This window comes from Zonotrichia leucophrys, chromosome 3, assembly GCF_028769735.1.
Source record: "Zonotrichia leucophrys gambelii isolate GWCS_2022_RI chromosome 3, RI_Zleu_2.0, whole genome shotgun sequence".
Taxonomy (NCBI): Eukaryota; Metazoa; Chordata; class Aves; order Passeriformes; family Passerellidae; genus Zonotrichia; species Zonotrichia leucophrys.
Genome location: NC_088172.1, coordinates 108,679,161 through 108,821,688, shown reverse-complemented (window position 1 = coordinate 108,821,688; position 142,528 = coordinate 108,679,161). Strand labels below are relative to the sequence as shown.

The following is a 142,528-nucleotide window of genomic DNA, read 5'->3' as shown; positions in this document are numbered from 1 at the left end:
TGCGCGGAGCGTAACGACACAGGAGCTCCAGAGCTTTGGGGAACAGAGATTTTTACAGAACAGAAAATTTATCTTGCAGGAGGACAGACAGCCAGAAACGCGTATATAGCCATAAAAAATTTAAAAAAAATAAAAATAATAAAATAAGTTCTTTCCGCAATATTGGTCCCTGGGTGCCCTGGCAGCTGCTGGCAGCGAGGGACAATCTGCTCTGTCACAGCAGCGCCTTTTGGCGGTGGCACTGGCTGGGCTCCACCGGGGCTGCTCAGGCTGGAAAGGCTCAGATCAGCCCTGGAAAGGCTGCATGAACACAGATTGCCCTGGAAGAGCCCGTCCTTGTGTTTTTGCAGCCTCCCAGACCATCTGGCTCCGGCTCGGACAGCAGCCAGCAGGATGCAGGGGATGGGCAGATCTGGGGATCCAGCTTGTCCCAAAACCACCACGGAACCACCGAGTATCCCGAGCAGCACAGCCATCCCTGGGGATGTATAGGCATTAGGAAAAGTCTCCAGTGCTGTTTAATTGATAGTTGGCAAGGAATATGTAAAAGCATCACTGGTTTCTCCTCAACTCTCACTTCTCTGAGGTTGTGTCCTGGCCTGGCTGATGCTGCTGCTCTCCAGTCTCACGGGGCTGGACAGAAGATAAAATTGCAAAGTTTAGATCAGGAGGCTGGTGTTTTCTACAGTGTGGGTCCATCAGTTTTTATTTCCAGTTTAGATCAGGAGGCTGGTGTTTCCTACAGTGTGGGTCCATCAGTTTTTATTTTCCATCTGAAGTAAATATGGCACCTCTCTAGAGAGCCATCCCTCTGCAGAGAAGTCTGGACTTGTCCCACACCGGCAAAAGTTTAATAAACCTGGTTATTTCACTGGTGCTTGTTGTAAAAGAGGGGAAGCAGATACTGTAGTCAGAATGGCTGGAACTATCAGCTTAATCTGATTAATGTCTCCTGGAGGAATAAGGAGCTTCTGTTGTCACAGGATGGGGCTGCACTGACTACCCTGATGTAAGAACAGCTGCTTAAAGGCTCCATCCTCAGCTGACACTGTCTGGTATCAGATTAGCTCTGTTTAAATTCTGTTGAATAATACACAGCATTGCAATGGAAATGTGTCTGGAAGTGTTCATTAGGCCAGGTTGGATGGGGTTTGGAGCATCCTGGCCTAATGAAAGACATCCCTGCCCATGGCAGGGGGTTTGGAAATAGAGTATCCTCATTGTCCCTTCCAACACAAACCATTCTCAGTTTCTGTGATTGTGAGATTCAGTGATTCCATGATGGTACACATTGGATAATCAAGTTATTATATTTTGAAGATCATTTTCCTATCTCAGGAGTAAATCTAAAAAAGCCCTCTTGATGTTCAAATAGTACCCCTGTTTTTTATTTCAGAGGAAACAACTCCTTTTATTGAAGCAGTTCAGTTGTTGCTGTGATGTTGCTCTCTATTTCACATCACTTTTCTCCTTTCATAAAACCTTCCCAGACAAACTATGGAGAAAAAATAACATTTATATAAGAAGGTCACAAACAATCAGAAAGTACTGCTATTGTACAGGTGCCCTGAGCACAATCCAAACAAGACCTTTACTGTTGACTTTGGAATTGTATAGATTTATAAAGGGATGGTTACAGTTTCTGACATCTTTTGTGTAGTACAGCAATGTCTCAATATCAATATACCACTGTATTATCCTAAACTCCCGTGAAGTTGCATGAGAATAGATATTCCATAAAGACACGCTGATTTAAAGGCACCAAGATGAGCTATTAAGTATGTTCATCCTTCTGTGTTAAATACATGTGCAGTGCTCTGCTGTGATTAGTCTGGCTTTGTCATGGACCCTTTATTCATTGTTATTCCTTCCTCAGCTGAAGAGAAAATAAATTCCATAAAGGAACGTGGAACATCCATTTCTTATTTATTTTATAACTGGGTTATAGACCTCACAACATATTCAAGCCAACTTGCTAGGACAGCAACAAAGGAAGCCTGAAGGAGAAAATATATTTCTCATGTTAGACTTTTCTACAACAGAAGAAACATTTACATGGTAAAGACAAAGCCACCATTTACATTCCAAATTCAAATAACAGTAATAATATTTTCTGGCTCCAGATTTATGTTTCCATCTGGCTGAAGTGACTTGGCAACCAAAAGCATAAGCTTTGTTTCAATTCTTGGTATCAACAAGTACCCTTAAGGCATATTAGGGAGGTATGACAAAAATCTAGTGAATGCCAAAAGCAGTGAAGCTTATAAATTGGCTTGCCAGCATGAGAGAAATATAATCTGCATTTTGTAAGTATGAATATAGAACAAGCCCTGGCATTGCAAGCCGCTGTCAGTCAGAAGGAACTTCCTACTTCTTTTCAGAATATATTTTATTTTATGCCAATTTATTTTTGCAGCGTGATTTACTGAACAGAGGATTAAGCACAATGGTGTGGCATAAAACAACGTATGTGTAGTCTTTGAATACAGATTTTCTTATTCCACACCACTGCACTTAGCCCAGCATTCCTTGAGGAATGGATAACTAAGTATGGGTTAATCTCAGAGCTTTCTTGGGCATTAATTTTATTGTCCTAAAAGTGGCTTAAGAGTATTTAAAAGCCTTCTGTAATTACAAGACCTTCATCCAGGGTGTCTGTGTATCAGAGGCCTTGGCCTTGGATACAAAATCTTCATTGATGCCTTTGGCAGAATTTGAATCAAAATGTGATTCAAATGAGAAATGGAACCCATGACTGTGAAGTGGACAATAATGAATAGGGAATTGTGCTCTGGGATGGCCCTGCTTGAGCAGGGAGAGTGGATCAGATAAACCCACCAGTGGTCTCTTCCAGCCTTACCCATTCTGTGATTTTGTGATTCCACACTGGAACTTCACCCTTTGTTTGGGTGCGTCTGTTATTTAAGGTGTTCAGTTCAATGCTGCTTCCACAACTTTCTACACCACATTTTCAGTGTTAAATAGCTGTGTCCTGGTTTCCAGCCGTGATGGAAGCAGGCAAGAGAGTGAACTGGGGCTGGAAAACATCAGTTATAGATGGAATTTGAAATATGGAATTGCAACAAACCTTCTGAGACATTTTTAAAAGAAACCCATCAGCTGTCTGATCTGTCATTCTGTGGCTCCTGAGAAGTGCTGGATGAAGACATCACCTCATCTGCCATGGTTTTGTGCTGGGTGAGCCCTGCTGGTTAATCTGGCTCTGCTGAAAGCAAATGAACCAGTGGAAGTTGCTGAAGCTACCACTGCAAATAATCCAGGAATCTGGCTTTATATCCATGTACTGATCCCATGATGTGAAGCTGGATGCATGAATGCTTTGGTATGTGGCATACTGGGCCTTGGAGCTTGGCCTCCTCTATTTAAAAGAGTCAGACATAAAATAATTCCAGATGCTGATTTTTGTTGGTTTTGTTGTTTTGCTGTTGTTGTTTTGTTTGTTTGAGGGGTTTTTTTTGTTTGTTTCTTTTTTGTTTGTTTTTAACTTTATCTTTCTCTTTCTCTGAGTTACAGGATGGATCTTCTGTAGAAGGCCTCCCTTGTCTCCTGTTATTCAATGTAAGTTTTCCATGACTTTCAGATGAAGCCACAATGGGAAATGCTTAACAAAACCATCTTTCCCCTTTGACCAAATTTTTATTTTTGTCAAGATTCACCTTAAAGGACAGTGATGGAGCTGTGATCACCTATTGCACCAGGAGCCTGAGCTATGTTCACTGTCATTTCCAGGCTGTGGCCCTGAATGCAATGAAACTTTTGGAAGTTATTATTTTCTTATCATGCAATTTATTGAATCCCACTGAATAACAGACAAACTGCAGTAGATTTTTGAGTTGATCAGGTCCAAGTAGGCTTTCAGCTTCCTCAACTGTTTGGAAGTAGAGATTATGGAGAAAAAAAAACAGATTTTGAAGTCTGAGACAAATGTGTCTTGGTTTCTGCTGCCTTACAATAGAACAAGTGTCCAGAGACATTTCTGTGTCCCTCTCAGCAGTGCCATTGTCTTTGCCATGCCCTCTCCTGCCCTGAGCCCAGTTTCCCAGAGCTGTTCCAGGCTTTGCCTGCAACCCTCCTCCACATTCCATTGTCCTAAGGCAGGACCAGGCAGATCCTGTCCCAGTCTTCCCTGGAGTGAAGAAAACTCAAGAGTCCCAGGGGGTCAATCCTGGCTGATTCCCTTCTGGGCTATACCACAACAAGTGTGGCCTGAGGGTCAAGGGAGGGGATGTCCCCACTCGTCTCCACTCCTGTGAGAGCCACATCTGGAACACTGCACCCACATCTGGGTTCCCTGGTACAGCAAAGACATGGACCTGTCCAGACGTCCTTTTCCTATAAGACAGTCAGAGAGAATCTTTTCATGTGGGCCTCTAGAGACAGGAAAAGGAGCAGTGGACAAGGAGAAACTGTTTTAAACTGAAAGAGGAAAGTGTTAGATGAAATATGAAAAAGACATATTTAAAAATTAGGGTGGTGAGGCCCTGGCACAGGGTGCCCAGAGAAGCTGTGGCTGCCCCATCCCTGAAAGTGCTCAAGGCCAGGCTGGAAGGGGCTTGGAGCAACCTGGAATAGTGGAAGGTGTCCCTGCCCATGGCACAGAGGTTGTCACTTGATGATCTTTAAGGTCCCTTCCAAAGTCTAAATCATGCCATGAGTCCACATTCCTATAAAGGAATGTTAGAGGTAAAAGTTGTTTTTTGGAGACAAAGAGACTGCCAGTCTCCTGAGTGTTCTGTGGTCCCACTGGAACTTCATAGTGTGATCAGCTGTCAGGGGGAAGTTAAGGAAAGGGAAAGAAAAAAGAGATAAATGCAGTTTCAACCATGAAATAACGTCCTGAAATCATTCTCTGCTCTTCAAATGTTCTTCATAACTTCTTGGTCTCACCCCTAAGCCCCCCTTCACATCCCTGAAACTTCCTACAATCCCACATCTTCATTCAGAACCCCACTGATCCTTCTTGTCACCCATCATCACATCGATCTCCATAAAAACCTCCACACTTCTGTCACAGCCACAAAATGTGATTTTCTTTTTGCCTAAGACATGTCAAATCAGCTGCGTACAAGGCGTAGGAAAAAGATTTAAGATGCCACAACAGCCTTGGAGAAATCACTAACAGTTGCAAACACAGGATTCCAAGTGAGTACAAGTGCTCCTGAACATCTGTATTTGTATGTGTGCATGCACAGTGGGGTGCATCGTACAGCCCATGTGCAGAGACTGATACCGCTCCAAGACTTGTCTTACCTTTCTAATTAAGTACTGAGTAGTAAAGGAATTAAATTTCGATGGTTTCTGCACCTGTTTGACTTTCCTCTTTATGACAAAATCCAGATCAATGCATGTGGGCTCATTGAAAAAGGGACTGGCTCATTGAAAAAGGGACTGGTCTCAATTTGGAAGAAAATATGGTTGGTAAAATCAGAGTTTCCTCATTCCCTTTGTTTTCAGTCTTCCAGATGTATTTTCTGCAGCTGGACAGAGAAATACAGGAAACAAAATCAGATGTGCTCCAGGAAATATCCCTTTCTCAGTGATACTGCAACCAGTCCACAGGAGCTGTTTTCTGAACACTGAACTGAGAGAAAATTTAAATTGATGTACATAAACTTTATTAACCATCCAATTAGGATGATGTTAATTGCAACCAGGAGTCCTCTCTCCCTGACTGTACAAAGAGCCTAGATAAAGAACTTAAAAGAGCTTTACAGTCCATGTCTAAAGCAGAGAAAATGGATCCTGCCTTCAGTGGCTCTCCAGATGTTCAATTCTTAGCATCTCTACCAGGGATATATGCTTTAAAATATGCTCAAAAGAATATGAGTTGAAATTTAACTATAGCATTGATATGTTAAATTGAGAGAAAAATGAGTGGGAGAAATATCACCAAATTCATCGAATATGAGTACTTTCGTTGACTATTTTTTCTTAGACTTAATCATGATTGAACTGCTAATATTCTGGTTTAATAATAATAAAACATATTGCTTACTTTTTTTTTTTAGAGGCTCAGGTGTTCTAGAAGGATTTAACATGAAGAACCATTCATCCAGACTTCATTATGCTGAAGAAATAGTTGAGTTAATGCTAGTCAAATACTCCCTCTCTCTTGCTCTCCCTCTTTCTCTGTGTATGTATATATATAGTGTATGTATATATATTTATGTATACACAGGATGTTGTTGCTATAGGGAGTGATATAGGCACAGAGTATAGTATGGCTACATGGAAGTAAAATGACATTAAAATAAAGCAGCTCTTCCAGAAAGGAGAAGGTTGTTACAGATTAACCAAACTTCACAATTAAACGGGAAGCCCTGGTCAATGATCCATATTTCCCTCTCTTTCCTAACATCCACCCACTCTGCTGAGCACCTTGCTAATGTTAATTTATTCATCCTCACTGCAATACTGAATCCCTTTCACTTCAGCTGGGCACTGAGCAAGCAGCAAAGGGACAAGTTTCTACAGGGACACCAGGACAAAAATTAAATCAGAAGTCAAAAGCAGCAGTTGTTTGTGCTGGGGTTGAAAACACCAAACATTTAACCTTCCATTCAGGAGGAAAAGAAACACAGCTCTTTCCCTACACATTTTTTTCAATGTATTTTAGTCACTGAAGCGCCATGGGGAAGTGGAACATTGCCAGCAGCATCCAGGAGCTTCTGTTGCTGATATTTATTACATTAATTACACTTTATTTCATTAAAATAGCACCCAGGATTCCCTGTGGAGCGCAGCCTCTGTGTTACACATAAAGCACTTTCAGAGGATGATGAGGAGCTCTGCTTCCTTAAATGACAGGGCAAAGGAATGGCATGTGTGTGAGTCAAACCTGAACCTAGTCAGGAATTCCAGCACTAACTTTCCTGTGATTCTATGAAATATACATTTATCTGCTTGTTTGCTTTATGGTATACCAGCCTCTGGGGAATTTTATTGTTACAAAACAGAGACATCTACAGCTCTGAAATTACTTTAGGTTAACTAAAGGAGTTGGAAAACAGAATTTTTAAAATATAATCACTGATTCTTTGTAAGTTCCAATTTATACATGCAAAATACTTTCTCAGTTAAACAAAGTGTGTGCCAACACCCACTGGCTTTGTTTAAAACACAAATGAGATTTTGTTATCTGTGGACCAAGATGCTATAATGGACCAATCCCTTAAAACACCTCATAATTATAATTATAGAAGATGATCACAGAATCATTAAGGCTGGAAAAAACCTCCAAGATTGTGAAGTCCAGCCTTTAACTGAGTATCACCACGAACTATATCACATCTGCTCATTTTCTGAGCACTTCCAGGAATGGTGACTCCACCATTTCCCTGGGCAGCCTGTTCCGATCCCTAACCACTCTTCCACTGAAGAAATTCCTAATATAAAAAAAAAAAAATCATATAAGTCTGCAGCTGGAGAGATTTATCCAAGCAGTTTTCTTGTGTGATTAAGCAAGAAGAGACTCTGTTTTCCTTGCACTGACTTTGTAGAAATGAAATTGGTACTTAAAAAATAGACAAAATTTATGTTTTCCTCCTCAAAGTCATTGACTGGTCAAAGTTAAAAGCATGGTCACCACTGAGGTGAGATAAATTCAATGACCAGGATAACAAGAGTTTTGGCATTTTTGTTATTTCCTTGGAGGTTTGAACACACCTATCCAGCTAGTAAAAGCTGCTAGTATTGAACATAGAATGACAGGATGGTTTGGGTAGAAAAGGAACCTTTAAAACTCATCTAGTTTAGCCCCTCACATTTCTGTTCCAGTTATCAAACCTTGATCTCAACCATGTTTTATTTCCTACATAAAATAATGTCATAATGTCTTGAGGATCTTCAGAAATCAAATATGTGGATGATATTTCTGTGTATATAGAAACAGGAAAAATAATAATATCTTACTAAATAAATCAATTTTTAAACAAAATAACTCATTATTAAAGTTTACTTAAAGCCTTATTAAAGTCAAGGACTCCAAGAGTTGAGTCAGAGACTAACTTTTCTCATTGAGAAAATTCTTACCCAATTCTACAATGAGTAAGAGGCTGGATTATGTGACTTCAGAATTCTTTCTTTGTGTCAATACCTCCAGAGAACATTCATCCAAACAAGCAAGACGTCAGTCGGGATATCTGATGTTTCTTTTCCACCTCAGTGATTTAGTCACTGCTCCTACCTCACACTTGTTCCTATGTCCTAGGAGCACCACGTTGCTGACACAGATGATAGCATCTCCTTTTAAATTATGTTTCCTTGGGGTTTTTTTATAAGGAGTGGCACTGGTAGTTCTAGAATATATCCATTTAGTGAGGGTTTAATGTTTTTTCTTCTTTCTTCCTAGCAGCAGAATTAAAAATAAAAAAAAAATTTAAAAAAATTAAATCAGGAATCATGGTGCTTGTTCATCTAAAAATTTCCCACATTACAGGTTTCTTGCCATGAGGGTGAATGGCCTCTTGCTGTGTGTGTCATTGCAGTGATTGCAGTTCCAAAAAACAGGCAGGTTTGGGAAGGAGCTATTCTCCATGTTATGGCAATGAAGAATGATGGTGAATCTGGAAGGAAACAAAGTCCCTGCCAAAAATGATCTTGAAAATGTGGTTTGAGGGGTTTGTGGGTTTTTTTGTTTTTTTGGGTTTTTTTGGTGAGGAGGGAGAGTTGTAAACTTCAGTGTGTACATTTTATAAGAAAAGTAATGTTTGAAATAAAAGACTTGAGATTAAAATGACAAAAATTCCCCTTTAAAATGTCAGTAAAGAGGAAACTGTAAATTCCATGTATGTGTATATACTTGAGTATATACACACACACAGACATACTGATGACTATATTTAATCTGTAGTTAGCAGGCTGATGTTCAATGAAATTTCTCTTACAGAAAAAAAGAACAGCTAGGTCTTTAAACTTCTGTCCTTTTGCTACATGATTCAGAGGGAAGCACAAGAGAATAATTGCTCTCTACTTAGATGCTACTCTTCAAGTAATTTTCTTGTACAATGGCCCATTGAAGTAAAACCTGAAGGTTCAGCTCCTGCAGTTCTGGAAAACAGCAAAGTGAAAATCCCTTTGGAAGCCTACTAGTCTTCCTATTGTGGTCAAAAGAAGAAATTGGTATTTCTAGATTTCAGTTCATTTTAGCCTTCAGGAAATACTCAAATCTCCAGTAAGAATCAAGTCATGCCACCTTTTTCCCATTCACTTCTAAGAGAAATCAAGCAACTATGATGCAGGCATCTGTATTTACAGGAATGGAATAGCAATACTTCAGTTGTGAGCTCTGTTGCTGTGTCCTGCTCCAATTCAAGTGATTTTATCCCACTCCTTTAATTTGTGATGATGTCACTGTTTTTGATGAAGTCTGCAATATTTACACAGATAAATCACAGAACTGCAGAATGGGTAAGGTTGGCACAGGGTGCCCAGGGAAGCTGGGGCTGCCCCTTCCCTGGAAGAGTTCAAGGCCAGGTTGGATGGGGCTTGGAGCAGCCTGGGATAGTGGAAGGTGTTCCGGCCCATGGCACAAGTGGTGGTCTGGATGATCTTTAAATGTTTCTTCCAACCCAAATTATTCTATAATTCTATTCTAAAGTGACATATAGGCGTCTTTATGTGCCAGCTAAATCCCATCCACTGCTCCCAAAATTGTTGTTTAGTAGTGAAAGTGCTTCAAGACAAAGTTGCCACCTAGCAATATCACTCTCAGTTTTGAGAACTATTACAAAGGTGACAAAAACACCCTTCAGTTGTCAATATAGTGTTTCCCTGCCCAACCACACAAGCTCCATGCCAAACACAAGCTACAAAAATCTAGTTGTGCTATTGCTTCATTCAGCATTAAAGCTGCAATTGATAAATCTAATTTTTATAGTTGGGATGCATTTGCTATAATAAGCACAGTAGACTAGGATTATAATTAAGCACGTTCAGTTTTGCAGGATCCAGGAGCTGCTGGTTAATGAAGCTCAATGTGATACTGTCAGTAACCAACATGATAATTGGTTACAGAGAAAAGGCAATTTCAACAAATGCTCCTCATGCAGGTGGCTGGGAGAAATTGCTTTCACTCAATTATCTTTTCAATTATTTTGGATGAACAAGGCAGGATCCTTCAGCTCATTATAAGCCCAATTCCACAATAAGTAAGTAAATATTTTGACACAGTGTTGAAACTTCTGCAAAAGCATCTATAATATTTATAAGCATTGGAGAGGTCACATATTGTATTATCATCATTTGGTGCATTCCGTGCCAACTAAAAGAAATTAATGGTTTCAGTAGCCAATATCACTGGAGTAATACTGTAAGTCGTCAGTAGTTTTCTGGAATATTGTCAGAGATTTTATGGCTTATAAATACCCATGTCTGGTATCATCTCCAAGAATGGAGCAATAGGAAACATTTGCCCTGGTTATGGGGTATACTATATGTTATCATATACTGTGTTGGAAAAGTCATATCTATCAATTTAGGAGTAGAATTTGATATTAATTAACATCAAAGACAAGACTATATTAAAAAAAATAAAAGAAAATATGAAATATCAGAAGATTTATTTGATATGGTTGAGGTCCAAACAGTGTCATCTTCTCCTCATATCCCTGTTCATCCTGAAGGAAGAAGAGGAGATTTCCAACACTCTGCTGGCTGCCCAGAAAGCCAAATGTAACATTTCACTGGAGCATTTCAGGATGAACATCCATAGTAAAAAATTATTGCCAAGATTTAGGTAATTCCTTCCTGCATTTGTATATGTTTTTTTATTAGTCATTCAATAAAATTACACTCTTTGATGCATTAATTATATGCCTTTGTCAGAAGGTTTACTGGAAGCTCTCCAGGTGATGCAACTTGCAACACTTCAGGGAATTCAATTTTTTTTTCCTTTTCAGAGATGAGTGTATCACCTGTGTTCATCTAGCCAGGGTCTGGACCTCTTCTATATCACACAGGTATAAAATTCAAATTTGAGATACTTCTCAGACAGCTAGGACTTCTTTAGAAGACTTTTGAGGAGGCCCAACATGTGGTCAGGAGAAACACTTGTAGCAGACATGGAAAATTTCAAATATTACTGGGAAACATCCCTCCCAGGCTGGCACCAGGATCCATGACCTGCTGATATCCAAAATCCATCTGGCCATCTGGGAAACTTTGGGGAGTTCTGATTGAGCAGGGAGGGTGGAAATGTGACCTCCAGAGGTCCTTTCCAATCCCAAGTGTTCTAAAATTCTGTGTCTTCCAGACTCCCAAACTACATGCCTGCTCGTTTTCTTTGTATTCATATTTACAATATTAGAATACCTGTTGAAATATAAAACAATTCCTAAAATTGATCTCAAAAGGGGAGCCAAAAAGGGACCAATATTGCAATGGATTGAGTCTCATGGAATCTGGAATTCACGAGATATCCCTGAAGGAAAAGAAAGAGGGAAAGGAAAGAGGGAAGGGAAGGGAAGGGAAGGGAAGGGAAGGGAAGGGAAGGGAAGGGAGGAGGGAAGGGAAGGGAAGGGAAGGGAAGGGAAGGGAAGGGAAGGGAAGGGAAGGGAAGGGAGAAGGGAAGGGAAGGGAAGGGAAGGGAAGGGAAGGGAAGGGAAGGGAAGGGAAGGGAAGGAGGAAGGAAGGGAAGGGAAGGGAAGGGAAGGGAAGGGAAGGGAAGGGAAGGGAAGGGAAGGGAAGGGAAGGGAAGGGAAGGGAAGGGAAGGGAAGGGAAGGGAATAGAGAACAAAATGTTCTCAGAAACAGAGGCTCCAATTTGGATAAAAATTAAGTCCTTTTATAACATAGAGACATAAGAAAGCACAGAACATCACCACTACAAGGACCCAAGGGATGTTTTTAATTTAAAATTTTCACTTTAACCAGCCAATAGATGATGATTATTTTGCTTTTTATAGACTATGATCATGTCCCCGGTATGTTTTCAGCTTTTTCAGCTTATAAATGGCTGTTACAATTTCTTGTGCTATCTCAGGATATCTCTGGCTTCTGGGAACCCCAGCTGTACTTTAAGGAGGCCAGATGCAGTTGTCAGGGATGTTTGTAGTATGAAAGTTTAGTTCCCAGGCTCACAGCTGCCAGGCTGGCTGGGAATATCTCTGCCAGTATTTTCTAGCAGAAATTTTCTTCTGCTCAGTAATTTTCCCTTTTTAACCAGGCCACCTTTAAGGCGCTCACCCTGAAGCCTATGCAGGGAAGATCCACTCTCATTATCCCACCTGCTTTCCTTTTCCAGCTGGAAATTCAGTCCCTCTTGAAAGGATGCAGTTCTCTTAGTGTAAATATCACCTCCTCCAGTGTGAGCATCTCTATTTCTTCCTAGGAAAAGGAAAACTTCCTGAAAAACAAAAAATTTAAGATGTAACACAAATTTAAGTAGGATTTTGGCTGGCTATACTACATATGTATGCATGATGCTGTGGAGCTGAAAGGGGTCAAGAAGGCAAAGGCTATGAATCATCATTGATTTGATCCTTTTCATCAGAAGAATAAATGGTAGTGATGATGATGAGAAATGCAGAAAATCTGGAGAGAAAAAAAAAGGAGAGGAACTGCAGAAATTAAGGACGGAAACTGCTGTTAGGCACTGAACAAAATGTAAAGAGTAGCAACAAAAAAGAAAAACAAAAAAAGAAAAAAAGAAATAAAAAAAAAAGAAAAAAAAAAAAAAGAAAAAAAAAGAGAAAAGCCTTGCTTTGGACTCAATAAAACCAATCTGCTTTCTGAGTGGTCTGAAGGATTCCAGCATTCCTTGAGTTTTCAAGACTATTAGCTTGAAAATATTTTTATTCACTATGTACTGCACATGCACACAAGGCTCAATTTGCTCTTAGGTGCTCATATAACAAAAGTAAGATCCTTGCAAAAAGCCTTGGAAAAATCTGTGCATCAAACAAGTTTCTAAGGTAAATTTTATCTTATCCTGTTAAATGTTTTGCCTCTGCCATGAGCTGCCTTGAAGCACTGTCCTCATGATGCACAAGGGAAATCTGACCTGATACTTATGGCAAATTTTGCATTATCTACAGTGAACTGACTGCTTCCCCCACATTCCCAAGGACTATAAACCATGGATCTGCTGCTTCATATCACTTGACTGAATGTTTAGGTGAATCAGTTTCCTTTGCAACATGTGAAAATGAGCTTTTTTAGCAGCTGATTGTGAATTTTCTGGGTTTTTCCTGAGATTGCCTGTGCTTATGGCTGACAAAAGGAAAAGAAAGGATATGCAGGAACTGCAAGAAGTCAGAAACAAGGACTTGTGGGACTGCAGCAGATCGATTTATAGTGCTTACAGATTGTGTGCCCAGATAATTTCAAAGCACATGGTATGAAGGGGTCAGATCAGCCTCATGCCAACATTTTTTGCAGCATCAGGCAAGACTGTCACTTAAGACCCAGCCAAGAGATTTACAATGTAAAATGGTTAGTGCATATGGGCATGAGATTGCCTAAAGTCCCCAGCTGCCAGCGTAGACAAAGCCTTAATTAGCCAATAATGCTGGAAATTTGTGCTTCTGTGGAAGTTTTCTTTATTCAATAAGCAGTTCCCCAAATAGTACTGAATTAAAAACAACAACCAGTTTGACAAGGAACCGACGAATGTGGCTTTAGGTCAGTATATATTAACTAAAAATTCAAGCAGCTAGCCAAAGGTAAAAGTTTATCATTATATCTCATGAGACATTTGGTACACTAAGTGACTGAGAACATTTTCTTTTCAAAGATTAGATATCTGTGTTTGGGGATCTAATTCCTTAGTGAGAAACCTGATTATGTGGCCAGTTTAATAGATCCAGAGAAATGCAGTTTCCATGAGGGATATAAGAAACTCACAGTACTTGTTCTGCAGACAAGTACTGTGTGTCCATATCTGGGCTAAGAAATGCAACAGGTTCTAGGGATTTAGACTCAGTTCTCAGCAGGTATCAAAAATAGCAGCTTTTATATTCAACTTTCGGTAAAGATACCAAATGAGACAAAATCCCTTCGGTGGCTTATTCTATTATTTGAATTAATAGCATTTGTTACCCTTTATTTTCTTGATGAAATGATGCTGCTGCAAAGAATATTCAACCTTAAGCAGAGAAGTACACTTTATCTTGTAGTTTTAAATATGCAAGATAGTACAAATGTGTTTGTATGTTTGTTTGGTTTTTTGTTTTCCTTAAGTACTCCCTAACTTTTCTCAGATTCTTGACCTCCTTTCGCATGTAAGGAAAAGAAAAGCAGAAGTATAAAGACATTATTTCCAAAAATACAAGAATTCTGGATTACTTACTGTACTGGAGCAGAGTAGAAGTGTATAAGGTACAGATAGGCATGCAAGACCCATCAGCCTAATGCTGATAAGAATTATTGAGATGTGTCCAAAACCGTACTTTGAAACACTTGCTCTGTCTCATTTGCATGCTCTGCTCTTGAATTCTGGAGGGGTCTCAATGATTTCAGAAATTTTCCTTGACAAAAGCAAGAAAACTCTAATAATATGTATCACCTGTATTTTTCATGTGGCTAAAAATCCTTAGTTGCAAGTGAGCACACCTCATGATCTTCTTCAATCCAGGACTGGTTTGGTGAAACTCAAACCTTCATGTTTAATGGACCAGTAATATCCAGGGCAGTAGTGAGAAATCAATCCCAGGTATTGTTTGAACTACAAAAGTTATCTTGCATTGGGAGACAAAACCTTTTGCTGTGCCAAACCTTTTTGACTTTGCAACAGCTCTGTGCTGCTAAGTACTATTAATGCCTACACTTCGTTTCAGAACTTGGTGAATTATGCTATAGTTAAGCTCTCCCTACAACAGATAAGGCATGGAAATGAGTGAGATCATAATTTCTCTTCCAGCCCCAACACTTTATGGAAGTTAGAATTCAGCTGTCTGTAAATTAGATAAGTACTAGATATTAGTTTCTTTCTTTGGGTTACAGCTGCTGTACCAGAGAAAAGATTCCTTATCTTCTTTGGAACAGATATGAAGAAAATATTTTGTTCCATTTTACATCAATTCAGTTTCAAAGGGTAACTATTGAATTATGTTTACATTCCTTGCCCCAAAAGAGCCCCCTTTAGAAACTGTTCTCACATTTGCAACAATGGAGTAAGCACTAAGTGAAGAGTTCATAGGAATTTTTGTGGATATTTGGTGTGGCTTTAGCAGTGTTGAGCTGATGAATCCATTACAGGTCCAGGGAATGGGATTTGTCTTCCTGTTTGCTTTAAAAAACAAGTGTGTGTATTACCAAATGTGTTCATATTCAGTGCATAAATAGCTACCTGGGGAGTAGCTGGGAGAGATGGGATGTACTGTTATGGCCTTTTAAATGCAGAAATTATGTGAGTTTAGATCTCTTTGGGGAATAAAAGTGATAAGGGTTAAATTATATGTCTGGGAGTGCAATGGCTTCCCACTGCCCAAATGTGATGGCTCCTGTGGGGTTACACCACTGGTACAAAAGTAGGGTCAAAGTGCTACAAAAGCAGAGTCAAATGAGCCTATTTCAGTGGGACAGGTGAAGATATTTTGCCAGTTATCTTGTCAGAACAGAACTCTGTGAAGTAAAACCACATGTGTGTCTGAAAACACTGTGCTGGTTCCTGTAAGTGCATCGCAGATAGAAAAACACTTGCTTTAAGGGTGCTATGCAATGGGCATACAGGAGGTGGGTCCCTGTGGTACAATACAAATTATCTGTATTAAAAACTATTTCCAAATCTATAAAAATTATGTCTGCTTTACTCTATAGTTACACTCTGGCCATATTAAAATCTTCCAGCTAGCCTTTCTTTGCTATTAACTTTTGCTGCCTATTAACTAGAAATATATCCCCTTCAAATCTCCTTGCCAATCTAATTCCTTACTGAAATAGCTAGACCCTCATAATATTTTTTTTTCCTCAGTGTTATTTGCCTTGACAGCACTGGAGAGAACTCAAGAAAGATGCTACTGTTACAAAGTTGCTTCCAGCTTTTAATCACCATTGAATTCTCAGAGAATCTGCAATGTCTTTTTTTCCAGGTTTCTGAACACCTAAAGAAAATTCAAGATATATTACCTAACTGCAGATTTCTGGAGATGATCCAATGTAGCTTTTTCATTTTTCCTGGATAAAAAGAATCTGCTGCAGAGAATCTTTTATCTTACTTTTCAGACACCTGCAGTGATGTGGAGCCCTCTTGCAGTTGTCCATCTCTCTTCATCTACTCCATAGGGAGCCTACAGAACCTGTTAAATTGGTCATTTAATGCGAAAAGATTAAGTTGGGTCAAATCAATTCTACCCTCTGTTGAACTATTGTATGTTTGCATTTCAATGGAGTAATTATGAATTGGATGAAAATCAGAGTAAAGAAATGTGATCCAATTTCTACAAAAAATTCCTTAAATATATATAAAATATCCTCTTTTTACTTCTGGTGGAGTCAAATTAAGGAATTTTTGTACCACAGAGATAAATGTTGCATAGGAGCACACTCCTAACTTTTGCTCAGGCAGAAATTCAAAGATTTGAAGAATAGGGAAAAATAAAAAAGGAAGCCTGGAATTTAAGCAAATTGACATCTGTTTCATTAACAGACAACCTGGATAACTCAGGTTTCTGTGTAAGAGGTGTTCATTTGTCATAATTCTTCAAACTGGAGGAACTGTTTAATCAGCTTCAGCAGAGCATAATCCCTTAACTTTGATACTTTCCCCTCACAGCACTTAGCAATGCAAACAGTGTTATGAATACCTGGAAGCACTGCAGCAGATTCACAATAGCAACCTGTCTTAGTCTGCCCAAGTGAAATTGTTCCTGAGACAAAAAAAAACCAAAAACAACAACAACAACAAAAGGAACTACCAAGAGAAAATGGCTGTCATTTGGGAAATTCATATTAATTGCCTACAGTCATAGTCAATGTGAACACACTCAGCAAGGAATATTTAACATTATGATTTGAGCAATGCTCAGAAAATCAGCTTCTCTGTTTTAAGTCAGCTGCACACTTTAACAACTGGCAGAAGAGGATTTTCACTTAGACAGTTGCTCCATTGATCTGGAAATGACAAGATTTAGGACATGCATTTACATAGAACAGAGGTGGGGACAGCTTGAAAAGTTAGCAGAGTATGGAAATTTTCAAGAGCGTAAACCTGAGGTTTCCATCATGGACCATATGTGTGCCCCCAACAGGCACTGCAAATAGGTTATCCTGGGTAACTAAAGCTGTTTCACACTGGCAGTATGAAAGCCAGAAAAATGAAAAGTAGAAAATGTTGAGAAGAAATGCAGGAATTATTCAAGCAGATAAAGTTTAAAAAGAAAAAAAAACAACAAACAAAAGCAGAAGATCTCATCCTCTGTGAACATCTCTAGACTGCAAGAGAATCAAGTGAATCAATCTCTCTTCAAGATATCTGGAGGGAACAGAGGGATGGAAAAAAGGCAGAATAACCCAAATCCTTCATATCAATCCCTGTGATCTCTGTGATTGTCATGGTGCTCTAGTTTCCTCAGGAAAACCAATACATGACCAATATATGACCGAATGTATTTCTGGTGCTACTGAACCTTTCCCATATCAGTGTAGGGAATTACTCTCTTCCACAATATTAATGCTGATGAAGATCTCATTTTCCTTCCTCATAAGCCTCACACAATACATAAACCATGAGATGGGACCTTTTTATCTCCACATCTTTTTGTCCCACCTCAATTTACCTTTCCCTTGTGTGTTTTTTTCCTGTATACCTGCAAGAATCAGTGGTATTGTGGTAATCAATGCAGAATCAATGGCAATTCCTGAGATTTTACTGCGTATTTAAGAAATCAGTCATCTGAAAGAGCTGTAACACCAAGTGAGCTCCCCTTGACATGTCAAATCTCATGGAGATTTATCTTATTGAAACTATGAACTATTTCTGAGAGACCCACTGCTTCCTAAAATAATTCACTGTTACATTGCAGCTGAATGACACAAGGTTGTGCAAATAATTAAGTGCAGAAAGTGTCAAGAACCTCAAAAGAAAAGAGGGCATTTATCAGTGCTGGCAGGACTGGCATGGAAATGGTACAAACAGTGATTAGAAAAATGGTGAAAATGTTTCATTCCACCTGTAAATAGCTATAAAAATTGTTGCCGTTATTATTTAATATGAATGTGATTTTTCTTTGTTTCTCTGTTTACAGATTCTTTCATAACCTTGTTCAAAGTTTTAATTGATTACTCAGGAAAAAAAAAATTGCAAAAAGGAGTTTCATCTGGGTTTAGCAAAACCAAACAAAAGTACCAACAAAACCTCTCCAAACCTAAGTAGAAGGGAAAAAAATCATTTGAAAGTTAAAATTTTGAGAATTCAGAAGAAATTAAGTTTTTTACTTCAGTGATTTTTATGTCAGGCATTTGTGTCCAAGAGCTCTGCCATCAATGTAGCAGTGCAAGCATTTCCAAAAGCAGTAGGTCTGGTCTTTAGTTGTCCAAGTGGGTTAAATCCTGCTTTAATTATGTCTTTTTCAGTCTTATCACTACAGGACATCTATATGATTATCTTAGACCAAACACCAGGCTTTAAAATAAGAAAGCTTGGTTGAAAAATTATCTCACCATTCATACCTAAATATGGTTATGGTATCCTTTGATATAAAAAAGAAAAATGCCATCTGTTTTGCATAACTCTAATCAGTAATAAACCCTTGTTCTTTTCTAAATGGAGTGAAAACTAATATGAAGAAACAGTTTTCAGTGCAATTGTAACTTATTTTGAGTAAGGTAATTTTGGGCTGCGTATGCAGGTCTGGTCAGTGCAAAGAACCTATTGAATGGTGAGATAACAGCAAGCGAGATTACAAAAAAATTAATAGTGAAAGAGTACACCTTTGTCTATAATTCAAGTCCCAAATATACAGCTATGTAGCAACATTAGGGCATGGTGAATGTGCTCTGTTATTTGCTTCACGGTGGGCTTTGAGCCAGGGAGTCATTCTGCCCGAGAGACAAAAGACACTCTGTCTGCACAGAGATCCTGCATCTTCCCGACACGTTTCCTCATACATTTTGTGAACTGTCTTTCCCCTCCCCTCTCCCTCTGTTATGTGAGCTGTGAACTGCACTGAAAATCTGTCTGTGACAGACACTTGCAGTACTTGGTCAGCTGTCAGACAAGCATGAGGTGAAAGACTTCAAATATGGCATTGGGCTCACAAACACACACACACACACACATAGAGAGAGAAACAGCCATCACTGGCTACTGCTCATGTCCAAGCATGGAAAAAAACAACAGAACACACCAAACCCCCCCAGAAAAACCCAAGGGAGAGAGTGCTTCTATATAAGTCTGAGATCTTGCAAACAAAGAAGGCATATTTTAGGTTTTTTTACAGAATCACAGACACAATGGGTGAGGTTGGAAAGGGGCACAATGGGTCACCTCCTCCAACCTCCCTGATCAATCAGGGTCATTCCAAATCACTTCTTAGTTTGTGCTCCAAGTGAAATATCCTCTCTGGGCCCTGTACAATAACAAAAGGATGCTGTCTTCTCCTACAGCACCCTGCAAACACAATGCAATACTCAGAGAAACCAAAAGAAAGTTGCCAGGTTGATCCAGTCTAAGATCAGATCCTGGAAAGCTTTCTTTGTTAAAAATCTCACCAAACAGACCATCTGGGCTGGAGTATGCAAGTGACACAAACTCCTTGGTTTCTTTTTGACTCTGAGCGAGATATTTTTGTCCCCTGGGCTGCAGGACTCTTTCAGTGTAATTTATAAATCTAAACAAAAACCATGGCCCACATGAGTATGTCTAATATTCAAAGCTATTCCTAATGTCTCTGGATGCCTGTAGAAAACTGAATTTTACTGACAGAGATTACAGGAGTCAGGATATGTTTCTCAAGTGTGGACATTTGCAATTAGACATGTGAATTTGAATCCTGCCATCAGCTCACTCCCTGACACTGCAGAGTTTAAGGCACCTGCAGTGGGTGGCTCACTCTTTTTTAAGATTGAGAAAAAACGTCAAATATAAATTTGATAGAAGTGTCTGAATTTCATCTCTATTGAGCCCTAAAGTGGACTAAATGGATGCCATTTAGACAGCTGAGTGTCCATTCCTCTCCCTGAGGGTTATTCTTGGCTCTCTGAGATGCCCTGTCAAATCTGAGACAGCCACCCAGGGCTGTCAGATATTGCAAAAACATCAATGGGAAGTTCTAACTTTCTGAACCAGTAGCTAATGTTGAGGCAGAATATTTTACAGCATCTCAAGACAGTGCCAGGCACTGAAGTGGAGACAAATGAAATCAAATTTGTAGGAAAGTGACTGAATCAGACAGTGGGCTAAACTCACCTTCCCAAACTTTTGTGTTTAGTATCATGTACCTCAAAAAGAAGAGGAAGGAGGCAAAAACACCAGAACAACTACTCCTAGATATACTCAAACAGAAAAAGGAAGCAATTGGCAGACAATGCTTGGTAAATCCCCAGAGCTGGAAGCATAGCTGAGGCCAGGCAAATCTGATTTACCACACATGAAATAATGGGAATGTGATTCATTTACCTTCACGTAGACATTTAGGGTTGTTTTAAGTACCGCAGGATGTCCTACCTTGCCTCCATCTGACACTCCAGAAGGGGAGTCTCCCTGAAGTGCTGTGTAATACCTGTTAGTACCGTGCATATGTCTCAAATATGCTGCAGCAAAATTGGCAACAGACGTCCATGTTTCAGCAACAAAATCCTCCCTTGCGCCTGCACTTCCAACTTCCCTGAGCATTTGGAGACCCCCACCTTGCAAGTTGTCACCCAAATAGCACAGAAGAGTGTCAGCCAGTGATGGCACAGAGCAGTGCAGTCTGGTGTGCCATCCAAGATATCCTCGTTCCCAGGCAGTGGGAGCACATGGCTCCATGAATGGAGACATTTGTTCCTTCTTTTCCAGCCATGAGGGGGTCGGCTTCTTCTCCCAAGTAACCAGCAACAGGACAACAACACATGGCTTCAAATTGTGCCAGGAGAGGTTAGGATTGGATATTAGGAAAAACTTCTTCATTGGAAGGGTGGTCAGGCCTTGTAACAGGCTGCCCAGAGAAGCTGTGGGGTCACCAGGCCCAGAGGAATTTAACAGAGGTGAGGATGTGGCACTGAGGGACTCAGTTCAATGCTGGTTGTTGATCTGAGAGGTCTTTTCCAACTTCCATCACATCAATTCTGTGATTCTATGATTCTTGCTAGTAATCCAAGCTTATTCAGTGTTCTCTACACTTAGTGCTGAGGACATATCCAGAGAGGAGGCTCAGACCCTTCTGGTGCATATTCAGCATATAGGTTGAGATCTGCATCATGCAGGTCCCCATAATGACATTTTTTTCAAGACAAGGTGAAAGGGAATCCTGGATTTGTATGCAGAAGTTGAGTTCCATCTGTGACTGAGCTACAACCTTCCTAGATATCACAACCAACTCTTTTCCTCTTATTTCCTTCCATCTCATCCTGTAATCAACATTACTTCCCGTTTTCTGAGATTACTTGAGTGGGCACATCCATTGATTCTTGTCAAATATGTCCAGTAATGTCTTTACCACTGAAATTTTAGAATCCTTGGGGTTCTTGACAGAGAGACAATAATCAGTTTTCTCCTGACAGTGCTGAACTTCCTCACTTCTCTGCACCTCTCTGTTCCTTATTTTTGTTTGTGATGAGCACCAAGAAGCCCCAGTTCATCTCCACAAATTCAGCCTTCATGAAATAATAGAGTTTGCTTTCTCCTCCACAATTTTGCATTTAGTATTCTCTTCCTTGCACTGACTCTGACTGAATTCTAACTTTTCTCAGTCTGTCTTTAAAAGTGATCATAGAATTTAAAGGCGTGTCTTTCCCCAGCCTGAGAAACCATAAAAACAAGGGAGGAGCTGCAGAATTTCTCTGTCAAGAGAACAGAAAAGATTAATTTTCCAGGGGTGTTCATGAGTTATTCTCTTCCTTCACCAAAATTTTCTCAACTTCTGCTACATGTTTATCCCAATAAAGTGAGCTTTTAGTATCCTTTTCATTAATAAGTTAAATACAAATAACTAAAATAAAAAGACAGAATTAAAAACATATGAGACTTTAATAAGGTCATTGAATAATCATAATATTATGATTATAGATACTTCTAAGACAACATACAAATTTGTTTAGATGTTGACTTTGGGATCAAATGAAACATGTCCCAAAAATACCTGTTAATTTTCAAAGTCTGTGAAGGGAGTCTTCCTCAAATGTAGATGCCCATGGTTATTTAAATTAAATCCATTTCCGGTGCCTAAATGACCTTTATAAAGTGGTCTTGATGGTCTTTGCAATATTCTTTTCTTCAGGATGTCTTGTCATCTTTCCTGGTAAAATTTGATTTTAAATGGATTCAACAGGGATGTGAGTATATAAGCTATCAATGTAGGATATGAACACAGATATAAAGTGTAGATTGCAAATACTTCTTAAAAAATCAAATTCACAGTTTGGTAGAATTTTTCTACTTCTTCTTTACACTGTAATCACAAGTTAATTTGACACAGTTGTTCTTTAGATCTGTAGGTTGATAAAGTTTATTGCACTTTGTGTGTCTGTTAACATGGAATACCTGACCAAGAAGGTTTATCTTTTGTTATCTATACATGCATAGGATTTAGCATGACAATATTACTTCAAATATTACTTGGGATTATGTCCAGATACTTGATAGCAGGATATGATTTCAAACTTAGAAGAAAAGGGAATTAGTACAAAATATTGTGGGTTTCTCAATAAAACTGGAAGTACATTATTCATGGAAACAATTATTAAGCTCCTCAACAGTGGAAAATTTGTGCATGAACATTTCCTGTGCTTGGTGTTAAGACAAAAGGCCTTTTTGTGGGAGGCAGATCAAAAAGATTTTGGGGGTTTCCCTTCCTGTGACGGGCCACAAGGTGTAATTCTGCACTGCCATTAAGGAGGACCTAAATGTGTTCAGTGCCTGGAGAACCACAAGCACTGGGGAAAAACAAATTTGCACAGTGAACAAAATTCCCCCTGTTCAGTGCATTTTCTTCTCCAAGTCAAGGAGAGTTAAATAAACACACACAGGGATAAAGAAAAACAGAAATACAGCTTGGCAACAAAATTTTCTGCCACTTAGACACCTTATCAGAGTGAATTTTTTCAATTTAATTCTGTTTTCTTTATAATGTACATCACTACTCTTAAACACGAGACACTGCTGCTCCTGTAAGGACTCTTGTCTTAGACTACCTCAGGGTTTAATCAGGCTAAAGATCTGAAAAATCACATTGGAAAGAAGAGAAACAAGGACTCCACTAGTCCAGTGCAGCAATCAATGATGAAACTGAATTTTGGAACTTTTCCATGGATGTATTTCAATGATCCATGCTCAAAAAGGGCTATGAAATATACATCAGACATTTACAAAAATCCACAGAATGCTTCTATTCTATTTTATTTTTTTTTTCCAGGCACAAAAACCTTATCATAAACCTTGCCTTCCATGACTTCTAACATTTTCTCCTTGACATTTTAAAATCAGAATTGGTAACAGCCGGCATGCTGGGAATTAACTGCACCAAAGATCTAAAGGAGACATTATAGAAAAGTGTGGTATGGTATAAGTATGTTACACAGCCTTGCTATACTGCTAAGATAGTGGCAAACAACATCTCACCCTAAACACAGAGACACTTCTTTCAGATAAATTATGCAAATTTAATTACATTTTTAGCTGCATTTCTCTTGTGATTGCCTGGTTGAGTCAATCCTTGAAACAGAATCCTTCTAAATAAATGCACTGTTGCTAAATGCATTTGCTATGGCAGAAATCTGAAAATACTGAAAAATTAATCTTCTTCAGAGTCCTGCTGGCTTAGAGTTACTGGCTCTGGGAAGAACTACAGAAGAGCCTGGGGTCTGTGCCCTCTGTTGAAAATAGGGATGAAAGAGCCATTGACTCTTGGGAGAACCAGTGTAATTTTTAGGATGGAAGTACCAAACCTCAGTGATTGACTTTGCAATCTGTCTGTTCCTAGAGATACACAGTGGAGCCTTCAGGCTGCTGTTTTCCGAAGTTTTCAGTGTTTCCATCAGTTTCCTTGGAGAACTAAAACCCTGGGAAACACAAAACTGAGATAGAAATAAAAGCTGAGGCATTAAGTTTCTTTAAGGATTGTTAATATAGTTTGGAGTCTCCGTAATGGGCTCAAAATATTTATCAAGCCATGTAATCTGAGGCTGCACTGAATTACCTCCCTGAGATAAATGCAGATGATACATAGGAAAAAAACACACTTTTGTTCAGGCTAATAAAAAAATTATATGCTCTAATAATTGAGAAAATTCTTATCATATGGAATATGAGAAAAGAATGTGGCTGATTATATCTCAAATTCCAGTGGGAAACCTGCCAAGAAAGTCATTAAGAGCAATAAATTTATTGACCATCCCATTTGAGTAATAGGAATGGAACTCCAGCTGAGTATCTGGGTTTTCAGTTTGTGGTGGACAGAAAATGAGAAAACTCCACCTATTTAGGACTGAGGAACAGAAAGGAAGAATGCTGCTGGGAAGGTAAAATATTTCAAATGTTTTGACAAACCTTTATTCAGGTCTCTGCTTTATTTAGTGAATGGGAATGTCACCCAAGGTTAGTCTCTATGATGAACCTGGAGGTTACCCATCACTTTAAAGACTTAAAAATAATTTTTATATTGATAAATTTAGTTTAGCTTTATCCTAATCTATGATAAAAATTATTTTTTTCTACACTGGAAAAAAGTTGATTTCTTCTACCTCTAATTCTCTGTCTTCAGCCACAAAGCAGAAAATACCAGGAGCATTTAGATATCTGGAGATTGCCTCCCACATACAAATATAAATTGTCAGAGTGGAGTTTCAGAGGCTTTTGTGACGTTTATTGTAAGTCAGGGCCACTGCGTGGCCAACAAGAACAGAACAATGCTTTCAGAAGTTAATTTACTAAGATGGGACTCTAAGACAGGAAAACAGAAAAGTGTCTCTGTCTATTGAATATTGAGGGAATCTGCACACCTATATTATGTTAGATATGTATCATTTGGATATCTAAAGATAGAGGAATGTAAATTCTTTATGTACTTTATTACTGCTTTTTGTTCTTGCTGTGATAGGCTCTGGGACCCTGCTCTGGGAACTCTGGAAGATGCTGTAGAAATAAGAAGGAGAAGATGCATTTTCTCCTACATATTGGGTGGCTGGATACAAAATAAAAGAAGGGTACAGATAAATAGGGATAGTAAAAGAAGAAAATAAAAGCAAAATAGGTTTGATCTGTTATAAGACAACATCCACAGACTAGATCTAGCTTACTTACTGAAATATTTTGTAGGCATCAAAACTAAGAAAATACAGAAGAAACTGCAAATGTTTATTGATCAATTTCCCATAGCAAAACTAAAGATGTTGAAAATATACCAGTTAACAGGTTAAATTCATCACCAGGTGCTGAAGGAGTCATGGTCAAAATCTGAAAACTGGGTGAAAGATGAATGTCAGGAAACAAAGAGGGGCTCTACACATCTGAGAAATGGGAACAGTAACTTATGACTAATGAGATGGAGTTGGCATGAAAATTTAAAGACAAGGAATTGTATTCTTATTAGCAATGCCAGGCAAAAAGAGTCACTATAAATGCCTGATTTATACTTAATGGGATTTGCTAGAGGAATGAGGTTTACATAATCAGCCAGTTTGCAGGTGATGCAGACCTGAAAGGAGGGGCTCCTACAGCAGGTGGTGGAGCTGATGTTCAGAGGGACCTCAACAGGCTGCAGGAATGATCTTTAGAGGTCCCTTCCAACCTGAGATGTTCTGTGATTCCATGAAAATAAACTTAGGAGGTGTCATGACAGAATATTCACAGAAATGTTGCTGGGGGATAGGCTGTTGTTGTGAATCATTCTCTTGGGTTTTTAGGCAGCTCTTACACTTGAGTGGGGAGCTGATTCACAAGGTCTCAGTGTATATTAGGCAGAGGAATGACTGACAAACATAATAGGATGCAGTCTTTACCTTATGACCCATTGCTCACTGATCACATGCATAGAGCTTTTCATTAGCTATGGTTATAATGATTATGCTAATTACACTTGTTTTCTCATACAGCAATTAGAGGTTCCCACTGTAAGGTGTCGAACTGCTGTATCTGTCAATAAATAAAATAAGACAGGTCTCTCTTTGTTCCTCTCCAGTGTAAGCACCATAAAAATCACATAACCTTAGAAAAATTTTGGTTGCACAGGATCTCTGAAGCTCATCTGGTCCAACACCATGTTCAGCCTCAAGTCTGTGTTGTAGAAGAGTCAATCTCCGCCTTCTCCCTTTCCAGCACAGTAGCCCTTTGCTGGGCTTACTCTGCTGAAGCCTTTCTTGTACTGGGGACTCTAAAACTGGGCACAGCAGTCCCAACACCATTTCAGAATTGCTCAAAATTGGGTTTAATCACTATTTTCAGTTCATGCACTGTGCAGTGGCCAATTCAGCGCGGTTCATTGTTCGTGATGACTCTTGTGCAACTTCTCATAGAATCATTTACACTGGAAAAGACCTCTCAGATCATCCCTGCCCATGGTGGGAGGCTTGGAAATAAATGATCTCTAAGGTCCTTTCCAACCCAAAACATTCTATGATCAAGTCCAACCCCTAATGTATTTTAGTAGAGCTGTTCCCTCCACAATTGGTGTCTTTAATTGTTTGCTTTCAGATCTTATCTGTCAAATCACAGCTCTAGCTCTCTGGGATTCATCTGAATGACAGCCTTTGTATCCAGCATGTGGACTGCTCCCTGCAGTTTGGTGTCAAACCCAGACTTGCTGAGGGTGTGTTACTCTCCATATAATTACAAACCATCAACCACCCCACAGTCATTTCATCTGGCAGAGCCAAGGTGCTCTTTCCCAGGTGTGGAACAGCAAAGGCCTGCTCTGAAGGCACAACCTGAGTTCTCAGGGAGCAGCTGAGAGCCAGGAAGACAGGAGATCTGAATTGAAATAGAAAAACAGCAACATTTGATATAAAAGCAGACAATGACAGCTGCTCAGGTCAGTAATTACTGGAGATTGAACATGGACAGAAGCAGTCAGTGCACACACAAAATCCCTTCTGATCTGGCATCCATCCCATCTCACCCCATGTACCCAGAAATGCCAAAACAAATACATGTTTCAATGTTAGTGCACATGCTAATCTTTCAATCTTTTTCCAATATTGATTAAAAAGATAAATTACAGAAACATCCTTGTCTCCTTTTTTGGCTTTTACACTATAGGACCACTGTAAAGAAGCCACAGCATGAACAGAAATTTGGCCCAAGGCTTTTTAAAATCCCATGGAAAAATCAATGGGCAAGATTCCATCTTGGCTACAACAATGTCAGTCTGGAGGCAGTGTTAATTAATAATAATAATAATAATAGTAATAATAATAATAATAATGGTAGTAGTAGTAGTAGTAGTAATATAAAGTCAGTAGCTAGCTGAGTTTATTTGCATTGCTGGAGATTAGGATTAAATGTTACTACAACTGGTTGTGTCAATCATTAGCAGAGAGCGTTGTACCTGGCCTCCCCATTGACTGCAAATTTCAAATTTAAGATGTAACACTTCCAAAAATAATTTCAGAGTATTCCATGTATTCCAGTAGAAGAAGTAAGAGGAAATTAAAATGGAAAACAAACAAAAAACCTCCTTTTTGGATGAATTTAAGCTTGAAAAATATGCAGTGGTTCTATCTGGTCACTACGTGAACTTTGTAATACTTGTGACGTTGAATCACCTTGTCCTATCAGGAAACAGGAGAGCTATAAATCACTCCCCTGTGAAGAATTCCTGCCAGTTCCACAACTACTTGAAAAAGGACTGATCTTTGTGGAAACAAAAGGTAGGATTCGCCTTGATTCATTGGCTTAAATTATTGTGATTTTTTTTCCTGTATCAAAATACAACCTGTCATCAGAAGACTTCTTCAAAAATTTAGACAGAAGAGGATTTTATTCAGCGAAAAGTAAGGAGTATATAGGCAATAGTGTAACACAAGCTAAAACAAAAAGGTGGAGAAAATGGATGAACAATCAAAAATACCAGAAAGGCCACCTGTATCAAGAAAGCAGCATCTTAGTAAATTATTTGTACATAGAGAAAGGGACAGAGAGACAGTCAAATACATTGAATGGGATATAGATTCAGCTTGGTAAGTTCTATTGGTTCATGTTTCTATCACCACCTATTTTCAGAGTGGGAAAATTACCACCTTGTTTAATTGACTCCTCTTCTGCAAAGTGGCTGCTAAGAAACCTTTCTGTATTAATGCTTTACAAGTGTTAATGACAGAGACTTTATTCTATTTCAGGTCTTTTTCAAGGATAATAAAAAATAATTGGGATTTTTTTGCTAATGGTTATCCAATCAAATGAATAATTTAGGATACACCTTTTTATTTTTTTATTTTAGAAGGAGAGACTGGAAAAACATATTCTCATGAGTTTGCCAAACTCATACAAACTAGAGATGCTAAAGCACCATCTTTCAGTGGCAGATCCTGGTATACAGATGGATTTGCAGGAAAGTCAGTAAGACTTGGCACATGTCCTGATTTATGTTTGATTGAGGGGGAGCAGGGGAGGGGGAGAGAGAGACTGATTTTAGGACCGGTGCCTAGAAATTAATGCAGAGCAATTAAATTTACATCTCATAAACTGTAAGCATTTGGTTGAAATCAGTGGGATTGCCAAAAGTATGTTAATATCTTGGAGTGGGAAACCCACTGGGTCTTAGAAAGCATTCCAATGGCATTTTGAAACTCATATCATGTATTAAATTACCAATTATATTTAATTGTAAGTTAATTCATAGAAAATATTACAGTGAATGAATACTTTGCCCATGTCTCTAAATCAGCTTCTTCAGATTGGTTTGCAAACTAGAAAGCTTCATCATTTCAGTGAATAATTTTTTCCTTTAATATATGTTTTATGTGCAAAAAGGGTTGCCTTATACTTGCATCTCATCATATTTTGCACTCAAAAGACATATTTTGCTTGTAACTTGAGTACAGCTAAAAATAGCCCAAATTCTATTTACTTTCTACTTAGAAATTAAGTGAAAAACTTATTTTTTCATGATATTGAGAGCATAACCTTTTGTTGCTAAACACCTAAGTCAGACAAAGTGCAAAGTTTTGTAACAGCTCTGAGAAATATGAGTTAGAGAAATTAATAAGAAAAACATTCTGTGATTCTAAAGCACTCCAAGGAGGCACAGGTGATGTTAAAATCTAAACTAAGGGACATAAAACAATACTAAGAACAGGAGATCAATGACTTACTCTGTTAATCATCCATATGTTTTCCCCTGGATCAATTGGATCTTCCCTCAAATACAAGTGCTTGGAATAATCCACCCTATTTTGAAGGCTGTGAGAGTTTAATTGGACAGATGTGACCAGTCTTTCCAGTTTTTTGGCCTCTGAGTTCCAGCTGCCCACAGTCACAGTCCATGGGCTTTGTTGTTCAGCAGAGCTGGAGCAGCATCCCTGCCTCAGGCTGGGCACTGTGGGTCACCCCCAGTGCAAGGTGAGAGCCTGGTGAAGAGCTGGGGCCTTGCTGTAGCACCTGGAAAAGAATATTTATTCTTAACCACGTGTTCTCCACAAGTACCAGTGTTCTCCAGAGCACCCTGTGTTTTATATAAACTGGTTGCCTCGAGGCAAAGGGGCTTTGCTGAATATGAAAGGATCAGCAAACCCTACTGGCCTCTCCCCAAGAATAATTTAAAACTAAAATCAGCAGCCCCTCAAAACCAAACAAGGTTAGCTAATAATACACCTCTGTGGTAACATGCCCATAAATTCCCTCAGAGTGGGAGGCTGGGAAAATTGCCAGGACAAGTAAATTCCGCTCTAGTCACCTGCTTGCCTGCCAGAGGTAGGTGAGCAGAAACCAGCTAAGTGTAACTCGTGTGGCTGATTGCAGATACCTGAACTTTGCTGTGACCTCCTTGGTCACTGGAGTGGTGTTTGAGCCTCCCAGGCAAGTGGAGTCTTGGAGTCCAAGGTCTGGTGGATGCTTCTTCAATTAGAATCAGATATTTATAGAATAACCTGAGTTGGATGGGACCCACAAGGGTCATCAAAGTCCTACTCCTGGCCCTGCATGGGAAATACCAAGAATCACAATGTTGGAGAGGGCTTTAATTTCTGTTGTCATTTCTTATTACTTGTAATATAATCAAGACTTGTCTTAAAACAGATTAAAAAAAATTCTTCCTGAAACAGGTCTTTGCAAGTTCTGCCTCAGCTCACATGCAAGATTTCATAGTGCTGGTCAGCAAGCTTTGAGCAGGTTTTGAATATTGATTCCTACACCCAACAGTAGAGATCAGACGGACTCAGTGTGTAATTCCCCTCTCAACCAAAGCACACCAGGCAGAGCAGGCAAAGGGGACCAGGGGAATTTTCAGATTCACCTAGACACAGGAACAGGCTAAGAGCAGCATCCCATCCCACTCTGCAGTTTGAAAATGAGCAATAGGCTTCCTGCTGGAAGAGCAGCAAAAACACCTGTGAACACCTGTGGGGATATTCCATCAGGGTTACAGCAGGAAGTATGAGGTGTAAAAAGCACCTGATTCATAGAAATTTGGAAATAAAGAGGGTGAATTAATTTTATTATTTTAGTTAATAATGGATGAGGAGGAAGGAAGGAAGGGAGGAAGGAAGGAAGGAAGGAAGGAACTTGAGCAAAAGCCTGCAAACACACAGGATAAAGATGTATTTTGTATTCAGAGAAATAAAAACTCTGTAAAAAGAAAATTAATTCCTCATTCTCACCTTTTCAGAGATGATTCTGCCAGCAGTGTTCCTGTGTCTCACAGTTGTGCTGCCTCCATCCACTGGACAGGTAGAATACAAATCTCTTATTTTTAAAATTTGGGTGGGCCCTGAGGCACTTGTAGACCAACTGAATATGTTTTTTTCTGTGTACACCAAACATATGCAGAAAGAGTCTGATGAAATATTTAGGATCTGGAAAGCATTTATTCTTGAAGTAATAGATATAGGATCTGGAAAGCATTTATCCTTGAAGTATCTGCTTCATTTCAAAGCAGTTTTCTGGTTCTACATTTGCACAAAAAAACATCTCAAGATGTACTTGTAAGTTGGCTCAGAGATGGCTGTATTTTCCAGAAGTTTCCATACACAAATCCAATAATCTGGACCTCCTAATGATCAAGCACTTTTCCCATGAATTCCACACAGGTTTACAGATATCATTTACTTACTCTCATCCTTTCTCATCCTACAGGTCCTGAGGTATTGCCTCTTTCTTTGCTCACAGTCCCATCCACTCAGCCCATATCCCTGATTTCCCTCAAACAGCTAAATTAACACCCTGAATGCACTCACAGAGTGGTTCCTCCCGACTCAGTCTGAAATCTGTATTTGCTACTTCTCCATCACATGACTGATGGCCTGACTGCATTTCCTCCTAATCCTTCAATTTCTCCTCTCAATGCTGTAGTCCAGACCAGTTGAGAATGGATGTAAAGAGGAGGCTGAGTTCCTCACATGGCTATTTTTTAATTAGAGAACATGTGAAAACCATGAGAAATTTTGTCAGAATTATGATAGAATTGGAAGAAGATCTATGGCATGAAAGGTATAAACATTTTCTGTTCAGTGGGATGTCCTGATGAAGTACCACAAGAAGCCTGAAATGATCCTGTGATTAAATAACAGATTTCTTCAATAGAAAAACATTGATAAAGAAGTTTAAAACTAGAAGAGAAACATATCATAAACACAATTCATATATTCTGATGATTTGTAGATCCTCTTTACACAAAACTTCATTAGGAAATTATGATATTGGAAAATAAGTATGGTTCTGTTGCCTAAATGTGAGTCTTCAGGCATAGAGGCATTCCAGAATATCCCAGTCCTCCACAGAGGGTTGGGAGATACAATACAGTAATCTGTGTTATTATTGCTAAGCTCTGCACGATGGAACCACTGAAATGCTGCTCCACATGGGAGACACTTAGGAGACAAAGAGGACACCAGTCCTTCCTCCCTAACAGGGATTATCTCCTTGGTTGATAATAAAATTTTGGTATTTTATTATTTCCTACACAGGATGCAGGATTTAGTAAAATTCAAATAAAACAGAAATACAGTTTTTTTCTTTTTTTTTTCAATTTAGGAAACTGCAGCTCTCAGTGCTCTGTCAAGCAGCAGAGCAGAGCAGCAGAAGTTGATTGTTGACAGACATAATGCCCTCAGGAGAGGAGTAAAACCAACTGCCAGCAACATGATGAAGATGGTAAGTTGTGTGCTGTAAATTTATTTTTAATGAGTGGTGGACTATATGAGAGATACAAGACTGTATGCGGGGTCACATTATTTTATTTAGCCACAAATTCCTTCTCCAAACCTTTCCTAAGGATTGAGCACAGCCAGCACCAAGAGAAACATAAGGCTGGGCAGGTGGAAAAAAAAAAACCTGGATAATGTGGTGGTGTATCAACAGTAATGTCTCTTTTGAAGTAAAATTAAAAGGAGGATAAAGATCCATAGCATAATTAATTTCTTTCTGATTCATTCCTCATCAGGCTTCACAGTTTCTATTCCCTTCGTGCACAGGAACTTTGCTCCTACCTCCCTCTCCCCTCAAATAATGGGATGAAAAGGATTTTGCATTTGACTTTTTTCCTGATTTAAATGTAATTTCTAAATGTTGCTCCTTTATGAGGGGTATGCATGAGGGGTTATTCATGGATGCATGACAGATATTTTCTTCTTTCATTAAGGAATGGTGTCCTGCAGCTGCAGAGAATGCCCAAAACTGGGCCAATAAATGCGCTTTAAGGCACAGTCCTCCTAACCTGAGGAGAACCAGTAAGTGCAGCATGAGTGGAGCTGAACAACATCACAACTTATTGATGTGGCCACTTTGGGGTTTTGCTTATTGGGGGGAAATGAGATGAAATTTTAATTTCATACTGATTTTATTTTGTCATGTGACAGATAGAAATTTCTAGGTAGAAATCTGCCCAGTGAGTGAGAAAAATTAAACCCCATTCTCATTCCAATTTTACATAGGTATATCCCATTTCTAAAGCAGATGAAAAAATTAAATCATACTGATAAAGCATATTCTCCTAAAATATCCATCAGAAAAAAGGGAATCTAGAGATCTAGAGCCAGCTAATGCAGAAACCAGTTTACTTGTGCTGGTTTGAAATGCCTGGGAAGAAAAGGGCAAAAGGCAAAGATGTAAAACTGGCTGGTGGTGCTAAGCATGGTTTCTCAGACCAGACTTAAGAGTTTTTAAATCCCCTGGTAAATTGCAACCTAAAACTCTCTCTGAGGTTCAGATTAACACTTAGTCAGTCACTGGATATTGAATTTACAGCTGTACCATGTTAACAGCCCAGGGTGTTGCTGATTGACCGCTACCCACACCACATCTAAGATGTGGACAGTCCTGTCAATATTTTTTCCTAAAATCCAAATTCTCTGGTTTTTTGCCAGGGTGAATCCCATTTGAGGACCAATGCAGTGGGGTTAGACCTGAATAGAAACAGAATATAAGGGCAGTAGAGACACTTTTGTAGGTGCCAGGAGTAAAATTTGAATTATTGTGATTTTCCCAAGGTTGTAACCTGGGTAATGATTATGTTGGCAACTTCCAAATAGCAAAATTACAGCCATGAACCTGCAAGGCACCTGTGCAGCTGTTCATACAGAATGTCTGCAACAACCAACCGCAGGGCAAACAGGCCAAGCTGCAAACTTGCCAAGTGACACCTTCAGCATTTACAAAGGGTGATGTCACTCAACTGGAAAGGAAACATCCTGCTGCCCTATTTAGGATGAGAATTTCTATGAAAATCATCCCACCTTTTGCTGGTCTGTTTTTTTTGGGGGGTTTTTTTTCTCATGTGTGTATTCTCTGTGCATTTCTCAGCACCATTCTCTTTTCAGATGTACAGTGTGGTGAAAATCTCTTCATGTCCTCTGCCCCTTTCTCATGGTCAGATGTTCTTCAGGCCTGGTACAATGAGGAGAAAAATTTTGAATATGGAACTGGGGCAAAACCAAAAGGGGCTATGTTTGGCCATTACACTCAGGTAGATATGTTTTTAATATAGGTATTTATATTTCAGGCTGAACAAATAAATGTTAGCTAAGCAAGTTTTACCCTCTCATCTTTAAAGGACATAAATAGAGTGGAGATATGAGAGTTATTCTAACAAAACAAGATGAAAACTTCTAAAGAAACAGAATTAGAATGAAAATAATATGTAAAGTAACAAGATTAAAATGAAAATAATAGCCTTGAGTATATGTAAAGGAGTAAAGAGTAAAGATACTGGAATTTCAAGGCTTCAGGAAGCAGCAACTTGTCTAACATCTGGGAATTGCCCAGAAGGTGGAAAAACAGGGTTATTAAAGTATCAGCAAGGAAATATAAATAGGTTTGCTGCAGTCAACAGAGTTCTTTTGACTCAGAGGAGTTGGGCATTGGCTTATCCTTAACTTCTACAGTACCTGCACAAAAAACAGGATACAAAATTTTACATCATCATTCCTACATTAACAGTTTTGATTGAATGAAGACATAAATGCAAAATCAAAGGTTTTATAAACATGTGTCTTGAATTATTATTGTTATATCCCCAACATTCTTTGGTTGAATAGGGGTGAAAGCAGATTTTCAGTAACATGGGGCTCATATTTTTACTATAAAGGGTAAATAAAGTGGCTTCACATCATTACAAACATTTCTGTGATGCATATTGTATTTAAATGATTTTCAAATGCATATTTTCCATACTCCCATAATTTTTATTCTTATACCTACAGATGGTTTGGCACAATTCTTATAAAATTGGATGTGGTTTTGCTTTCTGCTTCAACACTACCTACAGTTACTTTTATGTCTGCCAGTACTGCCCCGCGTACGTATTGATTCTGATTTTGGTACTTGTTACATCATCAAAATTAGTCAGGAGCTAGAGATATTTGTATCAGGGCACATCACCAATAGCTGAGAAACAGGTCTGAAGACTGCATTAGGAATAGGAAAGGACAGAAACACACATGAAAAGAGTTGTCAAACAAGAAAAGCATAAAATATATTAAAGGGACACTGATTTTAAATTAAATGTCTCTTGCCTAAAAATCCTAATTTTCATAATAGTTAATTAGAAATAAATATTTTGCACATTCTACTTGAAATGTCAGTTCAGAAAGGTGTACCAATATGTACAGTACAGTGAAGACTATAATTAATACCAAAAAACTTTAACAAGAATATTAAGGTAAAGTGATGATTTCAAAGAGTGCCTAAAATTAATTTCCACATTCACAATACCGTGTTGTGGGTTGACCTTGACTGACCATCAGTAGCTCACCCAGCCTCTCTGACTCTTCTCCCCAACAGGATGGAGTAATTAAAAAATATGGCAAAAAGTTCATGGGTCAGGATGAGGTCAGGGGAGTTCACTCACCACTTACTGTCATGGAAAAAAGAGACTCAGCTTAGGAAAATTAGCTTAATTTATTACTAATCAAATCAGACTAGGATAATAAGAAGTAAAACCAAACCTAAAGCACCTTCTTCCCAAGCTCAGCTTGAGTCCTGGTTTTCTCTGCCTCCTCCCCCTCAGCAGCATGATGGGATGGGACTGGGGGCTCTGCTCGGTTCATCTTGAGCCATTTCTGCCACTCCTTCCTCCCCTTGCTCTTCCCCCACTCCATTGTGGGTCCTTCTCACTGGAGAGACCTCCATGAACTTCAGTGTGGGCCCTTCCCACAGGCTGCAGTTCCTCCTGAGCTGCTCCAGCATGGATTCCTTCCATGCTTCCATTCCCTCAGGATTGGATTGCTGCTGTCTGTGTCCCCCACATTGGCCTCAAATCCAGTCAGGTGCCTGATCCAGTGAGGGTTTCCCATGGGATCACAGCCTCCTCCAGGCATCCTCCTGCTCCACAGGTTGCAGGTGGATCTTTGCATCCCCATGGACATCCATGGGCTGCTCCTGGTGCCTCTCCATGGGCTGCACCAGGGAACCTCAGCTCAGGTGCCCGGGGCACCTCCTGCCTCTCATTCTGCACTGACCTGGGTGTCTGCAGGGTGATTTCTCTCACATATTCTCACTCCTTTATTCTGGCTGCAGTTGCATGCAGAATTTACCCTCCCTTGACTGTGTTATCACAGAGCCACATCTCCATCACATGGGTCCAACTTGGAGCTGGCCAACACTGGCCCTGTCTGGAACAGAGACAGCCTCTGGTGTCTCTCACAAAGGCAAATTCCCTGCAAATTCCTCCCCCTCTCTGCCCACTGCCAAAGCATTTCCAAATAAACCTGGCACACTTGTAAAAATTGACATATAACCAAGGACCCAGCATAAATGTAACAGTAAGTTACAGAAGTAACTGAGTGTAAATCTAAACCTATTTATAATTTATTTTTCCTCTCACATATGGTGTAGTGACTTCATAGATGATGTTGGTAACATTGATGTTTCAGGGGAAACCTAATAGGTTCAATGAAGACACCCTACAAGGAAGGAGAGCCCTGTGGGGATTGCCCCAATGCTTGTGAGGATGGACTATGCAGTAAGTTCCAAGTATTTTGATTGTGACATGGATAAAGTTGATGCTTAAATAAAACCCTAAACTGCAATTAATTTATGCAAATTAAATAAAAAAAATATTTACTGAAATACTAGGGCCAAAGCACTATCAGAGAATCACATTTCACCATCCTGTCTGCTTTACCTAGGTGAGATAACACTTTTCCATGCCCAGGAGAGATAAATCTCATCCTTAACCTAAGAAATTCTAGGGAAGGAGGGAACTTCTTTACCTTTTTTTTATTCTTCATCCTCTGAATAATGGTGGCAGATTAAATGGAAGTAGCAACACACTTGATAAGAGCAAGTGGCAAACCTTAGTTTTTAGAATTCTGATAGGAAATAAAAATATATGGGCTGATTCTCACAATGCAAGATTTAGTTAATATCTTCAGTTATTGAATTAACCAAATTCTTATCACAGGCTGCACATAAAGAAATAAAGCTTTCCAATGCCTTTATGGATAAGTAAAAAATCTCCTTGAGAAAGCCACCTATTTTCTCTGAGTGGTCAAATTAATGGTTGGGATGCTGCTGGGGAGTAAATGGCAACAGAGAAGAAAACAGAGAGAAAATAATGTTGATGAAAAATTATTCTGAAAGGACATGATGCAGGTTTTCACTTCCCACTCATGATTAATTTTGTGTTTCAAATCGTTTTCAGCCAAACCTTGAAAGTTTGAAGAGACTTTAGTCCAACATCCCTGGCAAAGTGTCCAGGGTGTGCCCAGATCTTGGTCAAGTCCACTGCTCTGCTCCTGTCAATGCAAAACTGGAATAAAATAAGAGGCTCAACATTTACTTTCCTGGATATCCATCTCCTCAATGAATTCCTCCACAAACACTGATTCCATCCTGCCTCTCCAACATATGCAGAAGGACTGACTTCAGTACAGTGACTCACAAAAAAAAATCTGTAGGTGATGTACATATTCTATTTATATAATGGTCCAGAACATGGTAGAAATCTTAATTTAAATTTTTTGTTTGTTTGCCAGATATATTTAATTATTAGCTTTTATCATCTTTCTTTTCCCAAAATGTTATCGAATAAACATTTTTGAAGGTCTGTGGTTCCATATGTTTATTATGTTCTTGGAATAGATGGATAGTGCTTGGTCATGTAACTGCTTTTAACTTGATTGAAAATTTAAACTATTGTACTGTTAACAGGACCAGAAGATAAACAGGATTGCTTGAAATGTGTAATTCTTAAAAGAAATTAGGAGAGCAGAGCAGTTTCCTGTAGATCTATTCTGGTTTAGAATCTGTTGCTGACATATGTTCTACTGTAAAATGCTCAGTTGTGAAAAAAAAAACCAAAAAATACCCCCAAAAAACAGACCAAATGTAGTTAATTTAAATTAAGAATCCTGTTTATAGTGTAAGATTGCATTTAAATACAGGTAACCAAACCTGCCTTGTAAAGAAAAAGGACTGTCTGAGAAAAGAGCTTAATTCACAGTAAAACATAGTCAAAAGGGGGAGGTCCCTGCATTTGGAAACTTTATTTTTCATAACAAGTAGACATGTGTTTCAATTTTTTTTAATATGTTCTTTCACTCTATCAGTCATTAAATTACTCATTCCTCACTGACCATTTCATCATAATTTTCATTCTTTCTTATCGCCATGAAATAAAATTCTCTAAACTTCACCAAAGTTGTGACTTTATTAGCATTAGGTGTTGAAGGGAGCCTAAATATTTAGCAGCATGAGCAGAATCAGGTTATGTGAGAAGATTTCCTAAGCAAAAACAGAAGTCAGGCAAGCAACCCTTCATCAGACTCCCTTTCAGAGAGAAACAACAATTAGCATAAATAACCTGCAATCCCCACTCGGTGACCTTTGGGATACAGGTGTTTTTCTGTGCAGTTAACAATGGGGTTAAATATTATTTCAGTCTCACCTTAGAAAGGTTGCACATTCCAGTCCCCTTTTAGTAAGGAAGCTGCTGTCATAATTAGGATTGCAAGTCCCAGAGCCCTTGGCACAGAATAATTTCATCACACATTTGACTCCTTCATTCCAGTGGCGTTTCTTCTAGTGTGAAAGACAAGTATTAACTTAAAAGTTCAATTTCACAACTCAACGTGCTTATTATTTGTGTTGGGATTTTTTTCCTCATTCATCTCCACCATTTCCCCCTCCATGGCACACTGCCCTCTCAGCTGGAGACAGCTCTAAAAGTAAATTAAGCAACGCCAGGGGAGAGGTGTGAATGCTGGAACATGACTTACTACATTCTGAAATAATTAGCACAGGTCCAAGTAAGAATGATTGTGTTGCAATAGTTAATCTGGGGTTGTTATCAATAAGGAAGTGGGCAGAACAATTGCCCTCACTCACAAGAGACTCCTTTACCATGAATGATGGGTCAAGAAATCATAGAATCATTAAGGCTGGAAAAGATCTCCAAGAGCATTGAGTCCAAACATTTACCTGTCACTGCCAGGTCCATCACTAAACCACATCCCTAACAACCAGAACTGCACATTTCCTGAGCACTTCCAGGGGTGGTGACTCCAACACTTCCCTGAGTAGCCTGTTCCAATGCTTGACAACCCCTTCTGTGGAGAAACTTTTTGCCAATGTCCAATCTAAACCTCCCTTGGCACAGCTTGAAGCCATTTCCTCATATCTATTGTTTGTTACATGGGAGCAGAGACTGAGTGCCACATGGCTACAACCTCTTTATAGGGAGTTGTAAAGAACAAGAATATCCCCCCTGAGCCTCCTTTTCTCCAGGCTGAGCCCCTTTCCAGTTCCTACAGCTGCTCCTCCTCAGACCTGTGCTCCAGAGCCTTCCCGAGCTCTGTTCCCTTCCCTGGATATGCTCCAGTCCCTAAATGTCTTTCCTGCAGTGATTTCTGCAAGCCAAACCACAAGAATTCATTTCTCAGTCACTCATAAGAGGAAAAAAGTAGTGTAATAAGGTAAAAATCAATAATCATACATCTGATCCAGGGCAGAAAAGTTCATAAGCCTAATTTAGATCTCCAGGAAGATAATGGAACAAATTTCTTCCCTGTCATTTTCTAACCAGTAGAATATTAAATATCAGCATGGATCCTTCATGAACTGATTTTGCCAAAACAAACTCTCTTCAGTGAGTCCCTCAGATGAGAGGATGTTGTGATGGCTTAAGTAACAAACTTGGTGGTTCAGATGAAAGTACTGAAGCACGGCACATCCATGCAGCTGGACACACATCCATGGATGCTCCTGTTCTGGGGGAGGAGACAGAGACCTCTGGCACCTCAGGGTCCTGGTGGATAACAAGATGTCCATGACCCAGGAGTGTGCTCTGTGAGCAAGGGGACCCAGTGAGGCACATTTGGGGTACTGTGCCCAGTTCTGGGCTCCTCAGGACAAGAGAGACATGGAGCTCCTGGAGTGGATCCAGTACTGTGTGGCAAAGATGATGGAGGGACTGGAGCATCTCCCTGAGGAGGAAAGGCTGAGGGAGCTGGGGCTGTTCAGCCTGGAGAGGAGGCACAGCTGAGAGGGGCCCTCAGCCCTGGGTGTCCCTGTGTGCAGGGAGGGGCAGAGCAGGGCCCAGGCTCTGCTCCAGGGCCCAGCAATGGCACCAGAGCCACGGGCAGGGACTGAGCCCAGCAAGTTCCACCTGGACAGGAGGCAGAACTTCTTTCCTGTGCAGTGACCAAGCATGAACAGAGACCAGAGAGAGATGGAGTCTCCCTCGCTGGAGATATTCCATAAATGTGTGGAGACACAATCTTGTGCCCTGCACTCTAAAACCACTGCTTTATGTGAGGCCCCAGCTATTGATGTTTCTAGGGCATGAGAAATAGTTAGTGACTGACTATGACACCAAAGGGCCATGTTGCAATCAGTGCTGGTAAAAGACTTAAAAGTCATTATAACATACACTTCCTAACGTATTGGAAGGCAGTTCTCCTTGTCTCTGACAGCTCCTGTCATCCCTGAGATCCCCACAGCAGAGCAGTTTTCCTCCTAGCACATCCTGTTCTTGCTTCCTTCCACCTTTCAAGGTGAAACCCTTGATAACCCTGCCTACCTTTAGCAAGGGTCCAGAGCAAACAAGGACAGGCCATGGGGAGGTTTGTGGAAAGGGATTGTTCCCCATTCCTCCTTCTCACCTACTCCTGAGGGAGCTCCTTGCAGAGAGCTGGCTGCTGTGGGACAGGGCCTGAAATATAATTATGTTCATTGTGGAAAAGTACACAAGATGACGGATAGGATAGGATAGGATAGGATAGGATAGGATAGGATAGGATAGGATAGGATAGGATAGGATAGGATAGGATAGGATAAATAGTTAGAGAGGGCCTAACTGATGCAACTTCCTGACCAAAGATTAGTTTGGAATAAGTTCTTCTCTGAGTGCAAGAATGATCTCACTTGTGCAGTGGTTTAAGAGGAACATGGTGATGTGGACAGCTCAGAAAAGGCAGTATCCTGCCTCTTGCCATTACAAAGAGAATGTTCCTTAATGGTTGCTGGAAAAATCTTGTGGCAGGCAGAACTGAATTTCTTCTTCTTCTAGATCTGATGTCCTTGACAATGACATTAAAAAATGGGACTGTTGCACTTGAAATATTAATCATCTGAGCAGAAAGGTGCTGCCTTTTCTACTTGTATGGAGATAATCCTTATTGATTTTCTCAGCAACATTTAGGCACAGATAAGCTTTTTAGACAAGTGTTATACAATGAAGAAATGAACATTGTACTAACTCTAACTGGGCTATTTTCAGATGGATTTCCTGAGTTTATGTCACTGTCCACCTGTTCTGCTGTATCAGATTGCTGAACAGGTAAGAAAGATAAAATTTAAAGAAAACAGAAATAATCTATAGATAGTTTTATATTTTTGTAGCTTATAATTTTATCATTTTGTAGCTTGAAAAGAAAATGTCAGGTCTATACTCAGGAGATGCATGTCAAAATCATAGAGGGGCATGAGAAAATCTCTGCCCCAGCTGATACAAGAAATGCTCCAGAACCTGATGGCTTGCACCCTGAAATTCATCTGTGGCACCCACAATCCTCTGTTTGGCACCCAGGCTGCCCACACAGTGATTTACATGAGAGGAAAGTGTCTCCAAATTAGATGCTAATTGCAACAAATGACTGAGCAAGAAGTGACCTATTTCAATTTAATAAGAATCAAAGTTTTAATCCTCCTCCTCCTTCCATGCTGGGGTATACACAAGGGTTAAAGATTTCCCTAGGCATGGCAGAGTGCTATCAGAGGCATTTAGGACCACACATTTGGATTTAAGCAGCTGTATTTCTCCCTGAGCTGTCTGTAGGGATCCTTTAATCTCAGCCTCAGCCTGTCCACAAACCAGCACTTGCTGTAATATGTTAATAAAAACCCTCTTACTTTTTCAGCTTAAAGTGTCAGGCACTGCCTGTTTATTACTCTGCCTATAACACATTTGCCCATAGTTTGCTGGGATTATCATTTAGTATCAAAAAATTGCTCTAAAATTTCCCATAAGTTTTGCTGTTAATGCTCACCATAGAAGTGGAGTTACCTGAGGTGGGTTGCACAGGTTGGAAGAGGCTCATTCCCAGTGCCACCACTACATTTCCTCCTTACTGAACTGACCTCACTTCCTAACCTGGCAGAAAATGATCCACAGCCTGGCTGATACTGAGACAGACAGCCACAGAAAGAAATAATTCAGGACAATTCAGGACAAGAGGAAATGTTGTCAAGTTGTGCCAGAGCAGGTTTAGATTAGATATTGGGAAAATTTTATTGACTGAACGAGAGGTCAGGCATTGGAACAGACTGCCCAGGGAAATGACGGAATCACAAAAAAATGTGAAGATGTGGTGCATAGGGCCATGGTTTGGTGGTGAACATAGAGCTCCCAGGATCAGGTGCAGCCTCAGGATGAGGGACAGACCTTGAGTCTTTGATCACACAGGACTCACACAATTGACACCAATACTAAGAAGATATTACCTTTCCCTAATCCAACCCTTTTCTCCCTCCTCACCAAATCCACATCTGGTTGTGATAAGTAACCAAGGCAGTTTTATCTATCTTCAAGAAAAGTGTCCTTGTGCCTGATTAATTCTTGCTGACATAAACCAGGACACTAACCCAGCAGAAAAATATTCCTCTCGTCAGTTTTCTCTTTGAGAGGGTAACTGCTCTCCTCTAATCACAGCATCAAAGCTAAAAGCAGGAAAGAAAGAAAGAAATAATTCAAGACAATTCAGGACAAGAGGAAATATTAAGTTGTACCAGAGTAGGTTTAGATTAGATATTGGGAAAAATTTATTGACTGAACGAGAGGTCAGGCATTGGAATACCCTGCCCAGGGAAATGATGGCATCACAAAAATGTGAAGATGTGGTGCATAGGGCCATGGTTTGGTGGTGAACATAGAGCTCCCAGGATCAGGCACAGCCTCAGGATGAGGGACAGACCTTGAGTCTTTGATCACACAGGACTCACACAATTGACACCAATACTAAGAAGATGCTACCTTTCCCTAACCCAACCCTTTTTTCCCTCCTCACCAAATCCACATCTGGTTGTGATAAGTAACCAAGGCAGTTTTATTTATCTTCAAGAAAAGTGTCCTTGTGTCTGATTAACTCTTGCTAACATAAACCAGGACATTAACCCAGCAGAAAAATATTCCTCTGGCCAGTTTTCTTTTAGAGGGGTAACTGCTCTCCTCTCATCATAGCATCAAAGATAAAAGCAGGACCTTAGGCAACTGGATGTGCTTGACTTTCCTGTACTATGTAGCTTCTGGAATTAAATACCCACATTCACACAAAGATACACTTCCTGAAGTACAGGGAGCAGCTAAACAAGATTGTGTTTCTGGTTTAAACGTGCCTTAAGATCTGCAGGTGCAACACTTGAATAAAATAGAAAACAGGTCAAAGAAGCACTCGTTAGATGAAGCCCCTCCACAGAGCTACTGCTAAGATTTTAGTGCCAGGGGAATACATTGCAGGGTCTGTCATGTGTTTATCTCCCAATTTATCAGAGGAGGGTGTCAAAGGAAACAATAAGTAAAAGATAAGCTAGTTTGAGACTGACAAGACCATGTTGTCTAGTTTGCCTGAACAGCGACACAGCAAAGTGTTAACCAGCATCGTTAGCAAAATCAGGGATGGGAATTGCACGTCTGATGGCACTTGTGAGGAGCAGCCACCATCTAATGAGTGCCACGGGTCTCTGCTTAGTGCTGTGTACTGCTGGCTACATCTGTGAAACAAGGTGGAGATAAAAGATAAGGAATAATAAAGTGGGATGTCATTAATCGGCTCCTACAGAAGGAGCGTAGCAGTAGATAGCATTTAATAATGCATCGCCCCAAGCAGCTCGGTGTCTGAGCCTGATCTTATCCTCTGCATAAAGCATCTCCCCTGAGCCCCTGCTGGCTTTGTTCACTTCAGGAACTGCAGCATCAGACCTGCTTTGCTGCCAGTGGGTGGGAGCAAGAGGCTCATCCTGCCAGGAGGAGATACACAATGCATAGGATGCCTTTCTGCTCAATTTAAGGAAATAGCAGCAAATGACAAGGCCATTTAGGCTAAGCCATAATTGCCAGCTAGCCCCACCCATTGCCAGTCAACAGGAATGAAACAGGATTGTACAGGTTGAGCACTGGAGGCTCTGCTTAGCTAAGATGGACCACACAGCTGCTGGGCTCAACAAAAGCAAATGAGTTTGCCCATGTGTCACCATGATATTTTATGAAAAATCCCTTCACCAGGATTTCTTCTCCTGGGAAGCTGGGAAGCTTCAGCTTCTCACTGTTTTGCTGCTTTGGAATGTGATTTGGAGAATTTACCCTGCAAGTGAATTGTTTTAACTTAATGACCAACCCAGTCCAGCTGTGTCGGGACTCTGATCAGTCATGGGTTTTTTATTATTCATTCTAGTTTGGCCTTCTGATGTAGCCTTTCTCTTTCTTTAGTGTAGTTTTAGTATATAATTTCTTTTAATTTAATATAATATCATAAAATAACAAAGCCTTCTGAGAACCTGTAGTCAAATTCTCATCTCTCACCTCGGAGGACCTCACAACACTACACCCATGAAAACCTCAGTAATATCAAAATGAATGAGTGTCTCCACTCATTTCTGGGGAAGCAGCAGGCACATTTCAAAGACAAAACAGCAATTGTGCAGCATGCCTGAATATTCCACATATATGGAATATGTATGGTCTGTGCACTGTTGTCCCTCCTCATGACCAGGAAACAGGTCCCTTCATCCAGGATTTTTCTTCTGGGAAGCTGAGAAGTCTCAGAGAAAAAGGAAAACAATAATTATCTGATTTGCTTCTCCTGTGTTTTTCTGCTTTGGAATGTGTTTGGAGATTGTTTACCAACAGGTGATGGCACTAGGACAAGTAAATACTTTCTCCATGGCATGACCTGAATCAATTCCTAATTTCAGGCCTTTTCTAATAGATTTTCCTCTAAAGCCTTTCCATCCATTCTTTTTTTCATGTCTGTCTGTAGTGACAGGTTACACAGAGTCAGAACACAGGTCTGAGCACTGAAGAGGTTTTCTGTGTCTTTATAATCTTAGTCCTTGACACAATTTTGTCTCAGACCAAATAGCATTGCCTTCCAGAAAAGCTTTGGTATGTCTGACAGGTTAATAATGCCAAGGGACCTTTAGCATCTTTGAAAACATGGTTCAAGAAGCAGAGTTCAGCTCTCCTGATCAGAGACAAACCAGTGGCCTTAAGACCCAAAAAGTTATCATAGACAAATTGTACCATCCATATTATTACATCTCCCCCAACAACTGTTTTCCTCAACCTTACCTGGAAAGACATATAGAAGAGTGACCGACTTGACTCATATAATGCTTCTTAAAAAAATTCTTGATGATGTCAAGGCAGTCATTTGTCATAGCCTGTCTCAGGTATCTGCTCTAAGAAGAAAAGGTGAAATATAGAGCTACAAATTACCTCTAAAGGCAGCATATGGAGAATGGCTTTGAAGCAGAGCTCTGGAGAGATGAATGCCACTCTAGCAGTCTGGATCATGCTCTGGCAGGGACAGTTTTTCCTCACCACCCGCAGGTTCAAGAGACCTGTAGCTATAGTGAGGTTGGTTTTGATGACAGCAGGCCTGGCTGGGGTGGAGCTGGAAGGTGAGGGGTCTGCAGAGAAAAAAGGTTCTGGATCAAAAGCCAGGAAGTGAATAGTGGAGATGCAGTCAGTTAAGCAGTGAGACATTCTCTGCAGTGGGTCAAAAGAAATTTAAGAATTATTTAAGTAGTCACGAAACACTGCAGAGAATTGAAGTGACTGGTCCCATTAGATCAACCAGTTTCCCCACATTCAAAACCTGAAGGCACAGAGATCATTTGCTACACCACATGTTCATAAGAGATCCATATTCTTGATCTCTGATTACATTAGGAATGATGGATTTGGCCAGAGAAGACAGTGGCTGATGAATTTGCTGGAGCACAGGGGAGAGGAGTCACCACATAACCAGGCAGCCAAAGTCACCTTTATACAGCCATGGAATGCAGAGCAATAATCAGCTGGAAGGGAAAAAAACCAACTGTGGACAACAAGAACCATGCCAAAGGCATCCATAGGAAAAATACAAGTGAGAAGGAAGGACTGAAAAATGACACATGCTTACACCTGGGTTAGCTCAGCCTGGCTCTGCCCTGAGTTGTCTCATCTGGGTGAAGTTTAACAGAGATGTTTCCTTGGAGCAGAGCTGATTTCAGGCTGTTCCTCCTCTCTGACTTAAGAAGGGAAAAGTATTTACCTGATTAGTTTATGAGTAGCTGTGAGAATTTCTCACTTTTAGGTGCCAGAACCTCTAAACTGCTCAATGCATCATAACCCAAATCTCTGTTTACCCTGTTCATCTATATTTTGATCAAATTACCAGAAAATCTTATTTCCTCCTTAAACTGCCTTTTCCAATTATTGCAGTAATTAAAGAATTAACTAGATTAAATACATCTTTAGGAAGTAATTCAGACTTGAGAGAGCTTATTCAGAAATTTGGTTCACACTTTTATACATAAATAAAACAAACTAATAATTTTCTGAAACATTTTATTCGGAGCCTTGGCTTTTTTTTGTTATTATCTCCACAAAATCGTTCTTCCTCTTCTTTCATCAGAAAGAATGAGATTTCTTTTCTTTCTCTTTCATCAATAAACAAAGCCCTAGATTTTCTTCATTTGAGTACATTACCTTAATTACTAAAAATGATTCTAACTTATAAAAGCTTAAAAAAGGGTTAAAAAGCCCTGTAATATATGATAGGAATATACACACACACATAGGGGTATACATATAATATATATCTCTGACAGGGACACAGTCCAGCTAAATTAACAGATTCTTCACTTTTTACAGATTTGACTACAGATAGTTTTTTGCATTGTATTTTGATGTAAACTCCTGAATACAAAAACCACACAATCAACCCAAGCTGCATCAACTGTGGATGTGATTTAATTTTTATAAAAATATGCATTTTTATGAGGGAAGATAAAACCACAGGACTGTGTATGGGATGAAATATTCCATGGAAAATACTGAAATTTGGTGACACAAGTGGCCTTGTTGTTCCTCAGGAGGAAGCCACAGATCCCTTAATTAAACTGGGCCATATCAAACACTGTGTGTATGAGCTGGTTATTTGTTTTGTGTGCATCAGCCTGGCACACACAGAGGGCTCTGAAGCCTGGCTGTGCCCCATCAGGTGGCACTGGAGGGTCCCAGATGATGGACAGTGCTGGCAGATGTGCAACAAGGTCATTCTGCTCTTGCATTTTCCCCGTTGCCCTGTCACAGCTGGAATTGTACTGCACACACAAAACTGCTCAGTCCTGTTCCCAAAGTTGCCTTCATTGAAAATATAGGAGTGCCCTCTGGTGGAAAACTGAGCAGTTGGATCTCTGGTGTCACTAAAAAGAAGCATTTTTCATTCAATGAAAATACTAATTTCTTGCTGGTACACCGAAAGGTTTTAGTTACATCACTGAATATTTCAAGGCCAGATTCATCATTTTGTGCTTTTTCATTCTGCAAGGAATTTTTCAGAGCCCTGAGGCTCCAGGTGTTCCAACCAGGAGCGGTGGTTTGGTGAAAATATCAGAGGAATGGTTGGGGTTGGAAGGGGCCAGAAAGATCACCTTGTTCCAACCCCCTGCCATGGGCAGGGACAACTCCCACTGTCCCAGGCTCCTCCAAGCCCTGTCCAGCGTGGCCTTGGACGCTGCCAGGGATGGGGCAGCCACAGCTGCTCTGGGCACCCTGTGCCAGCTTTGAGTTTTCCTCTAAGATTAATTCCATTGCTCTGCAATCTGGAGCTCCATCCAGATGTGTGTCAGGTCTTGGCTGCCTCTGTTCCTGATTCCCAGGGCTCAAGAACTCACACTTGACTCCTACTACAGGGAGGGAGAAGATGGAAAGTGTGGCATTCACATTCTCCGGAAAAATCCCTTTGCCCAGGATTTTTCTCCTGGGAAGCTGAGAAGCCGCAGAGAAAACTGAAAACAACAATTATCTGATTTGCTCCTTCTGTGTTTTGCTGCTCTGGAATGTGTTTGGACATTGTTTATCCAACAGGTGATTGTTTCATTGGATTCTGGTGTGAGTTGTTTTGACTCAATGGCCAATTGGGGCCAAGCTGTGTCGAGGTCCTGGAAAGAGTCACGAGTCTTCATGATTATCTTTTTAGCATTCTGTAAGTATCCTCTCTGTATTCTTTAGTATAGTTTACTACAGCATTCTATAATATCATATCATATCATATCAATCATATCATATATTAGCCTTCTGAGAACATGGAGTCAGATTCATTCCTTCCTTTGTCTGGGGGGAAACTCAAATAAAATTGGAAAGTTTGCAGAGGGTCTGCAAAGTAAAAACAGAGAAATTAAGTACTGTTGAGGTTTGTGTATTAGTAGCTCAATGATTTAAAAAGGAAAACATCAACATTTAAATTTAAAAAGGAAAACAATATTTTCAAAAGCCATGGAATTAGATTAGGAGCTAATTGGGAACCCTCAGGTTTTTGGGTGTGCTGTCAAAGCCATGTGTGTCCACAGAGATGATGGAAATTGGTATCACAGCAGAGAGAAAAGAAAAGAAAAGAAAAGAAAAGAAAAGAAAAGAAAAGAAAAGAAAAGAAAAGAAAAGAAAAGAAAAGAAAAGAAAAGAAAAGAAAAGAAAAGAAAAGAAAATCAAGTAAAGGAGTAGTAATTCGCTAAAAACTCAGGCTCTCAGATGATGACGTTCTTTTAAGGTAAATATACATTAACTTGATTATTTGATAACCTGAACTGAGCTTTTGATTTGTTGCTTGGCACTAAAAGTATCCTTGGAGCGGATGGCAAATGGCAAGTTTCCTGGTAAACACTCTCTGGCTCTGTGGGAGTGGTACTTCACTGACCCAAAGTGTTTGCTTTTCACAGAGCCAAGGACAAGCAAGAAAAAGGTCTGTGAGACTGAAATCTGCAGGTCTGTCATATGAGAATGCCACAATGTAAAAACTTTTTAATATTTATCTTCTAAAGCCACACAGACATGGAGATAATCCAGGCAGTGAAATTTTAACCCCTTTTTATACACAGGGAAATGCAATAAACATCCATGTAAATGGTTTTCACTACAATAGAACAGTGGGATGACAGAGGGGGAGTCAAGGCTGATGAAATTCTCCACCAATACTTAAAGAAGCAATTTAATAAATCTTGGAACCATGATCAAGGTTCAAGGCAAGGCTGGATGAGGCTCTGAGCAGCCTGTTCTAGTGGGTCTCATCCCTTCCTGTTGGGACTATATGGTCTTTAAGGTCCCTTGCAATTCTGTGATTCTGTGATTTTAACATCCACCTTCATGAAGACAATCATCACACAAAAGTCATTTAGAGAATTGGGATGATGGATATGGAACTTCTGCCCAAAAAGGGAACCAAGGGAGCATTTGAATTACTGACCTCCTCTGATCCAAGGAAAAACTCTGAATCAAATTATTGAAAAAGCAATGCATAAATCCATGGAAGCTGTGCTGATGACAAAACACATCTAATATTTCAAAATTCCATCAAGCAAGCCTGTGAGATGAAAAGGTCTCATGGCAGCAAAGTCCTTAAAAGGGAACTTTTGCATTTCTCTTTACATACCCAAAGCAGAAATGTGAAACTGTTACTCTGCTGCTCTAGTATGCAAACTGCTGCCAAACTTCTTGTGTTCAGCTGAAAGAATCAAGGCTAAAATAGAATAATTACATCAAGTGGTAAAGTAAATACAATAAATATGGCATGGAAAATGGCAGAGCAGGTTTGGGTTGCAGTGACTCACACTTACTGTGTCAGTAATGCCATTTATGGACAAGATTGCCACAGGAACACTCAGAAATATCATGGTTTGGATAGAATGGAAGCAAAACTAGGTTCAGAGGGGGATATGGAATTAGGAAAGGAGATAAAGGGGTGGGAAGGAAGGGAGGGGATGGGCTGTAACTCAGAAAATGGGAGAATGAGGAATAGAATCAAAGAACATTAGGAAGTGAATTATCTGGCAATAAGGGGACATGCGCAGGCATCAATGATGTCAACCTATGGACAGCTGAGGGTCACCCACTGTGAAATCCAATGTCCTTTTCATGAGGTCTGGGTCACAGAATTTACAGAACTGTAATTTGAAAGGGGGTCTAGATGTCAATTTACATTTCAGAGATATAATTAATAGCTTCGTGATTGCACATAAATGCCTGCATAGCAGTGAATTAATATACCCAGAATCACAGAATTGCTGAATCACAGAATGGTTTGGAAAGGATCTGAAAGATCATCTCATTCCACCTTCCACTATCCCAGGTTGCTCCAGCTCTGTCCAACCTGGCCTTGGACACTTCCAGTGATGGGGCAGCCACAGCTTCTCTGGGTAACCTGTGCCAAGGCCTCACCACCATCTGACTAAAGAATTTATTTCTAACATCTAATCTAACCCTGCCCTCAGTCAGTTTGAAGCCATTCCTCCTTGTCCTGTCACTCCCTGCCCTTGACAAAAGTTCCTCTCCAGTTCTCCTGGCTCCCCTTTAGGTGCTGAAAGGTCTAAGGCCTCCCTGGAGCCTCCTGTTCTCCAGAGTGAACAATCCCAATGCTCTCAGCTTTTCACATTCCTCAAAGCCTTTAGTTCAGTCTACAACTTCCTGACATTCCCCAGGGTATCCTGCCAGATAAAATCTGGAAAGGCACAACTCTTCCCTATGCACCTGCAACCTCCCTGGCACTGCAAAGGTGTCTTGGTTTATATGAGGTGGTGCCAAGTGTCTCTTCATGGGCTGCTACTTTGAAATTTAAGTCTTCACTAACCTAGAAGATCTCTCTCCTTCTGGTGGGAGAACTTACTTAGATGTAAGTAGAAAATGTAGGAAAAACCTACATTTCAGGTACCCTCTTTTAGTTAGAAAGCTGTGTAATTCAGTTGTGTTATATAACTTACCTCAAAAGAGTTTGTTCATTGATTCATGAAGAACAGCATTGTATTTCCTTTTCCCTGACTTGACCATTGAAAAGCACCAACACAGGCATGCATACTGAGATACCATTGATACTCATGTGAACAGCTGGATGTTATCCAAAAGCAGAAAGCTGTAAAAGTTGTGCATCTGTTTCAACCAGGAAATATTTTTTTTTTCCTTAGCAATCATTTTTATGCTGGTCATTACAGAACAATGTGTTCTAGGATCATCTTTCTGGACTGTGTTTACATTTTCTATCACATCACATCTCTCTAAAGGGAAAAATATTGCAGGATGCAGAAACCAGGAATCTGTGTCTGCCTTTGTAACACTTTTTTCTCAGGGCCTTTCCCAGAAAATAAATGCCCCCTCTTCCCTTTCTCCCTGTCAGCAGCTCTGGAAGTCAAGCTATGGAAAGGCTCAGCCTCACCAAAGTGTGGGGAAAGCCCTCTCAATCAAGATATGCTTTGAATGGGTATTTAAAATACCCTCTGGTTGTGTAGCTTCTATTCATCTTCTATCAAGCAATTTGCAGCTTCAGACTGGAAAAAAGATGAGAACTCACTCCACAAAGAAGCTTGGCTGTGGCAAATGGCAGCTGGTTCAGGAATTATTACAAGTCAAAATGCATTTAATCAGCAATATAAATTCCTAATGATTCTTCAAGCTAGGATTTTAAGTAGAGTTTCTATAAAAACCTCTTATTACACTCCAAATATTTCTCATTTACTTACTGAAGCCAGAGCAATAGAATGCTCTGTGTGAGACTCACTGACTTGGAAATCAGGATTTCCTGTTTTCTAGCACATTTTAACATTACTTGTTGGAACAAGTTCACTTTTTACCAACTGGACACCATTACAAGATCAACCTTCTTTCTGCACCCTGTACAACAACTCTGGTTTATTTTTATGCCAGATGCATGAAAAGACTAAAATGCTTATATATAAGAATTTAAGAAATATGAACATTTTAAGGAATAAATTTCCACCCACATTTTTTAAAAGATTTCACAGTTAAAGGCCCTATTGTCACTATTGCTAAATTACAGAAAATCTTTTTCCAGCAAGTACATGCAGCAAACAAAGGGGTGTTCGTGAAAAACTTCAATTTGTTTAGCCTGTATTTCTCAGACAAGTATGTCTGAAGTTATTAACTATGTAAATTGAACATAAAACCTGTTTTATCCATGAGTAATAAACAAATGCCTCAAGGTGATCATTACATTTGAGATATCTGTAATAGTTTGAGTCTGCTTTGCTTTGTGTCTTTCACTATTGGTGAGGAAGGGGTGTTTTCTCACTTCCTTTAAATAACAATAAAAATTAATAAATCACCTATATCAAAAGTCAGTTTGAATTCTAAGAGAAGTCATTATGTTTTGTTTGCTCTGTTTCCTGTTGGCCAGATTTAGTTCAAATATGGGATTTTTTCTAGAGAATCAAATCGGCTTTGGTTTCGTTACACCTGACTCTCACAGAGAAGGACATATCTGAAAAAAAATCGTGTTGTTCTAATGGTTTCCACACAAAATTCTTCTCTGTTCACTTTTTGTGTATCTTTCCACACCTACAACAGGCATTGGTTTATTTGGTTTGTGGGAGTAATGACTGGAGGGATGAACCTCATCTCTCTCATTGATCTGTGTCTGATATTTTCTCTCATTCTAATCTAACATTTTAAATATAAATGTAAATTTAATTTAAATATAAAATAAACTATGGGGTTGTCCCAGGAGATGGAATGAGTTTTACCCCAGATTTCCTTTCTGGAGTCAGTGTCTTTTGTCCCATAGCAGAGATTTAGAAAATGTTTCTAGTGACTTACTAGATCTAAAGGGAAGCTGAATTAACAATCCCTATATGCTTAAAAAAGAAGGACAATTATGCATTTTTACAGTGCTCAATTTTGCCACATTTCAGCAAAGATTGAACAGAACACAGACACATATTGAACTTTGATATGAGAAGTGTATGATTGTTCTGATTGAATTATTTGCTAATCCATTTTGGGCTTCATAGGAATGACTTTCACACATACACAAAATCCCTCCTACAATTTTATGTGTTAGACTTTAAAAGCTCTCTGGAATAATAGTACCATGAAAGAATGATATTCATCACCTGAGGAAACCATGAAATCTCCTTGTTGCAAACTTTCTAGAAACATATAGAAAAGCATCTCTAAGGAAAGGCCTGTTTTTGCAGATCAATTTCTAGGAGCACAAGAGAAGGACTAGGCCTCTAAAAGTTTCTGGACAGTAATTTTTTTTTCATTATTCCATTCTACTGTGCTTATATACAGTTACTGACAGCAACTTTTTGATTGATTGACTCTGTTGCCTCTCTCTCTAATAATAGTAATAATCCAGAGTGGAAGATGAGTTGGGTTGTGTGGAAGAAATCAGTAATGTTCCTTTTTGCCAAATAAAGTTAGGTCTGCAAGTTGTTCTGGCAGCCAGGAAAAAGATCTGGGCAAAGTTCTGAACCACATAGACTACATGGATTTTAATCTAAAGTGCTGCTTCTACTGTCATTGACTTCAATGCAAATTAAGAATTGAAGAAAGTGGATTTTTGTCTTCATGGTTTGAGATAAATCAGATTCCTGCAATTAGCAAGGCCTGGAGGAGAACTTCCACTGTCAAATCACTCAAGCTGATCTTTTTTTAAAGAACTTTCCATAGATTTATCTTTAAAAATATACATAAGTTTGCAGAACTCCATGGAATAAATTCTCAATTTATTTTTTTAATTGAACTTCCCCACCCCTTCAGGTAATCCAGAAGAGGAAGTAGGAATAGCTATGCTAAATTGTTCTTTGTACCGTGGTTCCGGATGTCAGTTTTATTAATCTTTTCTTTCTTCCCAATTATTTCACCCACAGACCATGAAATGTAACATATCTCACAGTCATTCTTTAGTGAACAAATTGATTTTCACTATTCAAACAGGTGGGGCACTCTTTAAAGAAATACTTTAAGTATCATAATTTCATTTTAACAGTACAAATAAAGCTCAGGTGACTGTAGTGAGTGAATGAATGAATGATACTTCCATTCTTTTACCTCATCCACCCTACTCAAATTGTTGAGTAGGGTGGATGAGGTAAAAGAATGGAAGTATCTCCCAGGGCATTGGGAATCTGGAGCTGCTGAACTGCATCCTCTCAATATAAATGCAGTCAATAACTATGGTAGGTGTCTCATGAGGCTTTCTGGTGGTGATAACCCTGGTCTCATCAAAATTCAAGTGCCACAAGCACTTCAGATAAAAATCAAGTGCCACAAGCACTTCAGATAAAAAAGTAATTGTGCCCTTATCTCAGAACATGGAAGGATATGGGAGACCTTATCAGAGGCAACTTCCCGTGAGTGCTGCCTGCTGTACAAAAGAAGAACAAAGGCAGTTTTGTTTTCCAACACAGGGGTTATAATACAGTATTGGAGTTCTGGCAACAGCAGGCAGCTGCAGGAATTCTGCAGAAATCAGGAAACAGTGAGGCAATATTGACTTGCAGCATGGGCAGCACCCTGCACTCAGTGTGGTGAGGAGGGTGCTCAGTGTGCAGCACACCACAGCAAAGGCAAGGATGAGGAAGGGAATCAAGACAGGAATAAGGGGTATACAGATCCTTTATGCCTTCTGATAGCCAGACAGACTGCATGGAAGGAAGCGAGAAAGGTTGTGTTTGAGCGATGGGGACCTGTCGAAGCTGCCTTTGTGATATTTTACCTCATAAGAAAGTGCAAACAAAGATTCTGCAAGAAGGAAGGATGAGCAGAGAGTGATGCCAGGTTGGATAGGGCTTGGAGCAACCTGGAGTAGTGGAAGGTGTCCCTGCTCATGGCAGGGGGTTGGAGCTTGGAGATCTTTAAGGTCTTTTCCAACCCTGACCATTTTATGCTGCCCTAGAGCAGAGCACATGCCACACATCTCTCCCCACTGAAGACATGAAACATCTGCAGCCATTCTGCAGTAACTTAATCTTGAGAAACATCTGGGACGAGTTATGAGTACAATATCCACAGAATCACAGAATCACAGAATAGTTTGTGTTGTAAGGTCACCTTGTGTTTGGGCAGCGACACCTTCCACTAGACCAGATTACTCAGAGCCCCATTCAACTTTGTCTTGAACATTTCCAGGAATGGGGCAGCCACAGCTTCTCTGGACAGCCTCTTCCAGTGTCTCATTACACCCATAGTCCAGAATTTCTTCCTAATATCTATTCAAAACCTGCCCCCTTTCACTTTAAAGTCATCCTCCTTTGTCCTATCACTACATGTGCTGGTAAAAGGTGATGCCCAGTGCCACAGCCTCAGTGAGCTAATGGAATAAAAGTTTTATTCAGCAAAAGGAAGTTCAGGAACCACTTGGAATAAAACAACACTGGGTTGCTCACAGTACAGATCGTTCTGTGTACAGCTAAGATGCTCACTTATGTCTCTGCCTCAAAATATTTATCCCAGTCTTTTGCCCGAAACAGGAAAGACAACTGCAAAACAACCAGCTCAGAACTCAAGCTTTTATTTTGTGAACACATTAGCACTGTAGCTAGATCAGACTAGAAATTGAAGCTCTGCAAAAGGACAGGTCTTCTGTCTTCTCTTTTTCCTTACCCTGGAGACAAGGAAAAAAATCCAGAACAATGTAGCTGGATTGGTTCATTTTCAGTCACCTGTTTCTCAAGGAAAGTTCTTCTTTGCACAATGGGCAGCCCCAAGCTGATGTCATTTATCAGCAATAAATATTGACAAGGAAAAAAGAGGAAATGTATATATATAGAGCCCTGGACTGGGGAGAGCCTTTCACTCTCCTGCCACTTCCTCAGGTACAGGAGGATTCTGGTGGATGAAGGTAATGTATGCAGAACTGAATTTCAGCCTTAGAGATTTTATCCATACAGTCTCTTGTTCATTGTGCTACAAATTTTAGTGGAGTTAATAGCTGAATTTTACCAATAATTGATAATGTGATAATAGAAAGAAAATTTATGCTTATAATATCTCAGAGAAAGAATGTAAAATAAAAAATATCTTCTCTGAAAAACACCTTCCATTAGTAAGGATGAAAAGTTGATTCAGTGGAGTCTAATTCTTGTATTTCTTTAGATCAAAATGTAACACTTGGACCCACTTGCTTCTTCCTACAAATGTGAACATAAAATAATTTTTGCATTTTGCATGGGGTTATCAGTCATGGGAAATGCTTTTCTAATGTCTTTTGAATTGCTTTGGTGTTAAATTTATTTCACATCAGTATTGGGATCAGTACAGCTGAACTCAGAATTTTGTCATCTCGAAATGTGAAATATCTGTCCAAACTTTCAGGTATATATACTGCTGAAATGACTAATATATATTATAGTCTGTAATAAGCTGATTGCCTTTTCTTAATGGACAGTGAATTTTTTACTTAAATGAAATTTAAAGAGGTAAAGTCAGAGAAGGTAGAGGAAAAATATTTCAAAATAACTGAAAAGACAAATATTCCCATTCTGCCAAACTTCCCTACTTGCTATGCCCTAAAAGATGTATCAGATGGCAGGAGAAAGGTTCTAATAAGGAATAAAACACCAGGATTAAACATAAAGACCATATTTTTCAAATAGAAATATTTTTACAGTTTTGAAGCTATCCGTGTTTATTTTATAAAATCAAATTTTCATGAAACCTCAGGTTTTCAAGTAGAGCTGCCTCAAAGTGCATTGCTGACACTTGTTTTTCAGAAGCATAGAAGTGATTTAGTGGATTGAGCACTATTGACAGAAAAAGATAATTCTGTCTGGGAACCCTCATCCTCTGATGATGGCTCCAACACATTTAATCTAAGAGACAGATTTGATGTTAGAGTCTGCAGTTGAAGATGTGCAGTAGTATTTAATCAACTTTAACTCTGAATCTAGAAATATTTTATGTTTCCTGTTGCAGTATTTAATCTGGGAAGTCCCAAAAAGATTTTGTTTCTGTGTGTATGGAAGGGAAAGACAACTCCTCTGTGTCTAAAAATATCCCTGCAGTTTAAGGATTTATTCTTCATTGATGTCAATGAGATCCCTGCCTCTACCTCAAGCAAATGATTTCCTCATGAAATCACAGGAAAACAAGATAAAGACTGAATATCTGAATGACATGATAGGACAAGGGGTAGTGATTCTAAACTAAATGGGGGGATTTTTATTTTTTTTTTACAATGATAATTCCCCTATCAAGCAGAATTTCCTAGATTTCTATTGACCTGTCCTGCTCTCACCATGGATTTTTCTGAGAGGCCAGCTCTAAAGCATTTATATTTGTTGGGTTTTGTTATCTCTATTTCCCTCTTTCCTGTCTGGTTTAAGGCAACCTACTGACTCAAAGCTAGTCTTCTTTTAGATTTTGCCACCTCTTTTTAATAGCCAAAAAGACCTTTCCCCCCATATATCCTCATCAATGCAAGGATATATAACTTTTAATTCTTTTGATATGCAGAAAAAGCATCCTGTGTATATGACTGGATTTCAGAATGTCTGTGTACACCTACATGAGGTGCCTCAGGAGTCAGAGTGCAGTAACCAACGTTATTTGTTAATAACATCATATTTGAAGGTTTTCTTTATCTCTAGGTGTCAGATGAAACATGAGGGTAATCACCACCATTTGCTTGAGCCTTTATGATGCTGATTTAATGAGAAAACAGGGAAGTGGGGAAAAAATGGAGACTACAGTCTGTGTGTTCAGTGCTCCACTCCACAACACCAAATCTCATTATGGATGAGGCTTGAGGAGCACTCTGATGTGACAGTACTGAACACATTAATGGGCTTTTTTACATACAGGAAGGCAGATATGAAGGAAATGCTACAAATTCAAGATATATTGAATAAAGGTGTCAAAAGGGGGCTGATCCATCTATTCCAAATACCACACAACTTTATTTACAGTCTACAGGGACAATTTACAGTTTACAGGGACAATTTACAGTCCCTGCTTGCATGCAAGGTGGAGTCTTCTCTCTGCAGGAAGCAGTGGTGCCCATGCACAGTTTCAGCACATCCATATTCAGGATCACCTAAAATAAACTTCTTTGTGCAGGATTTACTCTGCAACAGTTCCATATCTTGCTCACATATCACATTATGCCATAAAATGTATGCAACAGAGACTAATGGATTTTGGGGGTTTGTTTTTGGGTTTTTTTCCCCTATAGGAATGGATCTACTAACTGCAATTATTCTCCTGGCTGCTTTGTTTCACCAATCTGATGGACAGGTAGGATCATTCATCTTTGCAAAGCACTCGTATCTGACTCCTTTGTATAGAAATCTGACCTGATATAGTCTGATCTTGTGATCTCTAGAGATTTAGAATTATGGGGTGAAAGTATTGTTAATATGTTAATGTAAAATGTTGAAGATGAACTCTCGGTTTGTACAGACATTATTATTATTATTATTATTATTATTATTATTATTATTATTATTATTATATGTACTAGTTGAGCAATCTGGTCTAGTGGAAGGTGTCCCTGTATAAGACAGGGGCTTCAGAGCTACTGGCTCTTTGTGCTTCCAACCCAAATCATTCTGTAATCCTGCCTATCAAAATACTCTTCCCTTCATGGAACTAATTTAAAAAATACATTTTCCATAAAAAAATCAATAATTTAAGATTTAGAAATATGATTCATAAATCTCCTAGAGAGGATTAGGTTTGTAAGATAACTGCTATGCAGGTACTTGCATGAGAGCTATTTATCAAGATCTTATTAATGAATGAAAAGAAACAAGTACTTTAGGAAAGGTGAACCATGCTGGAAGTTGATACTTTCCTTTACCTGAGTATAGCTGCAGCCTAAAACTACTGGCTGATCTACCACCATAAATGTCTTAAGTTAAACAAGATTTATGAGACCAATTATTGGGGTTGACCAAACAAAAGTGGCAAGAAAATCATAATTTATCTTGTTTATTATACTTCTGTTAACTGGGACCTTCACTGTTATTTTTTCCAGGGTCTTCCATTTAGGAGTATAAAATCTTTCTCCTTTCCTCATTTTAAGTCTCCAAATGAAAAAGAAATCGTTGAGATGCACAATGAAATACGGAGATCTGTAATTCCCACAGCCAGGAACATGCTGAAGATGGTGAGCTATGAACTGCAGCCAGCCTGCTTTTCCCTTAAAGGAAATGATGGGATAAACCCAGCATCAAAGGAAGCTGTGGGATGAAGGGATTAAGAGCAGCCTGATGAGAAGGACTTGGAGAGGTTCATGGATGAGAAACTCAACATGAGCCAGAAAGATGCTCCAGGGGCTGGAGCCAGGCTGGGAGAGCTGGGAGTGTTCAGCCTGGGGAAGAGAAGGATCCAAAAGGACTTTGGAGCCTTTTCCAGTGCCTAAAGGCACTATAGGAATGAGGAAAAACACTTTATGAAGGCCTCTTGGAATAGCACAAGGGCTAATTGTTTTCAGTTAAAAGCAGGTAGATTAAAATTAGATATAGGAAAAATTTATGATGAGGGTGGGGAGGCCCTGGCACAGGTTGCCCAGAGAAGTTGTGGCTGCTCCATCCCTGGATGTGTCAAGACCAGGCTGGATGGGGCCCTGAGAAACCTGGTCTGGTTGAAGATGTCCCTGATCATTGCACAGGGTTTAGATTAGATGACCCTTCAAGGTCCATTCCAACCCAAACTAACTCTGATTCTCTGAATCTAAGAGAAACAAAGAACTGTGCAGGATAACCTGCTCTGAAAGCTTTAAGAGTTGAAAAAATGTGATTTCTGTGCCCCAGGACAGTAAATCAGCGCAACTCCTTTCTGTTGAGGGCCATGAGAGCATTCAGTGCTCAACACCTAAGCCATTCCCTATTTTTATTCTTTTTATATTCTCATGGGCTGCACTAACCTATCTGTGACCTGGATACTTCTTTCTTTGTGTCTTTCAGGTGTGGAGTGAGAAAACTGCCAAAAATGCTCAGAAATGGGCAAATCAGTGTGGGATGAAAGTCAGCCCAAGAGACAAGAGAGTTATTAATGGTACTGGCAAGCTTGGAGCCTGAGCTGATGGGTTAATGACAGTTTGCAGATGACCCCTGTGAATGTGAAATAGAAATAAGCATGACTTTAATCTGTTGTAGAAGAGCTTTTCAGGATTATTAGATGGAAGGTGTCCCTGTACATGTCAGGGGGGTTGGAACAAGATGATCTTTAGGTCCCTTCCAACCCAAATCATTCTATGATTCTGTGATTATTAAACACAAAAGCATCATTTTTGTCAGATGAACACTCTAAAAGACAACTTTTTACAAGTCCTTAAAATCACAGGGCAAAGTGAATGGCATCATAGGCATTTATTTTAGCATATACCTACAGCCCCTCTGACCCACCTCCTGCCCTTTACTTTGCTTCTCTCCTAATAAATTAGATTTACTTCTATTCCAGGTGTCGCCTGTGGTGAGAATGTGTTACTGTCAGCCTACCCAAGGACATGGGCTGATGCAATTCAAGTGTGGTACAGTCAGTCCTCCAATTTCAAGTATGGATATGGAGCAATCTCAAAAAATATCAATGTTGAGAGTTACACTCAGGTATGGAGACTTGAAACAAACTGCAGGGGGATACACCAGAATCACAGGAGTACACTTAAGACAGCTAGGAGCTATTTATAATCAGGAGAAAATTATCAATGTCATCAAATTATTATCTATAATTCATATACTGATGGAAAAATGAATTATAAGCTAAAAGTCTTTTCCATCTAATTAGGAGGCAATGGGACCAGTACTTTGGAAGAGCTGTCTGGGAAGGAAATATTAGTCTGTCGAGAAAACTTTAATTTAGAAATAAATATATTCTATACAGAGATAGAAATATCTATTAAGAAACGTCAAAGAAGTGATTAAGAAGTGTCAAAGCATAATACCTATGATGAAAATATTTGAATTTCAATTTCAGTGTCTGCCAGAAACTGTGTTCAAAAACATTTGGAAACTGGAGGAACTTCATTTTTCTATGTATTCTTTATGATAGATAAATTTTAAATTTAAAAACTGACTAGAAAACAACATGAAAGAAAAAAAATATTTCCTGGTTCTGTTACTTTTGATTCTTATGAGGTGCAGAAAAAGCATCTTGTATATATGAGTGGGTTTCAGAGTGTCCATGAGTTTTTGGGTTTCAGAGTGTCTGTGAGTTTTTTGTGAGTTTTGGGGGTTTTTTTAACAAGAATTCACCCTAAAATAATGTGCTTGTTTTTTAATCTGCAGCTAATCTGGTACAACAGTTACAAGGTGGGATGTGGAGTTTCCTACTGTCCCACAGGCTCCTACAAGTACTTTTATGTTTGCCAATACTGCCCTGCGTATGTATTGCCTTCTTAGTCATGGTGATTATGGAACTGTTTCCAAAACATCCTTGGCTATAGGATAAAATAATTGCAATCTCCTTTAACCATTTAGATTTTTGAAAATAGCAATGTGAATGGTGGATATCAATATTTGTTTTATTTTACATTGAAAGAGATGTTAGGGAAATTTTAGCTGTTGAACAAGGGCTTATCTCTGTCAGAATCAGGCATCAGACACAAATCATGCTGTAGTTTTGACCACAAAGGAGAAAATCAGATGTAAAGTAGAAGCCAACAGCAAATTAATATTCACAGAGGTAAAGAACTGCCTTTCAGAAGGGTTTTGCTGAGGTTTGGAGTAACCTGGTCTCGTGGGAGGTGTTGGAGCTAAGTGATCTCTAAGGTCCCCTCCAACCCAAAGCAGTCTGTGATTCTGTGATTTTATGATTACCTCAATCAGTTGAAATCTATCAGAGAAGCAGAGTTAGGAAGCACATACATTTTTAACAGATAATGTTATACATATACAATCAATCAATTAATTTGGTTTCTCTAAACCTTATTGTTCCTCTTACTTAAAATCTTTTTTTTTTTTGTATGCTGTAAATATCTGAAACTAAAACATGACTGCCTAGGGAAATATTTTTATCCAAAAACTTCTGGATACCTTTTAGTGCAATAAATAACAAACTGCTGTTAATGGCTCAGAGCTTCATGTTGATCTTGTTTTGTCTTGTAATTCTTTCAAATTGCAGAGGAAATAACCCAATGCAAATAGCTATGCCTTACAGAAGTGGACCAAAATGTGCTGACTGTCCTGGCCACTGTGACAAAGGACTTTGCAGTAAGTCACTCCATTCTCCTTGAAAAAAACACATTCTATAATATTCAAGCCATTTTAATAGCAGAGAATAAGTACAAAGTTTATATAGACATGGACAACAGGAATTTCTGGAAAATGCAGAATCATCAAACCAGAGTTTCCACATAATATTTCATGTGTTTTCTTCCTTCTCTTTTATTTCAGCCAACCCTTGCAAGTACCAGGACCTCCTTGGAAACTGCAAAAATCTGAAAATGTTGTTTGGCTGTAGCCACTCACTGGTGAAGAAGAAGTGTCCTGCAAGCTGCAAATGCACCACTCAAATCATCTAAAATCCTGCTGGCTATCATTATAGCTTCTGAGAGATTATAAGGAAGGTGTAGAACCCACTGTAAAGTGTATTATGTATTCACTCTCAGTGCATCAGCTCAGGTTGACCTGTAGGTAATAATTTTATCTGAAATCTGCCCATTATTTCAGTCTTAAATTAGACTAGTAGTTCAAAGTAGCCTCTCATGTTATTTTAGGTTTTGTAGAAATCATGTTTTAAGCTACTAATGTGTTACCTTGTGTCTTTCTTTGAAGTGGATCTGCCACTGATTTATTTCTTTTTAACAGGGAATTATAAAACACTTCAGGTTTTTTGCATAATTTGTTAGATGCCTCTAATTTTTTTTCTGTTAACTTTTTTTCATTGTCAGTGAAATGTCTTCCTGCTAAATAAACACATGATCTACCACCAGTTCACAAACAGAGTTTTTAATTAAAGTTATTTTTAAATAAAGGGGTGGGTTTTTTTAATTTGGAAAATTCCTTATGGTTATTTTGAGGTTCTTTTGTTCTTCATGTAAGAGTGGATGAGAAAGGAAAAGACGTACAAAGCACAAAGGGAAGCAATTTTTTATACAGGCAAAATAAGAGGCACACATTGTACCTGCAACTTTTCCTCTGACCTAATCACAAAAATCCTGGTACATCTGCCTGCAGGTGATAAATGATAACTAAGGTGATAAATGATACATCTATTGCTGTGGCTCTTTCCCACTGACCTTGCAGCACACTGAGTGTCCCACCAGAGCTCCAGCTGCTCCTGAAAGAATCCAGGTTTTCCATAGCCCTCTAATCACATAATCCAGCCTTGAGCAGGACAGAACTCACCAATTTCCCTTCTTATTTCAAACCAGTAAAAATAATTTTCTCCACAAGACTGCAGTTCTAGATAAAGACACAAGAGGGTGAGCCATACCCAGACATGAACCTGCATTGTTTTTTCAAATTTCTACCAGTATAAAGGATATTCCTTTTTATTAGATATTAAAGTTCTGGGCCTAGTCTCACACAAAGCTTGCACAAAGTTTCTTAGCTAATATTGGCTCAATAAATAATTAAAACATATAGAAACAGTTTGGCAGTGGTTTCTTCCCCTCTATTGTTTCACCCTGTTTCTGCTGGTCAAATTACCACCATATTAAAACAATTGAGAGTGTCAAATTAGGGAAATTTATGGTTTCCAGGACATAAATTAATTCTGGTAGCCTTGATTTTGTACCTTCCTGCAGCTCAGTTTCACCCTCATGACCACTGCCATTGTGCAAGGCTCCAAAGAAACTGAAGAGAGACTTTTTACAATTGCATGGAGCAGTAGGACAAGGGAGAATGGCTTCAAACTGAGAGAGGGCAGGGTTAAATTGGATATTAGGAAGAAATTCTCTGCTTTGAGGGTGAGGAGGCCCTGGCACAGGGTGCCCAGAAAAGCGGTGGCTGCCCCATCCCTGGCAGTGTCCAAGGCCAGGCTGGATGGGGCTTGGAGCAACCTGGGATAGTGGAAGTTGTCCCTGCCCATAGCAGGGGGTGGAACAAGATGACCTTTTAGCTCCCTTCCAACCTAAACCTTGATTATATGATTTTTAGGGAGTAAGTCAAACTAAAACTGGTGAAATTTTCCTAAAAAAACCTGTGTTTTCCTCAGAAAGCACTAACCTGTAAAACCCCAATTCTCTTACGGGGAGATGCATAATTTTGGCAAAACTCTCAGGTTTTTTCTGGGTTATTTTTCAAGTTTTTCCTCTTTCCTCCCCTTTTATCTGGGCCAATGAATATATAACAAGGAATTAGTTTATTATCAGATATTTCTGATAGAGTTCCCTCCCCACAGAGAGCCAAGTTGCAAGCTCTGGGTATCCAGCTATGATGTTTGAGCACAGCAGCAGGAGCTGGAAAGGAGCTCCTACAACTTGAGGTGCCACTCTGGAGCACCAGGCACCCTTCTGGGTTACTGCAGGGTATCCAGACACAACCTTTGTGCTTTTGTAGGAGATTTCAAAACCTTCTGCTTCCCTACTGATGTGGAACAGAACAAATAGAGGGTGAGATGAAATGCTGGAAATGCTGCCTGGCTGTTCCTGTTTCTCAGAGCTGACATCAAGGAGTGCTTGAGATACTTCATGTCCCTGTGAAAGCTGAGATGCTGCTGAATATGGGTTCATCACACTCAGATGGGGTAAAAGCAATATGACATTTGCTGGGATCCAGCAAGTCAAATGACTTTTCTCTCTGTTACTTGCCTGTGTTGTCACAAAGGTATTTTTCATACTGATGTCTTGACAGTGGCTTCATTTTTGACACTAGGATGTGTTTTTTGGTTTGTGCTGAATTGTGCTGCCTTTTGGGTGTTAGTCCAGGCCAGTAGCAAATAACAGCAGGAATTTTTCAATTTCTATTCTAGTTCAGAAGAAGCACATGTGCTGAGAGATGATAAGAACAACTACTACAGAACAAGTCTAGGCCTTATCTGTGGAGAGGGGTGTAAGAGCTCTTCAGCTGTTAGCTCACATGACAAGGGCCTTAAATACAGTTTTGAACAAAGGTTATGAAGTAACTTAACAGCCTGACAGTTTCTGAAGAAAGAATGTTTTTGGTATTTAAAATGCACCAACTGCAGCATTTCCATGGCCAAATTTGGCCTCTGGGCTAAAGGGAAGGTCATCACTCTCAGTATCCCAATGTCTTGCTGAGTGTCATAGGCCAGTATCTCCCCTGTTTTTTCTCCATATTTTGCTATTTTAGAATAAATCTTCCACAAAACTAACCTCACTCTTGCTCTTGACAAATCTTACCAACAGGTTAACATGAAATTACAGAATCATTAGGCTGGAAAAGACTTTCACCATTAAACCATGACCTCCAGTGCCACTTCCACATGGCCTTTTAAACACCTCCTGGGTTGGTGACTTCACCACTTCCCAGGACAGCCCATTCCAATGTTTGACAGCCCCTTCCATGAAGAAATTTTCCCTAATACCCTATCTAAATCTTCCCTGGCACAACTTGAGGCTACTTCCTCAAAACCTCATACTAAATACAAAGAGAGGGTTGGAAACCTTCATGTGACATCAGAAATTTGTATTGCCAGAATATCCACTTTATTCCCAAAAAATAAATTCATGGCAAGATGTTTGAGCCAGCCCAAGCAGAAAAGGTCCATCAGAGCAGGGACAGGAGAGGATGTTCCCCACCCCTGGGCTGCTCCCATCACTCCAGGCCAAGCTGCCAAAAATGGGATTCCTCTAAATGTAAAGGCCATGGCTAAACTGTGAAAAACAGGAGATGAACTCTGATTAAGAACTTTCTTGACAGCTTCTGTCTCCACTCTAGGCTGTGAGCAAGACTTTTAACCCCCAAGCAAGACATTTGACCTGCGAGCTTCAGCCTCGCCAACTGCAAGGCAGAGATAAACCCACACAGCCAGGGCAAGGAAGATTAATTAGTGAACGCTGAGAAAGAGCCCACAAAGCACTAGGGCCTGTAAATTATAATATCACATTTGATAGCCACACCTCCAGCATAATTATATCTCAGTTTAACCACGAGGCAAAGGGGACAGGGGGCAGTGGGAGATAGAGGGGAGGATGTGACACTCCCTCCTGACCCACGGTGATGTCTGAGGTTCATGGGCTGGTCACTGGCTCAGCCCTCTGCCCTAGGCTCTGTGAAATGCCAGCCTCAGGCTGCTCCCCAGGACTGACAGATACTCTGGCACCAGCAGCAATAACAATGCTGGGAGAAAAGCAAATTTTAGGAAAAGTTGAGGTAGCAAGCTGGCATGGAAAAGAGCCATGTTAAATATTCATTTGGTCACTGATGGAGAGCCCAAGGTTCAACACATGTAACTGGAAATTACTCTTTAAAATCATTATCATCAGATTCTTGGATTTTTCTCCACAAAAATGACCATTTGAAATCAAATTATATTTTTCACTTGATGTTTTGCATCATTAACAATCCTCTGCTTTCCTCTCTTTTCCCACTTCTCCATGAAGTGCTAGAAGTAAAAGAGAAAAGCCCTGTATGCCACACTAAAATCAAATTGTGACTCTTATTTATTTTGTTGGATGAACCACAAGACTTTTTATTTTAAGTACTGACTTTAAACTCCCAGAGATTTTTAGGGCGCTCAAAACCATTCACCTACCTTATTTAAAAGACTTTTCCCAAAGTAAACAAATTCCAGAAAACTGCACTAAAGATAACAAAGGAAGTGTTATCTTATATTAATTGCTTTATTTTTATTTAGTGGCAGCATTCTTTGTGCAAGCACATATGATAAGTTTCCCACAAAGTGATTGCCAAAGGGTCATAAGAGGCTTATTTTGGCAAAAATGGAACTGTAGCCCTTGTGATTTTTGCACAGGACTGACACACTGAGGAGTCAGGGACATTTTCTGAGCACTACTGCTTCTGAAGCACATAAAATTACAGAATTTCAGAATTTCTGTAAATTGAAACCAAGAATGGATTCACCTCTTATGTAAATGTGGCTGTGCGACTCTGGTCAGATGATGGAGGTGATTTTCCATGCCCACTCCACAAAATACCAGAAAATACCTCCTAAAAGAGACTCTTTAAGTTAATGTCTTTTTCTACGAGTTGCTCATATGCAGATGCCACTATTTCTTATGGCAGGAGATATTTCTGAACATCTTGCATTTTTTTCTTTATTTTCTGCACAAAACCAAGATATAAATACATATATGTGTGCGTGTGTATATATATATATATAATTCATTAAGAGTTGTAGTGAAGTCAATTTCTAAGCATTAAAACTGGAAAGGTCAGCAGCAGCCTTCCACCCGAATGAAGAAGGACATAAAAATTTTACAAATAGAAAGCAAAAGATTTCTTGAAGGTATCATGTGGTAACCTACAATTGCAGGAAAAGTCCTCAATGACCTAAAAATTCCATGCTCCTGAAGAGAAAAATGCTGGATGTTTGAAGAGACAAAAAAATGTCAGTCACAATAAATTAGGTGTTGGAAGCAGTGATCATGCTTCTTCCACAGATAGCAGTGGCTCAGTGTTCATGAGGAAATCAGTTTATAAATGGGAAAAGAGAAAAATGGCAAAGGAAAAGAAATTTGTAAAGAACCTGGAGGGGAAAGGTGAAATGAAAATGAGATGTAGAGTATGAAGGCAGGAAGACAAACCTTGTGATAAGGGAGAAACCACCCAAAGATGTGGAAATTTGCTGGTCAGGTAAAAATAACCAGAAATATCAACAATTATCCAAGCCTAGTATTTAATAATGAGCACTGAGGAGGTTTTAGCCTCCTTGAAGCCTCTCCCGCCACCTGCCCATGGCCCAGGAGGACCATTTTTGCTCAATCTGCCTCTGGTCTTGCTTTTTGACCAGCCTGGATGAGCCTTGGACCATCTTTTCTGTTATCAATAAATATAAGGATGGGTACATTGTAAACAGAAGAACAATCCAGACCATTTTGATATAACATTAACCACAATGTGTCATAAACCAAGCTTAAATCTTTGTATCTTAGGTTATTCCAGTAGCCTTGCTCTAAGAGTCATTGCAGATCTAGACAGATCAGTTGTGCAAACCAGTGTAAAGATTTTTATCCAGCTTTATATGAGTTATTTAACACTCCCTGCATGTTTTAGAGGGAAATGAGAGTTTTCTAAGGAGAATGTAGCATCTAATGGGCTATAGCACAAAAAATTGTACCTCTCACAGCTTGCTACGAGCATTTCAGAGACTGGATTTTTCCACTGAGGTAATTTTCCCTTCCCTACTCATATTTATTTGCTCCCATTTCAATGTAGTACCTCCTGTGTTGGCTTGTCCCGGAAGGGGTGTTGTGTTTTAGATAGTAAGTTGAGTTGTAGTTGTTCATTGAATTTGTCCTTGGCCCATTGTGAGGAAATAAATTCATCTTGTCAGTTCAATAGCACAGGACTACTTTGGGATATTCAGTGATTTAGCACCTACTTCCTGACAATTAAAAAACAATCATGTAAATTAATAATGAAGGTGACAAATCATGTCTCCCATCAGGTCAGCATTCAAGCTGCAAACAAAGAAGTCCCCACTTGCCTAACCTCCTCAGCCAGCTGGAGGAGATGTAAGTTGTACGCAGGAAAAACAAACAATATGGGCGTTTCTTATAGGAATTTGTTATGTACTAATTGTTCTACCCACATTTGCAACTCGTGCCAAGGTCAAAATTATTAGAATTTGTGAGTCAGTGTGAACATACGGACAAAAGGCACAGTTTATGTTGGGGTTTAACTTGTGCTGTGGCTCAGAGTTTACAGCACTCACTGAGTCATAGAAATTTTATATTTACTGTCTCTCTCTGGCTTGACAGATTTTTGTGTGGATCAGACCAACTATTTCATGCTACCACTAAACCACACCCTGATGCTGTACCACTGAGAACATCCCAGCTCAGCCTCCAGAGGCTGATGGTTGTACAAATGATAGAAGAGCCACTCTTAGCAAGAGGTTTTCTGGGATTGCTCAGATTGACCTGTGTTTGTGCCTGCTGATTTAAGTAAGGAATGCATCATGAAAGGTCACTGAGGAACAAAAGACTTATGGAATCATAGAATCACAGAATTACAAAATGGTGGGGATTGGGAGGGACCTAAAATAACACCCATTTCCAACGCCTTCCCATGGGCAGGGACACCTTCCACTATCCCAGGCTGTTCCAAGCCCTGTCCAGCCTGGCTTTGGACAATTCCAGGGATGGAGCAGCCACAGCTTCTCTGGGAACCTGTGCCAGGGCCTCAGCACCCTCACAGGGAAAAAATTCTTACAAATACCCAACATAATTCTCTTCACCTTCTGTGGATGCAGCAGCCTGATCAGAAAAAGAGAAAACAGGCTTCATTTTCTCACAGAGGACTTGTGAGACCTTTTAGGGGGTTGTAGAAAAACGATGATAACTTGTTAGTATAACCAACCTGCAGGTGGTGTTTTCCTACTCTGCTTTTCTACTCTTCGCAAGGATTGTTTGTGAAAAAGATGTTTTTGTTAGCCAATCAAGTAGAATGTGTCAAATCTGTCTATAAAAGAGAGGATTTTTCATATTAAACATGTTTCTCCTGCAAACCAGCCTTTTAGTGAATTTGTGTCATTTCTGGGTCAAGGATGACAACTTTCCTTTACAAGTGTTCTTTCCTACTGCTCTTCTGGTGTGATGCAAAGAGTGAACACAAATCCAGGTGTACTCACAGCTGTGGAGTGGATTTTGAAATGTAGAGTCAGACAGTCCTCTGTAAGGAAAGAAAACTGAGATGATTCCCTGCCATGTCTGAAATCATCTCCTTGTGCTTCTTCAGAAGCTTAAGACCAGCTTGCCTTTAGTACTAGACTCTGTGAGGGATTTCACATGGGCAGGAACAGCCACATCAAATGTCCTGTTACAAGTAAGCACAGAGGACTGATGGGGAGCAAGAGAAACACATTAACATATGAAAAGTCAATAAAAATACATGATTCACCATTCACACCATCTGAGACTGAAACACAGACATCTAATTATTTCTTATTGCTTTCATAAAATAATTGGTAGATCTTCTAGGTGTTATGCAAAGCATCCATCTTAGCTGAGGTTCCTTTTTATCACAAGAGCAATTCAGACAGGCCCACTGGACCTTGCAGAAGGGAGCAGAACCCTGTTATCTCTACTAAACAGCCTTCTTGCAACTTTGGGATACACCTCCATCAAAAGTTTCTGTTTCAGCATTTAAGCCCTGTTTTTCAACACTCATGCAATAAAAGCAGAAATGAAAGAGTTAAGTTTTTAAGTGAAACATGCTCCTCTTCAACAAGACATGCTTTAGCTGAACATAGTCTAACTGGGTGTAATTATTTGGCCTATTCTATTTAGAGAAAAGAAAAAAAGCTCATTCCTTCTAGTGTTACCTTCTATTGATGTTCTTTGTGTACTGGAAAGATTAAAAATACTGTCTTGTAATCAAGTAAGGTCTTAGAGAACAAAATCTGTGAGATATCAAATGGAAAAAAAACCACATTAATTTTAAAAAGAGACACTGCAATATCAACCCACATTTACAAGAAATCAGCTAAGAGGCTGGTGGGGGTGATTTGGATACAGTCGAGGCAAAGGGGCAATGGGCAGAAACTGATGCACAGAAAATTCTAAGTGAACAGGAGGCAGAACTTCTTTCCTGTGCAGTGACTGAGACCTGGAGTGGATTGTCCAGAGAGGCTGTGGAGTCTCCCTTACTGGGGATATTCCAGAATTATATGGACACAATCCTGTGCCCTGTGCTCTGGGATGACCCTGCTGAGGAGGTAGGAGGGACCAGAGGTGCCACTGTGCTCCCTTCCAGCCTGAACCATTCTGTGATTCTTATTGTTGCTATCTAAGGAGTCAGAAAATCTACTGAATATTACTTCTGTCTTAAAGGTGAAGGAGGCTATTTAAGGACTGCATGGACAAACTGTATTTACTTGGATGAACTTTTAACTTGAGGAGAGACAGGGGTCTGCTGACTTAAAAAATTAAGGTTAATGTTTAAAGAAAAAAAATGTTTCTTCCGCAACACTGCAGAAATGGGATAAATGTCAATGTTCTCAAGAAAACTTGGCTCAAAGTTCAGGAGATCTAAGAAATATTTCTGTCCCAGTGTGAAGGCAATATGCACCTTATTCCACCTCCCTGGTCTCCACAGCTGTGGCTACAAGAAAAGCACACACCAAGGAAGAAAATTGAAGATTAATGTTCACCCAAGTCATGCTTTGTAAATCCACATTGACTGAGGAACCTTTGTAGCTCAGACTTCAGTGAACTGAGCTAAGAGTCTTAAACAATATCAGCCTCTTCTGGGAGACATCCTGGCCCTGATTTAACCTGTGTCAGCCAACAAACATGACCAAAAAGGGCACGTCCATTCACCTGGCCTATTTAGCCAGGTATTTTAGGTAACTTACTTTAACATGAAAACAATTGCTCTTACAAGTTTCTATTTCTTCTGGAAAATAAATAGAAAACATGGTGCTGAGGGAGTATAGTTGGTGGTGCTGGTCTGGTGGTGAACCTGCCAGTGCTGGGTTAATGGTGGGACTTCAGAGTCTTGGAGGTTCTTTTCCAACCTTAATGATTCTACAAGTCCATGATTTAAAAGGAAAACACTGCAGGTGAGATCAGGTACAGAAATGCAGAGTGTGTCTGGTCAGTTGAATGCCACTCCTAAAGATGCTTGAGGGCATTCTGTAAGAAGATTATTAAATGAACATTCTTTCTCATTCTTTAGGTAAAATACTGCCCAAGCAACCCCTTTATTTCTTATTTTTATCATTTCAGAAGCTCAAAACTCTGCCATAACTGTTCACATTTATTTACATAAAGTTTTTGATATGTCACCAACACCCTATTTAGATGGAAAGCTGCATAAAAAAAAAAAAAACCAACAGCTATTTAAATGACAAATAGGTAAAGTTATTTAGTAGACAAAGGTGTGCAACAATATTTGTCAAACGCCCTCACTCCTTTGCATTAATTGCCAGCAGGATTGGGATAAAGCAAATAAGGAGACATAAGGGGATTTCCTAAAGGGGAACAGTTCAAGATGTGTGCATTTTGATTGCCCTATGCAGCAGCTGGATGCACACACAAAGGCATTTGAAAGGAGATGTTGGAAGTGGCTGCTCCCCATCACCTGGAAAGCCTGTGTCAGAAACAAGGCAATCGGGAAAAAAATGGGAATGACAGACAGCCATTGACACAGCAGCTGCTTCTGCTGGGAAATCCGTCAGACCAAAATGTAGGAACTCCTGTGTACAAAGTTTCCACTGTGATGTAGGGCTGAAAGATCCAGACCTTGTTTTCATGATTTAACAGGACAGACATTCTGTGCTCTCCACAGATGGTGTGGCTGGGTGTGTGTATACCCAGGGTATGGATATTCACAATTCTCAGCAAGCAGAAACTGAGGCAGTAATTCAGGCCAAACTGGGTTTTCCCAAAAGGTCCAGTGAGGAATATAGCCCAGCTCCACCCCTTGGATAAAGCATCTTCTTCCTGGCAGTTTTTGTTGTCGGTCCTTTTAGCTTAAAGTTGGCAATATCTGAAGATAATTTGTGACAGATTCAGCCTTGTTAGTGGTGAGAGAGAAATGTTGCATTTATTTAGAAGAACAAATATTAGAGTGCCAAAATATTGGAAAATAATTTCTTCAGTATCCCTATTTGTGTGTAAATCACCTGTACATGTCTAGGGGACTTACACACAAATAGGGGTACTGTGGCTGCTGGACCTCACTGGGAAAATGGATAAATACTCTTCCAATACAGATTGTGTGCCTCTGTGTGTGTATGTACCTGCATGAGATTTAAGACACAAAATAACATCCTCAGAAAAAATCCTGATTGAATGGACTTGACCCATTTTAAAGTCTAAAGACTATTAAAAGGCTCTTTTCCTCCTAAGATTTCATCAAGGAAACTTTTCTGCACCCCTAAAACATCTTAGTGTGCAATAAGGATTGCATGTATGTCATGTGGGATCTTCACTAGGAAAATCTTTATTCAATGAATACACAGGATATTCGTGGCTGAGCTATGAGTAAAAAAAAAAATGAACTTTGCTTATGAGTTTGTCATTTTTAATCACCTCCTTAGCAAATGTAGGAGCTCACAGGTCCTCACAATCAAAGCTGGCTGTGTGTCCTATCCTGTGGTGCAAAAAGGATGAATGATCACTTTTCAACAAAGCTCTGTTTCCTCTCTTTGAGCTGCTCAGATGAAATACAGTTGCTATGAAGGAAAAAAACACATATGTGCTTATTTTAGCTTTGCCACTTGCAGGCTTGATTATGTGATAGACAAGAGTTTTCTTGCTAAATGCTTTGGTTTCCCTTCCAAATGCAAAGAGTCATTTTCAGGGAGAAAAAGATGTGAGAACTTTGAATTTAGTTTGGATAATGGTCTAACTCTACCTTTATATTAGAGAAGCAATTAGACTCTCAAGAGCAAGAGATCATCCAACAGTAAACTATTTTCTCCTCCATTTGTGAGAAAGTTTAGAAACTAAACTTTTTAAATCATGTAATAGATTTGGTCTCTGACCTATTTCCATTGTCAGCTAAGGGGAATGTTAAAAAAAAAAGCAATCATTAACAATGAAAAATGGAGTTACTCCCTTCAAATTCCTCTTTTTAGTAATTGCAGCTTCCCTTTTTAAGAGCTATGAATATCCTTTTTACATTTAAATAAGTACAATAATTTCCTTTTTAAATAAAAGTTTACAATGAGAACTTGTGCTCTGAGAATGAGTACTTCACTGCAAAATAAAAAAAAAAAAACGTATTCAGGTTGTTGAAAGAGATTCTCTTTGCTTATCACAGCCTATACGAAGAGAGGTGATTTTCTATGTTTTATTTGCAATGCAAAATTATTTACTTTTTGGAAGAAAAGTTACAACTTGACTACAGGCAGCACAGCTGAAAGTCACTGCTCCTTATATGCAGCAAACCAGCATCTGTGAGATTTTCTTAAATGCTTAAGATACATGTAGACAGTGAGAAATACATCTGTGGCTGAATGAGCTGGTTTGTATTACAAACTGGAAAAAAACCACATGCAATCCTGTATTTCAGACACAGGAGCACCCTGGGAAATTGAAATCTCTATATTGACCTGTACTTTTTCCCTCCCATAGTGGGTGGGACAGCGTGTTCACGTCTCTGTTTCTTTTTTTTTTTACTATATCACCCAGATCCACGGAATTAGCCAGCTCCTCTGAAGGCAAACACCCATTATCAAGCTCTCACAGCCACCTGCTCTCCAGCAATGCCTCCAGACTTTGACACCAACATGAAGTTCAAGTTCTCGATTCTGGCGCTTCTTCTGGAAGTGATTGTCATTGTTTTGTTTGGGATATTTGTGGATTATGACTCAGATCCTTCTAAAGACTTATACCCACGTAAGTATTTCTGTCTAAGATCTCTGACCTATTTAGAAGCTGAAATTTCTTTAAACTGATCCTTAGCAAGATTTCTGAATAACCTATGAGACCTACTGATAAAGCTGGAAAAGAAAGTTGTGTTTTGGGGCAAACACATTTTTCTGAGGTGTGAAAGCAGCAGGCTTCAAAGACAAATCCAAACTGAGCAGATACAAAATTCTGCAAGCACCTCAATGCTGAGAAGTTTACTTTTCTGGGAGAGAAGAACCTGAGAAATAATTCTGGTGTTTGCACAGCAGGTTAAGACTTGGAGAATTGTGTATTGCTTTGAAAGAGTCCGGCATTTTCCAGAGACAGATGGGGGTGTTTCTTGCCAGACCTTCTATCCTGATTAATGTATTAAATGATTAAAATTAATAGAATGTTTCATTGCAACCATCTAGGTTTGGAAAAGGTGACTTATGAGAACATGGAAATTGAGCTGCATATGCATCATTGCTATAAAAAGTTTGTGAAACCTGGACTCCAAAAAGGGTATAGTTTTGGTGACAATGTGGATAAGCCCCTGCTATCTTCCAAAGCAGTGGCAACATTAGGCAGTAATGGTTTAGCCTGAAAATTCTTCTCTTGATTCATTGCTCTGGAAATACTTGGTGAAGATCAGAAAAAGCTCCTGGCCTGAGAAGTACTTACTCACTTCTCTCGTGCAAAGACTATTGTGAATTAACAGAAAACAAAGTTTGCAGAGCTGCAAACTGTGTTTTCCTGGTGGTATTGAAGGTTTGTTGTTCAGTTTTTTGGCTCTGAGGCCTCAATGACTTGTAGCCATGATTGCAATGTGCTTGATGAGGATCACAGAGTACAGAACTCAATGCCTGCAGGTAGCACCTGTATAATTTTGAATGTAATTTTGTAATTTTGAACCCTCTTTTTTCTCTCATCCTAACTGTCCTTTCAGTGGCTGTTACAGGGGCATGTGAAATCAGATTGGAGTAATCGTGTGTTTTGTATTCTCACAGACAACTTCGTCTGGGTGAGAGAACAGCACATGAGAGTATTATTCAGCTCCAGATGCAAGTCTGCTGATGGACATCAGGGACTAATTACTCACATTTAGGTTAGCTTCACTGAGATGTGGCAGTGTCCCTGAGATGTGGTACCTTGGGCTGTGCCAGAGCCCACTCTCCATGACAGTTTGGCCATGCCAATGATGTTCATAGAGCCAAAGGAAAGTTTGGATTGAAAGGGATCTTAAAAAACACTTCATTCCAACCTCCTGCCATGGGTAGGGACACTTCCCACTATCCCAGATTGCTCCAAGCCCCATCCAACCTGGCCTTGGACACTTCCAGGGATGGGACAGCCACAGCTTCTCTGGGCAACATCTGCCAGGGCCTCCCCACCCTTACAGAGAAGAATTTCTTCCTAATACCCAATGTAATTCTCTCCTCTTTTAATTTAAAACTGTTCCCTCTTGTCCTATCTTTATCTGCCCATTTAAGAAGCCACTCTCCCACTTTTTCATAAGCCCCTTCAAGTACTAGAATTTGCTTTAAGGTCTCCCCAGAGCCTTCTCTTCTCCAGGCTGAACAAATGCTGCTCTCTTAGCTGGTGTCATATTAAACTATCCCAGTTGTATTAAACTATCCAATTCCTAAATTAAGCCTAGACAGTGTATTGGGAATTACTCTTGGTCCACTGTCACCCAGGAGGTGATTTTTGGCCTAGGCAGAATTATGCCCAAACCCACATGAATTATTTGACAGCACAGGTAATTAATTGTACTAATACAGATCTTCAAATGTAACTTACCCAGCTAGAGATCACCTATGCTTATTTCTTCATTAGTATCAGTGTCTAAAAAGTGTGGGAGGAATTTCCTGCTGTCTCCTATGCCTCCCTGTACAGGCAGTGTGTGCCTGTGTTATTCCTGCACACTTGTCCTTTGGCTGCCCACACCACTGACCTGTGAGCAGCCTTCAGGAATGGTTTGGGCTCCTGCAAACTGGCCCCTTGACCTTCTGGCTTTAGGAATAGCATGGATGAGGGGCTACTCTAAGGTGGGAACAGTGTTTTAGGAGAGAAGAACACATATTTCTTTTGGCCTGGCTGTTCAGATTACCAGTAGAGACATAAACCAAGCAAACACCACTGATGTCATATTGAATTTTCAGATGCTGGCCTCACAGAAGTCATTCCCAATAAAGACTGGGGAAAAAAGTAGATTTTCACAATACCTATATTTTTACTTTTAGGACCTCTTACTCTCAAATTTGCCTGTATAAAGTGCAAACAAAAGTATACTTTGCCTGAAGACTTAGCAGAAATTGAATGCTATGGTTGTAGAGGTGCATTAGAAAGTATCTTGAGCCAGGACTTCCCTTGAGTCCCTAAAATGATGGGTTCAAACTGCTTCCCATGCTATGCCTTAGGATGTTATCCCATCTGTACCTCAGAGATTTAGTTCTTTCATGCAGGAGGTAATTTATATTCTCAGGACTGCAGTGCAAGGCCTGATTTTGTATGCCTTAGACACCTCAGCACCATGAATTCAAGCTGTTTCAGTGGTTTTGGACAGAAGAAAAGTGAAAATAATAGTGGAGGATCAGCATAGCTTTGCACTCAGGTAAGGAGGGCTGAGCTGAGATCATTCCCAAAGCGTAGCTTTGCATTTTATCTATTTTTGGTGGATACAAGAACTGGCATGGCAAATTGGATGGACAATTTCAGGTGTGTTGTGCCACTGGAATGGGAGAACAAGGGGGTGGGATAGTTCTTAGAGCACTGCGAGAGGATTTCTCTTATACTGGCATCCTGTTTACATCATCCTGTGAGCATCCATGACCGCTGGCTTAGGAAAACTTATGCATCCCTCTTGTTCAGGGTTCTATGGTTTACAACTCTAGGCCAATCAAGATCAGTTCTAGAGTATGTCACAAGCACCTTTGTGTTGAGACTGACCACCTTGCAGGGGAGGTAATATGCTGGTCTTGGCCAGCCTTGCAGAATTCTGTGTGGTGGCTTTGTCCAGGATCTGCTGGAGTGCTTTTCCCAATCTTTATTTTCCTCTCTCCCAGAAGAGAGATGCTTTGTCAAACACAACTAGTTGTTGAAACAGTTCAGTTCAAATAATCTGTTTTCTTCATTGTTTAAAGTCACTCCCTACCTTCTCTTTAAAATCATGCACAAAAGATAGTTAAAGTTCAAGGTACAGGATAAACTAGAAGGATTTTGTCCTCAACACCCATGAATTCACCTAGTTTTAACCAGGACTTTAAACCATTTCTGTGAATAAGTCCAGACAGCTTTAAAATGTCCAGCCTGAAGAGGAAGCAAAAGGGTTGGAGGTTTGTGAACCACCTGCATTTCTATAGAATCTCAGAATTGGAAAGGACCTGAAAGTTTATCACCTAATCCCAAGCCAACCAACATGCTGTTTCTTAAATGCAAAGTAAAGGCTCTTACTGCTATTTCAGTGCTAGGGCAGGGCTGGAATATGACACTGCAAATATAAAAGAATTTATTAGGAATCCCCAGTAAATTCTTATACTTCTGGGCCCTCTTTTGGCCAAACCTGGTAATGCAAAACTGAGGAATACTTCAAGTAATGGGAATTGCAACTTCAAGCCAAATGTTACACTAACCAGATCATGTTTTTCATGCTTATAAGCATTCAACAGCAATTAAATACAAATTTTTAAAAACAGTATCTCTACACTGGAGGTTCTTACTAATAGTGAAATCAGAAAAAAAGTTGCAATAGAAAAAAGTTGCAATTAAAAAAATGTCCTGTAATTGGACTCAAACCTCTCTGGTTTAGAGTCAATTAAATCACATAAGGCCTTAAAGTAAAAAAATATTTTAAAATATAATGTATCCATGTTTTGGTGATAGACTCAGTTTGTATTAAAACCATAAATAAGAAAATTAAAGTAATAACTTTAAAAAGTAGAAAAAGAACTAACCATATTTTAACAAAGTTTATATTTCAAAAAACAACCAAATATTTGAAGAAAGACTAATAGTATGCTGATTAAATATATTAATTTTAAAGTTTAAACTTTGCCTTAAAAGTAACTTTTCTTTTATCCATGTGAAAAGATCAATGTCTCTGACAGTAATTTTTAGGGACCGCGATTCCCTTGCACTGGGACACCTAGCACTCACCCAAGCAAATCCCATGTACAATTTTGGAGTCAGTCAGAACACACTGGCTCTGACCACCTTGACTGGAAGAGGAACAAAATTTTTCTGTAAGGACATGAAGCTGTGATGAAGTTCCAGGTAGCTGCACAAAGAGAGGACAGTGCCAGACACAAGTAAATTTGCAAGTATAGAGATCCAGTGGCTTTCTATAATGATATAGGAATCAACACAATCAATAATCAGGTGTGGCATTCTCCAGACATTCTGTTTTCATTCTCATGAAGTGGGAAGAATGGATTACATGCATTACTGGAGTCTGGAACTCTTCTCTACTCAAGCTGCCTTTGTCCCCAGAATTTCACCCTTCTCAGTCACTCTTCAGTCTCTACATAGATGTGTTCTCCCTTCAGACTTTCAGGATGTCCATGTGATGATATTTGTTGGATTTGGTTTCCTGATGACCTTTCTGAAGAAATATGGATTCAGCAGTGTTGGTTTCAACATGCTCATTGCCGCCTTCGGTCTCCAGTGGGGAATCCTGATGCAAGGATTTTGGCATATGAAAAGTGGGAAAATTTCTGTTAACATTGAAAGGTATGTGTTAATTCAGAAAAATTGTCTTAATTCACAAAAATCCTTTAAGATACCAAGAGAAGCCATAAATTAAAACATCTATAAGGGTCAGCCTAAATTTAACCTAAATTTCATTAAGCCTTACTATCTACCTCTCTTCTATCCTTCTGCCCTTCACCTCTGAGGGGGCCACTCCTGGTGCACTGGCCCAAAGTTGGTGAAGAGATTTGGGGTGCTACCTTGTGTGTGGGAGGTGTGGGTCCTGTAGAGAGATTGCTCTGAATCTCTGAAGCTGTGGAAGCTGGAAGATCCCCAGCAGTAGCACAGCACATCCTGCACCCAGCAGGCATGGAAGGATCTGTCTTTCCATGACACATAGGGTCACAGAAGAAAGGCTGGAGCAGCATTTCTGTGCAGTCACAAGGTTTTCTCTTACTTCTCAAGGAATGATTTCCATGAGCATCATTCTCCAGCAGGGTCTGAACACCAATCACAGAATAAGAGACCTAGGGCAACGTCTCCAAGCGCATTTAATGCCCCTCCTCTTCACCTGTCCTGCCTCTACCAAGGTCTCAGAGTGTTTTCCACATCTGCAGTTGTGTTTTCTGAGACAACTTGTAAATGCTTTTGAAATTAACAGCATCCAAACATTACTGAGGGGAAAGTAGGAATGATACCATAGCTCCCTAATGCTTACAGGCAGGCACCTTTAGAGGGACCCACAGGTTAGAGCCACTCTGTGCTCTAAGTTTTTGATCAATTTCTGGTTTTATTTACCTTTGCCAATCCCCAAAACACATTAACGCTGGTCCTGCCTGACAGCTCATGCAAAGATGATGCACAGACAGGTGTGCAAGGCTTCCAGGATTACATAAACCATCTGACCGAAGACCTCTTTGTCATCTTTGAAGCCTAGGTGGGAATCAGGGCTGGAAATTGAGAGGCTGGAACATGTCTAGAGGGCAAAGGAGCTGGAGAAGAGTCTGGAGCACAGGTCTGAGGAGGAGCTGCTGAGAGAGCTGGGAAAGGGGCTTAGCCTGGAGAAAAGGATGCTCAGGGGGGATATTCAGGCTCTGCACAGCTCCTGACAGGAGGGGACAGCCAGGTGGGGTCAGGCTCTTCTCCCTCTGCACAAATGAGTGACAGGACAAGAAGAAATGGCCTTAAGTGACAAAAAGAAATCACACCAAGGGAGGTTTTGTTGGATATTGGGAAAAATCTCTTCACAGAAAGGGTGTTCAGGCATTGGAACAAGCTGCCCAGGGAAGCTGTGGAGTCATCAGCCCTAGAAGTGTTTTTAAAAACCTGCAGATGGGGCACTGAGGGGCATGGTTTAGTGGCGGACTTGTCGGTGAAGGGTAAAATGGTCATAGAAACCTTTTCTAATCTAAATGATTCTGTGATTGGACTCAATAGTCCTAGAGACCTTTTCCAGTCTAAATTATTCTGTGACTCTGTGACATCCCTGTACATCCCCATACACTTCTCATCTGCCTTTCCATCATAATTCCAACCAGCTAAGCACATATATGGTGTAAGCAGAGGAAAACCTTCTACACTTACTTTTTACTAGCTGGTAAGATCCTTACAAATCCATCTGGAAAGGTTTGATTTAATTTTTATCCATGGAGATGAACTTGAAAACTTTTTACCTGAAGAGTTAAAGCTCTATAATTTTAATGATATCATTTTAATGGCATGTTGGATATTAAACAGCTTTTAAACAGATTTTCTTTTATTTTTCTGGTTTGAGTTTTTGTTTCATTTTTCTTACCTTCAGCATGATAAATGCAGACTTCAGTACAGCAACTGCTTTGATTTCATTTGGAGCACTCCTGGGGAAAACAAGTCCCATTCAGATGCTGATCCTGACTCTGCTGGAGATCGCCATGTTTGCATGCAATGAACACCTAGTTACCAAAGTATTCAAGGTACAACTATTTAGCAATCATTGTTTTCTCTTTATAACAAATCCTTTCACTTTTTAATATTTCCAGTTTGCTTAGTCTAGGCTCTGATTTCTACCACAGAATTAAACCATAAGTCCTCCAGACTTCTCGTTCATCAGACCCTTGTCTTTATGCTGTTTAAAGTCTCTGGCATTATTCTGGGTCCCTCTTACAGGCCACAGATGTTGGAGCTTCGATGACTATCCATGCTTTTGGAGCTTATTTTGGTTTGGCTGCAGCTTTCGTCTTGTACCGTCCTGGTCTGACAAACAAACATGACAATGATGAATCCACCTATCACTCAGACATGTTTGCCATGATTGGTAAGTGAAGGAATATCAAAAGCTAATCAGCTGTTCATCCCTCCCCCATCCCTATTTTTTTCTGATTACCTAATATTATGCTACATTAACTTTCCTAAGTACACTTCTGGAGTACACTTCCTTTTACTCTCATGCATGCACCATATTTTCAGTGGCATACATATTTTTACAGTTTTTCCTTGCTTCCCAGGATGGAAAGATCAAATAAAATATGTGTTTTCAATGTGCATTAGTGGTGATTTCCTTTCTGTTAAATCTTGTACTTTTCAGCAGTATTTCCAAAGAAATTGTCCATAATTGGTCAAACCACCACAATAATTAACGGATTGAGTTGTGCCTGTCATGGTAATGAATGTCAGAAACCATATATCTATCTGCCCAAGAGCACTGTCCATAGACCAATTCAGCAGCTAAAACTTTCAGCTGTATTGATAGATGATAAAAGATTTGCATGTGAATTGTGTTTCCCGTGCCTCCTGCTCTGGCTGGGGTTTCACAGTGCTGGTGAGCTCTGACAGTGAGAGGGGCATGACAAGGGGTCATTAAAGCCTTCCAGTAAGACTTGAAAAGAGACCTTGTGTCAAAATCCCAGCTGCCAGTGTCAGAAAAGCTTCTGCATATTCTATTATTTCTTCCAGAATTTTGGCTATTCCATGTTTCTCATTAATTGTCGTCCTCATTTCTTTGTAGCTCTGATGTATTTGCCCCTGTGACTAAACAGTTTTTGCTTTTTTTTGACTTCTATTCATGCAGGTACCCTGTTCCTTTGGCTTTTTTGGCCCAGTTTTAACTCTGCCATTGCAGAAGCCCAGGTTACAGCCATTATCAACACGTACTACTCCTTGGCTGCCTGTACCATCGTAACATTCGCCCTCTCCAGCTTGGTGGATAAAAGAGGCAAATTCAGTATGGTAAGAATCACACCACAACCCTTGTTAAATCGAGTCAGCCCTCTGCAATAAGGATGAATAGGCAGATTCCCAGTGTTCATCTATCTGTCCAGGCTATCTGGAGCCTTTCCCCATACTATGGCCAGAATTAGAGGTATTATACTTGTAAAACCTATAAAGTCTGATGAGAAGTGGCTGAGAGAGCTGGGGGGGCTCAGGAAGGATTCTCTCACTCACTACAACTCCCTGAGGAAGCAAGGTTCAACCAGGTGGGGCTTGGTCTCTTCTTCAAATACCAATGACAGCATGAGAGGAAACAGCCTCAAGTTGCATCAGGGCAGATTTAGACTGGATATTAGGAGAAATTTCTTCACAGAAAGGGTTGGAAAGCAGTGTGGTGGACTGGGAACATGTTGGTTGTATTGGTTTGATGGTTGGATTTATTAACCTCAAAGGTGTCTTCCAGCCTTAATGATTCTGTGATGATTCTCTCTCATTCACAGAACCTGCTGGACCATAGAGACATTTGGTCAGTGGTCAGGTGGACTTTTGAATCTTATTCCAAAGCTCCTACTTGAGTTTCCTTATTACAACAGACAAAAAATAGGTCTCTCAAGGAAATGAGCCATTCCCTGGAAATCTCAGTGCATCTCCACTGTGGTGGTGTTCTCAGGGGTCCCAGGATGAGAGAAGAGATGAGAATCTTGACTCCATGTTTCAGAAGGCTGATTTATTATTTCATTATATATATTATATTAAAAGAAAATTATATATTAAAACTATACTAAAAGAATAGAAGAAAGGATTTCATCAGAAGGCTAACAAGGAAAGGAATGGAATGATAATAAAATCTTGTGACTGAGCAGACAGTCCAAGACAGCTGGACTGGGATTGGCCATTAATTAGAAACAACCACATGAGACCAATCACAGATCCACCTGTCACATTCCACAGCAGCAGATAATCAATGTTTACATTTTGTTTCTGAGGCCTCTCAACTTCTCAGGAGAAAAATCCTAGTAAAAGAGTTTTTCATGAAATATGTCCATGACACTCCACAACAGACAAAACCAAATCAGCTTCTGTCCCCTTGCCCTATAAATCCAGCTCAGTGTGCACCCACCCCTTTCCAGCAGCTGTTATTTGTCTGAGCCCAGCATGTGCAAGAGAACCTTGAGAGGCTCTCAGCCCTAAAACAAGCCACTGCTCCTCCTGTGCCACCTCTGCCTTGCTCTGTGTCCCCTCTGCAGGTTCTCATTCAAAATGCCACCCTGGCAGGAGGAGTAGCAGTGGGTACCTGTGCTGACCTGGAAATCCACCCTTTCTCTGCCATGTTCATTGGGGTCATTGCTGGAATTGTCTCTGTCCTTGGGTTCCAGTTCCTGACTGTAAGTATTGGGGACCCAGCTCTGCTCCCATTTTTTATTTCTCTTTGGCATTCCTGGAGCTCCTTTGGTTTGCTACAAAGGGAGCATAGATACAGTAAATCCAGATAATGGTAACTTTTATTAATTATTTGATTCTCATACTTCTGCTCTTTCTTTTGCATACCATCCAGAGATCATGGAAAACCATAAACTCACTATAAACTTCCTATTTCCTCTCGTTTCAGCCTGTGATGGCATCCAAGTTGAGAATTCAAGACACTTGTGGAGTTCATAACTTACATGGTTTACCTGGAATTCTGGGGGGTATTGCTGGCATCGTAGTGACTGCGATAAAACCAGAAACTAAGTGAGTTATAGAGAGAAGAGAGAAAAGATTTTTGATTTTTGAAGGTCTATTATAATTTGCTACCTAATTTGGATTACAATTTTTCTTCATAAATGCATCATTGATTTGTTGTCAGGCATTATATTCTCATTTAATTTGGGTTCTTCTTGATCTCCTGCCTTTAACACGCTGTTTAAATGCCAAGCTTGTTACAGACTAAAAGCTCAAATAAAAATAAATCAATTAAAACATCAAAAGGAACAGCACACTGAACCATTCAAACATAGAAAAACCTTTATTATGACTCTACAATTGCACTGTTGGTATTTGTAAGATTTAAAAAAAAAGGCAAAATGGCTTTTTTCCACTATCTCCTAAGACTCTAAAAAGATAAAATGCTGGTTGTTTTGACAAAAGGGAGTATTCTCTAATGGCTTACAGGACATTAATAACCTTCTCAAAGAACTTGTTTTCAACTGTAGCCTAAAAGAAAGTTAAATTAAAGTCATGAGTTCCTTCCAGTACACAGCAATGGCAGAATTTGTTGGACTCGATGTTCTTGGAGATCTTTTCCAACCATAAAGATTCTAGGATATTTTCCTATCAATCACCTTGTCCAGCATGCAGCAAGTACAAGTTGTAAGACTGATCATCAGTCTCAAAATGTAACAATTTTTTGATGGGCAATGGTTTTGTTTTTTACTCTTTTCAGGAATGGTCACGTGCTGACTCCTGTCATGCAGGCTGCTGCCCTGGGAAGTACACTTGCAATTGCAATTGTGGGAGGAGCACTCACAGGTCAGTGTGATGCTTATAGTGACTAAAAATATATATTAATTTAGAGGTTTCTCCATGGAGAACTTGAATGTACCAACAATTTTGTGTGAATAATAAAAAAATTGAAATAATGGGCCCTAATGTCAGAAAATCAAATATGGAAAAACATTTTTCCAATGTTTTTGTCTTCAAATTAAGTTCAGGTTTGTCAGGAAGAATTTCTTCTCTGAAAGGGTGGTCAGGCATAGGAAGGGGCTTCCCTGGGAGGTGGTGGAGTCCCCATCCCTGGAAGTGTCCAATGAGTTACTGGATGTGGCACTCAGGACTCTGGTCTGGTTGACAAGATGGTGTTTGGTCTAGGATTGGACCTGATGATCTTGGAGGCTTTTTCCAACCTAAATGTTTCTGTGATTCTGTGATTCTGTATATCTCACTGTAAACATGCTCCAAAGATACTGAGTTTTATACGTATTGGAATAATAAGGTGTTGTTCTAGAAGGAATTCTTCTCCAGATTCGGACACTTCAAATTCTGAACAGAAACTAGTCTGAGATCAAGACCTACTCAATGAGGTGTCACACGTTTCCATGTGTTTGTGAAAACTTCCAAACAAACAAACAAAAAATCAGCTTAAACAGAAAATTTTGGTCTGAAATCTGGTCAATTAAAAACAAGCTCTTATTTATGCCCTTATTTATGTTTGTATGAAGAAATAAGCATCACCTCTCACAATAATAATTGATCTGATATCCCCAGGATGGTTGAGCATTTCTGTAGATGAGGAAATCAGTCAGAAAACTTAGCTGGATGTCTAGGGCACATCTGAGGGACATTAATTTGGTAATTTTCTTCAGTTTTTAAACCTCTGGTTTTCCTGCAGGTGCTATTCTAAAGATCCCTTTCTTGGGACAAGTATCTGACCAGAACTGCTTTGATGACTCTGCTTATTGGGAGGTAAGACACAACTCCTTTTATTTTCATTATATTGGAGGATGTACAGCCTCTGCAGCCCCACTCTCCTGGGCTTTGTGGTTTGAACACATGAGTCAGAAAGGTTGCCTGTTCAAAGTTCAAAAATTCAAAATCCTGCTCTACCTCAGGCTGTGAATTTATCAAGGCCAGGCCACCTTCAGGATAATTTTTGGTCTTCTTAGGTAATCATGCCTTTTTCATTGGACTCACCTTGAACAAAAAGCAGAAAGATTGATATCAGCAAATTGATATCACAGTGGAGCCCTTTATCTGTCTTTTAAATGCTCACTGTATCAGGTATATTCTTCCTTATCAGAGACTGATGACATATTCTTAATTTAGGCAATCTGAACTTTATCATTTTATGCCAGGACAAACCCAAAAAGGCAAGAGAAGAATATATAATATACATACCTTGTAATTAAAATGTGAAGTTAAAGGAAATTTTATTCTTTTTTTTTCAAAAATTAAATTCCTTCATCTATGAAGAGAACTCTGAGTTCATCCCTCAGTATACAGAATTGATCGCTCATGTCAGGCTGTGTAAATGTTAATAAAAAGACATATATTATATACAAATAGAATTACATTCTCAGCACATTTTAGTCTTCTTTTATGGCAAAAGCAAATCTATATATCCTTAACTGAGCTCTTCTTTGTTTTTCATGGCAGGTTCCAGAGGAGGAGACAGTGCCTGAAATTCACTCCAGCCACCGTGATGAGCACAGCAGATTTGAAGCTGCCATGTAGAAAAATAATTAATCTGCAATATTTATCCTAATTATGCTCTTTTCTGTTTCCAATGCTAAGAAACAACATCCAAGTATTATCCCAACCACACCAGGTTTTCAAGAAAAGGCTGAAGATATGTATATTTTTGTAAAAGAAAACAAGTTTGATTTTAGATTACTTAGTCATTATGCCAAGGTCAGGTGAATAAATTAAGTCCTTCTAATATATTTGTTCATCAGAAAAAGGCACCACAAATTTCTCTTTAAAATTATCTATATTTTATCTTTTGTTGTCACTGACAACAATATAGCTGTTGTAATAAATTTTGAGTTTCAAGATTGTTACAGGACAATATATTTGATTGAGAGATTTCTGAGTTACATACTTCAACTGAATAGGGGTAATCAAAAAGAAATTAATTTATATTTTTTATATGGATTTGAAAAACCTTTTCACCAGAGTACCCCAGCTTAAATTTTTGAGAGAGTGTGTTTTTAAATTTTTGAGAGAGAGTTTGTCCTGTTTTCTGATGGAGGACCAAACATGCTGTATTTTGAAGCTTGATTATGACAGGAAGCAAGACGTTGAAATAATTCTTATGGCAAAGAACGGAATACAGTGATTGATAAGGTAATATAAGTATCAAGATTCATTGTTAATATGTTTATCAAAAGGGAAAAGAAAGTGAAATTGTAAAAAAATCATTATTGTCATAGATCTATTTATTTATTGTCATAGATTTAGTTAGTTTCAAGGACATAATAAGGGAACTGAGTAGGAGCTATGAAAACCAAGTGATTGCATAATAGGTCTTATTCTATTCAACAGTAATAAGTGGATTGTAGCAATGTTAATTGTGGTATTCACATGCCCTCTGAACAGAGAGAAGCTGTGAGACAAGCAGAGAAGAAGGAAAACACAATTCTTATCTCACTTGCTGTGCCTCTTTTGTGCTAAAATAGAATGCAATGTGGAGATTGTTTACCCAAAGTGAGGATGTTTTGTTCCCTGGGCCTATCAGGGCCAAGAAATGTGTGTGTGTGTCAGACTGTCATGGGAGAGAGAATCAGAGATGAATGCAGTGTGAGCAGTTGTGAGCAGTTATGAGCAAGAGTGAATGCACGGCAGATTCAGTTTAGATGAAGTGTACATAGTACAGTATAATAAAGCAATTCCTTAGCCCTCTGATGATGGAGTTAGAGGCATCATTCTCTCACCCCCTCATCGGAGTCACCTTTGATTTACAATAGTTAATGGCAAGAAATACAGCCTGGACTAATGCCAGCTCCAGAAAAACATGAATTGTTTGGAACTGAATGGAAAGAAATTATGTTCAACCTGCAGAAGCCTCGGCAGAGAGCTTCCATGGGGCAAGTCACTGACTCTGAAGTCACTTTCTTCTAAAAGAAGTGAAAGCAAAAAGAAGAAAACTGAAGCTAAATTGAGGGAAATTAACTTCATCAGAGAAGTGATGACAGTGGCTGCTCAGTCTGGAGACAAAAATTGAGGCAGCTGAAGGAATTCCATGAAGTGCCTTTGTGCATGGGATAATCCATTGAGAGACAATGGATGGGAAGTGGAACTCAAGCAGCAGGAACACAGTGCCTCAATCCATCATTCATGGAAAGCTACTGCTGATGTCTGAATAACAAGCCAAAGAGGGTGAACTTTCAACCTTTTTTTTTAATACTAGGATCTTATTTCAAGTCTTACTTATCAAACTTAAGGGGAAAACTCCTCTCATATAAAATAGCACATACATTTTAATTTCTGCTGATGTATTTTTCCTTGAAAATCTTTAGAAAGATATATGTAGGGCTGTCCCATATGTTATACCTGCTGTATACTGCTACATGTCAGATTTCTATCCATGAATAAAAATACATTTGTTGTATCACACTCTAGTTCAGATAAGCTCTTTTGCAAATGTTCAATGACTGACTCTCTTATACCTTGTTGGCTGTAAGATGACCTTTATCCTCTCAAAGCTGTCACACATTCATTTTGTAAAAATTGGGGAAGCATTTAACAATGTAAATATTGCATTTGTAAAAATTTTAGAAGTATTTTGCGCTTAATTTATGAAATGTTGAAGTGCTTAACTCTGAACAGCCTGTAAAAATCTTATCTTCAAAACCTTAGATTCCTGCTTGGGAATCTTTCATTCACCTTAAAGCAGGTGAGGTGATTTCACTAGTTTTGAATGTTGACCACACAGGAATGCCAGAGTGAGGAAGCATCACCCACTGGCAGTAAATTAATAATTTGAATTTTAGTAATTAATAATTTGAATTTTAGTAATTAATAATTTGAATTATGGAATCCTTAAGGTTGGAAGATACTTCCAAGATCATCAAGTCCATCCTTGGATGGATTATCATCATGGCCAGTAAACCACATTGTGAATGTCATGTCTACTCATTTCTGGAATATTTCCAGGGATGGTGGCTCCCTTGCTTCCCTGGGGAGCCTGTTCCAGTGTTTAACCACTCTTCCAGTGAAGAATTTTTTCCTAATATCCAACCTAAACCTTCCCTGGTGATTGATGCCCTCAATAATAACATTTAGAGGTTCTTTTAAAATCCAAAAGGGAAAAAATGAACTATACTTTTTTTTTCTCCAGTTTTGCTTGTAATCTTTCCATAGTAATCCATACCCTCATCCTCTCAGTACTCATTGTCCCCAAACTTCTTTTTCAGAATATTCCTCTTCCAGAGAAATCAGTCCCTTAGGGTCTCTCAAAAAACAGAGTAAGGAGATAAATCCCTTTGCTTTACCAGAGGTTTAAATGCTATTTTTTTTCCATTTGACTGTGCCCTTGAAGTATACAACTTGTTTTTCCAAAGGTTTTTACCCTAATTGCTCACACCCACATTGCAGATGCCAGTGGCATTTGGTTCTCTGGCTTATGGTATTTTCTTTGGTTGGTTATTTCCCAATTAATCAAAGCTTTGAATCAGCAGAGCTTCATTAATAGTCAGTTACAACTTCTGTGTAATACATGACTGGATGCTTAAAAGACAAAAGCTGAAATTATCTTACTAAAAACCCTTTGGTTCTTCCATGAGAAAGCCTTATAACGGCAGGAAAAGAAAGTAAGGAGTTAAACAAGATATGGAGTGAAGGATGAGCTTAAAGGATGGGACCGAAAAGTAAACAAAAGTTAAAGTACAACTACCCTAAATTTGAAGCTCATGATCATCAGCATTTCTTTTCTTTCTCATAAAAGATTGGCAATGTTTTATCCCTTCCAACAACCACCCAACACTCTTCCTGTCTTACCTTTGTTCTCACTTTGACTTTTTTTACATTCAGAGTTTATATAAGGTGTTGTAGAGTGGGGTTTTTTGGGGGGTTTGGGTGTTTGTTTTTTTGTTTTTTTAATGAGTAAAACTTCAATGATATCTTCTTTAACTAACTGAAGGTCAAACTTACTTTAAACTAACTAAAGGTCAAGCTTACTTGTCAGCCCTTTTTAGACCACCAGTGGGTGACCATAGCTTTGAAGGCTGTTGTATAATTCCCCATTCATACCTCTGTCAGAGCAGTATCTTTGTATTTCATTACTGAAAAGAAAATGTATTTGAAAGCCATTGGCTGAATATTTGCTTACAAAATTTATTTTAACATTTGTGCTCAAATCTGCTGCTGAATAAATGCGTTAATTGAATGATCAGATGACCAACTGTATTTATTTGACATGTCTTGGGGATGTCTTCTTTGTCTCTTACTGGGATCAACCTTTTCTCAAAATATATTCTCAAATATATTATTTCAAATATAATATTCTCTATATATTATTTATCAAAATATATATAACAAAATATGTCTGCTCTTGCCAAAGGAGAGCTCTTCCTGTTCTTCTAAGCCTCCTGCAAACTGTTTACCTTTCAGCTTCCTCTCATTTCCTTGCTGTTGGTTAAATTCCAGATATATGTGGACAACTTGACATACTCAGTGCCTTTTTACCCACTCTGGAAAAGTGAAGTAGAATCAGACAAACTAGAACACAGCTGGATGCTGGCCATGGACTTTTTCCAGGATATCTTCCAAGTAGGTGAAATGTCCAGATCTGTCCTCCAGAGCCCCTGGGATCAGCACCAGGCTCAGGGTGAGCCAGGCCAAGAGCAGATTTGCTCAGGTCCCTCTCCCAGACTTGCTCAGGTCCCTCTTGTTGAGGAAGATGAAACAGGAAAGCCTTATAAATATGATTGTCTGGCAAAAGATTTTGAGAATATAGAAACTGTAAGCGAGATGGAAATGAAAGCAAGTTTTGAGATCTCTCAGTTACTGAACAAGTGGAAAACAATGGTGTGGCCAGCTGAAGGTAATCCCCTTTTGCTGAAACAATGCCCTCTGCTTGCAGACAGGCCCAAGGGTCAGAGCAGACCCTACCAGCTTGGCAGAAGGGGTCCAAAGAGGAGTTTTTAGGGTTTAAAATGTAACACAGTATGGTAATGTAGTGATTCTTATTGGCTGCATGGAAATGCTCTAGGATTTGTATATTGTACTAGATTGGCTAGTGAGAATCAGAATATTCAGCACAGATGATGATTTATTGTATTGAAACGGGAACCTCGCTCTCTTAGCTCTTGCTTCTTAGCTCTTACTTTTCTATGCTCTTACCCCTTTTACTCTCTTATGCTTTTACATTCTTACCCTCTCATCCTCTCTACCCCTTTCTTCTCTGGGGCCTGCTGTGAGCTGTGGCTGGCAGCTCCCAGCAGGGCCCTGCGCCCAGGCCCTTTGTAATAAACCCCAAGTTCCAGGACCTGGCTTCAGAGATCTCTCGTCTCCGTCCGTCCCAACCGTGCTATTCCCCGACGCTCCTACACTCTCCCAGCCTGGCTCAGGTCCCTCTCTCAGCCTTGCTCAAACTCCTCTCCCAAGCTTGCTCAAGGCCTCAATCCCAGGTTTGCTCAAGCCCCTCTCCCAGGCTCCCCGCCATGTGCCAGGGCTCTTTTCCTCTAGGTCTCTACACCCCCATTCCCTGGGGAATTTCCCCATTCCCTCCTCTCCTCTGCCTCTGGCCATGTCTCTGCAGGGACGCTGACACTTTTGGGAGAGGAGGACAAGGTGCTCAGCCTTGAGGCACTGCATGCACCTCACATATCCTTCAGGTTCTGGCCTTAAGGCCACTTGCAAATTCATGTTGAAGATTTCTGCTGGAAAACTCTTCCAAACATTGTTCTGTGGGCTGTGACTCAATTTTTCCATCCTGTCTTGCCCTTGTCTTGCTCTTTCAACACCTCCTGCTCTGCTGTTCCCTCTCTGAGACACCTGAGTTAGGCTGTACCTCAGCCCCCTTTCCTCAGCCAACAGAGGACATCTTTTCCCAGTGCTGTGTCCAGTTCTGGGATTCCCAGTACCAAAGAGATATGGGCAGACTGGAGAGAGTCTAGCAAAGGGCCACAAAGGTACTGGAGTGTTTGCAACATCTCTCACATGAGGAAACAGAGAGAGGTGGCAGTTCGGCCTAGAGGAGGGAAGACTCAGCAGGATCTTATCAGTATAAACACCTGAGGGGAGGGTCAAATAAATAAGAGCCAGGCTCTCCTCAGTGTGTGCCCAGTGCCAGGACCAGAGGCCATGGGCACACACTGAAACACAGGAGGTTTCAGGAATTTTCAGGAGGTTCAGCTCTGAACACCAGGAAACACTTTCATGTGGTGAGAGTGACTAAGCACTGGCACAGGCCGCCCAGGAGATGTGGAGTCTCCCTTCTTAGGGTCATATAATTTTATAGGTCCTTGGAGATGTTCAAAACCTGTCTGGACATAGGCTGGGGCAAGTAGCTCTTGGTGGCCCAGCTTGAAAGGGGGATTGAACCAGAAAAATTCCAGAATCCCCTCCAACCTTAATAATTCTGTGATTTCAAATCCCCAATGAGTTCAACGGAATCAAAGTTATGCTACCCATAAACAGTTCTGTGAAAAGGCCTGGAAAGCATGGGAGATAGGAATTGCACAATCTGAAAACAGAAAAGGTGTCCTGTTTCCTCAAAACTTGAGAAAAATAACAGACTGTCAGGCTGATGGATTTATTTGAGGCCTGCAACTGGGTTATGTGAAGAACTGAACAGAGATTCTCATACTAAGTGTGTGAGTACTGTTTTAACTGTGTAAAAACAGATACATCTGCTCTCAGCTTGTGAGTCTCACATTCATACATCACACACTTTAAAAAAAATTAATCTCTTTGCACTACACCCCTGGGCAGTGGAATTTTGATTCCTCAGGGGTATCAAGGATATCTGTGCTAAAGGCAAAAACATGATTAATCAGTAACCTGGACAGCTTGCAGAATTTATGGCTTTTATGGCAAATGTCAGGTTGATGACCTGAAGTTATCCCTGTTCTTGGACTTTCACACTTGCCCAGTGACCCATACTCACCCAGTTACATTGGTTAGCAAACATATATATATGCTCCTGTACCCTTCTGAGCGTTCATTAGGAAGTGCATGGGAAGAGAACAAGAATAAAACACATCCTTCTATAGAAAAAGTTTTATGGACTAACACAAGAGCCTCTCAAGCACAATTATTTCAGGAGAACAGAGATCCAGAGTCCACGTTTTCTCTTTTCTCTTCCGTGGCAAATACTTGGCTGAATAGAGATGGGCTGGAACAGCAACACTTCCATTGGTTTTGTGTTTATCCTGGCTTTTCTCTCCATTTTGAAAACAGCAGGTTTCTGGAACAGCAGCACTTCCATTGTTTTAGTGTTGATCGTGGCTTTTCTCTCCATTCTGAAAACAGCAGGTTTCTGGAACAATGACCGAAGACAGAACTTTCCTCCAGGTCCAAGACCATTACCTATAATTGGAAACCTTCTTTTGTTTGACTTGAAGAGACCCTACAGGACTTATCTAGAGGTACTCATTTTCTTTTCTATTGGTCCTATCAACGAAGTCCCATAGTCCAAGATGTCAGAGAGTTTCTCCTGTTGCACCCAATGTACTGCATCCATGCATGAGCCTTTAGCCAGGGACCCAGAGATGGTTATTTGAGCAGAAAATGCTGAATGCAGCATGGTTTCTTGACTGTAATATTTTATCCAGGTTTCAACCTTCAAACAACTTTCACATTAATAGCAAGCATCCACCTTATTTTTGTGGCAATTTTGAGAAAAAGACAACAGAATAAGGAATTATTTTGGCAGATGGTGTAACCCTCTCTGCCTTCAGCTGATTGATGTACCTGGAGCTGTGACTGCAGCATCTTGACTTCACTGATTTATCAACGTTCTCATCTCCCTTTCCTCTTTTCTTCCCCAAAATCTGAAGATATAACTATATACTCTTAATATTCAGGGCCAACCTTTGCCAAAATAATAAATCTTTCTGTTTTCTTCTAGTGCTTTCTTTACCTAATTTATTGCAGGGCTTTGCTGACTTTGAGTGAGAAGACTTCTCTGAATCTGCTCTTTTCTTAGAGTTTTTTCTGTTTAGACATTAAAATTACACATCTACCCTGCTGATGATTTTGAAAGGCATATTTGCACCAACAAACCTGTATGGGTGTTGTACCCACAAATCAAAAGACTGCTTAGATGCAATATCTGGAATATCACTGTAGCTCTCCTACACAGCCCAATTGTGTTGACAAAAGCAAGTTCCATTTGTTTTCAGGCCAGCAGAACCAACATGTATCTGCTGTAATTCAGTGATTCCTTTCTGGTGCTGGATACTGGCTCTCTGACTTGAGCACAATTCAGATATGGGTCACTGCTCCTGCTGTTTCAGCTGACTGTACTTGCTCACCACTTGCTGGACATTTTGCATCTTGATGCTAAGTGGATGCCTTCTGTTTCTCTCTGCAAACCCACAAGAAAATGAGCGCAGTCAGGAAACCCCTCTCCAGCAGTCAGAAGAATCAGAAACACTGAGTTACATAAAGATAAATCTACCTGTATCAGCTAAAAAGCTACCACATTGTCTCTGAGACAGATTCATGGTTCATGTAATCATGTATAAAAAGCTTGAATGTATCTAATGCTAAATCCTGGCCCAGAAACAAATGGATTTATTTTTAATAAAATAATGGTATGAAACATTTGAACAGTTTGTTCAGGTGTAGCCTGTGCACAAAAGAAACACAATAGCATGGAGCTAAGTGTGAAAACATGAGTCAAAAATTGATTTTACAAGGGTTTACAAAGTTCTTTTGTAAACTTTTACAAAGTTCTGTCTGAGGGCAGACAGAACTCTCAGTGCAATCCTTTGCTGACTTGGGGTTTCAGCTGTTGATACTTCTGCTCAGTTTGGCACAATGGAACTCTTCTCTCAACTGTTCCATTTAGCCATTATCCACCCCAATGTCTGGCAGGTTCCCATCATTTAAATCAAGTGCCTTTCCCTGTAGTCAGGAAAATATCCACCATGTGAGTAATCCAGAGGCAGGACTGGAAAATAAACAGCCCTGGAACAGATGATGAATTTCTCTGTAGGCTGTAAAAGTTGTAAATCCCTGTTCTCTTCTCCTGACAGCTGTCCAAAAAGTATGGTCCAGTCTTCAGTGTTCAGATGGGGCACAGGAAAGTTGTGGTGATTTCTGGCTATGAGACAGTGAAGGAAGCTCTTGTAAACCAAGCAGATGCATTTGCAGAGAGACCTAAAATCCCAATCTTTGAAGATCTGACTAAAGGAAATGGTAAGTTGGTCTTATTCTTCCTAATCAGCTTGATCTACTCTTTTTTCCCCCTATAGAAAAAGCAGGAGCTGGAAAAACAGATCAGAGATCTGATTTTGGATCAGAGATCACAAAAGGCATTGGAAATAGGGAGAAATTTCATTGACTTTAGCACACTTATTCAGTGTTGACAGTGGCAACAAAACAACCATAACCTTAAAAATAACTACAGCAACATAAAATAGATAGTGACACACTTCCAGGGTCTAGAACAGAGCATCCTTGCCAGAAAAGCATTTATATCTCTCATGATATGGCTCTGAACTTGTGGGGTTTTGGGCTTATCATAGAACAACCTTTTCTGAAACTACTATTCTACTGTTGCTCATCATTTCAGTGGTAAATAGTGCTTTTAAATTCAGAATGTGACAATAGATAGCATGTAGCACATAGAGAACTGTGGATTTATTTTAAAAAGGGAAATACTCTCTAATGAGATGAGTATAAAAATAAGAATTTCACACCCAAACTTGATTCTAATTTAGCATAAGAATTTCATATTTATGTGTCCAAAGATCCTTGGAAAAATTCAGGAATAATTCTGTGAACATTTTAACAACTGCATCTTTTGGTCATATTATTGCATAGAAGCTTACTTTTTACTTTTTTTACTAATTAGGGGGAAAAAACATAGTTGAGGTCATCAGTTAAATGAAAAGAAATTGTGTGAAAAAAATACAGTGAAAAAAATGGATGGTGGAGGTTTTAAGACATTACCTAATTTTCTAAGACATATTTTCCTACTTAATTTTTTTCCTGCAATCATCAGAGATGTTAGTTCAATTCCTCTTCCAAACTATGATGACCAGCAGTTTGAACTTGAATTTCCAATGTCCGCTTTCTTTCAGTGACAAGTGTCTTTGAGGATATATATTCTTCTTAAGATTGATTAAATAAACCTTAAATATTTATTCTTTGCTTGTGTAATGAACCTCTTGTTGAGGATTTAAAATACTTAAGGCACAGTTGTGTGGTTTTCCTCATCTGGATGCAGTTTAACTTGTTTTAAAAGTGACTCTACTAAACAGCTCCATTCTACGCTTACAAAATTATTTAAAATCTTCTGCTCTATTGAAATGCTCTCTTGGTTTCAGGGGTTGTTTTTGCCCATGGTGAAAACTGGAAGGTGATGAGAAGGTTTACCCTCACAGCCCTGCGAGACTTTGGGATGGGCAAAAAGGCCATTGAGGATCGGATCGTGGAGGAGTACGGGCACCTGGCAGAGTCCATTGCGTCCCAGGAAGGTGGGTGGCTCTCAGCACCTCTGCTGGTCACAGTGACTCTGAGATATGCACAAGCTTCTCTTTCCCAGCCTGGCCGTCAAAGGAGGAGTCAGGATTCTTTTGTTCTTGTTCTCGAGGTTGTTTATTATTTCTTATCTACAACATTCTTTCTCTGGCCTGCTGAGGTCTGTCTGGCAGGTTGGGTTGAGGTGCACTGGCCACCTCGGGGAAGCATTATCTTTTATACTAAAAACTACGTGTGCATTATTTACGATAACTTCCCAATCCCTATCACCTATGTTAGACAGTGAGTTTCTACCTTAAGCCAATTCAAAAGTGTCACCATCACAGCAGAAGATGGAGGCCAAGAAGAAAAAGAAGGAGAAAGGCTGGACACACCCTGATTCCTCCATGTTGCCTCCTCAAGTCCCATTCTAAAAACCCCAAAAATCTATTTTTCACCCCGTGAGAAACTTTATTATTCTACTTAAACTTTCTTGCTTTGTAATTCTTCATATAGAGGTTGGTAATTGTTTTTCCATGGGTCAAGATCAAAGGCACAGGGGTCCTGGGCTCTGTGCCAGGGTCTCTGAGCCCCCCGGGCAGGGGCTCGAGTCCTCCAGGGCAGCCAGAGGAATTTCCTGGGTTCCGACAGGTGGGCTGTTCATTCTGCAAACGCATGGCATCACAGAATGATTTGGGTTCAAAGGGACCTTAAAGCTCGTCCAGCCCCTTCCATGGGCAGGGACACCTTCCCTTACCCAGGCTGCTCCCAGCCCTGTCCAGCCGGGCCTGGAACACCTCCAGGAGTGGGGTAGCCACAGCTTCTCTGGGCAGCTTGTGCCAGGGCATCACTACCTCTAAGGTTTTGTCCAAGTATGCAAAGGCTTTTTGAGCCTTCTCAAGTTCAGATCTTTTTAGGAAATGTACACCAGTTTGATGAATTTGGCTCCTCTGGCATTTTTGTGTCCTGCTATGGCATTCTGACATTGGATAATAATCAGTGTTAGCAATCAATCATAAACAAATAGCTATATTTAATAATAAATTTATATTTACAAATTACATCTCTTTATTACAATGTAACAAATTCTCTTGTTCCTTGTCTAGGAAATCCCATTGATGCCAGCAAAATAATTAATGCAGCAGTTGCTAATATAATTGTCTCAATATTGCTTGGAAAACGATTTGACTACAAAGACCCCAGATTTGTGAGACTTGTAACTATGACCAATGAAAACATGAGGCTTGCTGGGAAACCTTTGGTTACGGTAATGATTCACTGTTCCACTGCATGCCAATAGCAATACTGGTGATCAGTTTCTTCTATTAAACAAGAAAATCTGAGACTTTGAGAGATAATTGGTTTACAAAGCACTTTCTTAGACAAAAAATCCTTGAGAGACAGTTTGGGAATCATGAAGTCAACAATCAAGCCCCCAGTCTCTCAAAAACATATTCAAGATAGAGTTTGAAGAGTCCTAGTGAGTGAAAAATACTTTTGTATGTTTGCATGCAATGCTGCCACACCCAGGATTGATTTATGTTTTTCTAGGTTTTGAAAAAGAAAAAAAATGTTAGTGGAAGAGCTGGCCAAAACAATAAAAAAAGTTGCTGGCCAACATTTCCATCTGCATGGTGGCAGCTTGAAGCTGTTTGAGCCTGATACCTACACTATTCCAGAAAAACAGTAATTTTACAAGATTTTTACATCTATTTGGTGGTTCTTGATGAGTTTTCTACCACAATTCATCCACTCAGCTTTTCAAGTTCCTAAGAAAAAAATATCTTAAGTTTTTGACTTTGTATCTGCAAGGATGGCCAAACGTTGTTAATTTGTTTCTGTAGTGTTTTCAGAGCTCTGGCTGATAAACTCTCTCTAACAACTTCCACTCCCACAGATGTACAATATCTTCCCATACCTTGGATTCCTCCTAAGGGCAAACAAGGCTCTCCTTCGAAACAGAGATGAATTCCACGATTTTGTACGAGTTACTTTTGTAGAGTACCTCAAAAACCTGGACAAAAATGACCAAAGAAGTTTTATTGATGCCTTCCTGGTTAAACAGCAGGAGGTAACTGAGTATTTTCTTGTTGATTCCATCTCTCATGATTCTATGAAGACATTTGGAATTTTCTTTCAGTCCTTACAATTACAGCTGAATTTCTTTAGGGAAGCTGTCTTTGAGAAAATACATATGACAAAGTGGTACAGTTGAACAGATACTTCATGCTGTTGAAATTCCAACCTCTTTTAATCAGTGAACATTTATCCTTATTTATTTTCTTCAGACTGTATAAATATATTTACCAAAGCTGCATCTTTTTATCTGCTCTCTCTGCTGTCCAAGCTCTTCTGGCTTTTTTGAAAACATAACACATTACAGAATGGAATCACTACCTGGGCTTTACTGGGACTTATTTGGGGTCTTTGATGAGGCTGGGTCACCTTCCCCAAAGGCAGCTCCTTTTGCAGATGGTCCCAGTAAATACAAAGATATGTCAGCACTCTCCTCCAGGCACAAGCCCAAAGCTCTTCCTTGTCTTTCACACTTTTTTAAAATATAGGATTTATATCTTAGCAAATATTTATCTACATAAACTGCATTTTTACATGGGAAAGCTTTGAGTTTTCATCCTTTTATCTTAATGACTTTTTTCAGGAGAAATCCACTACCAATGGGTATTTCCATAATGGCAACTTGCTAAGCTTGGTGAGCAATTTGTTTACTGCTGGTGTTGAGACCATTTCCACCACACTAAACTGGGGCTTTCTGCTGATGCTAAAGTACCCTGAAATCCAGAGTAAGTGGTTTAATGATAGATACTGTTACACTCAGGGAATTAGTGACCAAACAGGAACCTGGAGGATCAACACATCTGTTAATAGGCCAAGTTACAAAAAGCTGAGATTTCCAGCTTTCCACTTATTGTCTCTGTGCCCTCTGATTCAGACCCAGTGGGCCAAAGTTCATACAGGCCAGGCCCTCTGCTTAGGGAAATCTCATTAATTAGTAAGTAAAGAGCTGTCCTGTGTTGGTCAATGATTCTATTCCAAGTTTCCCTCAGGATCTGTCAATAAACCAAAGGTCTGTGCAGATGTTAAATGAACTGTACTAAGGCTTTAGGGGCCTGAGAAGATTCATGGAATCGCCTTTGTCTGGCAGCTCCATTCCAGCTGATGGTACAGGGTTGTTTGGAGTCAAATGGTGTTTTCGAGAAAACCCTTGGGCAGAACATGAATCTTTAGACAGAAGAGATGGCAGAAAAAAAATCTTTAGGTTTCTTGTTGATAAAGAATCAATCAAACACTGTTGTCCTGTTCACTGCCCATTATTTCTGAAAGGAAAAAAAGATTTTTGGAGAATTGTACTCCAGATCTACTATACTTTACATCAGTAAAGCACACTGTGTCTCAGGGCTGAACGAGTCCTTGCATCTTAGAGTTGATTCTTTCTTCAGAAAAGGTCCAAGACGAGATAGAGCAAGTGATAGGATCCAACCCCCCGCGGATCGAGCACCGAGCTCAGATGCCATACACAGACGCTGTCATCCATGAAATTCAGAGGTATGCCAATATCCTGCCACTGGATTTGCCTCATGAGACTGCTGCAGATGTCACCCTCCAAGGCTACTTCATCCCCAAGGTGAGATGCCTACAGGATTGCTTCTTTTAACATCTCTTCTTTCTGAATTTGTCCACGAATTCATTCCACTGTCCTATTTTGCAGGGAACCTTCATCATCCCTTTACTGACCTCAGTCCTGAAAGACGAGTCGCAATGGGAGAAACCAGACATGTTCTACCCTGAGCACTTCCTTGATGCCAATGGGAAATTTGTGAAGAAAGATGCTTTCATGCCTTTCTCAGCAGGTGCTTTCTCTTTTACATTTACACAGAACACACAGCAAAGATACTTCTGTGCATTCCTGCTTCATTTTCCCATGTTCCTTTTAAAAAGTCACAAAAAATGTCAGCTGGGTCAAGTTTTCATAAAGTGTGACAACAAAAAATCCCCAAATTTTGTGTAAAATCAAAGGACAGAAGGGGCTTGCCCTTTGAGGCTTCCCCAGAGCATGACATTCACCTGCATTTACATACCTACACCATTTCCCAAATCATGGGAGATTCCAACCCTGCTCCTTCTCTGGCATTTCTCCTGCTTTGCTGGCTCTGTAATTGCTCTTTTCAAGTTCCCATACATCAGTCTCTGGCTAATTTATCTATCATATCCACAACACTCTCCATTTTTTTTAATCAACCCTATTTGTATATTTTCAACTCTGTATGATCTTTGAATAAGATTTTTTCTTGTCACACTCACCATCCAGTATATTGTATTTTTTTCTTTCTTTTTCTTCTTTCTTTTTAGAAGAACTTATGACACTTCCAGTTCCCAGGTCTTCTTTTCCAGATTTAAGCCTAGATGTCTCAGCTGAAGCACATCCAGGGCATGTCAGGTCTGGGCATTCCCTGGAGAGTTTATTTCATATCACAGCCATTTTCAGTCACACAAGGGTGTTAAAACCAAATTTTAGTTCAGCTTTTTGTTAGTTCTGGCCTTGAATCATCATGCTATTAATAAGGCAGCTTACTGGCTATTGGATTTGACAGGACTTATATTTACAGCACTTTTGAATATTCATAGAATATCTCCTCCACCTGGCTCCTCACCCCACTCTGGCCAGCATTTGTGAATCTTCAAGGAATTTGCTGACAAATTCTCGTATAAAAAATTGCCTATGAGTTGACTAATAGACCTAAAGTCTAGGCTAAACCAGTTGGTTTGGAATGCAAAAATTCACCCAAGTAGAAAAAAATTGTGAAAATTAAGTAAAAATTCAGATTTTATTGAAAACTGGAGTTAAGGAATTCAGACTACATTTCCATACATTTCTCTCCAAATGCAAGCACTTAAGACAAAGGAAAATAAAAACCCATCATCAGCTGGCTTTGGTATGGTACTTCTGAAGATCAAAATTCCTCTTTGTTAACTTGTACCCAAAAGAGTTTTAAAATCTGTGTTCTTTATTCATACCTAGGACATAACATTCAAATGTTCTGGATTCCCACTGACCTTTTTCAGGTCAAGAGCTGATAAAAGGGTTTTTTTTCCTCCAATAGTGAAGAAGCAGCTCACTGATTCTCCTGTGGTCCTTTTGCCTTTTGTTCCAGGGAGGAGGATCTGTGCTGGGGAGACTCTCGCCAAAATGGAGCTCTTCCTCTTCTTCACCAGTCTCCTGCAGAGGTTCAACTTCCTCCCTCCACCTGGAGTTTCCAACTCAGACCTGGACCTCAGTCCTGCAGTTTCATTTAATGTCATCCCCAAACCCTATAAAATGTGTGCTGTAGCACGCTCTTAGAGCTCTAATCCACTGTGTTGCTAAAATGTTTAAATCACTTTTCCATGGCATCTGTCTTAATTCTTTTACCAAAATAATAATCCATATTTCAATTAAGGTTTCAAGTACTTCTAAACCAAAGTGGTGTTATTTTTTGGGAGAGGGCAGAAATGGACCAGAAGTGTGAAGTAACTGATGGCTCATGGATTAATCTCTTAGATCACCTAATCTTGGTTAAATAATACAGGTCTTCAGCTTTCCTATTCTTGCTGCCGTGTTCACTGTTTGTTGAAAGCATATCTCAAAAAATGCTCCCAAGTCCAGGTTTTCCCCAAAGACATATGGGCTATGAAGCTGTGCTTAGGTTGTACAAGGAGGTAAATGTAGGATGTTCAGAGTTTGAGGCTGTCAGAACAGAAGGGCTGTTTGACCTTGGCAGGCAGCTGGGTTTGAAGCTGGGCTGGATATCCTGATGTCCCCCAGTGCCTCAGTGCAGCTTCTTCCCTTGGCTCTTCTCCCTACCCCAGTTCCATGTGCAAAGAAATCACAGTTCTGTATTTGTAGATCACTTCTGAGGAAAAACCTTAAGCCAAGCTGACCTGAATTCAGGTCTTTAAGATTTTCCCTGAGTATTTCTTAACTGGATAAACTCAGTACATAAAGCGTACACACACAAGAAAATGTCTTACCTACTTAAAGCCAAGGTTTGTGAAATTGAAGTTTCAGGAGTTCCCAGGTCAAATCCCACAGCTGTGGTCACACCTCCACACATACAGATCAGTGAACCTTCTGGAAGAGGCCTCAAATCTCATCAAAACCAACCAACTGATCATTCTGCAGCTCTGTCCAAGAGCATCCACCGTCAAGTAGAGCTAAGACCATCTCCTAAATGTCTGGATTTATGTTCCCTGGTTCATGTTACCCTGTTTATGTGTGCATGACAACCCCAAAGTAACAACACCCACAGCCAGCCTATCAGAAATCACCCAGTGTTGGGGAAAAAAATTAAATTATTATGGCTTGCCTCTGTATCTATCCAGCACTGTAATGCAGCAGCTCATTCTTCAGTTATTATTTCAACTTCCTTGTGTGGAAGCTGAATTTGACTCCTACTCACTGCCCTTCTCCACACTTTCTTTTAAAAATAAAAAGCTTTCAAAAAGGCAAAGGTCTTTATGTGGTTCAGGAAGTTCAAAACCCACACAGTAAATCACCCTTAATGAAAGCAAAGGAGTATATCTTTACTTAACCTTTTCCTAGCATGCAAGAAAATCTTTAACCCATGCTCTGGATTAAATAATTTTGGGGTAATGGTTATATCAGTAAATGCTCTCCTTGCCAAGTGATCACAAATTTGAGAAATACTTCTAAATAATTATATTCCTTTTCCTATGGTACAGTATAAAGCAAATACTTAGTCTGGTTTTCCTGATCCTACATGGTTTAGGTAGTCCTGTGAGGAGTAGAGATCTGAACTCAGAGATCCCTACATGAGATATTCCATGAGATATTCCATGATTCTAACTCCAGAGAGGCTTTCAAGCCCTCACAGAAGAGAGATAATTAGCTTTTGTCTCATTAAGAGTAGCAGCAGCTTGTAAACAGCAGAACAAGAGTTTATGATGCACAACAGTGTAAAGAGCACTGCTATCTTTCAGCAGGTAATTTACCTGGAAAAGTATTTCATGTTGTTTGATGTTGGTTTTTATATTAAGTAAAAAAATTGTAAAAGCAATTTTGTACATTTTATAAAAATTATTACATTTTCTTCAATGGAGGGCTTTTGTTAAAAAATAGTAAGAAAGTTGAACAGGGGATTTATAACTGAGTATTAGATAAGTTTATTTTTACTACCTGTTTCAGGTTTAAACTCCCAAATAAAAACTACTTTGGTAGAAGACACAGCCTTTAGTGATTTACAGATAAAGAAGTGCAAATAGAATGGAATAGTTCCCTTATTCTGTAAAAACACCCAAATAACCCAGGATCCATTTCCCTCCCTTTTCCTATGACAGGATATATCATCATTAGAAGTCATCACAGGTCAAAAAAAATCCCAAAAAATCTTGAGAGATGACTTAAATCACTTAAGTCCCAAAATGTATCTACAAATTTATATACCAATGTTAATAGAAAATGTTTTAACAGAAATGCAGCAGTCACAAGAGGAAGGCCATTAGGAAGAAAGCAGATTCCATCCAAACTCAGCATGGAGACTCCACATATTTTGATTTCTCAAAGCAAATCCACCTTCTCATAGGCCTTTTCAGCAAGGGTTAACAAATTCTTCAGGTCAGCTGACTGCTGAATAGCATTCATATCCTTTAAAAGGTCCTTCTGATTCTTTACTTTCAAAATTTCCTCCTAAAGAAGGAAAGAATCATAGATAACAAATAAAAAAAACAGCTTTTCTCTAGCCCAACAGGAATTTCACCTTCATGCAGCCCAGCTACAGCTTAAACAAAAAATGATTCAAAGTCACAGAATGAAATCTTCCCTCCAGCAATTATAGACATATTTCACAAATTGCAAGTTCCCTAGGGCCATAGAGCTTCTAGGAAAAGATAGGTGATGTTTTAAATCATAAGATCACAGAATTATTTGGGTTGGAAGAGACCTCAAAGATCAGCTTGTTCCAAGCCCCTGCCATGGGCAGGGCCACCTCCCAAGAGGTTCCACTATCCCAGGCTGCTCAGAGCCCCATCCACCCTGGCCTTGAACACTTCCAGGGATCAGGAGGGTTTTTAGAGTTTTGTCCTGGTTTTAAATCAGAAGTATTTAGTTGTCAATGAAAAGAACAAAAATATAACACAGAAAATGAAAATCTATTCAGATTTTCTGAATTTTCAGAATTGCCCCCTCTGGCAGAGGTTAAGGGGTAATAGCACATTCTGTTGCCTTCCTCCTCATAAGCAAAGTACCTCTGAAAAGACAAATATTTATTCCACACTCACCTGCAAAGTGGGCGCCTGAAAACTGCGCTTGGGCAGTTCTGGAAGCTGGAGTGCTCCACTGCCATTTTCCTGGAATACCTAGAGAAAGAAGAAACAATCCAAACCCCCAAATATCAGGCACACAAGTATGAAAATAACTGTCATTATCCAACTTCTGAAACCAAACTTAATTCTGCAACTTAAGTTGGAAAGATTAAGAAAATCCATTCCCAAAAGCACGAGGCCTTCCTTAAATGGTACTACCTGAGAAACAGTTTGTTTGAGAAAGCTTTGGAGTACACAAGTATTTATTTTACATATTTACTTATATTTATTTATTATTTTATACCTTCCTGGCCTCTTTTTCATCTTTCTCTAACTGGTTCTTGAGCACCTGGATTTTGTACTTCAGCTGCTGTATATTTTCCTCAATGCGCTCTGCCGATCTCTCTGCTTCATTTATTTCTTCCTAAAACAAAACCAAGACAAAACCATAAGAAAATTTGCTTTAGAAATGGTGAATCTTTCCCACAGAACACACTGAGTCACTGAAAAAACATCCAAAAAGAGACAAAGCTGTGCAGCAAAGGTGGCTGACAATGATGAGCACTGGACACTCCTCCACAACAGCACAGGCCTGATCAGCAGTGTGGTAAGGTAATTTTTTCCCTTCCTTGCTTTTCATACCTGCAGTTGTACCAAAGACTCCTCATTTGTCTCAAGCATTTTCTTCTCTGCCATTTGAAGGCCCAGAATATTCTTCAGGTTGCCCAGCTTCCCTGGAGGCACATTTAAAGTCTTGAAACTTCCCAGCACCCTTCAATTACAGAAAAAGGAAAGTATGACTTGTTTGGAGTTCTTTGCAAAGCAAAAAGAAAAATATGGGGAAAAACTAATCTCATTATAGTTTTAAACTTAAGTGCTGCCAGGGAAGTAAATGACAGCAGAGGGAAAGAAAACTGCCTTGAATTGATTTTTAAAATCATGTGGAGTAGGTGTCCGAGGAAAGAACCAGGAACAAGCAATCCCAAAATTCCCATGTTTGCTACTGCACTGACCTGACTATAACCTGACATTACTTAATATTTTCTTAATATTTTCCCAGTTCTGACCCTTCTGCTTTTCAAATTAAGTTCTAAGAGGAGGATTTTTAACTGCTTCCAAACGATGATCATTTTAGTAAAACCTGGAAATGCTTTTATGAAGCATAATATATAGCTTTCTCCATATATCTAAATCTAAATATTTAGATAGGTATATGTCAGAGGAGAGTTTTAGTTCACCCTCAAAGTATGATACAAAACAACTGGGTAGAAGAAATCTTTTCTCTCCCTCTTTCCTTTCAATTTATAATTTCTTACCTGTTTTTCAGTACATTGAGGTGCTTCTGAACATCATCTTTTCCCTCCCTCTGTTGGGACAAAACAGCTCTGGAAAGAAAACACAGGCAGAATTTCCATCACAAAGAGTGCAAGCACAGAGAACATGCCAAAAACCACACTGACTTCCAGTTCAAGTAATACTATGATTTTTACTTTGTTCCTTGGGGAAATAAAGAAGAACCACCAGGGTATTTGGCACTTACAGTACTACTGAATCCACTATATTTTCCAGGAAGAGCCTACTGTTCTCTGAGAGAGGCTGCCAAGATCTTATTGCAGCACTGGACAGCTTCATTGTTTTTGAAGAACCATTTTCTCCTGTTGTCACAAAGGAAAAAAGGGAAACATGACTTGTCAAACCTGGACAGAGAGCTTTGTGACTCAGTCACACTGGAGTCAAAGGTGTAAAACAGCTCAGATTTAACAGCAAAGAACAGAGACCTACCTGCAGGGGAAGAGTCCTTCAGTTGCTTAACTCCCCTTTTGACTTTCTGAGGGACCTGCTGAAAGGAAAAATTTACAGTAAATGTGGCAATTTTGAGACATCCTCTGCTGTGCAATCATTCATCTGTTCCTGTGAACTCACTATGCCAGTGTCTGACAAAAGTCTTTGAGCACAAAAAGCCCCAAAAAGCTTTACTGAAGACTGCTCAAAAGAGCTCTTCACACTGGGCATTTCCTGGAGAGGACTATTCTTAGTTAATGAATTATTCTCTATAAATTCCAATTTAAAAATGGGAAAAAATACCTCTTTCCCCTTTCCCTTCCAAAATAATGAATACCTGTCTTTTTTGACCTTGTTTTCTTCCTTGTTCATCTGCTCCCTTTTTTTTGCTAGAAGGCCCTTGTTGATTTTGTGATTTAGAAGGATTTTTTGCTGATCTCCCACCAGCTGTCTTCCCCATTTTATTGGAAGGTGTGGGGCGGGGTTTCATTGTCTGTAAACCAATGGGAACAGGAGGAAACAAAGACAAAATTAAAATCCAGCAATTATAACCCATACAGTGCAAACCATACCCTATAAAAAAAAATATGGAAATTGGGCTCAACCCAATAAGCCCCAAATGAGCCTAAATGAGATGAAATGTTTGAATATTTGCTAATCTAGAGCCCAAAATCCTGTAAATTTACCGAAATGTAGAATCACTAAAAAAGCATCCCCAATTGGAAAATGCCTCTGCCCATGGCAGGGAGTTGGAAAAGATCTTTATGGTCTCTTCCAACTCAAACCATTCTGTGATTCATTTTTCTCATTTTCAGTGCAGTCATCCAATTAGCAGAACTTTTTACCCTAGCACATAAGAACTGGTGGTCTCTGATGCAGTTTAAATTTACAGTTTTTCTTGCTATAGAGAAAGAGCAAAAAGCTCTCACACGGGAGTAGCCACAAACGCCACCAACCTTCTCGTCTCTCAAGCATCACTACTCAGATTTATTCAGCTTTTCACTCACCCCCTCTGGCCACTCTCTCCTCACTCAGGTCCTGTCACTTCTCCCAGGGAAGTGTCGAAATTGACAGCAGACAAATAAGCTCCGGCCGGGTTAGTGAGGCCTAAAACAGGTAAACAAACCATATGCCAGGTTAACAAACACCACATCAGCTAAATAAGCCCTAAAACAAGCAAATAAGCCCTGCACGTCCCCTCCTCCATAACTGTCCATGTTGTGGGACAGCTTTCACAGCAGACCGCAAGTAAGGTATGGACTACAGCTCCCAGCATGCATCGCTCCCCACCGCAGCCTAGGAGCTTCTCCTCCATCGCGGTCCATGCTGGGAGTTGTAGTCCTCACCCATACACACTCACGTACCCACTGCTCGCTCCCCGGGGCTGCCGGATGGCATCATGGACAACATCTCCATAAACCCCTTCCGCTCCTCCCGGCCCATGTCGCCCCGAGCCTCACCTTCTCGATGCAGCGTCACCTTCCCGGCGCAGCCTCCCTCGCCTCAGCGCTGCCGCCCGCTCCGCCTCAGCCCGCGGGACGTTACCAAACAAATCCGCGCTTCCCGCGGCGCACGCGCAACGCCGCTCCCGCCCACCGCGCGTGCGCGGGGGCCGCGCGCCGACGGAGGGGCCGGTGGCAGGTAACTGGGGGATCCCATCGCTGATCCTGATCCCGATCCCTTTCCATGGCCCCGTCCGTGTCCGCAGCCCCCAGCCCTGCCACTGTCCTTGTCCTTATCCCCTGTCCCAACTCCCGGCCCGGCCCTCGGTCCCCATTGGCTGCCTGAGGGGCGTGTTGGGGGCGGGCGGTGGCGGCGGGCGCTGTCCTGCGGGCGGAGAACGGAGAGTTCGTGTCCGGCTGTGGGTGCTGTGGAGAGAGAGGTGTGGAGAGGGGCTGACAGGGCGGGCATGGGAGATGGGCACAGAGGAATTGTCCGAAACTGAACAAGGGTAAATGCAGCATCCAGCTCCGGGTCAGGAATAATCCCAGCATGCCAACAGGAAGGGGGTCCTGCCCCTCTGCTCAGCCCTGCTGAGGCACATCTGGGGTGCTGTGCCCAGTTCTGGGCTCCTCAGGACAAGGGAGACATGGAGCTCCTGGAATGGGAGACTGGAGCATCTCCCTGAGAGGAAAGGCTGAGGGAGCTGGGGCTGTTCAGCCTGGAGGAGGCACAGCTGAGGGGCCTCAGCCCTGGGTGTCCTGTGTGCAGGGAGGGGCAGAGCAGGGCCGGCTCAGCTCCGGGCCCAGCAATGGCACCAGAGCCATGGGCAGGACTGATCCAAAAGTCCACCTGGACAGGAGGCAGAACTTCTTTCCTGTGCAGTGACCGAGCACTGAGCAGAGACGAGAAGCTGTGGAGTTCCCTTTTGGGATATTCAGAACTGTCTGAGACTTCCCTGTGCTCTGGGATGACCGCTTGAGCAGGGAGGTTGATCAGATGAGCACTGTGGTCCTTCCAGCTGACCTGTGCCTGCATTATGCTATACAGACCAAATAATTATTTTGGATTTTACTTCTGAAACTATCTTGGGCATTTACATGAACTTTGTAATCACAAGTAAGTAAATAAATGCAGATGAGGAATTGTGTACCAGACAGCACGATGTTTCTTGCATGTTTCACCCATGCAGGGGTGTGGGCACAGATTGCCTTCCATCCTGGTTGCAGCATCACATCCCTGCAGGGCATGAGTGCTCCTCAGGAGCTCCTCTGTGCCCCTCAGGTTATACCACACTCAGCATATATATTATTAAAGCAAATATTTGGAGGGTGTTGCTGCAATGATAGAGGTGCTTTCCTGTATCTCGTAAAGGGTTTCTCATAAAGATGTTAGGGAAGTTTGTATTTTTTGGGAGTTGTGAAAGAGGTGAGAGAGCGAGGAAGTGACTGACCCTTGGAGCTAAGCTGTAAAGGTTTTGTTTTTGTAAGTGCAAGGATGGGGTATGGAGAGCAGAAGCAAAGGTGCTTACAGCTTTTGGGAGTTACTGAACTCACAGACTGGTTTGAGTTGGAAAGGACCTGAAAAATCATCTCATTTCAACCCCTGCCATGGGCAGGGACATCTTCCATTATCACAGGGTGCTCCAAACCCCATCTAATGTGTCCTTGGACACTTCCAGGGATGGGGCAGCCACAGTGTTCTCTGGGCACCCTGTGCCAGGGCCTCACCACCCTCACAGGGAATTGTTCACATTGTTGCCCCATCAGTCTCATGCATGGTGGCCAAGCTCTGCAGCTTGTATTGTCCCTGTGTTCTCATCTACCACTTTTTTTTTTTCTCCTTTCTTTTTCAATCTATCTCTAGTTTCCATCCAGCCCAAGCCATCTTTTCCAAAGTGTATGATTATATCAGCAATTTTCTGACAGCTCACTTCCTGCAGCCTGCCTCCTTGATGTTGGATACTGGGAAGAAATTCTGTGAGGCTGGTGAGACTGGCACAGGTTGCTCAGAGAAGCTGTAGCTGCCCCATCCCTGGAAAAGCATCACTCTTTGACATGAAGGAATTCCTAGATGAGAGAGATGTGAAGGTGAGGGGGTAGCTGGCCATGCCATCTTCATGCCTCACACTGGCTTTTCAGTACTGAGTAACGACGGTGATGCTGAGGGACTGAATTAAGTTTTACATCTCAGATGTGGACGTAGATAAGTTGAGGGAATGTTTTCCTTGGTTAGATGAAAATGTAGGATTTTTCCTGAATGTAGGATTTTTCTTTTCCTGGTTGAAAGGCAAGAGGAAGGGCTGTCTGTTAAATCAGTGCGTAAACACATTTCACTTTTCTCCTGAGGGATTGTTTGGGATTTAGGCAAACTGCATGACCTCTCCATCCTCACATCTGCTGTTAGGTGCACATGATAATGCGAAGTGCACATTTTTGTTTTGTCCAGCTCGTCCCACCCCGTGAGCAGAGCCATGCTGAGGGCCGGGGATGCCGTCCTGCGGCTGCGGCCGCGCTGCTGCGCGCTCCTGGCCCTGCGCGCCCTGCACAGGCAGCCCCTGCACCCCGAGTGGGCTGCCCTGGCCCAGAAGCAGCTGAAAGGCAAGAACCCACAGGATTTAATCTGGCACACCCCAGAGGGGATCGACATCAAGCCTTTATACTCCAGAAGGGACACAGAGGAGTTCCCCGAGGAGCTGCCAGGGATGAAGCCCTTCACTCGAGGGCCCTACCCCACCATGTACACGTACAGGCCGTGGACCATCCGCCAGTACGCTGGGTTCAGTACAGTGGAGGAGAGCAACAAGTTCTACAAGGACAACATCAAAGGTGGGGTCTGGGAAACAGCACTGCCTTGTGAGGCAATGGGGGACATGAATTCAGGCAGTTACATGGCAAATGTGATTATTCTGCACTGTGAGTTTGGATTTCTGATAAGGTCTTCCCAGTGGTGCTGTCTTTCTTTATTACTGGGAAACTAAATCGTTTGTGGAAGTGCCTTGTTTCATTTTGCTGTGGAGAATGAATATGTTAAATGCTGGTTTTAGTTATTGCACCTTAACACATAGACATAATTTGCATCCATGCCAGGGTTCAGGCAGCTGAGATCATGGAGCTGAAGCAGAAGTGGTAACCTGGGTTAGCTGGTAGCACAGCCCAGTCTCTGGGCAGAGGGGGGAATGCCTGGGGACAGCAGAGTTTTGGGTTCTGCTTTCAGGTTGCAGCAACAAGGGCTCTGGCTGTCCTGTTCCCTGCTTTATATGAATAATTTTCTCTTACTGCAGCTTTGCAAATAACAACATGTGTCAGTAGAGCCAGGGAACAGTCTGTGGTGTTTAGTTTGTGATAAAGAGAAGGTAATTTGACAGAGTTTATGACACTTCTGCTCCCAGCTAAGCCAAGCTGAGTTATGTGTATAAGCTCTTATACTGCCTATCTAGGTGCATTTTTAACTTGTAGGTGAGCTGTTATTTAGCAATTTTTAAAGCACAGTAAGGACTACCTTTTTGGCTTTTTTTTCTCAGTTAAAAACTTCTTCATTTAAAGTTTAACCTTGGACGGGTTTGGGGAGGGAACAATGTTTAACAACAACATTTATTTTGCCATCTAAGCCTGAATTAGGTAAAATAGAGTTAATAAATTTAAATCCCATACTAATACAAGTCTGTTCAACACCTCTAACTATCTCTCTTTGTTGTTTTTTGGGTTTTTTCTTTACTTTTTCATGTAGCTGGCCAGCAGGGATTATCAGTTGCTTTTGATTTAGCCACCCACCGTGGTTATGATTCAGACAATCCCCGAGTTCGAGGAGACGTTGGAATGGCTGGAGTTGCCATCGACACAGTGGAAGACACCAAAATCCTTTTTGATGGAATTCCTTTGGAGAAAATGTCAGTTTCCATGACAATGAACGGGGCAGTCATTCCTGTGCTGGCTACATTCATTGTGACTGGGGAAGAGCAGGGAGTGCCTCAGGCCAAGCTGACAGGGACAATCCAAAATGACATCCTGAAGGAATTCATGGTCAGAAACACCTACATTTTCCCCCCAGAACCATCCATGAGGATCATTGCTGACATCTTCCAGTACACCTCAAAGGTATTCATTGTTTAAATGTATCACTTCTATTATTAAGGTGTTTATGAGTCACTTTGGAGAACAAAGAAAAGATTGGAAGACATGTCAAGAGAAGAGTAATATGGTTGTGGAAAGGCTCAGTAAAAGTTAAGATCCAACATAATTTAAAATATAAATTTGAAGTTTGAGTCAAACTTCAAATTTCAAGCACTGCAACTCAAACACATCTTTGTAGAGATGTATTTGCAGTCAACAAAGAAGTCAGAGAATGTGCAGGATACAGGCTGAGAGAGCTGGGGTTGTTCAGCCCAGAGAAGGCTCCAGGAAAACCTCATTACAGCCTTTCAGTACCTAAGGAGGGGTTTATAAAATAGATTGAGAGCAAACTTTTACACCAATAGTGACAACTTCCTTCCCTGTGAGGGTGGGGAGGCCCTGGCACAGGGTGCCCAGAGAAGCTGTGGCTGCCCCATCCCTGAAGTGTCCAAGGCCAGGTTGGAGGGGCTTGGAGCAACCTGGGATAGTGGAATGTGTCCCTGCCCATGGCAGGGAGTGTTGAAACCAAATGACCTTTAACTCCCTTGCAGCTCAAACCATTCTGTGATTCTGTGTTAATGTGATAGAACAAGTATTTGATCCTCTCTTCTGCTGTTATATCCTGTTGTATCTTTTGGTGTTTTTTTTTTTTTTTGCAGTATATGCCAAAATTTAATTCCATTTCCATCAGTGGGTACCACATGCAAGAGGCAGGAGCTGATGCCATCCTGGAATTAGCTTATACCATTGCAGATGGCTTGGAGTACTGCAGAACTGGCCTTAAAGCTGGCCTCACTATTGATGAATTTGCACCTAGGTGAGCACAAGAAATTTGCTAATATAAAACTCACTCTTGGTAAAACTTCTATAGAGTTTAATATCAAATTGAGTATTTTTATACATATAAGTAAGTAGGAAAGTACCTCATCTGTGAAAGTACCTTAATCAGAGACCTTGCTGTCAGACTCCTCCATTACTGATCCAGAGTTATCTGAGTGATTCAATGTTACATTCTAATCATGTTCTCCTATTGCAGGCTCTCTTTCTTCTGGGGAATTGGCATGAACTTCTATATGGAAATAGCGAAGATGAGAGCTGGGAGGCGGCTGTGGGCTCACTTGATTGAGAAAATGTTTAAGCCCAAGAATTCCAAATCTCTTCTGCTGAGAGCTCATTGTCAGACTTCGGGCTGGTCACTCACTGAGCAGGTTAGAAATTGGACTCTCATCAACCTCCTTACTTAAAGGCTGTTCTTGTGGGGTGTGTCTTAAAGGGAGCTGCTGGTGCTACTCACAAAGGTGCAGCAGCTGTCCTCTCACTGACAAATGCACACACTGGCACTGGATACACCTTTATCAAGTCAATTCAGGACTCAGAGGGTGAAGCTCTCTTAGGATTTGTCCTGTGAGTTATCCTTCCAAAATGCATTGCAGTCAGCAAGTAGAGGCACTTTTTTTCTCAGGATCACTGGCTTGAGAATTCATTTCAGCAGCCCAGGGAGTCTTTCACCCTGACACTCAGAGTCAGCCCCTGACACTCAGTGTAATGGTTACAGCTCATCTGATCTTTAGAAACTGGGTGCACTCTCTGCTCCTCCTGCTGATTTACCTTGCAGCAAGGAGATAAATCAATGGAGTGCATACAGTTTCCCAAGTGAGGTCAGAGCTGAGTTCCAGTGTGATCTCAAGGCCTGCTGCTCAGTCAAAGTCATGCAGTAGGACTTATTTTTAGGTTGTGATTGTAAGCATTGTTGACTTCTGTGCCTTGGTTTTTTGTTGGGTTTTTTTTTTTTTAATAAATGTAATGTTTACTTACATTACAACAACACAGTAAAACTAAAACAATGGAATTTTCTGAACAGTGACCTTTGTGGGTCCTCCAATTAAAAGTACTGTGGGAGTGCAAAAATGCTATTATTACCAAAACTATATTCAATTGTCTTCCAGTGTTCAGTGTAAATATACTTCTGGCTAGATCATAACTCTTTGCCTAAACGTAGTGGTTTATCTTTGTATAACTTCTCAGTGTGCAGTAAGTTTCAAAGGGCAAATATACTTAACGTTCCTTTAGATAGGTATCTACCCATAAATTATGTTTTACATTCTTACCTATCCAAATCACAGTTTTCTGTAATTACCTCATGTGATGCTGTCATCAATGAAAATATTTAAGCACATTTAATTCCAAAACACATCTTGACTAGTAATTTGTCTGACACACGTACTGATCACTGCTCCAAGAATTTGAAGAATGGAAGACATCACGCCTTCTGTTCCATCCTCTCTGATTTGGGTTCACTAAGTTCTTTGAAACACCACTAAATATAAATTAGGCTTTGATTTGTTACTGTGAGCAGCTTTCTTTATAGATTAATCTCTTTGTTAGGATATCGACAAGTGATAAATCAGTTTGATTTGGGTTTTTTTCAGCTTTTGTCCTGATTACAGAATTTCAGTGGGGAATTTTGTTTCTTTGCAATAATGACTAACCTGCCTCAGCCCCATGGCAGAGCCACTGAGGCTCAGAGCTCCACTTTTCCTTGCAGGATCCCTTCAACAACGTGATCCGCACCACCATCGAGGCCATGGCCGCGGTGTTCGGGGGGACGCAGTCCCTGCACACCAACTCCTATGATGAGGCCTTGGGGCTGCCCACAGTGAAGAGTGCTCGCATTGCCCGCAACACACAGATCATAATCCAGGAGGAATCAGGGATTCCCAAAGTGGCAGATCCCTGGGGGGGATCTTACCTCATGGAGTGCCTCACCAACGAAGTCTATGATGCTGCTTTAAAGGTCAGTTTGCAAAACCTTCTCTGGGAAAATTGTAGGGATAGGAGTCTTGAGACATGTCTGTCTTTTAGGGATAGGAGTTTTGAGAAATGTCTTTCAAAGGAAAAGACTTCTAATGTCTTCTTTGTTTGATAAATTGGTAACTTCTAAACAAGGAATTATTTTACACTTCAATGATGTCTTTGTAAATAAACTTTACAAAACACAGTTTAGAGCACAAAACTGTATCAAAAAAGTTTAATGAAAGTGTGGGTGGTAGCACAGGTACAAAGCTCAATTTTTAAACCTACTGGTTTAGCCACCCACTGTGGTTATGATTCAGGCAATCCCTGAGTTCAAGGAGACATTGGAGTGGCTGGAGTTGCCATCGACAGTGTGGAAGACACCAAAATCTTTTTGATGGAATTCCTTTGGAATTGCTACTACTCACTGTCTCAATCCTCTTCATTTCTCAGCTTATTGAGGAGATAGAAGAAATGGGTGGAATGGCCAAAGCTGTTGCTGAGGGGATCCCCAAACTTCGTATTGAAGAGTGTGCAGCTCGGAGACAAGCCAGGATTGACTCTGGTAGGAGCAGGGGGATAAAAGAAGGGAAAATTTCCAATACAATACTTCAGTATAAAGGCTTTTTACACACATGTTCATTGTGGTTTTTTATTTCTCAGTTTAGCAGATTTTGAGTGCTACAATAAATGGTGATGGTTTTATGTCGCTGAAAGCTCTGGAAAGAGACAGAGTGTACAAAATACAGTACCAGTGTGAAAAGTCTTGCTTGACATGTTCAAGATTAGGTTAGACAAAGCAGTAGAAACAGCATTTTAAAAGAGTATTTGGAGCCTTCAGTAGTGAATGGCTTGATTTCTGATAGGAGCTTTAAGCTGTGATTCCTGAGTCTAAAAGCAGAAATGCCACCAGATGGCGATACTCACCATAGCTGGCCAAATTCCTGGGCTTTCTGGAGAGCTGCCCGTTTTTCCTGAATGGACAGATCATAGCAGAGGATGATACAGCTCTTGTTTGCTGTACATATGTGTATATACTCACAGAGTAAGTATTTGTGGAGATGTTTATACATGTGTGCTTAACACTCTATTCCACTTTTTGTAATCTGCATTCCAGTAGTAATCCAGGAACAGAAATTAGGGATAACTCAAACACCAAAGAAGTTATATGGACTTCTTTCTATGGAGGATAAATTTAAAGGAGATCTTAATTAAGACCAATAAAGAGTAATCAGTAAAGTTCTGTGTTTTTTTTCTCGTAAGTTAAATTACTTAATGTTGCTACAAAGAGTGTATTAATGTTATTAGGCACTGCAAATAAAAATATCTGATAAGTCCATAACGATTCAAACCTAAAATATAATTTTCCAACATGATAAATTAACTTTTATGCAGCTGGAATAGTTTTAGGTAGGAACTTCACTTTCTGATCTGTTAAATCAGAAAAGTAAATGCAGAGCAGGAGAGCAGCACTTCTGCTTAGTTCTGTCAGACACACTTATGTAAGCTTAAAAAGAGAAAAGTAGACAATCTATTTTAGGGACTCATTGCTAAATTTTTGCAAGATAAATAGTGTTCTATTTCAGTTTTTTTTCTGCTGCAGTATTCACTGAGTTGAATCTTTATGCATCATAAAATCTGGAAAATACAGACTTAAATCCATTCTATAAGAGCAGATTTTACATATTTGAAATCTATGTGGTTATATAAGCAAAGCAATGCATAATAATGCTCAAAATCTTCTTGTCCTGTTAACATTGTGTCTTTTCACAGTAGTTTGCAAATGTGTTCTGAGTTTCTGGTGTTTCCACTGGAAATAGGGTCTGAAGTGATTGTTGGAGTGAACAAGCACCAGCTAGAGAAAGAAGAGACAGTGGAAGTTCTGGCCATTGATAACTCTGTAGTCCGTGCCAAGCAGATTGAGAAAATCAACAAGGTGAGAACAATCTTTTTACAATTAATCTTATTGTAACTGCAGACAGAGACTGAGTAAAGGCAGCTTTCAAGAAGTTTACCTTCCAATTTCTGAGAGTCCACTCTGGTCGTTAGTGGAGAAACTGGCATATATATCTGTATGTCCAACCTTTAAAAATTGAAAGCTTTACATGTTCTGAAAATAAGATAGAAACCATCTGTGCAATGTTTTGCTTAAAAGCCTGTGACATTGCTTAATCACTTACTGTTGGGTGCTTCTTGTCCAGTGCTGCTGAGGATTACAGAACCAGAAATCAACGTCCACTTTTATAATCAGTGAAAACAGATAAAATTGGTTTGTGTTATGCTATGGACTTGTACACATTTTAAAGTCTGAACTGCCTTTTGACTTCTAATCTCATTGAAATAGGAAGTGGATATTGACAATTCCACATCCATAATAAAATATTTGAAATTAGTCTTCCACACTTCCCATTTCACTTTTTGGTTTCTTTGAGCTGAATGTCTCTCTCCTGCACCTTAGGTGAAAGCCAGCAGAGACCAAGCAGCAGCCCAGCAGTCCCTGGCTGCTCTCACACAATGTGCTGCCACTGGGGAAGGCAACTTACTTGCTCTGGCAGTGGAAGCAGCACGTGCCAGGTACTGGGGGTGGGGTTGAACAGCCAATTCTTATTTAAAAATTGATGGTTCATTTTCACCTTTTAACTTTTCTTGGGTGAGGTGTCAGCAAGATTGGAGTTTTGGGGTTTTTTTTAGAAGTAGAAGTAAATAATGGCTGCAGTTTCACATTGTAAGACACACTATTATTATATTATAGCTTCTTAAGGCCATGCTTTGATTTCTCACAAGGAACATTACTGATATAAAGAATCTGATATGAAATGAGGCTGTTTGTACACATTCTGCTGTTTACAACTCATATTCTTACCAGTTCCAGGACATAATTGAGTTTCTCTGTCACTCAGCTGTTTGATGGGTGAAGGAGTTTAAGAAGTGTCTGAGATGTGAAAATGGATATTCACAGTCTTATCATGCTCTGTTGCTTCCTCTCTCTCCTTGCACCACAAATTGGTGTGAAAACATTTTTTGGCTGAAGGAGAAATCAGTTTGCTTAGTCAGGCAAAGTTGTAAGAAATGTTCTTGAGCAGTGTGAGACATCCTTAGAGTCCAGTGGAGCAGTTCCTTTTTTCAGCCAAGGTGCTTTTGAGGCTGTTTTCTTTCCTGTTTCAAGGTCAGCATCAGTCTCTAGAATAGATCCTGTCTGTCTGTTCCTTAATTAACTAAATGGCCCAAATGTGAGCAAACCAAATTCACTCCTTATTGAGGTGCTGCTCTGTTTTACTGTCACACCTCAAATTCCTTCATTCCCATTCTTAGAATACTTAATGACTGTATTTTAAATTCATTTAACCACAGCCTGGCAGGAATCTCCAGCAGTATGTTACATTTGTCTTGGAGCTGGGGAGGTCACAGGAGGGTGGTGTTGGATTTACAAGGGATTCATATCTTCTGTATCAAAATTCACCAGCTAGCTCCTAGTTTCTCTCCTTGGTGACCTCATTTTTGTTAATTGTAAAAACATTAATAGACTGAAGATTCACTTTGTAAGTTCCAAACACAGAACTTAATTCTGCCCCAAAATTATATATGGGATGTGACCACAGGAAGAAACTGTTGTGGCATCTGATAGAGAGTGTTTGAAGGAGGATTGTGAGCTCTGGGAAACATGTACAGGGAGCCTTGCTGTTGGGGGCAACATGGGAAAAGGTTTCAAACTTAATACATTCACCCTTCACAAGCAATAAACAGTAACAAAACTTGTACCTTACACATAAATAAATTTCCCAGATCCTTCTGCATCTAGTCAGTAAAGGAGCTGTATCAGGAGTAGAGGAGAAGAATAAGCACTAAAATCAAAGCATCAAGGGAAGGGCAAATATTTGTTAAAATGTTAGGTTTCAGTCTCTTCTGTGTGTTCTTCCCTTTTTTGTCCCCTCTTGATTTATATTTTGTATTTTGGCATGAATCCCAATGCAGGACCTTTCCGTCTGAGCCCCCCCGCCTCTTCCCAAAAAAATCCCCATTCAGAAAATATTATTTAATTTTCTGAATCATTTTGCCATTCCCCATTGCCTTGCCAATTGTAAATCAATTCTCACATGAGCAATAAAGTATTTTCTTAAAAATGCCTGTGCACATTTGTTACTTTGCAAGGGTTTTTCAGGGTGAAGAGAGAGGCGAGAATGTTGACCTCATGTTCAGAAGGCTTGATTTATTATTTTATGCTATATATTACATTATTACTATGCTAATAGGAATAGAGAGAAAAATTCTCAGAAGCTTGCTAAGCTAAGAATAGAAAAGGAATGAATAACAAAGTTCTGTGTCCAGGCAGAAAGCAAGAACAGCTCTGCCGTGAGTGATCAGTAAATCCAAACATCCACCCGAGACCAATCACAGATCCACCTGTTGCATTCCACAGCAGCAGATAACCATTGTTTACATTTTGTTGCTGAAGCCACAGCTTCTCAGAACGGGGAAAAATCCTAAAGAAAGGATTTTTCACAAAAGATGTCTGTGACACATGTTCTGTCAGTGGGTGGCAATGGGGTGAGCTGGATTTTCAGAGTGGCAACACTGAAAGGGAAACCAATGGAAGTAAATTTGTCGAGCAGCAAGGCAAATGGCTGAGCCAGTGCCAGCAATGTCTGTGTCCTGTTTTCATGTCAGCCTGCTGATAACAGGATGGTTTTTGTCTGTCTCAGGTGCACGGTGGGGGAGATAACAGATGCCATGAAGAAAGTGTTCGGGGAGCACAAAGCCAGCGACCGCATGGTGAGCGGGGCTTATCGCCAGGAGTTTGGGGAGAGTGATGAAATCCTTCATGCCATCAAGAGGTGAGAACTCTTCCCAAGTAGCCAAACATGTAATAGCTTCACATTTAATCCAGGAGGTACATGGATTACCTTGTGGATTACCATGTTTTATTAAAACAACATTTCCCAAACCTGGGTGATATCCCTGGGGAATCCCTGGACCTGCAAAAGCACTCTCGTGAGCAGGAAAGTGGAATGACAAGGATTAAGTACAATAAGACAAAGTCAAAATTTAATTAATTTTGAAATTGTATTTGCTTGCAAACAAAATTCACTGAGGTGAAGTTATGATTTGAGGGTTTTGTTCAAATAACCTAAGCAGCCACAGGATTAAGAAGCTGAGAAACATTGCCTGAAATCCCTATACATTGGGTTGCTTCTTTTAAAGGCTGTGTAATAGTCATCTTTAAAATATTTCCAGCAGTTCATACTACAAAACCTTGTTTTGATCTACCCATAAATTCTTCCTGAAATTTCACTCTTACTGTTGCTAAAACTTGCTAAAATCTGTCTGCATATCCACATACAGCCTCCAGTCATTGGGTATTACTCATACCCCAGTGGAGAAGGCATCCCTAGATGTTGGTATGTGTGAAAACAGTTGTCTTTTGGGTCTTTTCTCAGCTTCTGCCTTTACTGCTGCCCTCAGGGGTACAGAGCCTGAATTGCTGCTGTGGGAGATGATGCAGCACAAATCAGTCCCTGCTGTGTTGGGGTTTACCCATTTCAGAGCTCAGGCTCTCCTGAGAGGGAATTACTGATGGCTTTGATGATTAGACTGACTTGAAAGTAGTTGTGCTAGGAAATGTCACCATTGTTCTTTTCTTTTAGCTATTTAAATTTAACTGTTTTTACTTATGATTTTATTTGAAAGAGAACTGAACTAACCCCTTGAAAATGAAGATGTAGCTCCCTTTCTTACATAGAATCACAGAATCATTTAGGTTGAAAAAGATTTTTAGGATCAGTGAGTCCAGCCTGTAACCACAGACAGATCCTGGTCGTACTTGAATAATGAACAGGTTAATATGTGAGGCTGTGATTACACAGTAGCGTCAATACAACAGAAATATGAACTGCCAGTGTCCAAAAAAAGAGAGGCATTGGAATGAATGCACAGAATAGGAGATACAATAATCTTCCATTGACATATTTTTACCCAGTGGAATTACAATGCACAATGTGATGTCCAGGACCCATCTCTGTGCAAGTACTTTTGAAATAATAGGTCATAATTATTCTTAAAAACTAAAAGATGTGTTTTGGTGAGTTGTAAACTCAGAGAATTCAGTATTTTACCTGTCAGAAAGCGAAAGGATAGTGAAAGATTTTTTTAAAATAAAGAATATTTTATTTTTGAGGCTGCTAAGTACAAGAAGTGAGTTAGTAATAGCATAACATGAATATTAACATAGTGTGCAGAATGCACAGCCAAACCATGACTTAGAAAATCTTTTTATTTGATGAAATCATGCTACACTTGCAGCAAATGCTTTTTTTATGTGTGGAAATACTTCCAGTGATTCTCAGTGACTTGCACTGACAAAATGTGTGTTTCCCACCAGAGTTGACAAGTTCATGGACCGTGAGGGCCGCAGGCCTCGTATCCTCGTTGCCAAGATGGGCCAGGACGGCCACGACAGAGGGGCCAAAGTCATCGCTACGGGATTCGCCGACATCGGCTTCGACGTGGACATAGGGCCCCTCTTCCAGGTAGGGCTGAGCAGCACCCAGAGCATTCATTTATTCCTTCCCTTTGCATCCCTTCTCCCTGGGGGCGTGCTCAGGCCCGTGTCCCATGCCCTGTCCCTCCCCTGTCACTCACAGACCCCGCGGGAGGTGGCGCAGCAGGCCGTGGACGCGGACGTGCACTGTGTCGGGGTGAGCACACTCGCCGCGGGACACAAAACCCTGGTGCCCGAACTCATCAAGGAGCTCAGTGCCCTGGGCCGGCCCGACATCCTGGTCATGTGTGGAGGAGTCATCCCCCCTCAGGTACGGGCAGCATCTCATTGCTGCTGGCACAGCCCAGGGTGAGGAAGCAAAAAAGATCTTTGCATAATATCCACAGGTGTTTTATTCAGCCACACTGAGAGCCCCCTCTCTACACCCACACTTTCTCTCTACCGGACCCTAGGGACTGACCCTGGTCTCGGGGCAGTACAAAGCTGAGGGACAATCAGGGAATTGGGGGGGAGTGGCTCAGGGACATAGGAACAGGGGAAGGAGCCAATGAGGTCTAACAGCTTTTTGAGGGAAGCTTCTTGTGGCTCCCTAGACGAGGGAATGACCCCTCAGGGTCTCCACACATTTCCATCAAGCTAAGAGATTGATTTATCTCTGTCTGAACTATTTCCTATGTTCTGTAATGTCAGAGCACTGAAGGCTCCTCTGTACAGTCACCAGGGCCAGCACAGCTCTGTAAGGTGGGTTCCCCTGATCTGATTTTCTGTACACTATGCCCTGGTTTAACTTAGAGTGCTTGTGGGATGGAAAATGGAGCTGTGTTGTGAAAAGATGAGCTTCAGGGAGATGTTCTTTATGCTCTGTTGTTTCACACCACCAGTCCTTGCTGGCCACCAGGCTGGATTCTGTCTTAAGAGAACTTTTGACTTCCAGCAATGGTTGGGAATAGCCAGTGACAAAGGCCCCTGGCAGGTCCTATCACCCCTAGGCTGCACTTCTCACTGACTTTTCAGCCTTTCCTCACCGTCCCCGTCATCAGGCATGTGTTGCCTCTCATCCCTCTCTTTCTCCTACACTGTTGAGCAGTTTGTCAAATTCCCTGGCAGTCAGATCTGTGCTTTGATCTTTAAATTTTCCTTAGCTCATGCACAATCTGCCTGTCTCCACCACCTTACAGCCATCCCGTCTATAGTGATCCAAACTGATTTTGCAAATAAATCTCCTGGTATTCCCTTTTTCCACACCTCTCCCTTTTCTAGACAGTCAAGTAACTATTTGGGAATGACAGAATTCTAAACTGAGCAAACAAAAATCACAGTATTTTTCCAGGAGACAATTTGTGTTCTGTCCAGTATCTCTCAATGGGCTGCTACTACCCTGTGGTTGGTAAAGGTGTAATTTATCCTATGTAGAAGAAAGAGAGAATACAGAGCTGCTTCCCAAGTCTTTTCGAAATTTCAGGACAGTCATGAAATTCAATTTACTCTAGATTGCAAGAGACCAATGGCAGTCATCTGCTCCAAGCCCTTGTTTAAAGTAGTATTTTCAAAATTAGAAGTTAGATCAAATTTAGGTTGGGTTATTCAGACTCATATACAGTTGACTTTTGAGTACTTTCCAAGGACTGCCATTAGTCTGACTCTAAATAAATAAACCTTTTCCTATGGATATTTTTTAGTATTTTTTTCCTACCTTCTCACTTCCACCCATTTCCTTGAAGCTGTGCTGCCTCTCTCTGGGACTTGTTGCTTTCTCAGGGCCAGCACAGAGGACAGAGTATGCACCAGTTATAAATCAATTACCAATTTTCTGTTTCACCTATTAACTATAATCTTAAATCTCTTCTCCATCAGGATTATGACTTCCTGTATGAAGCTGGTGTTGCCAATGTGTTTGGTCCAGGCACTCGCATTCCAAAAGCAGCGGTGCAGGTGTTGGATGACATTGAGAAGTGCCTGGAGAAGAGGCAGCAATCCATGTGACTCTGAAATGTCACAACTCAGCAGCCTTACACTGACCACTTGATTGTCAGCAAGGGATGGCCGACCACAAACCTCTGCTCCCACTGCCCCCTGGCCTCGTGTTTTGTGCTTTCTAAGAAAGTTCTAAACTCTCTGCTTGTTCTATTTGAGGATTATTTATATAGGTATCCACAAGAAAATTTATCTCTAGAAATATGATTTCAGGAAATGAAGGGAATTCAAATAAGTGTGTTTGGTTTTTTTTTCCAGATATACTGATAAATAAAATAACTGCTGCAGCTCTTTGGATGGTCTCTTTTGCCTGATCTCTTTTGCATGCAGAGAACCTGTTTTGAATTTTTTGGCAGTTATAGTAGATCTAAAAGTCTTCAGGCAGGATCACTCATTCAGCAGAGATGGGATTGACTCCAGCAGCACTTTGGTTTGGGAAATGGTGGCTTCTCAGGGAAGGGCAGTGATGGGAACAGGGCACAGTGCCCAGTGCTCCTGTACAGGCTACTGCCATCTATACTATTTGTATCTTATTCAGCCATGAAATTCAAAAATGATGGTTTATCTACCTATAGCTTTATAAAGAGAGTTACATTATGGCTGTCCCATCTCTGAAAGAGTTCAAGGCCAGGTTGGATGGGGCTTGGAGCAACCTGGGATTGTGGAAGGCAGTTGGAACAAGATGGTTTTTCAGATCCCTTCCAGCCCAAACCACTCTCTGATTCTGTGTTTCTGTGATTTTATGAACTTGTTCATTAAACAATTTGTGTTTTACATTCATGAGCAGCAAAACTCTATCTGTTGTGTGGATGAGAGAAGAACCCAAGACAAAGTTTAAGTTGCACAGTGTTACTGGCAAAGTAGTGGGGTGGAATCCAAGCCTTTGCAGTGTTTTCCTCGTGCTCTAACTTCTGGAATAATGATCTCTCTCAAATAATTGTTCTGAAGTGAGGCACATTTAATTTTACAGATGGAAAATTGACCATTAACAGAAATTTTCTATAAAAAATCTGTAAGTTATTCCTATGCCTCAATAGCCAGAGGCTGCCTAGAAGTTTTTCAAAGTAAGGCATTGAAATTGAACTTATTTTAATACATATCAGAGTTTTGGTGGTATTATTTAACTTTATATGTCATCATCCATAGGGAGCTCCATTTATCCTCAATGGAAAGAAAGAAGCCAAAGGTGGCTGGCTCAGATTGAGTGTCTGCATTGTAAACCTCCTAAGAGTGATGAGATAACTCCTAATATGTGAGAGGTTTGATCTGTTGGTGTTTTTAGATTAAATTTCTGTTTGTATTGAGGTGATTGCACTGGTGATTGCAAACATGAGGTGCCCAGACTCGCTCCTGAACTCAGTGCTTGCATCCTGAAAAGACAGCACAGTCCAGGCCTGGGTAGGAAATAACCATGGAATTGTAATGTGATCATAAATTACCTTCTCAAAACTTAAAACAACAACCAAACAGACCTGGTGTTATGGTTGTACTGAATCAGCAAACTCTGTTCTCAGTTGCAGTCATGTCAGTGCTCTAGCCAGGGGGGAATTTGGGATCTCAGGAGCTTCCCTGGAAGCCATGAGAGCCAGGACTGCATCTGCAGGGTGTCCCTGCTAGGAGGGTCACCTGGGGAGTGCCCTGTGTCATCCTGTACAGAGAGCAGCTGCAGAGCAAGGGTAAAGCACTGGAACAGGCTGCCTGGGGAAGTGATGGGCTCACCATCCCTGGAAGAGTTCCCAAAATACATGGATGTGGCACTGGAGAACATGGTTAGTGGTGAACACGGTGGTGATGGGTTGGTGGTTGGACATGATTTAAAAGGTCTTTTCCAACCTTAACAATTCCAATCCTGAAGTGCTCCAACAGCTTCCTTGGCAGAAGAGCTGTGGTACCTCAGCCAGCAACAGATGAAGGACACAGTTCCTCCTGCTGAGAGCTCCCTTCCCCTTCCCCTCCCCCTTCCCCTTCCCCTTCCCCTTCCCTTCTCACTGTGCCATTTGGGACACACATCCTTCACTGACTGCCACCTCACCAAACCTCATCCAGCCAAGGCTGCTCAGCTCCTTGGACTTGTGCTTGGACAGTTGGAGCTGCACCTCTGAGAGAACAAGGAACCAGAGATCTCTATGGAACCTGAGCTCTCTGTATCATTTTGGGAGCAGCCACATTCCCACCTTTTCCTGGCAGTGAACATTTCTTGCTCCCCATATAGTTTTCAGTCTGAATTGCTGGAAAACTACACACTCAGCTGTGTTTATTTGGTAACACTGTGTGCAACCTATGGTTTTCTCTGATGGCTGTTTTACTGCTAGGGCCAACAGTTGGCAGATAGATTGCATTAAATAAAATCAAAAGTATAGAAAAAAAATCAACAAAAATAATAATTCTCTTTTTACCTGAAAATAAGTTTAATTTACATGATTTTATGTTTGGTACATAAATCTATTTCCCCTAAAATGGAATTTCTTGGGGAAAAAATAGATTTTTTTAATTTTGTTTTTTTGTATGAGGCTTACAGACAATATTTTAGAGCTGCTTAAAAATATATACTTAAACTTCTGCATTGACATGAGATAGGCAGTGACAACCTCATTTGCTGCATCCCTGGGGGTGAGGCCAGGCTGACCCCACTGCTGCTCTTCAGGGAGCTGCAGCTGCCGGGTTCTGCACCCTCGGCGCCGCAGACAGACGGACGTTGTCCCTCCCGCTCCACATGGTGGACACGGCATTCTCCATGGAGTTGTCAGAGCTGAAGTAGGGAACCCTCCAGGCACAGCAGCACTGCAGCTTCCTCACCTCGCAGCGGAACGTCTTGCTGAAGACGTAGTAGATGAAGGGGTTGTAGGCCGTGGAGGACTTGGCAAACAGGCAGGGCAGCAGCGTCACCACGGGCTGCAGGGAGTCGCTGGAGTTAAAGATGGACCAGAAGCTGGTGGCTGCATAGGGAGTCCAGGAGCTCAGGAATCCCACGGAGATGAGCACGGCCATCTGCAAGGGAACAGAGCTGATTGCACTTGGACAGACAGGGTTGGATGCCCTGGCACAGGAAGTGTGTGTGGGACACACCTGAACTGCAACAGCCAAAGCTGTGCTTGCTGGGCCCTCGTGACAAGAGAGACATTGAGCGTGTCCAGAGAAGGGAACTGAGCTGGGAAAGGGTCTGGAGCACAGGTCTGATGAGGAGCAGCTGGGATGTTGGGGAAGATGAAACAGGAAAGCCTTATAAATATGATTTCCTGGCAAAGGATTTTGAGAATATAGAAACTATAAGCGAGATTGAAATGAAAGCAAGCTTTGAGATCCCTCAGTTACTGAATGACTGGAAAACAATGGTGTGGCTGGACTGAAGGTAATCCCCTTTTGATGAAACAATACCCTCTGCTTGCAGAGAGGTCCAAGGGTCAGAGCAGACCCTAGAGCTTAGCAGAGGGGGTCCAAAGAGGAGATTTTAGGGTTTAAAATGTATGGTTTTAGGGTTTAAAATGTGTAAAACACAGTATGGTAATATAATGATTCTTATAGGCTGTATGTAAATGCTATAGGATTTGTATCTTGTACTAGATTGGTTAGTGAGAATTAGAATATTCAACACAGAAGAAGATTTATTGTATTGTAATGAGCTTGCTCTGTTACATTTTTGCTCTCTTACCCTTTTGCTCTCTTCCCCTCTCACTCTCTTACCCTCTCATCCTCTTTACCCCTCTCTTCTCTCAGTCCTGCTCTGAGCTGTGGCTGGCAGCTCCCAGCAGGGCCCTGCACCCAGGCCCTTTGCAATAAACCCCAAGTTCCACCACCTGGCTTCAGAGATCTCTCGTCTCCGTCAACCCCAACTGTCCTAGCCCTGGTGCTCCTACACTGGGGGAGCTCAGCCTGGACAAAAGGAGACTTAGGAGGACCTTCTCACTCACTAAAACCCCTGGATGCTAGAGCCAGGTGGGAGTCAGGCTATGCTCCCAGGTAAAAAATGAAAGGACAAGAGGAAATGCCCTCAGGTTGCACCAGGGGATGTTTAGATTGGATATTAGGAAGCATTTCTTCACAAGAGGAGTTGTCAGTCATTGGGACAGACTGCCCAGGGCATTGATGGAGTTACTGTCATTAGCAATATGTAAAAAAATGTGTTGCTGTGGTGCTTAGGGGCATGGTCAAGTGGTGGGGCCTGTCAGTGGTGAATTAATGGTTGGACCTGATGATCTTAGAGACCTTTTCCAACCTTAATGATTCAGTGATTCTATGACTGACCTCTAGAAAACTTGGATCAATTCTGCTTTTCCACAAGAAACGAACAACTGAAGCCCATATTTGGAAAAAAAATATATTAATACTTAATATTAATCTTTTAAAATCCTGTTTCCACACAGAATTTCTGTGTAGGTGTCTGTAATCTCATGATTCTGTGAGCTGTGCATGAGCAGAGCCAGCTCTCTGCCAGCTCCTGACTACTGCACACTCTTCCCATCACAGGGATAACTCACCAGGGTCAGCTTCTTCTCCAGTCTGGCTGCGTTGGGGATCCTGTCAATATTCTGGATCTCTTGGTATGCTTTATGAACCTTCCAGGCAATCCCCAGGTAACAGGCCACGATGGTCAGCGCAGGCAGCACCGTGCACAGGAGGAACATGCTCAGGATGAAGGAGAAACCATTGGAGGAGTTGTGGAATTTGCTCCAGGCTATGGTACAGGAGATGCCAAAGGGCTCAGGGCCATAGTAGCCCCAGCCCACCAAGGGCAGGATGGCCCAGAGCAAGGAGTAGAGCCAGATAAAAGCAATCAGGATGCAGACAGTGCTCTTGGTGATTTTGTTACCTGCAAGAAAGAGGAAGAGCAAGCCTGCATGGATCCCATCCCAGCCACAAGGGAAGTTATTTTGCCATAACTTCTCCTTAGACAGAAGAAAGGTGGCTCCAGATGCACCTGGGCTGCTGCTGCAGGTCCCTAACCTTGGGGCATCTAGAGAAACAGCGTCAGAGGATTGGATGAGACCTGAACACAGCCCTCAGTGCTCATCTGGAGCTTTGTAAGACAGAGAGCTTTACAAGATCAATTTCACCTTGAATGTGCTGTAGTCCCAGCCCAGAAATGCCAGGAGAATATTCCTTCCTTTTAAATTCCAGTGTTTTTGCTTGGATACAAATAGGAAGGGAAGGCAGTCTTGTCCAGGAAAACATTTGTGCTCTCCATTTCCAGGTAGTTTCACTTGGTAAAACTGAGAAGTGAAAAACCTCACTGTTTCATTCAGAATTTAATCAGGTCCTTCTGGGAACACCAGGATTTGATACTACACTAAAAGTTGAGGTTTATTCTGCTGTTACTGACCTGATAACCCCCACCACATTCCACAAAGCACCTCCCAGAGCAGCCCAGCCCAAACACAGCAGCACTAGGTGTCCTAGGGTGACATTATGATGCTTGTATCCCCATTCATGTGTTCTGTTTATGCTGGATATTATGTTCTGTGCCTTTAAGACTGGCTCTGAAGAGTGAAAGTTTTGTTTGGGTTTTCTTATCAGCCTGGCAGAACACACAGACAGGGCAGTACACAGTGCTGCTTTTGCTTTTCACTTTGCTCTTTCGCTTCTGCTTTGCTTCTGCTTGCTTTCGCTTCTGATAATAAGCTACTTTAGCTAAACAGTCCAAATTTCTTCCTGGAGTGTTTCTCCTTTCTTTTTTTTTTTTGGCCCTACTCGAACCTGCTCTGGACTGGGACCTGGAAACACCAAGAGTTTGCACCTTGTGGCTGCAGCAGCTGCCCCAGCGCCGGAGGGACTGAGAACAGAGTGACCGCTCCCAAGAGAGACTTTCTGAATTTGTCATCTTTTTAGAGCAGTGAAAGAGTGGTCTCATCCAATATTGTTCATTTTGTGTGCTGGGAATGCTGTACCTGTTAGATAAACAGGTTCTTTCCACTTCTCTGCAAGGAATTCTTCCCGAACCTGTTAGAGGGAGCGGCAGTGTGGGTTTGCTTTCTGGAGGGGCCCCATTTTGGAGATTCTCTACCAAATTTGCCCTAAACCAGGACAATAGGTGATTTACTCACTGTTGGATTTGGATGAGTTGGTGACGAGGAATCGAATCACGGCCATGGCACACAGGGTCATCATGCTGCAGACCCCAAAGAGGAAACCCATCAGGGCATAGTAGACACAGGAGGTGTCTCCCCCCAGCCAGGCGTGGCTCCAGGCAGAGGCAATGGCCAGGGGGTACATGCTGAGGGCCATGCCGATGTCTGCCACCGCCAGGTTCACTGTGAGCAGCTCCGGTGGCTTCAGCAGGGACGAGCGTCTCACAGCCGTGGCAAGGACGGCTGAATTCCCAAGGATTGTCAGGATGGCTGAAAGGGAAGGACCAACACAGACAGGAATATCACATGGTTAACACACCTGGGAAATCCACTGGAAGGATGTGAAGTGCCTGAGAGGGGCTACAATGGAGCTGAGGAGGGACCTCTTACAAGATTATGTAGTGATAAGGGGGATTGGCTTTAAACTGAAAGAGAGCAGGGTGAGATTTGATATTAGGTGTTCTTCCCTGTGAGGGTGAGGAGGCCCTGGCACAGGCTGCCCAGAGAAGCTGTGACTTCTCCATCACTGGAAGTGTCTAAGGCCAGGTTGGCAGCTTGGAGCAACCTGGGATAGTGGAAGGTGTCCCTGCCCAAGGCAGGGTTTGGAAGGTCCTGTCACTGCCTGCCCATGTGAAAAGTCACTTTCTGTCTTTTTTATAAGTTCCCTTTAAGTGCTGGAAGGCCACAATGAGGTCTCCCTGTAGCCTTTTCCAGAGAGAACCCCCCAGCTCTCACAGCCTGTCTCCAGAGCAAAGGTGCTCCAGCCCTCAGGGCACCTTTGTGGCCTCCTCTGGACCCACTCTAGCAGGTCCACGGATTTCTTGCACTGGGAAAGAATCTCCTCCCTTCTCCTTCCTGCTGAAGTACTCCAGCCATCCTGGCCACCTGACCCCTGCACTTCCCAAAGCCTTCCCTGTGTGTGACCTCCCTCACCTCCAATGGAGCCCCAGCACTGGGCTCTGAGCTGCCTGGCTGGTGCTACCTGGGCAGCTCAGAGTCCTTGCTGGTCCCCGAGAATTAGCATGGCTGTTCTGGGGGTCTCTGAGAGCAGTGGTGTTGGGGAAGATGAAACAGGAAAGCCTTATAAATAGGAGTGCCTGGCAAAAGATTTTGAGATTATAGAAATTATAAGCGAGATGGAAATGAAAGCAAGCTTTGAGTTACTGAACAACTGGAAAACAAGGGCATGGCCAGCTGAAGGTAATCCCCTTTTGATAAAACAACACCCTCTGCTTGCAGACAGGCCCAAGGGTCAGAGCAGACCCTACTAACTTTCCAGAAGGGGTCCAAAGAGGAGTTTTTAAGGTTTAAAATGTAACACTGTACGGTAATGTAATGATTCTTATAGGCTGTATGTAAATGCTATAGGATTTGTATCTTGTACTAGATTGGTTAGTGAGAATTAGAATATTCAACACAGAAGAAGATTTATTATGTTGTAACGAAGACCTCACTCTCTTACGCTTTTGTTCTCTTACCCCTTTACTCTCTTACCCTTTTACATTCTTACCCTCTCATGCTCTCTGCCCTCTCTTCTGTGGGGCCTGCTCTGAGCTGTGGCTGGCAGCTCCCAGCAGGGCCCTGCACCCAGGCCCTTTGCAATAACCCCAAGTTCCATGACCTGGCTTCAGAGATCTCTCATGTCCGTCTGTCCCGACCATCCCACTCCCAACACTCCAACAAGTGGGACCATGGGAGTTGTTTAGCCAGGGGCGTGCAACAGACCCAGAGCTTGCTTTGCAAAAGGAGCTGTCACACATACATAATTCAGGTGTGCCACAGGGCCTCAAAGTGCTGGTGACAGCAGTGTCAGAAGTACACGCACCAAACAACTCATTTTCTCTCTTCTTTCTAGTGAACATGGTGCTGTAGCAACATTTTGATGAAAGGTTTTCCTGAGAAGGTGTTCTCTAAAGTCAGAGGTGAAAGAGGGAGCCAGGAAAAGATTCTGCCCTGTTCCCTTGTGCCTGTGAATGCAGGAAGGCTGCATTTGCTCACAGGTACCACTTAAAGTGACCACAGAGGACTTAACAGAGGCACATGCAATAAAATGGAATAAATCTATTGGCATAAGTACAAAATCCTCAGAGATGTCAAGAGAAAGGCTAAACTGAAATGAGGACACACATCTGAGGCCCCGTGTCCCTCCTTCATTCCCTTTCTGACCCCACACCTTCACTTGCCACCTCTGGATGCCCTTGAAGGGCTCCTGAGCTCTCAGGTCTCTGTGTCTACACACAGGGATGATGCCCATGGGGGCTTGGCTGGCAGAGCAACCTGAGGCTCAGTGGGCAGAGCTCTCTCCACAGGCTGGGACATGGAAACATGGAACCATGGAATCCTTTGGACTGGAAAACACCTCTAAGATCATCGGGTCCAGCCATTCCCCAGCACTGACCAGGCCACCTCTAAAGCACGTCCCCAAATGCCACATCCACACAGCTTTTAAATCCTCCCAGGGATGGTGACTCCACCACTGCCCTGGGCAGCCTGTTCCAATGCTTCACAGTCCTTTCCATGAAGAAATGTTCCCTAAAATCCAATCTAAACTTGCCCTGGTGTAACTCGAGGTAATGTTTTTTTGTCCTGTTACTTGTTATCTAAAGGAGACCCTGAACCCCCTTGGCTGTCCTCTCCTGTCAGGGAGTTGTGCAGAGCCAGAAGATCCCCCTGAGCCTCCTTTTCTCCAGGCTGAGCCCCTTTCCCAGCTCCCTCAGCCTCTCCTGGTGCTCCAGCCCCTTTCCCAGCTCCATTCCCTCCCCTGGAGTCACTCCAGCCCCTCATTTTTTTTCTTGCAGCGAGGCTCCCAAAACAGAACATCCTCAGGCTTCAGGAGGAAAAATGAACCCAGTTCAGTTTCTTTGGTAAGAGCCCAGCCCTTGTACCAGATGCAGGAAGCAGCTTTGCCATCAGAGGTGACACCCAGGCCCAGCCTCTCCTTCCCCTTGACAGAAGCTCTTCCCTTCCATCTCACAGTCTGGCTGGCACAGGACAGACCCATAACTGTGGGACAGTAACCAAACAGCTGCTGATGAATGCTGCCACCCATGCTCTGCCCTTGTTCTTAATAAAAACATCATTTCATGGCACAAACCTGCAGCTCCAGTGAGTGGCAAAGCTATGGATAAATACAGCACCTGAGTCCAGCTCAGCTCACTGCTTTATTCCTGAGTCCCTGCAGGATGCAGTGAACCTGGCTGCCTCACAGGGCTCTGGATCCCTGCTGGAAGCTGTGCCTGGAGTTTCAGTGCCTCAGAGTCCTTTAGGAGAGGTGTGGGACTGCAGCATGGTGGAACACAAACATGGGGAGCTTCAGCCCCCAGCCCTCTTTTGCTGCCCCTTCCCATTGTGACTTAACTGCATCTATGTATTTGCCTTTCTGAGAGATGAGAGTTGACATCCTGACTTGAAAAAAAGCCCTTCATTAATTGTATTTGTAATTTTGTAATTTAATTAATTAATTCTCACCCTGAGTTGTGTTCTGCTGTGCAGAACAAGAGGAAATAAGAAGTATTAAAGTCCAGCACTTTTGCCCAGAGCCTCAGTTTTAAAGCACATGAAAATATAGGCTTGTCTTTCTTATGTCAGCTAGATTTTTCAAGAGAGCTGAAGGAAGGAATCTTAGGAAAAATTCAAGTGGAAGGCATGCCTAAACAAGTTCCACTCCTCTCCAAATGTACAAGGAGAAAACAAATGTCTATGTACATGCAAGAAGCAGACAAAGAAGAACACACTTAACTGAAGCCATAGGGTGGTAGCTATCCCCACTTTTATTTCATTTTCAATCTGCCTGCAGCAGGGAAAACAGCTGCTGCAAACCCCAGAACTGCTATTTGGACACCCTTTGCTGTTCTGTAGCAGTGCATCCTGCCCGGACACAGCAGAATGACACCTCTCCCACCCAGGGCCAGCCCACAGCTGCTTCCCCTGACCAGTCCCATGGACTGAGCTGCCCTGGCTCAGTTCTCAGGGCTCAGATGCCACAGAAAGTGACACACAACTAATTTCAAATACTTGTGATGCCACAGATGCTAATTTGTGCTGGCCATTCTTCAGCATCAAAACAAGATTCCAAATCCAAGACCGGAGATGAATCCTGGCTGCCAACCAACTCCAGGAGAACCTGTGGGGAAATATTTGCTGCCATTTCCCTCCAGGTTCTGCTGCCTGACCATGGCACAAACAGGGAATCCCTGTATCCTTTTCCCTGGCTCCAAGCAAACCAGCAGGTTGTGAACTCACCTATGATGAGAAGAAAGACCCCAGCTCCATAATCCACTACTGGGTGAAGTTTGGAAATGTACTGCTCCTCCATGGTCCCTTGGGGAGGTGGCTGAAGGTTTTCCATCAAAGGTGAAGACGCTGCAGGAGCAAAGAGCTCGTCCTCATAGTTTGCCTGCTGCAGGTGAGAGCTGGTGCCGGGTGCTGGCGGGGCTGGCAGGGACCCTTCTGCTGCCTCCCTGTCCTGCCTGTGGTGTGTCAGGGCAGCAGCCTGCAGTGAGAGGAAGTGTTTTCCCTCGGGAGGCAGAGTGAGAGCCAGGCAGAGCTGCTGCCAGCGCGACCCCGCCTGCCTGGCTGGCAGAGCATCTCTCCTCCCACCCCTCCTCTCCCACCCTTTTGCTCCTTGGCTTGTCGGGAAGATTCACAATGCAAATCTCCTCAGATGAGCAAAAACCCAATTGTTCTTCAACCATCAGCAGCCCTGGGAAATAAAGCCAGGCTGAGAAGGCAGGCAAAGGAAGGAAGGTTGGAAGAAAGTTTTGTTTTCCAGCTTTATGGGTGAGTGTGGGAGACACGAGGTTGGGGCAGGAATCTCTGAGTGGAAGTGTTAGAGGAAAGGTGTTTGCTGCAGGGGCTCAGCAGGCTCAAAGTCTACTGGAGGCAGGAATGTCTGAGCTGCTCCAGTGCAGAACTAGAGGATGCTCCGTCCAGTGTTGTCTAACAGAAGAGAAGCAACCTCTGAGGTCACTCTGTGACACTCCAGAGTTCTGACTTGGCCAGCAGCCACAGGAACACCTCACCTCTGTGTTTTCCTTCTCCTTGTAATATCTGAGCCTAAGATCATCATAATGAGCAACCTGTTTTAGTGGTGGCATCTCTGCCCATAGCAGGGGGTTGGAACGAGATGGTCTTTAAGGTCCCTTCCAGCCCAAACCATTCTGTGATTCTGTGATAAGGGATTTTAAAATTCACAAGAGCATTGAGGCATCTCAGGTGTGATTTAGGTGGAATTTAGGTGCTCAAGTATAGCTGTAACAGCCTAAACTTAGGAATCTGGGAGACTTTAAAAGCCTTCAGTTTCAGCAGGGTTTGTATATCTCTGAGAATGGAGACTCCACAACAGTTGTTCCAGCTCCTTTTAGCTCTAATTCTCACACAGTTCAGTAACAAAGAAACTCATGAAATCCAGCAGCTGCTCACGAGCTGCTCAGCGCAGGTGTCCTTCACTGAACATTCCTCAGCAGAAGAAATTCAGCTGAAAGAATGTGGGTGGTTGCTGCAATGCTCTTGAGGGGTGTACAAGCAAGACTCAATTTAGGAAAGCAGGATATATACAGTGGTAATCATAGCAGGAAGTTCTTCTATCAGAAAGGAATAAGAAAGGGAAGAGGTGATGTCTCAAAAATATGCTCAGAATGGAGAGTTTCAAGCAGCTTGGTCAATTCAGTGCAGTCTGTGCAAGGAAGAGAGGTTAGCATTTGATAGCATTTTGAGGGAGTGTCCTGGTTCTGACCAGGACAGGGTGAATTTCACAGTGGCCAGGAGGGGCATGGCCAGGAAATGGAGGTGATTCCATAGCACCTAGGCAGAACCACAACAGGGAGAATTGTCTGCTAGTGTAGCAAAAGATGCGAATCCTGTGGCAGAAAGCAGGAAATTGCCACATTCTGTCCCTTAATCCAGTATACAAACCCGTGGTATTGGTAAATTAAACAATGCCAGATCACTACAAAGAGGCTGGAATCTGACTGCTCACCTTGCTACATTCACAGAACAGCTCCTGGCACTGATTTGGGCTGGGCCAGCTGGCACTGTCCTGTCCTTCCCAGGCACAGGTTGGCTAAAATGAGCCCAGGATTGCTCCCCACAAGCAGTAACATCATCAGCTTTGAAAACAAAGTGTTTTGTTCCCTGACACAGATGTTGCCCTTGGGTTTTGCTCTTACCCTAAGTGTCAACATTTTGATTGTCAAAGTGCAGCCATTGGATGAGGATTGACTGTTTCAAAGTTCTCAAATAGAGCTTTTAATTCTGATAAAACCCTTTCTTGGTAAAATTCCTGGCCTATGCAGTCATCTCACCTAATGTTTCTTTTTGGTGAAACCATGGCAGAGGGCTGAGTTCAAGGAGCCTGATGTCACCCAGTCCCAGCCAGATCTCCTGCTTTCCCACTTGTTTCATGGTCCATCCTCTCTCTATTGAAATAAAACACTGCTTTTCTTCAGGCAAGCAGGGAGACCAAGGGCAAGATTAAAACGTTCTGCTGATAATTTAATTGCTAATTATTATTTAATTACTGGAGGCTCCAATGGCTACATCAGGAGCCCGGTCCTCTGCCAGCTCTTGTGGGCACCTTAGATTACACTGTGTGACTCTTTCACGCTGGTTTAGATGGCATTTCATTTATTGTGAAACCCTCAGCTTAGCATTCATATGGGGTAGGATTACATCAACAGCCCAGTTGCGAAATGGAAGAAAAGAAAATGAATGATTAAAACCAGAAGAGCTGATGGGTCCCAAACCCAGTGCATTATTCATGTATACTTTAACAATAGCAAGTTGTGCTCATCACCATCTTCCTGCACACCAGATCAAGCCATATGATCTGTTCACAGCAGCCCAAGTTAACACATCTTGACAGACCCAGATTTGGGGGGGATCATATTTTAGAATTGTTTTGTGAAACTTACTTTTGATTTAATAAAGCAGTCGTGAAATGAGGCAGATGAAGGATGAAGTTGATATCTTCTCATTTCTGACAGGTTATGTGAAACTTTAAGCAAAAAAATGAACTCACCATGAAACTATTATCCTTGATGTAAATATGGACAAATAAGTTTCCATTGTTGGCATAAAACAGGGTATGAGTTGAGGAATTACTTGATGCTTCCAAGTGAGAATGTCCTATGAGTTTATTTTTACTTTCCACAGGGAAAAACATAAAGAGTATTCTGAATTTGTAGGAACAAGGGAATTGCTCTGAATTATCAGTTTGCCACTATGTAGGGGTTCATTTTGAAAGATAAAATGTCTCAATGTGTGGAGCTGTTTGGGACGTGAATACTGGGTTGTGTTTGGTACCATATACCAAAATCACTGATATTTCCTGATATGTGGGAAGGGCTATGAATCTGGGTCCTTATCAGAAATGTCTATCAAAAATAGCCATGCATCATTCAGAGGAGGACATGCCTTTGTTATTCCTGTTTATCTCTGGCTGCTGTGTCCAGATCTTCTCTTTGCAAAGACTCTGAGATCTCCAGTGAGCAGAGTGAGTGCAAACAGTCTGTGGGGACAGGCCCTTTTTGAGTGCCCACTCCTTGCTGCAAAACACATCTGCCATGGTGCACAGGTCAGGCTTTTTGATTAAAAAATGCCACCTTTTCCAAACTCCTTGGAGGAGGCAACTTCATCACATTCTCCAGGAATTCCTACAACTTCTTTCCTTTTAAACATTTGTTTATTTCTGCAGTTTTACCTCTGAAGCTCATCTTTGAGCTGAGACCTTTAGCTGAGCTTCTCTAGCTTTCACCTCTATTTATGAAAATCAGAACACCATTTAAGTGGAATTCTCAGTCTCCTGATGAAGTTGTATGTTTTCAACAACTAAATCTTGTTTAAGCTGGCATTTGCAACCTCAAGCATAGAAATTTTTAAATTGTTATTTTCTGGCTGCCCGTGCTGACTTGCATGTTATTGCCTGAGGGGTTATTTACAAAGTCTAAATTCACTCTAGGGACACTAAACTCCCTAACTTCCCTTGGCAGGACCTGAAGAATCCACTTTGATCGATACATTTTGCCCTTTCACTACAACCAGTTTAATACATAAAACTTGGGTGTTGGTAAACCCAGTCCAAGTGAGTAACTTGGGTCTCAATAATTCCTGCTGGCTGCAGGCTGGGCCAGAGTGGCTGGAAAGCTGGAAAATGACCTGAAGGTGCTGAGGCAGCAGCTGAACATGAGCCAGGTGTGCCCAGGTGGGCAAGATGGCCAAAGGCACCTGGGCTGCCCCAGCCATGGTGTGGCAGCAGGGCCAGGGCAGGGATTGTCCCCTGTGCTGGGCACTGCTGAGGCCACACCTCAATTGCTGTGCACAATTTTGGGCACCTTCAGGACAGAAAAGACATTGAGAGGCTGGAGTGTGTCTAGGGAAGAGCAACGGAGCTGGGGAAAGCTTGTGGAACTGAAGCCAGAAGCTCACATTTATTAAACAAAGTCATTATTTCTTGTAACCATGATATTCATGCTGCACTGGTGAAAAAAATACCAGGTATGCAGTGAGGGAAGTCAGACGTGGAGTAAAGATGTCCCTGACATGACAAACCAGCTCTTTTCAACTGGGCAATAGGCTGCCCTCTCAGGGACAATTTTTTTTTCCTCCCCACCATCTCAAATTTGTAACGAAAGGTTCTAATTTGAGTAAACAAGGCAAAGGAGAAACACAGCAGGAAATAGGAGAGATTGGAGGTTAATTCAACATTAAAGTATGAAGCACACTACAGCTGTTTCAGGGGTGTGAGAAGACAGACAATTTGCACTAAGAGTGGAAAGGAAATGGCACCATAGGTGCTAAAATAAAATAAAAGCTACTATTGTGTCAAGAAAAGAGAAGAATAAAATGTATTGCCCATGGTATGGAATTTGACATTGCCAACTGCTCATATTTAATATGATGACCATGTTCCCAGACCTCAGTTTAGCAGTGGCATGAACAGCAATAACTCTCATTTTCAAGGGCTCAAAGACAAAACCATGCTCTGTTTATCAAAACATGCTGGATATTGCACAACTAATCACACAGGGACACTCTCTTACAGTTTTTTCCAACCATTTATTGACATGTAGGTTTTGGTAGCAAGCTCCACTGACTTCCTTTTCATTTTGGTCCTGCACTCCATTTACTCACGATTCCTTTGGGTCATTCAGACAATGGGGAAAAACCCCACAATTTGTAGAATGGAGCACACTATCCTCTAAAAAGCCAGATTCAACAGATTGGATCATTTAAGATTCTCCAGTTTTGTGTTACTGTAGCATGATGGCAACAAGGATGTGATTGTCTGTGATCCTAAGATCAGAAGTGTTCTGGAAGCAGAAAAACGGCCAACAGGACTGGGAGACAAGGGATCACAGTGTGTGGGGCTGGGACCAAACCTGCCCAGATTCCTCCAGCAGCACTGGAGCAGCAAGGCCAGCTCTGCAGGACTCTGCCCAGCTCCAGGACTAATCCCAGCTCTGCTCCTTTGTACATTTCTCATTTGACCTAGTGCTGATTTGGGCTCACCCCTTCCTCTTTTGAACAACAAAACTCAATCCTCTCCTTTTTGTAGGAAATCCAGAACCATGCTGAGGGACCATCCCTCCAGCAGCACAGGTGAAACTGGTTCTTCTCTTTGTTCCTTACTTTGATAGCGGGACTAGGATTTGGCAGAATGGAGACTGGGCAAAGCAGGCCTAGACAGATGTTTGGGATGCAGGGTGACATGGGACAGCAAACACTGCAGGGCTCTCCTGGACACTGGCATGAGGACAGTGAAACCCTCCCAGTGCTGCCTCTAAAAGAGCTCACTGGTTACAGCTGGTGGTGTTGTTCCTTGCTTCACTGAAAAGGAGAAAGGGGATTTGTTTCGAGGGAAAATTTTTACATTTATTTAAAGGTAGTCAGAGGCTACCAGAGTGGAAGATGTATTTATACAACCTTTGGGTCAGAGCTGATTATATACTGATAATCTTTACCCAAATGGTGTAACCCCGTTGTGTTGACACCATGGGCTCTCTGAACACTATTTGGGTGCACCCAGCTCTATTCCCTGTTCCAGTTTCCCTGCCAAGGCAGGCACAGAGCAGCCCAGGGATGTGATCCCAGTGCAGGCACGGCTGTGTATCCCATACAGAGAGTGGGGATGTTCAAGGGTGCAATCCTATGGCACTACAGATGAACTCAGTGTCACTGCCCTGGCTCTGCTGCTGCCTACTGTGTGACACTCCTCAAGTCACTTCCTTCCTCTTGCTGCCTCTGATTGACCCTCTGAAATTACATTTCCCAAGGTCTGACTGATCTCCAGCTATTTCTGCCCAGTGCCTGGTAACAAAGCAGCGTTGTTGTTGGTTTGTGCCTCTCAGCACCATTGTGACACAACAATAGTTCTAAAAGGCCAATTTTCTTTCATATTAGAATTACTCTTACTAATTTCTAAATAGATCCATGCTGGGAATTCAAAAATGCCAGGATTACAACTTATTATTTAGAGAAAAGAAAAATAGCTGAGACTGAATCTCATAAAAAAACAGAGGCAGATAAGAGTGGAAATTCATGGAGATGCTTCTCTTGGATGGAAAAGAGCAGGTTTCCTTGTTCAATCTGGAACACAGAGTTTAATGGAGAAAGAAAGAAAAAAGATTGGGAAACAAGGGCAAAACAGAAGCTTGATGATAACAAATCTCTTATTAGGTAGAATGGGGAAGACAAATCTTCTGCTCTGCAATAAACTGTGGTGGCATCATCAGCTCTTTGACAATGACCCTGCTGAGGACAGCATTGAGCAGAGCTGCCTGACTGACAACCATCACAGCAACGTACTGCTAAGGCAACTTCCCTGGATTTTAATTTCCAGTGAAAGACATTGCTTGGAATTTAAGTGTCCTCAGCAGCAGGGAACCAGAGGCACCAGAAGCCTCATGTCAAGACCCTCTGTCATTTTCTTGATCAAATCATGTTCAGGTCTCTTTTCCAGCCTTCAGATTATTTTCACATGAGTGAGAGAAGTCACAGCTATTCTACCTTGACTTCTTTTCTGAGGTCTTTTCACCCTTTAAGCCAAGAAGAGATTAATTCCCCCTGTACAAAACTGCCAGCTCAAGATGGCTGTAAATATGGCACAGAGTAGGACTGTGAGGGAAAGAAAAAAAATTACTTTCTCAAAATTATTATTTCTTAGTCACTAGCATTTTAATTGCTTGAGTTTTCATGGTTAACTGAACTGCAGCAACACGTTGCTTTCAGAGAGTATTTTCCACACCTTGTAAAGTGCTTTAGGCTTTACTTTGCACTACACTCCTTTGCAGTGGTGTGAAATGCCCTTTGCAGGGATATCAGAGATCATTAAACTTGCAAAAAATTAATCCCACAAGTGTCATTGACTTGCAGCCAGGTCCTCTGCTCATTGCTCTTGATACCTGATAGGAAACAAAAGTGGGAGTAATTTACATATTTACTGGACATTCCCTGCATTCACAGAGAAAAACTTCCAGCTCTTTCCCCATGTTTACATGCTGTTCAGTTTGTTTTGCTGATACTGAATTATCCCTCTGCTTGCCTTCCCAGGGCCACTCTACAGTGAAAAACTCATAAGATAAGGAAGGGCCTCAGAAAAGCATCACTCCATCCTCCTTCATCTCAAGTAGGGATGACATGAATTCCTTTGCTGCTCATGTTATCTTCTGTACATCAGAAAAGTATTGTTTTGTTTCTAGAGGCTGGTTCAGATTATTCTCTAATAGACTGCACTCAAAAACAGCAGCAGTGACTGTGAATACTTCCTGCACTCAATTACACTGAAAAAATGGAGATGAACGTACCCTCAGAAAAAAAATGCTTGTGGTGAGGGCCCTGGGGCATTCTGGGTTCAGATCTTTGCCTTGCCACAGTCTTCCTGTCACTGCTCTTTGGCCAGGGATTAAATCATTCTGTGCTTTAATGCCCCAGAAATGAACTATGGATGCAAATAAAAGCTTTCTTCTTGATATCCTCTAAATCACTGTCACACATTCATGGGAACAGAATGAGTTGGATGGAGCCTTGAATCTCATTTCATTTCAGCCCCTGCCATGGACAGGAACACCTTCCACTATCCCAGGTTGCTCCAAGCCCCGTCCAACCTGGCCTTGGACGCTTCCAGGGATGAGGCAGCCACAGCTTCTCTGGGAAACCTGTGCCAAGGCCTGACAGGGAAGAATTTCTTCCTGATATTTAACCCAAATATAAACCCTGTCAGTCTGAAGCTATTGTTCCCTGTCCTGTCACTAAATACCCTTCTAAAAAAATCCCATTTTGGCTTTCTTAGAAGCTCCCTTTAGGCACTGGAAGGGGCTCTGAGGTCTTCCAGAGCCTTCTCTTCTCCAGGTGAACATCCCCAGCTCTCCCAGCCTGGCTCCAGCCCTTGGAGCATCTTTGTGTCCCCCTATGGACCTGCTCCAACATGTTGCTGTCTTTTTTGTGTTGGTGCCCCCAGAGCTGGATGCAGCATTCCAGGTGAAATATCACAAGAGCAAAGCAGAGAGAGGGAGAATCAGCTCCCTTGACCCACTGCCCAGGCTGGTTTTGATGCAGCCCAGGTCACAGTTGGCTTTTTGGGCTGCAAGTGCAAGAAGTGACCAGTCAGTGCTGAGTCCTGCCCAACTTTTCATTGAGCACCAACCCCAAGTCCTCCTCAGCAGGGCTGCTCTCAATCCACTCTCTGGGTTGATACCAGCGGTTTTCCTGACCCAGGTGCAGCACCTTGCACTTGGCCTCATTGAATTTCATGAGGTTTGGTGCTGGGGGCTTACTGAACCTGGATCAGGACATGGGGAAGGAAGGTCCCCATGGCTCACTTGGGCTTATCTGGAAGAGAAACTGCATTTTCCATTCAGTCTGCATTGCAAACATTGTTTGTTTGTTTGGTTGTTTGTTTGTAGACTCTGAATCCTCATCAAGAGAGAAACTATGTTCATTCAGAAGGGCAAATTCTAAGCCATCTCTATCCG

At 41.0% G+C, this 142,528-nt stretch overlaps 6 protein-coding genes across 9 annotated transcripts; 4 read left to right on the top strand and 2 right to left on the bottom strand.

Annotated features, from left to right (window-relative positions):
* The first annotated feature begins 30,914 nt into the window (after positions 1 to 30,914).
* Positions 30,915 to 62,694, top strand: LOC135445089 (cysteine-rich venom protein kaouthin-2-like). The gene is made up of 7 exons (XM_064707120.1): positions 30,915 to 30,976; positions 32,279 to 32,398; positions 32,886 to 32,973; positions 34,063 to 34,208; positions 34,945 to 35,039; positions 36,616 to 36,704; positions 62,567 to 62,694. Exons 1-7 carry the CDS (start codon positions 30,917 to 30,919, stop codon positions 62,692 to 62,694), a joined length of 726 nt encoding a protein of 241 aa, XP_064563190.1. The 5' UTR covers positions 30,915 to 30,916.
* Positions 62,695 to 74,432: 11,738 nt separating this feature from the next.
* Positions 74,433 to 88,564, top strand: RHAG (Rh associated glycoprotein). Its single transcript, XM_064707119.1, has 10 exons — positions 74,433 to 74,610; positions 79,149 to 79,332; positions 81,092 to 81,242; positions 81,436 to 81,583; positions 82,337 to 82,494; positions 83,724 to 83,861; positions 84,086 to 84,207; positions 84,899 to 84,984; positions 85,844 to 85,917; positions 86,608 to 88,564. Exons 1-10 carry the CDS (start codon positions 74,478 to 74,480, stop codon positions 86,683 to 86,685), a joined length of 1,272 nt encoding a protein of 423 aa, XP_064563189.1. The 5' UTR covers positions 74,433 to 74,477; the 3' UTR covers positions 86,686 to 88,564.
* A 4,485-nt stretch (positions 88,565 to 93,049) lies between these two features.
* LOC135446228 (cytochrome P450 2K6-like) lies at positions 93,050 to 103,089 on the top strand. The gene is made up of 9 exons (XM_064709914.1): positions 93,050 to 93,542; positions 95,157 to 95,319; positions 96,453 to 96,602; positions 97,692 to 97,852; positions 98,483 to 98,656; positions 99,245 to 99,386; positions 100,044 to 100,228; positions 100,313 to 100,454; positions 101,757 to 103,089. The coding sequence occupies exons 1-9, from the start codon at positions 93,285 to 93,287 to the stop codon at positions 101,942 to 101,944; spliced, it is 1,563 nt and encodes a 520-aa protein (XP_064565984.1). The 5' UTR covers positions 93,050 to 93,284; the 3' UTR covers positions 101,945 to 103,089.
* Positions 103,090 to 103,741: 652 nt separating this feature from the next.
* Positions 103,742 to 108,340, bottom strand: CENPQ (centromere protein Q). 2 transcript variants are annotated; one of them, XM_064709917.1, is made up of 10 exons: positions 108,144 to 108,340; positions 107,691 to 107,790; positions 107,021 to 107,176; positions 106,684 to 106,741; positions 106,442 to 106,556; positions 106,218 to 106,286; positions 105,544 to 105,673; positions 105,206 to 105,325; positions 104,878 to 104,955; positions 103,742 to 104,287 (listed from the first exon to the last, which is right to left on the bottom strand). In XM_064709917.1, exons 3-10 carry the CDS (start codon positions 107,171 to 107,173, stop codon positions 104,159 to 104,161), a joined length of 852 nt encoding a protein of 283 aa, XP_064565987.1. In that variant the 5' UTR covers positions 107,174 to 107,176; positions 107,691 to 107,790; positions 108,144 to 108,340; the 3' UTR covers positions 103,742 to 104,158. The 2 variants fall into 2 exon arrangements, with proteins under 2 accessions (XP_064565987.1, XP_064565986.1); XM_064709916.1 differs by having other exon boundaries at positions 103,746 to 104,287; positions 106,684 to 106,738; positions 108,144 to 108,247.
* Positions 108,260 to 123,793, top strand: MMUT (methylmalonyl-CoA mutase). 3 transcript variants are annotated; one of them, XM_064709911.1, is made up of 13 exons: positions 108,260 to 108,324; positions 110,572 to 110,951; positions 111,853 to 112,220; positions 112,895 to 113,052; positions 113,272 to 113,443; positions 114,781 to 115,029; positions 115,482 to 115,593; positions 116,849 to 116,964; positions 117,487 to 117,602; positions 119,729 to 119,860; positions 121,405 to 121,552; positions 121,667 to 121,834; positions 123,379 to 123,793. In XM_064709911.1, exons 2-13 carry the CDS (start codon positions 110,597 to 110,599, stop codon positions 123,505 to 123,507), a joined length of 2,223 nt encoding a protein of 740 aa, XP_064565981.1. In that variant the 5' UTR covers positions 108,260 to 108,324; positions 110,572 to 110,596; the 3' UTR covers positions 123,508 to 123,793. The 3 variants fall into 3 exon arrangements, with proteins under 3 accessions (XP_064565981.1, XP_064565983.1, XP_064565982.1); XM_064709913.1 differs by lacking the exon at positions 108,260 to 108,324 and adding an exon at positions 108,430 to 108,565; XM_064709912.1 differs by lacking the exon at positions 108,260 to 108,324 and adding an exon at positions 110,123 to 110,213.
* A 2,091-nt stretch (positions 123,794 to 125,884) lies between these two features.
* LOC135445087 (opsin-5-like) lies at positions 125,885 to 134,147 on the bottom strand. The gene is made up of 4 exons (XM_064707117.1): positions 133,803 to 134,147; positions 129,537 to 129,830; positions 127,974 to 128,305; positions 125,885 to 126,486 (listed from the first exon to the last, which is right to left on the bottom strand). The coding sequence occupies exons 1-4, from the start codon at positions 133,906 to 133,908 to the stop codon at positions 126,139 to 126,141; spliced, it is 1,080 nt and encodes a 359-aa protein (XP_064563187.1). The 5' UTR covers positions 133,909 to 134,147; the 3' UTR covers positions 125,885 to 126,138.
* Positions 134,148 to 142,528: the final 8,381 nt, after the last annotated feature.

What these genes read in the sequence shown, in the direction of transcription:
- LOC135445087 (XM_064707117.1), bottom strand. Translation starts at nt 133,908, where the DNA reads ATGGAAAACCTTCAGCCACCTCCCCAAGGGACCATGGAGGAGCAGTAC. An exon ending in CAACTCATCCAAATCCAACA is followed by an intron (nt 128,306 to 129,536) that starts GTGAGTAAATCA and finishes TCTTTCTTGCAG; the next exon opens with GTAACAAAATCACCAAGAGC. An exon ending in TGGAGAAGAAGCTGACCCTG is followed by an intron (nt 126,487 to 127,973) that starts GTGAGTTATCCC and finishes GTTCCCTTGCAG; the next exon opens with ATGGCCGTGCTCATCTCCGT.
- RHAG (XM_064707119.1), top strand. Translation starts at nt 74,478, where the DNA reads ATGCCTCCAGACTTTGACACCAACATGAAGTTCAAGTTCTCGATTCTG. An exon ending in TAGTTACCAAAGTATTCAAG is followed by an intron (nt 81,243 to 81,435) that starts GTACAACTATTT and finishes TCCCTCTTACAG; the next exon opens with GCCACAGATGTTGGAGCTTC. An exon ending in AGACATGTTTGCCATGATTG is followed by an intron (nt 81,584 to 82,336) that starts GTAAGTGAAGGA and finishes CTATTCATGCAG; the next exon opens with GTACCCTGTTCCTTTGGCTT.
- LOC135445089 (XM_064707120.1), top strand. Translation starts at nt 30,917, where the DNA reads ATGATTCTGCCAGCAGTGTTCCTGTGTCTCACAGTTGTGCTGCCTCCA. An exon ending in TCCTAACCTGAGGAGAACCA is followed by an intron (nt 32,974 to 34,062) that starts GTAAGTGCAGCA and finishes TTCTCTTTTCAG; the next exon opens with ATGTACAGTGTGGTGAAAAT. An exon ending in GTCTGCCAGTACTGCCCCGC is followed by an intron (nt 35,040 to 36,615) that starts GTACGTATTGAT and finishes TTGATGTTTCAG; the next exon opens with GGGAAACCTAATAGGTTCAA.
- MMUT (XM_064709911.1), top strand. Translation starts at nt 110,597, where the DNA reads ATGCTGAGGGCCGGGGATGCCGTCCTGCGGCTGCGGCCGCGCTGCTGC. An exon ending in GCTGGTCACTCACTGAGCAG is followed by an intron (nt 113,444 to 114,780) that starts GTTAGAAATTGG and finishes TTTTCCTTGCAG; the next exon opens with GATCCCTTCAACAACGTGAT. An exon ending in TCTATGATGCTGCTTTAAAG is followed by an intron (nt 115,030 to 115,481) that starts GTCAGTTTGCAA and finishes TTCATTTCTCAG; the next exon opens with CTTATTGAGGAGATAGAAGA.
- LOC135446228 (XM_064709914.1), top strand. Translation starts at nt 93,285, where the DNA reads ATGGGCTGGAACAGCAACACTTCCATTGGTTTTGTGTTTATCCTGGCT. An exon ending in GTCCATTGCGTCCCAGGAAG is followed by an intron (nt 96,603 to 97,691) that starts GTGGGTGGCTCT and finishes TTCCTTGTCTAG; the next exon opens with GAAATCCCATTGATGCCAGC. An exon ending in TCCTGGTTAAACAGCAGGAG is followed by an intron (nt 98,657 to 99,244) that starts GTAACTGAGTAT and finishes GACTTTTTTCAG; the next exon opens with GAGAAATCCACTACCAATGG.
- CENPQ (XM_064709917.1), bottom strand. Translation starts at nt 107,173, where the DNA reads ATGAAACCCCGCCCCACACCTTCCAATAAAATGGGGAAGACAGCTGGT. An exon ending in CTCAATGTACTGAAAAACAG is followed by an intron (nt 105,674 to 106,217) that starts GTAAGAAATTAT and finishes CTGTAATTGAAG; the next exon opens with GGTGCTGGGAAGTTTCAAGA. An exon ending in AGTCTTTGGTACAACTGCAG is followed by an intron (nt 105,326 to 105,543) that starts GTATGAAAAGCA and finishes GTTTTGTTTTAG; the next exon opens with GAAGAAATAAATGAAGCAGA.